The 144,179-nt window shown below is 41.3% G+C and overlaps 1 protein-coding gene and 1 pseudogene across 2 annotated transcripts; one reads left to right on the top strand and one right to left on the bottom strand.

Annotated features, from left to right (window-relative positions):
- Positions 1-31,080: 31,080 nt before the first annotated feature.
- On the top strand, positions 31,081-108,323 carry LOC134348926 (rod cGMP-specific 3',5'-cyclic phosphodiesterase subunit alpha-like). Of its 2 annotated transcripts, none has more exons than XM_063052731.1 (22): positions 31,081-31,449; positions 50,103-50,255; positions 55,322-55,411; positions 60,936-61,076; positions 61,184-61,258; positions 61,344-61,408; positions 72,486-72,552; positions 72,701-72,748; positions 72,880-73,029; positions 73,108-73,251; positions 73,382-73,447; positions 73,833-73,979; positions 76,325-76,432; positions 87,516-87,625; positions 87,711-87,798; positions 97,039-97,139; positions 97,285-97,392; positions 97,612-97,675; positions 98,889-98,963; positions 99,210-99,293; positions 106,699-106,855; positions 108,028-108,323. In XM_063052731.1, the coding sequence occupies exons 1-22, from the start codon at positions 31,384-31,386 to the stop codon at positions 108,084-108,086; spliced, it is 2,166 nt and encodes a 721-aa protein (XP_062908801.1). In that variant the 5' UTR covers positions 31,081-31,383; the 3' UTR covers positions 108,087-108,323. The 2 variants fall into 2 exon arrangements, with proteins under 2 accessions (XP_062908801.1, XP_062908802.1); XM_063052732.1 differs by lacking the exon at positions 31,081-31,449 and adding an exon at positions 50,334-50,380 and having other exon boundaries at positions 50,125-50,255.
- On the bottom strand, positions 63,197-64,529 carry LOC134349339 (elongation factor 1-alpha 1-like; annotated as a pseudogene).
- Positions 108,324-144,179: the final 35,856 nt, after the last annotated feature.

Below are 144,179 nucleotides of genomic sequence, written 5' to 3'. Positions count from 1 at the left end.
AGGGCACTAGGGCCGATACAGCTTGGCAATGGTGTCGTCACAGAACAATGTGTGGTTAAGTGCCTTGCTCAAGGACGCAACACACTGCCTCAGCTGAGGCTGGAACTAGCAACCTTCAGATCTCTAGACTGACGCCTTAACCACTTGGCCACGCACCAACACTTTATGTGTTTATCTCTGTCAACCAATCATTATGACTGTTGAATGTTTCTAGCATTTTCTGTTATCTGTTTTCCAGAAGCGATGGTTTACATCTCCTAGTTCCAGCGGGTTTTTTTTCTCTCTCTTACTAACTGCCCTCATTCTTCTATTGATGAAATGGCACTAAAAGGACTTGGCCTCCATCCCACCCTAAATATGCCCTTTATTCTCTCTACCCCTCCAACTCTCTACAACTTTATTTTTTATTTAAATTATTAAAAATGATTAAAAATACAGAAAGCATTAGATGAAAAAACAATCTGCCCAGATACCGTATAACAACTTTCTCTTCAGCTTTACCTAATTGATTATTGATATTAGCTGGAGTACAATGAGATTATGACCACTTCCATGTCATTTTACATCACTGTAAATTCAACCGGGCACTTCTTGTGTTTACATATCTTTGCACTCCTGATTATAATTTCTACATAAGTTTTATGCAAGATGTTGTTGTTTCACAAGCATTGCTCCATTTGGAGTATTTTGAGTGAACATAATTGTCGCATAAGCAACATTCTTGAATGTGGGCAGGTGAACTAGGTTCTAATTCCATGTTCACCTTCAATCCTCCAAGCTGTCCTCTCATATATAACGCCTAACTTGCTCTGTACACACTGGTCCCTTCCGATTGATCTTCTGTCCCCTGACCTTCTAAGGTCTCACTGAGTCCCTCACCCTAACACTAAACCCCAATCCTCATCCAGTTATCATTCTGTCTAATATCCTGCACCCTGATCTTTCTGCCTAACACCAGAGAATCCCAGCCACTAATCTTCATCAATGACTTGATTGTGAACTCTTCTTGAATCCAGCTTGTATAATCAGCTCACAAACAAGAGAAAATCTGCAGGTGCAGGAAAGCCAAGCAACACACACAAAATGCTGGAGGAACTCAGCAGGTCCCTGACCCTAACACTAGATCCCAATCCTCAACCAGTTACAGTATCATCCTGTCTAATGATAATGTGGAATCTCACAGAAGGGTCTGGGCCCAAAACGTCGACTGTACTTCTTTCCTTAGACGCTGCCTGGCTTGCTGAGTTCCTCCAGCATTTTGTGTGTGTTGCACTTTGTGTATGTAATCAGCTTATGGTTGTTGACACTTGCCCTGCCCACATCTTGCTGGAATTTCTTGGTTGCTGTTGGCAATATTTTCACCTGTATTTGAAAAAATGTACAATGACTCATCAATAGCATGTGAGGTCTGAGGCCCCTCAAAGAGCAGCAACATGCCCACAGCTGGAAGCACTGCTACCCCCAGCAAACCTTGGTTGAAGTAGAATCTTTCTACTATTTTCATTCCTAGTCTTTGTATTGGTTTCAGTATCTAATTTGACACTGATGTAGAGAACATGAGTGAGATACAATAGTACCAGATAAAGCTACTCAAAAGCTTTCTCTTATCTATTGTGAACACACATAATGTATCACCAATTTATTGTCGTTTACATAAGTGCATGTATGCAGAAGAGCAGTGGAAAGCTTGCTTGCAGCAGTGTATTATGTACACAAGCAGCATTCACAATCATGTTTAATCATACACAATGTTTACAAGAAAACACAATTAGAACAAAAGAACAACAAAGTCCATTTTAGTGCAAAGTGGTCATAGAGTTGCTAAACTATATCAATTAGGATTTTGTTGATTGGTTCAAGAACCAAGCAGTTGAAAGAAAATACAGTAACTGTTATTGAACCTGGTGGCATGGGACTTCATGCTTCTGTACCTCATGCCTGATGGTAGCTGTGAAAAGATGGCATGACCTGGATGGTGAGGATCTTTGATATTGCTGTTTTGATAGTGCCGCCTTTAGCTCCAGTTGTCGTGGTTTCCATGCCATTGGAATCAGTTGGTTGATTTGTGAAGTATCGTGTGCTTCTTGGAGTGCAACATCAAGTACACGTTAAACAAATACACGCACAGGCGTCTTCATTCTGTGGGTCACTTCTTCAGAACGAAGACCATCATCCTCAACCTCGAGGGATAGCCTTTAGATACTGCCAATAGTTAGGAAAGATGTTCAGCTTTTTCTATTCCTGCACATTTAAATTGTCGTCTTAGACCACGATGCAGCCAGTCAGGATACTTCCAACAAGGCACCTTTGAAGATGGTTGGAGAGACCAATAATATGCCAAAGCACCTTAACCTCCTAAGAAAGTAGAGACACTAATATACTTTCCTTATGATTGATGTTGAGATACATCCTAGGATGCGTTGGGACACATCAGTGATGTAACGTGGGGTCATTGGATGTTTCGGGTCTTCCAACATCAGACACTCTTGCCCAGGCAACCAAGGTTGCTCAGGCTCTGGCTTGTGTTCCAGTAGCATTGGTCCAAGGGTCCATAGCCATCTTGATCCATAGACATCTGGAGGCTCACGCAGCAGCCTCTGTGATGGTCCTAATAGCTCTTTTCCTTGCAGCCCCTGTAATGCCAAGCAGAGAGTAGCTTGCATCTATATGCTGGGCTCAGTCCAGGTGTTCTGATATATTAACACTGAGGAATTTAAAGCTGCTGACTCTCTCCACCATTGATCCCGCATTTTATATTGGTACAGGTTCACCCTCCTTCCCCTTCCTGAAGTCATCAATCAGCTGGTTAGTTTTGTTGACATGAGGCAAGAAGTAAAAGGGTAGCTTAAGGAAATTATTTTTTGTGGAAGGAGAATTGAATTTGTTGGTCAATTCTGAGGTGAAGTGTAGAATATGCATGGAATGGGATTGCAAAATCCCTCTGTTGTTTTGTAGCATTGGGTAGAATATAGATACAGACAAGGAGAAATACTCAAGCCTCTTTTGATACCTTCTCAGATCGTGGCTGGGCTGTAACAGTATTCTATCTGCTTGTCTTGGTACTTTTACACATTACCAAACAGTTTAGTGGTATAATGATCTCAGTTTTTGACATTATCAATTTGCCTGGTCTCAATATTTCATTACTGATGAATCACAGATTTCCATCACTTTGATTAAAACAAACATTTACTGGTACTAACTCAAAATAATTATTACTAGCTTTAAGCTATGGATACTGCATGCATGAGATATTGCATGATGCTGTCACCAAACAAGAAAGAGTCCACCATGAATGTAGTCAGGGATTTCAATCAGGCTTGTTTGAAGATAACTCTGTTCAATTACAATCGGCATATAACCTGTAGCACCAGATGTTCCAACACACTAGACTACTGCTATACTGAGATACGGAATGTCCACCGTTCCATGCCCAGACCACATTTTGGGAAATCTGAAATCTGATCACTTAGCTGTCCTTCTCCTACCTCCATACAGGCAGTGACTAAAGAACAAGGCTCCAGAGATTATGGCACCAAAGAGGTGGTTGCGGAACACAGAGGAGCGGCTACAGGATTGTTTCGAGTTAGTGGAATGAGTTGTGTTCAAGGACTCTTCTGTGGATTTGAATGAATACACCATGTTGTTAAGGACTTCATCAAAATAGTTGCAGATGAGTCTGTCTACACATAATCATACAGAGTTCTACCCAACTAGAAGCCTTGGATGAACCATGTGATCTGCAATCTGCTCAGGGCCAGATCAGAAGCATTCAAGTCTGATGAGCAAGAAAGTTACAAGAGGGCCAGGTACAATCTCCGGAAAGCCATCTCATGGGCCAAGTGGCAACTCTGGAGTAAACTTGAATCAATGACGGATGCTCGACAGCTGTGGCAGGGCTTGAATACTATCACCTCTTATAAAGTGAAAACAGTGACATTGGTGACTACAGGGCTTCACTTCTCCATGAGCTCAATGCCTCTATTCTCACTTTGACTGTCAAAGACATGGAAAAACTGTTATAAAAGCTCACAGCACCTGAAGAGCCTGTGATTTCGGTCTCTGACACTGATATTCGAGCTGCCTTTGGCGGGGTGAACACATGGAAAGCATCCAGCTCAGGTGTGGTACCTGGCCGAGTATTAAAGACCTGTGTTGAGCAATCTGCTGGAGTGTTCACTGAGTTTTGTAACCTCTCTCTTCGGGAGTCTGAGGTACCCACCTGCTTCAAGCAGGATTCAGTTATGCCAAGAAGAACGTGGTGATCTGCCTCAATGACTATCATCTAGTAGCACTTACATCCACAGTGATTAAGTGTTTTGAGAGGTTGGTGATGAAACATAGCAACCAGAGAAGCTCCAATTTGCCTACCAGCACATCAGGTCCACCGCAGATGCCACTTCATTGGCTCTTCACTCTACCCTGAAACTTCTAGTCAGCAAAGATGCATATATCAGGATGTTCTTTATTGACTATAGCTCAGCAATCAATGCTATCATTCCCTCAGACCTAGTCAATAAGCTTTAAGACATTGGCCTAAATACCTCCTTGTGCAATTGGATCCTCAATTCCCTCACTTTCAGACCCTAGTCATTTCAGATTGGCAACATCTCCTCCACATTCTCCATCAGCACAAGTGCAGCAGAAGGCTGTCTGCTGAGCACCCTGCTCTACTCGCTTTATACTTGTGACTGTGTGGCTCGGCACACCTCCAATGCCGTAATTAAGTACTGTATGCTGACGACACTGCTGTCGTAAATCTACTCAAAAGTGGTGACAAATCAGCATATAGGCGGGAAAGTGAAAATCTAGCTAAGTGGTGCTACAACAACAATGTCATTGAGTAATGACCAAGGAGCTGATTATTGACTTCAGGAGGAGGAATCTGGAGATCCATGAGCCAATTCTCATCAAGGATCAGAGATGAAGAGGGTCAGCAACTTTAAATTCCTCAGTGTTATCATTTCAGAGGACCATCCTGGGCCCAGCACATACGTGCAATTACAAACAAATTATGGCAGCGCCTTTATGAAGTTTACGAAGATCAGGCATGACATCTAAAACTTTAACTAACTTCTATAGATGTGTGGTGGAGAGTATATTGACTGGCTGCATCATCAGCTGGTATGGAAATACCTATGCCCTTGAATGGAAAATCTTATAAAACATAGTGGATACAGCTCAGTCCATCACGCCCCACCATTGAGCACATCTACATGGCATGTTATAACAGGAAAGCAACATCCATCAACAAGGACCCCCATCATCTAGGTTGTGCTCCCTTCTCACTGCTGCCATCAGGAAGAAGGTAGGGGAGCTTCTGGACCTGCCCCAACAGGTTCAAGAACAGTCATTCACCCTCAACCATCAGGCTCTTGAACCAAATGGGATAACTACACACAACTTCACTTGCCCCGTCACTGAACTGTCCCCACAACATATGGGCTCATTTTCAAGAACTCAATCTCATGTTCACAATCTATCTTTCTTTCTTTCTTTCTTATAATAGAAAAATTAATCATATTTTTTCTCAGTTCATGCTGGTAAAACCTAAGGTTTGGGTGTAGTCAAGCATACTCATCTCTCAATTGCTACAAACTTTTGGACTACTCTAGTGGTATTTAGTATTGTGGCTCTCTGAAGATTCACGTAGATATTGCTGTGTAGCCCTAATTGGTTAATGCTGTTACGTGTGTTTGGAATGGCTATATCTGTTAAGTAAGTTGTTCTTACTTGTTTATCCTACATTATTATTTCTGGACAGTTATTACTACTAATATTTCTTTTTTCTTTCTTTTTGTTTGCACAGTTTATCATCTTTTGCTCATTGGTTGTCTGCTCTGTTAACGTGGTCTTTTATTGATTCTAATGTGATTATTTGACGTTTTGTGTGTGCCTGCAAGAAAATGAATCCTAAGGTTGTATCTGGTGGCATATATGTACTTTGATAATAAATTTACTTTGAACTTTGTATCACTGTCTCATTTGTTTACATCTATGGAAGTCAATTTTTCAGGCTTTCCTATACTCATTGTTTTCCAAAGTTAGTAATTTATTCAAGTTATGAATTATTCTTTTACCTACCTCGTACTTTTCAGTGATTACTTTATCTGAACTCCTAACTTCCTCATATTTTTCCATTGTTGGCTCTGCTTGTTGTAGAAAATTCTGTGATTTCTAAGAAACTATGTGATTTCGCATTTTCTTACATTGATATCTGGTACCATTAGCTTTTCCCCAGCTCACTTAGTTAACAAATTCCTCTTTTATCACTTGCCATCAATGCAATTTAATTAGTACCATCAGTCAACTTAGATATTCCTTCATCTAATTTACAGCCCTATGAGTATCTGGTAGAGATTCTTGGAAAATGTGAATGGTCAGTTTCTGTCAGTTTAACTATTTTTGCTAACAGACACATTTTATTCAATAAATATGAGAAAGTCTGCAGATACTGGAAATCCAAAGGAACACACACAAAATTCTGAAGGAACTCAGCAGGTCAGGCAGCATCTATGGAAATGAATAAACAGTCAATGTTTCCGCCTGAGACCCTTCTTCAGGACTGAGAAGAATGAGTAGACATCTGAGTAAAAAAGGGGAAGGGGAAGGAAGCTAGCTAGAAGGTGCTGGGTGAAGCGAGGTGGGTGGGAAAGGTAAAGGGCTGGAGAGGAAGGAATCTAATAGGAGAGGAGAGTGGACCATAAGAGAATGGGGAAGGAGGAAGGGACCCAGGAGAAAGTGATAGGTGAGAAGGCCAGAGTGAGGAACAGAAGAAGAGGGGAGGGAGGGGGAAAGAAGGAGTCAATATTCATGCCATTCAGTGGCCTCTGGATGTCTATATAAAGAGCATGCATAGACAATCGCTTACCTACAACATTATATAACTTTTCAATGCAAGTGTCTTGACTGACACTTGCCAATCCATTCCGGATATCACTGATCAGCTTATGTTTATCCAAATTCTCAGTCACTCTGTAGTCATAATGAATGTCACTTACTAATGAAATCACAGTTGTAGGCCTATAATTTACTTATTTATCTTTCTCACACGTCATTGACATGTTTTTATTCCTGTAAATAAACCTGAATTTAAAGCTCTGGCAGATCATGACAAATAAATCAGAAATTTCTTCACCTAATATTTCTTATGCCTTGGCTGGAAACTATTAAGGACTTGCTTGTTTGTAAAATTAATTTCTATGTAAGGTTTCATTTTCATATATTGAACCTAATTCTAGTTCTTTCTCGGATTTCTTTTTAATTCTCCTTTATCTCTGTTCTTTTATCTTCAATCTCTTCTGCAAAGACAAATACAAAGTAGCAGTTTATTGCAGTTCCTTGATTTTAAATTGCAAACAGTGTTAGTCATTAAAGGGTCTGCATTACTTTTATCTTCTTGAACTTTTAAGAACTTTAACATCTTTCTTGATAACTTCCGTAAACTTACTCTTTTATTTCCTTTCTGTGATTTTTACTAAATTCTTTGCATTTCTCTGATGTTTTTTTTCTGCCAATCCATGGGATTTCTATCCATTTTTATTGATTTTACTCCATCTTTTGTTTCTCTTGTGACCAAACTTGTTTAAATAGACGAACAAAATGCTTTCATTTTAGAGGTTTCCACGGGTTCTGATTAAATGAATACATCTATGAGCATTGTCTGTTGTTTTCTGCTTTTATATCAGGCCTGTCACAAATGTACTGTACTAAACAATTTGCTGCCCTTGCAGAAATAGTTCTTACATCTGATAAATATTGAAATTACACCTTTTAAGCAGGTCACGTTTGTTCCGAACAGCTATATATCCTGCCATTTTATCAATTGGTAACTCCCACCAAAATATGTATCATGTATATCTTCAGCATTCTTAGGGCATTGTCACGCTTTAATATAACTTAATAATTTCCTTAATCTTCCCTCTTTCATAATCATACTTTCTAATCTGAAATATATTTCTCCCAATTGAACCTATCTTCGAGTGATCATTGAATGTTGGCCACGACATCATACCCCTTCAATTTATATTCTTGTATATTTCTTATCAGTGTGTGGGACTCCCAATGAGCCAGTCCTGCTTTATGCCTTAATATTTTGAACATGCATTGTTGTATTCCTCATTGATATCATTTGTATTCTGATCAGTTATTTTGTTTTCATTTCTTATACTCTTTGTTTTTTTTTTAATATTGAGTCTGTTCTCACATTGTTGGCTGGTTTCCACTGGGGTTTTGCCATTTGTGCTATGACCTTTGATTATCATAGAGTTAGTGATGGAGCACAAACTTGCAATTCCCTATAAGGCTTACTAGAAATATATGTGAAGATCATCAATTAGACAATAAATATTCCTTTGAATGTATTGCTTTTGAATACAGTTATTTAAACATTTGTGTTCTATTTTTTAAAATCACTGAATATTTCAATAAATTTAACTTGTGTCATTGATTTTTAATGGATTTTAAATATTTCTGAGGTTTTAATGCTACAAGAAAATAAATAGGTATCATTATATATGAATGTTCTTCTGAAGTGTTCTTAAGTGGAACTTGTCCTTCAAGCACTGCCCCTCCTAGCTCACCACCCCATGTGATTGATGGTTTTATGTTATGAAAGATCCTTTCTCCAGGCAAGGTTTTGCCATTTAGTATGAGATCAGCAGTATTGTAACGGGAATGTTGACATTGGAGGATGTGCAATGAATAAATATATAATTACCATAAAAAGGTATGTCTGAATATTCTACTCTCAACACCTCCAGTTCCTAATCTTTGTATTCTTTTCATTATTTTTATTTTCTTTCCTGAGCCATCCTCCCTTTTGTTTGCTTAAAGCTGTTTCAGTTGCCCTTTCACCTTGGATCCAGACTACTTCAGGAAAAGCATATCCTAATACTGCATTGACATGTTGGCAGAATCCCATGAATTTCAGACTGACCTGTGCTTTCCAAATGTTTTCATTTGCAAATGGATAAATATTTTTAATGCTGAAATATTCCCCAGCAACATTTTCTTCCTTTTCCCTCCTTTTTCATTGACGTCAACAGAATCTATAACCCACCTCCTTCTACATACTGTTCCTAGTCATCTACTGTGACACCAGATAAGTATAACAAAAAAACCTTGATTCACTCAGACTGATCTCTGATCCTTCTCCTTCCAACGTTCAGGAAATAGCTGCAAGAAAGTTTGCAGCTCTGCAATTCCCCATACTCTAAATGTGTTTATTTTAGTTGAAAGTAAATATTGCTTTCCCACAACACACATCAAAGTTGCTGGTGAACGCAGCAGGCCAAGCAGCATCTACATTTTAGAGATTCTGGTAGCTCCTTAAAGCCTCTGTTGCCGCAGTTAAATATCAATAACAGTAAGATAGTGTTCCCAGACTTTGTCTCTAATTCAGAAATCTATTAAAGCATGCTTTGTCTTGAGTTCAGGTGAAAGGCTTTTTCTCTTCTCTCTTCATTTACATTTTCATAATCCTCTGAGGCCCCTGGCAGGAAAAGATAAAACCCCCCACATCTTCCCCCCTTTTTAAAATCTTTTCTTGGCATCGTAAAAAAAATCACTTTACTGTTGAGTGTACTACATATTTCTGAGAAAACTAATTACTGCTAGATTAAATATTCTATTTGCTTGGCATTACATTAAATTGAACAATAAATTAACACCACGGTTCCACAATGTTCTCAAATATTTATTTATTCTTCCTAATCTTGCAGGTCGTGACATAACCTGATCATAGTTTTAAAATTGTTTAGTCCATTAAGGGTTGAAATATAATAAGCTCCCTTTACACTGCAGTTTATTGCATAGCATATCAAAGAAAAGGCAGAAGAGATAAATAAGTAGCTGGCTGGAGAGCCCACCTGAGATGGCCCCATTTGCCTGCATCTGGTCCCTATCCCTCAAAGGCATACAGTCTAAGCCTTTTCTATCCATGTACATTGCAGCTGTATCTGCTCTATCACCTCCTCTGGTTGCCCATTGTATATATCTGACTGCACGTCTTGTGTAAAAACCTAACCTTCAGATCCCCTTTTAATCTTTTGCCTCTCCTTAAATCTATGCTCTTTAGTTTTAGACTCCGCTGCCCTAGAAAAAAGATTGTGGCAATCGACCCTTTCTATGCCTCCCATAATTTTCTAAACCTCTATAAGGTCATCTCTCAGCCTTTTCACTCCAAGGAAAGTAACCCCAGCCCATGTAATATCCCTATATACAGCGGCATGCAAAAGTTTGGGCACCCTGGTCAAAATTCCTGTTACTGTGAATAGCTAAGCGAGTAAAAGATGAACTGATTTCCAAAAGGCATAAAGTTAAAGATGACACATTTCTTTAATATTTTAAGCAAGAAAACTTTTTTATTTCCATCTTTTACAGTTTCAAAATAACAAAAAAAGAAAAGGGCCTGAAGCAAATGTTTGGGCACCCTGCAGGGCAGTGCTTAGTAACACCCCATTTGGCAAGTATCACAGCTTGTAAACGCTTTTTGTACCCAGCTAAGAGTCTTCCAATTCTTGTTTGGGGGATTTTTGCCCATTCTTCCTTGCAAAAGGCTTCTAGTTCTGTGCGATTCTTGGGTTGTCTTGCATGCACTACCCTTTTGAGGTCTATCCACAGATTTTTGATGATGTTTAGGTGAAGCTGTGAGGGCCATGGCAAAACCTTCGGCTTGTGCCTCTTGAGGTAGTCCATTGGGGGTTTTGAGGTGTGTTTAGGATTATTATCCTGTTGTAGAAGCCATCTTCGTCACATCTTTGGCTTTTTTTACTGACGGTGTGATGTTTTCTTCCAGAATTTGCTGGTATTTAATTGAATTCATTCTTCCTTCTACCAGTAAATGTTCCCCGTGCCACTGGCTGCAACACAAGCCCAAAGCATGATCGATCCACCCCTGTGCTTAACAGTTGGAGAGAGATTCTTTTCATGAAATTCTGCACCCTTTTTTCTCCAAACATACCTTTGCTCATTGCGGCCAAAAAGTTCTATTTTAACTTCAGCAGTCCGCAGGACTTGTTTCCAAAATGCATCAGGCTTGTTTAGATGTTTTTTAAACCTTTTGAATAGAACTTTTTGGCCGCAAAGTTGCTGGTGAACGCAGCAGGCCAGGCAGCATCTCTAGGAGGAGGTACAGTCGACGTTTCGGGCCGAGACCCTTCGTCGGGACTAACTGAAAGAAGAGCTAGTAAGAGATTTGAAAGTGGGAGGGGGAGGGGAAGATCCAAAATGATAGGAGAAGACAGGAGGGGGAGGGATGGAGCCAAGAGCTGGACAGTTGATTGGCAAAAGTGATATGAGAGGATCATGGGACAGGAGGCCCAGGGAGAAAGAAAAGGGGGAGGGGGGAAACCCAGAGAATGGGCAAGGGGTATAGTGAGAGGGACAGAGGGAGAAAAAGGAGAGAGAGAGAGAGAAAGAATGTATGTATATAAATAAATAATGGATGGGGTACGAGGGGGAGGTGCGCTCTGTCCGCCAGAGAAAGCAGGATCTCCCAGTAGCCACACATTTTAATTCCACGTCCCATTCCCATTCGGATATGTCTATCCACGGCCTCCTCTACTGTAAAGATGAAGCCACCCTCAGGTTTGAGGAACAACACCTTATATTCAGTCTGTGTTGCCTCCAACCTGATGGCATGAACATTGACTTCTCAAACTTACGCTAATGTCCCACCTCTCTCTCGTACCCCATCCATTATTTATTTATATACACACATTCTTTCTCTCTCTCTCCTTTTTCTCCCTCTGTCCCTCTCACTATGCCCATCCGCTGGGTCCCACCCTCCCCCTTTTCTTTTTCCCTGGGCCTCCTGTCCCATGATCCTCTCATATCCCTTTTGCCAATCAACTGTCCAGCTCTTGGCTCCATCCCTCTCCTCCTGTCTTCTCCTATCATTTTGGATCTTCCCCTCCCCCTCCCACTTTTAAATCTCTTACAAGCTCTTCTTTCAGTTAGTCCTGACGAAGGGTCTCGGCCTGAAACGTCGACTGTACCTCTTCCTAGAGATGCTGCCTGGCCTGCTGCGTTCACCAGATGAAAAGAGAATAGCTTCTACAACAGGATAATGAACCTAAACACACCTCAAAATCCACAATGGACTACCTCAAGAGGCACAAGCTGAAGGTTTTACCATGGCCCTCACAGTCCCCTGACCTAAACATCATCGAGAATCTATGGATAGACCTCAAAAAAGCAGTGCATGCAAGACGGCCCAAGAATCTCACAGAACTAGAAGCCTTTTGCAAGGAAGAATGGGCGAAAATCCCTCAAACAAGAATTGAAAGACTCTTAGCTGGCTACAGAATGCGTTTACAAACTGTGATACTTGCCACAGAGGGTGTTACTAAGTACTGACCATGCAGGGTGCCCAAACTTTTGCTTCAGGCCCTTTTCCTTTTTTGTTATTTTGAAACTGTAAGAGATGGAAATAAAAAAGTAATCTTGCTTAAAATATTAAAGAAATTTGTCATCTTTAACTTTATGCCTTTCGGAAATCAGTTCGTCTTTTACTCGCTTAGCTATTCACAGTAACAGAAATTTTGACCAGGCGTGCCCAAACTTTTGCATGCCACTGTAACTCGAGTTTTCCAGTCCATGCTACATTCCTATGAATGTTTTCTGTACTCTCTCATCCCTCCTGCAACACGGTGAGCAGCTTCAAGTCCTAGATCTATCCTGGGCTCAACATACTGCCAGCGGCTATATTTAATGAGGAGTTTGATGAACTTAGGTATGTCACTAAAGACTCCTGCAAATTTCTGTGGGGAGCAATCTGACTGGTTGCATCACTCTCTGGTGTGGAGGTACCAAAGCACAGGAATAAAATATCTGCAGAGGATTGTAATCTCAGACAGCTCCATTATAGCCACGAGCCTCCCCACCATTGAGGACATCTTCAAAACACTCGACAGAACGGTCCCCTAATCTACGTTGGGTCTCAGCATAGATTGCATCAGAGGCACCAGATACAGTAGGTTACTTAACAAATTCGCAGGTAAAGTGTTGCCTCACCTGGAAGGACTCTTTGGAGCCCTGAATGCGGCTGAGGGAGGAGGTGAATTGGCAGGTGTAGCACTTCTTCCACCTGCAGGGATAAGCGCCAGGAAGGAAGTTAGTGGAGAGGGATGAATGGACAAGGGAATCATGGAGAGGATCATCCATGTGGAAAGCAGAGTTTGGTGGAGGGTATAAAGATGTGGTAGGTGGTAGGATCCTGTTGAAGATGGTGGAGGTTGCAGAGAATAATCTGCTGCATTATCCACTCCCATTCCAACATGTCCGTCCACGGCCGTCTCTCTGTCATGACGAGTCTACTCAGGTTGGAGGAACAAGCCTCCAGCCTGATGGTGTGAACATTAATTTCTCTAACTTCCAGTGAGGAGAAGAGAAGAGGTAAAAGGGGAGCCAAAGTAGGGAACACAAGAAGAGCGAAATGTATTGGGGTCAATATTACCGGAATAATCTTCAGCCCTTACCTTTTCCATGTATCACCTCCCAGCTGCTCACTTCATCCCCCCTCTGCCCGCCACCCAGCTTCACTTATCACACTCTAGATTGTACTCCATCCCCTAATGTCGGCAGTTTATTTCTTTCCATAGATGATGCCTAATCTGCTGAATTCCTCCAGCATTTTATATGTGATACTCTGCATTTCCAGCGCACTGGAGATTGGTATATCCTATTTAAGAATGACCGGCACCCTTTGTAAGGGAGATAGAAATTGCAGAGGAGCTACTGTACATTGTAGACGTGGAATCAGAATCAGTTTCATTTTCACTGTCATGAATTTTGTTGTTTTGTGGCACCAGTACTGTTCAAGGCATAAAAATTGCTATAGGCTTCAAAAATAAACAAATAAATAAATAACTAGTACAAAGGAGGATTAACAAGATAATGTTCATAGGTTCATAGACCACTCAACCATTCAGAAATCTCATACTGGTGGGGATAAAGCTGTTCAGGAAGGATACAGTATGTTAGATAAATCAGCCCATATTTTATTTTACACCTTGCTATCCCAATACGCAAGAGCAAATATGAATAGTTTATGTTCAGACGAGCAAAAAGGACATATCACACAGCAGCAATAGATGATTTAGACAAATACAATGCACTACTAGGGGCACTAATCTGTCATTACCTGTAACTCATGGTATAACTCTGGAAGGAAATTACAGGGATGGTTAGTTATTTCTCATGTTTTGGTCGCAGTAGAAGTTGTTCTTGGGTTCTTGTACCATGGCGATTGTTGGTTGGTGTTGTCTGCAGGTAAGATAGAGGGATAACTATATCAAACCCAATCAAGCAGTAATATTGAAAAGTTACAATGAAGGACCATAGGGAACTTGCTAAAATGGCTGATAGTCGACACTCAGCTAGGCAGCAGTGCATCATTCACCTCCTTTCTCTACCTCAATAAGCCTGGTCAGCAAGGCCCTCAATAAACGAATGCTCGTGGCTGTGAAACAGACAATCCTGGGTTTGTTTTAACCATGCTCACTTTGGTAGGAACACTAGGAAGTGCTGACTGCCTTGCAGCTTTGACAGTGCCAGTGTCTCAAGACATCAGAAGTCTGTGAACACAGTTAGTTTCAGCTGTTAGGATTGTCTACTGTTCATTGCGGACACCTTTCAGGGTGATGCTTCTTGTGTGACACGAGTGCTCAAGTGAGTGCTGCTCACATCGCCTATTGATGAGAAGGCAACGAGCAACAAAACCTCACTGGAGGCTGCCAATGGCAGCAATATCCAGACTTACGGAGCACGAAGGGTAACGTTCTGCTTCAGTGGATGATGGTAAACATGGGACTTCATCCTGCCTAAAGTGGCAAGACCTCTGCTTGGTACAGATTTCCTGTCTGCCCAAGGACTGTTGGATGATCTTAAGAACTGCTGGCTTGTGAATGTCAAGGACTTTGGGTCCTTACCCTGCTCTCCCAGTAAGTTCTGCACAATGATCTGACAAGCGCATGCACCACCACATGTGAGCTTACTTGACTGTAGGCAAATTCCCAAACCTCAGCAAGCCTCCATTCAATGTTCCCTCTAATTTTTAGTAGTCAGTGTGCGCAAAAATCTTATGTTTTGCAAATTTTTTTCCTGTGACAAAAGCATGTGCGCACTGAATGCACACATGGGACAGTTTATGTCGGTTTACAAAATACTTGACATAAAACTGCATAGAATAACAACAAAATAACATGCATATTTAAGTCACACACACAAAAAATGCTGGTGAACACAACAGGCCAGTCAGCATCTATAGGAAGAGGTACAGTCGATGTTTCGAGCCAAGACCCTTTGTCAGGACTAACTGAAAGAAGAGATAGTAAGAGATTTGAAAGTGGGACGGGGAGATCCGAAATGATAGGAGAAGACAGGAGGAGGAGGGATGAAGCTAAGAGCTGGAAAGTTGATTGGCAAAAGGGATATGAGACTAGATAAGGGAGAGGATCGTGGGATGGGAGGCCTAGGGAGAAAGAAAGCGGGGGGAAGCCCAGAGGATGGGCAAGGAGTTATAGTGAGAGGGACAGAAGGAGAAAAAAGAGAGAAAAAAAGGGGAAAGAAAAAAAAGTAATAAATAAATAAGGGATGGGGTACGAAGGGGAGGAGGGGCATTAATGGAAGTTAGAGAAGTCAATGTTCATGCCATCAGGTTGGAGATATTTAATTTTTATTGTATTTAAGTCACTCAGTTACTTTTTCTCTCTCCTGTCTTTGGCATTTACCCATTCTTTGTAAACTCTATCTCGACTAATAGAACTTCCATCCCATTGATAGCTTTTGATTCTCATTAACATATACAAATGATATTCACCTATACGGTTTCTCAGCTTGTTTTTGAGGCTAAAACCTTGTTCACAGTCCACACTAGACGCAGGAAAGGTTCCCCCAATGTCCTTCAACTGTGCAAGGTCGCAAAACTGTTCATTTTGAATTACAAATGCCGCCATTTGAGCAAAGTTTGAAATCGGTTTGGATTTAATTTTTTCTTGCACGGAAAATTTGAAATCATTAAACTGTCTAACTATTACAATATTTTCAGCTAGAAAATAATGATATTTTAGACATAAGGCATTATCTTGTTCATCGCCAAATATGAAGTCACAATCTGCAATTGCAGAGAAATCAAAATCTGACCATTCTTGTACCTCAACTTTGATCTCCTCTGGGTTTGATCGTTTTCACTCTCGCTCATCTGCACTCAACCATAACAGGCATAGCACTCCTGTAACGGGTAATGACGGGTTCTGTTGCCTGAGCTTTTGTACACTGTCCAAATGCGATTTACTTGCCAAATGACGCTTCAAAAAGTCAAGTTTCAAAATATCATCCCACTTCTTTCTACCAGCAAACTCTCCGGCAACTTTCACATCACGACAATACAAACAGATAACTTCAGTTTCTGAATCATACATAAATATTTCTTGTAGCTGAATGTTCATGACCTCATGAGCTTACGGTGTAACAGTTTCTACTATTTTGTTAAGCCATTCAACTTTTAACAAATTTGCAGTCTTTTGCGCTTCACGCCCTTTGCTTCTTTTGAATTCGACATAGTGAATCAATACTTTTTTCAATAAAAACTTAGTAAGCCATCTAAGGATTTGGAACAGACCTTTGTAAACTTTATGATATGAACACTGTCCGCTAAACATGGCTGCCACAATGATGCAGCTGTACAAACCGGAACGAAATAGGTGAGGTGATGTAAATTAGTGACGTGCATTGTGTGTATTTGAAAAACCGACTAACTAGTTAACGGAAACAGTTAGCTAAAAGATTATTTTCAATAAGTATAGTTATTAACTACTACATTATTTTAGGTAACTAACCTTTTCTGTGCACATTAATTTCCTTTGTGCGCTGGTTGAAAAACGTGTGTGCGCGCACACACATACACAGCTTAGCGGGAACTATGCCTACATTCTCCTTGGCTGTCACAAAACATGTGGTCGAGCACCACGTTCCCACAACTGGCCAGTCAGTCCATGCCCACGCACATAGACTGGACCCAAGAAAGCTAGCAACCAGGAAGGCTGAGTTTGCCAACATGGAAAGACTTGGCATTGTACGCTGGTCGAATAGCCCCTGGGCTTCATCCCTCTGCGTAGTCCCTAAATCCGATGATAGTTGTCACTCATGTGGTGACTACTGTCACTTTAATGAGGCTACTGCCCCCGATTGTTACCAGGTATCACACATCCGAGACTTTTTGGTTTGTTAAGATGGAAAGTCCAATTTATCCAAAGTCGATCTAGATAGTGGCTACCATCAGGTGCCTGTGTTGACTATTAACCCTGCTAAATACCAGTTTGGGTATTTAGTAGTGCAGGAAGGTGTGACTTTCTTGGCCATCACACCTCCACAGAAGGTGCAATACCCCTCCCATTAAAGGTAGTCACTATTATGGATTTCCTACCGACCTGCAGTACTAAAAAACTGCAGGCGTTTTTAGACACGGTGAGTTTCTATCACCGCTTCATTCCACAAGATGCTGACCTTATGCTCCGCCTGTATAGTGCACTTAAAGGAAGTACTCCAAATCAAGTGCTTGACTGGTCAGTTGACATGACCAGGACATTTGATGATACCAAATGAGGTCTTTCTAACATGACGCTACTGGCACACCCACTCCCCAACTCACCCATAGCCATTACTACTGACATCTCAGAATATGCTGTGAGTGCTGTGCACAACCAGTTGGGCGGCGGCATGTGACAGCCTCTCGCCTTTTCAGCAGGCACTCTGTCCCCCGAAAGGAAGTACAGTTCATTTGACCATGAGATTCTCGGTGACTATCTGGCTGGCCACCAGTTTTGTTTTTTTCTAGAGGGTCACAGTGGTCATCGACCATAGATTCCTTGTGCACACAATCACAAAGTATCAGACCCTTGGTCTGCATGGCAGCAACGCCATTTGGCCTACATATCTGAGTTCACAACTGTTTTACAACATAGCAAGGGGAAAAATAATGCTGTGCCTGATTGCCTCTCCAGCCAGTCGTTGGGGTCGTACACATAGGGGTTGACTATGCCGGCGTGACAGCCGAGCCAGTTACTGAGCCAGAGGTTCAGGCTTACCGAACAGTAGTCACGGGCCTGTGGTTGGCTGACATTAAGTTTGGGAAAGCTGGGGTTCCTCTCCATGTGATGTCTCAACCTGTAGCCCTCGCCTCATCTTGCCCAGAAACTGGAGGTGGATGATTTTCAACTCCATACATGGCCTCTTGCATCCGGGCCGGAAGGCCTTACAGAAACTGGTCGCACTAAAGTTTGTGACGCACGGCCTCAGAATGGACGTGCACGATTGGACAGCCCCCTGGGTGGAGTGCCAGTGGGCAAGAATTAACCATCATGTTTAGTTGCCACTGACACACTTGTGGTCCACTTCCTCCCTCCCACGGTTTCATGCACTTTCATGCCACGGTGGACCATACCACCAGGTGGCCAGAAGTCGTCCCCCTAACATCGGTGATGGCTGCAAACAAGGCTTGCGCATTCACCAGCACCTGAATCGCTTGGTTTGGCAGCCCATCTGATATTTCCTTTGACCGCGGTTCCCAGTTCATTTCAGACCATTGGGCTGTGATGGCCAAGAACTTTGACGTTAGGATACATCAACCCTGGCAGGTTCTCCGGGCCTGTGCAAGTGAGCTAGCTGGAGTGTTTGCTGACATCTTCAACTGCTCCTTGCTTCAGTCTAAGATCCCCTCGTGTTTTAAGAAGGCAACGATAATCCCGGTGCCGAAGAAGAGCAAGGTGGCATGCCTGAATGACTATTGTCCTGTGGCTCTGACATCAATTGCTATGAAGTGCTTCGAGCGATTGGTTATGGTACACATCAACCACAGCCTACCGGTCAACCTCGACGCTTTGCAATTGGCCTACCGGAGCAACAGGTCAACAGCAGATGCCGTCTCTCTGGCCCTACATTCCTCCTTAGAACACCTGGAGAATAAAGACGCATATGTGAGGCTCCTTTTCATTGACTACAGCTCTGCCTTTAATACCATCATTCCAAATAAACTGATTCCTAAGCTCTGGAACCTGAGTCTTAGCACTCAGATCTGCAGCTGGATATTCAACTTCCTCACAGACAGGACCCAGGCTGTAAAAATAGGGGAGAAGCTCTCCCCTACAATCACTCTGAGCACCGGTGCCCCACAAGGCTGTGTACTCAGCGCCCTGCTGTACTCACTGTACACCCATGATTGTGTAGCCAAGTTTTCATCGAACTCAATTTATAAGTTTGCTGATGGCACAACAATTGTAGGCCGTATCTCGGGTAATGATGAGTTTGAGTACAGAGAGGAAATTAAGAACCTGGTGGCATGGTGCGAAGACAATAACCTATCCCTCAATGTCAGCAAGACAAAGGAATTGGTTGTTGACTTCAGAAGGAGTAGCGGACCGCACGACCCCATTTACATTGGTGGTGCGCAAGTGGAACAGGTCAAAAGCTTTAAGTTCCTCGAGGTCAATATCACAAATGACCTGACTTGGTCCAACCAAGCAGAGTCCACTGCCAAGAAGGCCCACCAGCACCTTTACTTCCTGAGAAAACTAAAGAAATTTGGCCTGTCCCCTAAAACCCTCACTAATTTTTATAGATTTTTTGTAGAAAGCATTCTTCTAGGGTGCATCACAACCTGGTATGGAAGTTGCCCTGTCCAAGATTGGAAGAAGCTGCAGAAGATAGTGAACATAGCCCAGCACATCACACAAACCAATCTTCCGTCCTTGGACTCACTTTACACCACACGCTGTCGGAGCAGTGCTGCCAGGATAATCAAGGACATGGCCCATCCAGCTAACACACTTTTCATCCCTCTTCCCTCCGGGAGAATGCTCAGGAGCTTGAAGACTCGTACGGCCAGATTTGGGAACAGCTTCTTTCCAACTGTGATAAGACTGCTGAACGGATCCTGACCTGGATCTTGGCCATACCATCCAAATATCCGGACCTGCCTCTTGGTTTTTTTGCACTACCTTACTTTCCCTTTTCTATTTTCTTTTTATGATTTATAGTTAAAATTTTTAATACTTACTATCGATTTGTACTCCAGGGAGCACGAAGTGCAGAATCAAATATCGCTGTGATGATTGTACGCTCTAGTATCAATTGTTTGGCGACTATAAAGTATAAAAGTATCACACCACAGCATATCGCCCACAGAAAAATGGCCTATGTGAGCGGTTTCACTGCTCTTAAAAGGCTGCTCTGAGGGCTTCCCTGACTGATGAGTGTTGGCATGATACTGGGGCTGTGAGCTGCTCCATAAGAGGACCTACGGTTGTCTGTAGTTGAGTAGGTATGTGAGCAGCCATTACAAGTGCCATGTGATTTCATTCCTGACACCACAACTGGTTGTACTCTCAAGAGAGTTTCACCCTCCTCAGTAAATTCAATTCCTTTTCACCTATTCCTACCTGCCATCATGGCGTACGGCACTTTTGGGTCCCTGTTGATCTACACTCCGCCTCGTCTGTTTTTGTCTGCCGTGATGCACATCAACATCCCCTTGGGCTCCCTTACGATGGCCCGTTCCACATTTTGGAATGGGGAGTAGATAAGTGGGGTAAACCAGAATGTATTTCGGTAGTTCACCTTAAGCCAGCCCACCAAGATTTGGAGTATCCTGTGGTCACACCCCTGGCACAACAACGTGACCATAAGTGTGTCAACACATCTCTGGATGAGCCAGAGGCAGCTGCAGTTCCTCCACCTATGGAACACAAGACCCAAGACAGCCATTTGTCTGAGCTCCAGACAGGCCTACAGTACCAGATTTAGTGAATTCTTGGGGTGGAGGGGGCTGTAAAACATAATTGGAAGAAATGTGCATAATTCACAACCACCAACATTGAGTTGGTGATTTCACTTTAAGAGGCTGGTCTTATGTGATGACATTGTTGTTACCTAAGGATTTTTAGTGTGTTTTTGTGTTTAGGTTTTGGGTAAAATGTGTTACGGGTTTCATTAAATATAAAACACCTCACTTTGTTTTAATTGCGGAAACATACACTTGTACCACCACAGTGTAAAACTGAAACCTCTGCCTCCAGAAATGTTGCCTGACTCTTTGAGCTCCTTCAGCAGTTTATGTTCTGCTTTGTATTCCAGCATCAGTAGCCTCTTGTATCCCTGAACATCGTGATAATACAGGCATGCAGTCATCAAAGGCACGAGTCTGTAAGACACAAAACAGTCATGCAAGGAAGCTGAAGTCAGGAGGAGGAGCTCACACACATTCTTGTTAAATCAGGACATTCGGCCCACTGGGTCTGTTCTGTCTATACTGACCCTATCCACAATAATCCTACAGTAATCCCATTTTGTTATCTCCATATTCTCCTCAGTTCCCTTCAGATTCTCCTGTTGCGAATGTGCAGTAACTGTTTTTCCTAACATTGGTTTGAGTGAGAGAACCACATGGTCACGTGGAGAGTTTACAAACTCAGCACAAATAGCAGAGAACGTCAGGGTGGAAACTGGTTTACTGGAACTGTAAACAGCAGGTCTAGTACTGCTTTGTGATATTCACAGAGACTCAGCTTGATCAGGAAACATTAACTGAATATCATTGAAGGCTTCAAAGGTACATTTAATGTCACAAAAATGCATACAATATACATCCTGAAATGCTTTTTCTTCGCAACCATCCACGAAAATAGAGGAGTGCCCCCAAAGAATGAATGACCGTTAAATGTTAGAACCCCAAAGTCTCCCCCCAGCTCCCCTCCTTCCCGCGCGTAAGCGGCAGCAAGCAACGATCCCCCCTTCCCCCACCAAAATAAAGCATCAGCATCACCACCGAGCCCTCAAGCGTGCCGCAGAGCAACAGCAAAGACACAGATTTGCAGTACTTCAAAGACTACTTGTTCACCCGGTATTCCACATACCACAAGCTCTCTCTGTCTCCCAAATAGGGGAGAAAGAGATGTCTCCGTTTCACAGCGAGAGGGGAGACATTACAAGCAACTCGCTGGTTTATGATGCTAAAAGTCCGTTGCATCGCTTTTTCCAACCTCTGTGCCCAAAGATCTCTGGTCTCTTAGGCTGAGCTGTTGGTGTGCCGAATAACGGCCAATCGTGAAACCCCGAGAGTGGGTCCCATTCCAGCAACTAACCATAGTCAGCGTGTAACTCCAGGTCAGGATCTTCAAAAGAACCCTGAAAGGGAAAAATAGAGATACTAAAGATGGAAATAGAGCTATTTCCGAAGATGCAAGCAAAGACCATAAGACCATAAGACAAAGGAACAGAAGTCGGCCATTCGGCCCATCGAGTCAGCTCCGCCATTTTATCATGAGCTTATCCATTCTCCCATTTAGTCCCACTCCCATGCCTTCTCACCATAACCTTTGATGCCCTGGCTACTCAGAAACCTCTCAATTTCTGCCTTAAATACACCCAATGACTTGACCTCCACTGCCACCCGTGGCAACAAGTTCCACAAATTCACCACCCTCTGGCTAAAAAAATTTCTTTGCATCTCTGTTCTGAATGGGCGCCCTTCAGTCCTTAAGTTATGCCCTCTCGTACTAGACTCCCCCACCATGGGGAACCACTTTGCCACATCCACTCTGTCCATGCCTTTCAAAATTCGAAATGTTTCTATGAGGTCTCCCCTCATTCCTCTAAACTCCAAGGAATACAGTCCAAGAGCGGACAAACGTTCCTCATATGTTAACCCTCTCATTCCCGGAATCATTCTAGTGAATCTTCTCTGTACCCTCTCCAAAGTCAGCATATCCTTTCTTAAATAAGGAGACCAAAACTGCCGACAGTACTCCAAGTGAGGTCTCATCAGTACTTTATAGAGCCTCAACATCACATCCCTGCTCCTATACTCTATTCCTCTAGAAATGAATGCCAACATTGCATGCGCCTTCTTCACCACCGAGTCAACCTGGAGGTTAACCTTAAGGGTATCCTGTACGAGGACTCCCAAGTCCCGTTGCATCTCAGAACTTTGAATTCTTTCCCCATTTAAATAATAGTCTGCCCGTTTATTTTTTTCTGCCAAAGGAATCGCCGTTTGGCGCCATTAATCCTCCTAAGCCCCTCCTCCAATATCTGCACATTAGTGTCCAACTGTGTATAAAAAATGACCTATTTCATACAAGCAATGAGAGAATATCTCTCCCTTCTCCAAGTGAAAGATAGAATACATACATTTCCATTTCATCTCAGAATAGACTAGTGTTAATCTTTCTTTTGCTTGAGCACGCTATGGCAGTTGATCTTTCTTCAGTGATGGGCCAAGAACCTTAGTACACATAAACACCGTGGGACTATCTCCAACAGAATTTCAGCCAAAAATTTATAAAGGTGATGGCTCAGTTGCAGCCAGGCATGGGAAATACATACTGCTCTTGAAATGAATAGAAATTGATGTATCTCTGTGCCAGCAAACTATAAATTGTTTCATTTGTGTAGTGTTTTATGGTGGCCATTGGCACTCAATTTTAAAACCATTTTGCAAAAAGAAGCATTTGTTTCCCAACTTATCACGAGTAAGAGGGAACATGTGTCTTTCTGGCCTGTTAGTTGGGTAAACAGGAGAAGTACTGTTATCCAAGAATCTTATTTAAAGTAAATGTATTGCCTTTACACACGTAGAATAGCAGATTACTTATTTAAGTCACAATGCACTTCTTTCTATTAAAAACTGGTGAGATTGGTAAATACCTTGAACATAGTAGGTTCTCTGTGGAAGTTTATATTTAATTTGCAAAGTTATTCGGTTGATAGATGTCTGCTTTATTCATTCTTTACATGCTAGGTCTGCAAATGACGAGTACTCATGCAATTCCAAAAAGTGGAAGTAGGCAGTCATAGAATATTCTTTATTCAGCCAAAGCAATTTATATTTTAAAATGAATTTGAGCTGACTGTGAATTATTGTACTCAGTACCGTGAGACCACAACTTCCCCAGAATGACTCAGAAAATCAATTTTGGAGTTTGAGAAAATGGAAAGTTAACTTCTAAGTATTGAATAAACTTGGGGCTGCTTCAACTCTCAGATCAAACATGAGGAAATTGTGTGGTTCCGTTCCTAACTTGGAGTCTGATGAGTCACAGATTGGAAGGAATATATCACAAACAAAATTTCATTTACACAAAGTTTGAACACAAACTTCACATAGAGATCGGGCTTATAAACAATCACTAGTGGAAGGAGTGATACCTCTTTCTCCCTTGTTAGTGAGTGAGAGAGAGAGCCTGTGGTATGTCAAAGTGCTGGGTTATGGACTGTAGATTTTGATGAAATTGAGATTATGGTCTCTTTGGAGGCTTTGCTATTGATTGTATGGTGAATGGTGGTGGTGGGGGGGAGTGCTGATGCTTCCTGCTGGAACAAGTGTGGGAAGACGGGGGAGATTGATGCTTTGCTGCTGCTTGGGTGTTTTGGGGGGTGAGGGGGGAAGGGGAGCCTTTGGGGTTCTAATATCATTTTGCCATTCATTCTTTGGGGGTCTGCTTCTGTTTCATGGATGTCGGTGAAGAGTAAGAATTTCAGATTGTATGCTCTATACATTCTCTGATATTAAATGGAACCAATGAAACATCAAACTATGGTTTAATGCTACATTTTGTTTTAGTTTTGGTATTAAATGATATTCACCAAGACTTACTTTCCACCTTTAGATTTACATTAGAGCATGGAATCAGCAATTTTTCAACTGCTTCCAAGGCATGTCTGAGTGCCAGCAGCTTGAAATGGCCAATGCGGTTCCTCCTATTCACAGGATCAGTTCACAGAGAGCTTTTTCTCTGAGCCCAACTTGCCAATTAAACCAGCAGTGTTTATCTAAGGTCTGATGATGAGTAGACAGGAGTCTACCCTCTGAATATTTGTACTCACAGAAGAAGTTAGACATGTAGACTAGTTAGACATGATGTAGAAACCCCGAACAGTGCCATGTCACATTGTGAAAAAATATATTGACATCATATGTACTGTAAAACTGAAAACAGGACAATAATCTGGGCCCAAAATTTGTTAATATGGCTATAACTTGCAGAAATAGTAAGAAAGGGGTTAAAGATGCTTGGTGTTCTTTGTGAGCAGTGAATGATAATTTTTCAAAACTCGTTAGATTCTGGACTAGTTCCTGAGGATTGGAGGGTGGCTAATGTAACCCCACTTTTTAAAAAAGGAGGGAGAGAGAAACCGGGGGATTATAGACCGGTTAGCCTAACGTCGGTGGTGGGGAAACTGCTGGAGTCAGTTATCAAGGATGTGATAACAGCACATTTGGAAAGCGGTGAAATGATCGGACAAAGTCAGCATGGATTTGTGAAAGGAAAATCATGTCTGACGAATCTCATAGAATTTTTTGAGGATGTAACTAGTAGAGTGGATAGGGGAGAACCAGTGGATGTGGTATATTTGGATTTTCAAAAGGCTTTTGACAAGGTCCCACACAGGAGATTAGTGTGCAAACTTAAAGCACACGGTATTGGGGGTAAGGTATCGGTGTGGGTGGAGAATTGGTTAGCAGACAGGAAGCAAAGAGTGGGAATAAACGGGACCTTTTCAGAATGGCAGGCGGTGACTAGTGGGGTACCGCAAGGCTCAGTGCTGGGACCCCAGTTGTTTACAACATATATTAATGACTTGGATGAGGGAATTAAATGCAGCATCTCCAAGTTTGCGGATGACACGAAGCTGGGTGGCAGTGTTAGCAGTGAGGAGGATGCTAAGAGGATACAGGGTGACATGGATAGGTTGGGTGAGTGGGCAAATTCATGGCAGATGCAATTTAATGTGGATAAATGTGAAGTTATCCACTTTGGTGGCAAAAATAGGAAAACAGATTATTATCTGAATGGTGGCCGATTAGGAAAAGGGGAGGTGCAACGAGACCTGGGTGTCATTATACACCAGTCATTGAAAGTGGGCATGCAGGTACAGCAGGCGGTGAAAAAGGCGAATGGTATGCTGGCATTTATAGCGAGAGGATTCGAGTACAGGAGCAGGGAGGTACTACTGCAGTTGTACAAGGCCTTGGTGAGACCACACCTGGAGTATTGTGTGCAGTTTTGGTCCCCTAATCTGAGGAAAGACATCTTTGCCATAGAGGGAGTACAAAGAGGGTTCACCAGACTGATTCCTGGGATGGCAGGACTTTCATATGAAGAAAGACTGGATGAACTGGGCTTGTACTCGTTGGAATTTAGAAGATTGAGGGGGGATCTGATTGAAACGTATAAGATCCTAAAGGGATTGGACAGGCTAGATGCAGGAAGATTGTTCCCGATGTTGGGGAAGTCCAGAACGAGGGGTCACAGTTTGAGGATAGAGGGGAAGCCTTTTAGGACCGAGATTAGGAAAAACTTCTTCACACAGAGAGTGGTGAATCTGTGGAATTCTCTGCCACAGGAAACTGTTGAGGCCAGTTCATTGGCTATATTTAAGAGGGAGTTAGATATGGCCCTTGTGGCTACGGGGGTCAGGGGGTATGGAGGGAAGGCTGGGGCGGGGTTCTGAGTTGGAGGATCAGCCATGATCATAATAAATGGCGGTGCAGACTCGAAGGGCCGAATGGCCTACTCCTGCACCTATTTTCTATGTTTCTATGTTTCTATGATCTTATTGCCATCACAAGACAGAAAGGGACCTTTAATGTTTACTACCTTTGCAGTCACATGAAGTGAGTGACTTAACAGAAGAACTGTTCACATTTTTCTACAGAATAAATTCACATTAGTAAAAGAAACTACCTTCATAGGACACAGCTAAAATTTTCCATTTCTCCTCTAAAATGGCTTGTATTTTCTACAATACTTTTCATCAGTTCTGCATGGAGCTGCCAGCATTTAGCTTCGTAAATATCTTCAAGTTTTGGATTTCTACTCGAATGCAGAAATTTCTGTTTTGTTGTCAAAACTCTGCATGGCAAAACACTGTGAAGATATGGCATTCAATAATCTGGATGAAAGTTGTCGCTCTCTCTAAGTAAGGCCTGCCGTTGATTGGGATCGACCATAGATGTTGTGGCTTAGCTGTTTGCAAAGTTGATACGTGAGCCAGGGCAGTACGATGTGGAAAGCAAGCTCTTGCCTGTGTAGCAGGCTCCCCTCTACATGCAGCTGATGAATCCAAAGGAACGGCAGAGACCGATACTGTTTGGCACCAGCGGTGTAGCAGGAGTTTTCACCGTTGAACTCAACGTAAGACTGCCCTTGGGGACTTCAGCTCTGGATTTTTTCTTGGAGTTTATTCCTGAAGCCTTCCCCATGAGGTCTGAGATCAGAGTTTCCCTTCTCCTAGATGAGCTGCTAACCACAGCTGATGAGCCCCATCTGCCCAATCTCTCTGTAATGTATCAAAACTGTATAACAAAATTAGTGTAGTTGAACCTGGCTCATGAATCTACCCCTACACCTGGGAGTCGATTCATTTGATCTATGACAAAGAAAGGTGAAGAGATGGTAAGTTACCTTTTTACAATTTGTGTTAATACTTTAAATTGTTCTTTTATGTTCTGCCGTATTTTAATTTTCTCGTACATCAGGAGCATCCAGAAGCATTGAAAAAGCTTGCAGCTGTGACTGCAAGTCTGTCAAAGGAGATTCTGGGCAGAGTGTGATGTAAGTCATTCACATGATTTGATTATGCCATCAAAAGCCAAAGTACCACATGGGGTCTCTTCACTTGGCTCCAAGATATGGTTGGTGAGAATGGGCAATGGTCTTGGCCATCCTTTTGGATTTATAGTCCAAGACTTTTAGTCATAGGGTTGAACAGCAGGGAAACAGGTCCTTCAACATAACTAGTCCACATTGACCAAGATGCTCCTTCAGGTTAGTCCTGTTTGCCAACATTTGGCCCATAACCTTCTACACCTATGCAATCCATGTACCCATCCAACTGTTTTTTAGAAGTTGTTATTGTACCTGTTTCAGCTATTCCTTCTGACAGCTCATTCCATATATTAGTACCCTTTGTGGAAAACATGCTGCCTCTAAGTTCCTCTTAAATCTTTCTTCTCTCACCTTAAATCGATCCCTCTAGTTCTTGACATCAGAGTTCTGGGAAAAGACTGAGTGCGTTCACCCTCATGATTTTATGCACCTCTCAGTTTCTGATGTGCAAAGAATTAAATTCTTGGCCTGTCCAACTTTACCTATAACTCAGTCCCCCAGGTCTTGGCAGCATTGTTGTAAATCCTTTTTGCATTCTTCCCAGTTTAATAACATCTTTCCTATATAGGCAACCAAAACTGAAGACAGTACTCCTAGAGCAGCCTCCCATACTTATACCATGGGTGATACAAATATACAGTATTGTGCAAAAGTCTTAGGCACATACATATAGCTAGTGTGCCTAAGGTTTTTGCATAGTACTAGAGTAATTTTATGTATTGCATCATACCTGTGGTGTTGCAAAAAAACAAATTTAATGACTTAAGTGAGTGATGATAAACCTAATTCTAATATGGGTCTCTATTGTGGACAGAGAGTGGAAAGGTGGCAGGGAAAGGGGAATCATGGTTGGGAAAAGGGGAAGGGAGAGGGTGAGGGATTGGGAAGCAGAAGAGAGATGCTCTGTAATGATTGATAAACCAAATGCTTAGATTCAAATAACCTTGCGTGGTGTTCAGGGCTGGGTGTGTCTGCACGCACACCACTCCCTGCCCCGGACAATTTTTCACTGCTACCTGTCCCGCATTCCCCCCGTGAGGCTCCACCCTTGCCTTTCCCAACATCCTTTGCTCCTGCCAGATTTGCAATCTTGCCCTCTGCTCTACGTTGATAAATACAGTACTGCGCAAAAGTTGTAGGCAGCCTAGCTATATACGTATACGTGCCTAAGACCTTTGCACAGTTTATATTTATACCTCCCATAGTATAAGTATATATAACATGACCTTCCAAATTTTATATTGTTACCATTGAGAAGGAGGTACAGAAGCCTGAAGGCACACACTCAGTGATTCAGGAACAGCTTCTTCCCCTCTGCTATCCGATTACTAAATGAACATTTAATCCATGAATGCTACCTCACTACTTTCTTATTTCTGTTATTTTACACTACCTAACTATTTTAACTTAACCATTTAATAGAGATATATATATACTTAATGTAACTTTTTTTTCTATATTTATTTATCAAATATTTCATTGAACTGCTGATGGAAAGTTTAAAAAATTTCACGACATATGCTGGTGATACTAAATCTGATTCTGAAATCTGATGCAATGTCCTGATTTATGAATACAAGCATGTCAAAAGCCTTCTTCACCAACCTGTCTACCAGTGTCTCCATTTTCAGAGAACCATGTATTTGTACTCCAGGACCCCTCTGTTTCACAACACTCCCAGAACCCTGCCATTCACTGTGAAGTCCTACCTGGATTTCACTTTCCAAACTGCAATACCTCACATCCAAATTTGCCAGACTTGGCCATTTTACTGAAATGATTAACTTCCCCCTGTAATTTTGCATAAGTTTCTTCATTGCCCAATTATCATCTGTTTTAGTGTCATCTGCAAACTTACCAACCATACATTGTACGAACATTCTCATTAAAGCAGTCAGTCCCTGATTGTGAAATGTGGCATGTTTCAGCATCTTTCACCTGGAATGAAGAGTCCAAGTTCAATCCAACCTTTACTTCAGTTGGCAGAGCAGTCAATTTGCAAGTATAAACCCAGCCGCAAGAGCAGTTATGCTTTCTAAGCTAAAGCTCTTTTCCAGAAAGAGGCCTCCTCTTTCAGAACCAGAATCAAAATCAGGTAGTGTTCATGGGTTCAATCTCTATTTAGAAATCGGGTGGCAGAGGGGAAGAAGCTGTTCCTGAATCGCTGAGTGTGTGCCTTCAGGCTTCTGTACCTCCTTCCTGATGGTAACAATGAGAAGAGGGCATGTCCTAGGCAATGGGGTCCTTAATAATAGACGTCGCCCTTTTGAGGAACCACTCCATGAAGATGCCTTGGACACTACGGAAGCTAGTGCCCATGATGGAGCTGACTAATTTTACAGTTCTCTGCTGGTTACTTCTATCCTGTGTAGTAGTCTCCTCATTCCAGATGGTGACTGCTCTCCACAGTACATCTGCAGAAATTTGCATGTGTTTTTGGTGACTTTAAAAAACCTCCTCAAACTCCTAATGAAATGTAGTTACTGTCTTGTCTTCTTTATGGCTGCATCAATATGTTGGGTCCAGGTTAGGTCTTCAGAGAGATTGGCATCCAGGAACTTGAATTTGCTCAACTCTCTCCACTTCTGATCACTCTATGAGGACAGTTGTGTGTTCCCTCACCTTACCCATTCTGAAGTCCACAATCAGTCCTTTGGTCATACTGACACTGAGTGCAACGCCACTCAACTAGTTGGTACATCTCGCTCCTGTACGCCCTCTCGTCTCCAGCTGAGATTCTGCCAACAATGGTTGTATCATCAGCAAATCTATAGACGCCATTTGAGCTGTGCCTAGCTACTCAGTCATGGGTGTAGAGAGAGCAGAGCAGTGGGGTCAGCACACATCCCTGAGGGACACCAGTGTTGATTGTCAGTGAGGTGGAGATGTTATCTCCATTCTGCTCTGATTATGGTCTTCCAGTTAGGAAGTCGAGGATCCAGTTGCAGGGGGAGGTACGGAGGCTCAGGTTCTCGAGCTTTTCAATCAGAAATGTAGGAATGATGGTGTTGAACACTGAGCTGTAGTCAGTAAGCAGCATCCTGACATAGGTGCTTGTCCAGGTGATCCAAGGCCATGTGCAGAGCCAATGAGATCCCATTTGCCCAAAACCTGTTGAAGTGATAGGCAATTTGCAATGAGTCCAGTTCCTTGCTGAGATAGGAGTTGATTCTAGTCATAACCAACCTTTCAAAGCTCTTTATCACTATAGATGTGAGTGCTGTTGGACAATAGTCGTTAAGGCAGCTCACCTGCTCTTCTTGGGAACTGATATCATTGTTGCCCTTTTAAAGCAGGTGGTAACTTCCAATTGTAGCAATGAGAGACTGGAAATGTCTTTCAACATCCCTGCTAGTTGGTTGTCAGGTTTTTAGATCCTTCATTGAGGGCCTGTTGCCTTGTGAGGGTTCACCCTCGGCCTCTGAGGCAGAGATCACAGGGTAACTGAGTGCTGCAGGGATCCTCATAGCTGTAGTTTTATTCTCCCTTTCAAACTGAGCATAAAAGACGTTCAGCTCATCTGGATGTGAAGCTTCACAACAATTCATTGTGTTGGGTTTCACTTTGTAGGAATTACTGGCCTGCAAACTCTGCCAGAGTTGACATGCATCCGATGTCGCCTCCAACCTCACTCAGAATTGTTTCTTAGGTCTTGACATAGCCATTCGCAAGTCACACCCGATTTTCTTGGACGGACTTGGGTCGCCAGATTTAAATGCCACAGATCTATCACTCAGCTGGCTACGAAAACCTCCTTGTTCATGAACGGCTTTTGATTTGGGTATGTATGGTAAGATCTCGTTGGCAGACACTCATCGACACAGATTTTAATGAAGTCAGTGACAGCTTTTTGGCAGATCCCTTAACAGCATTGATGTACAGGGGGATCTTGGTGTGCAAGTCCATTGCTTCCTGAAAGTGGCAATAAAAGAGGATAGGGTGGCAAAGAAAGCATATACTGTAGCATGCTTTCACTCATCAGTCAGGCCAATGAGTTAAAAAATCATGTTGCTGCCTATAAAATTGGGTTAGGCCACTGTTTGGAGTACGGCCTGCTGTTCTGGTAGCTATGTTACAGGAAGGATGCAGAGTAAGTTCATTGGTTTTTTTTTGGATTGGAGTGTAGTAGCTATAAGGAGAGATTGAACAAACTTGGGTTGTTTATTCTAGAGTGATGAAGGACAAGGGGTGACCTGATAGAAGAATATAAATTTATGAGAATTCAGGGTCAGAGACAGAGTCAGAGTCTTTTTTTAGCCATGGTGGAGAGGTCAAATGCTCGGTGGCAGAGGAATGCATTGCCAGGAGAGATGGTGGAACTTTGCAGTGCCAGCTCTTTGTGAGGAGTTTGTATGTTCTCCCTGTGACCGTATGGGTTTCCTCTGAGTGCTCCAGTTTCCTCCCACATTCTGGAGATGTACAGATAGGGTTAGTGAGTTGTAGGCATGCTATAATAGTACCAGAAGCATTGCAACACTTGGGGGCTGCACAGTACAATCCTCTGATTTGAGTTGCCACAAATGACCCATTTTACTGTATGTTTTAATGTACTTGTGATAGATAAAGCTTTCTTTAATCTGGAAGCAGTACAATAGTGATGTTTAAGAGCTACTTCAACAGACACAAGAACAGGCAGGAAGCAGAGGTATGTAGACCACATGGAGACAGATAAGACTAGTTTAATTTGGTATCGTGATCAGTGCGGGCATAGTGAGTTGAAAGGCCTGTTCCTTGGATGTACATTTCTATGTTCTGTGTTTCTTTGGGCTCTGTCCAGTTGCTACCACTTGTGCTAGAGGTTTCATGAGAAACAACTAAAGCATCCAAGTTTTCCAGCAAAGGAAATGATTTCATTTTCCAAATACTGGAAACTATCCAGAAACACTGCCACACCAAAAATCATTGTGGCTGAGCCCAAGCAGCTCTTTTCCAATTGACTCCAAACAAAGCTGCAAGTATTTGATGACCTCTTTATATGGCAGGTGCAGAGCTTGTCAGTACTGTTTGAATGTGATTTCTTGTGCATTGTCCAGATTGTATGCTAATTGTCTATATGCACAGACAACTTTTGTGACATAATCAGAGAAACAGGCAGTTTATATTTACTTATTATTCGTACACAATACAACATCACCTCTGATTACACTGCAAGCTTTGGCTGTGTGTGTGATACACCCACAGAAAGTTGTTCACCTGCACTTGATTTCAGTTTACAATTCTAAACTGTGGAACTAAAAAGAGATATTGCTCAAGTGGCTATCTCATGAAAGTTTCTTAATATGGGCCAAACTCATTTCATTGCTTTTCAATACTCATGGTAACTAATTTTAAGATCAAGGCTTCCTATTCTCACCTTTTTCAGACTTAACACAAACAAGTCCATGTGCCCAGAAAGGGAGATGCATAAACAAATGTTTGACCTTTTATATCCCTGAAGATTAAACTAAAGGTTAGAAATTAGATTGTATGATGCTGTTTACCTCAGCACTATAACACCAAAGCATTTTTGCAAAGGAGTAAAACGGCTGGTTGTAGCCTGACTCCAGTTGTACGTCTGACAATTTCTTCATTAATGCCCACTAAATTATATCAATCCCCGTACAATTTGGGGTAAAGTGCACCAAGTTATCTTGAAAGCAGCCATCATTCAGAAACAACTGATACCTAGCATTCTGGCCTCTGCTTATCCAGGCTGCTGTCCCCACGTGCTTCAAATCAGCCACCATCATCCCTGTACACCTTCAGAACTAAATAACTGACATCCAGTGGTTCTGTTGCCAATCACAATGAAGTGCTTTCGATGGCTAGTAATGCCGCATATAAAAAACTCCACTCCTGCCATATTGGACACTCACCGATATATTTAGAGACAGAACTGCTTGACAACAGATGGTATTTACCTGGCCTTGACACACCTAGAAAACAAGGACAGTTATGTCAGAATGCTGTTCCTGGATTTCAGTTCAGCATTCAACACTATTGTCCCACGGACCTTGGTGAACAAACTCCCACTCTTTGGTCTAAATACGCCACTGTGCAACAGGGTGTTGGACTTCCTAACCAACAGACCTCAGATAGACAGGATGCACAACCACACTTCGGTCCCCATCATCTTCAACACGGGTGCCTTCCCCAGGGCTGTGTGCTGAGTCCGTTGTTGTATGTTCTGCTCACACATGACTGCATGGCTAACCACCTGAGCAATCACATTGTCAAGTGCACCGATGACACAATAGTGGTGGGGCTCATCACCGACAATGATGAGGTGGCTTACAGAAAGGAGGCTGAAGAGCTCGAGTCCTGGTGCCAGGGGAATGACCTGGTCCTCAATGTTAACAACATGGTTATCGACTTCAGAAGAACTTGCACCACTTACACCCCCCTTCACATTGGCGGCACAGCAGCAGAAACTACTAGCAGATTCAAGCACCTGGGAGTGCACATCACACACAACCTCCCATGACCCCAGAATACATTCTACACAATCAGGAAAGCTCATCAATGCCTCTACTTTGTGTGGAGAGCTGGACTATGCACATTGATATACACATCATTCTACAGATACGTAGCAGAGAGTATCCTAACATGCTGTGTTATTGCATAGTATGGAAACTGCACTGCAGCGGGCCAAAGGCTCTACAGTGGGTAGCCAATGCATCATGGGCATGAGGCTACCCTCCATGAAGGGTGTAAGTGTGTGTGTGAGTGTATAATCCACGCCAGGACCACCACACTCAAAACCAGCTACTTTCCCCAAGCAATTAGGCTAATCAGCACTTCCACCCACCTACCCACCTCTCCACACCCCCCTACCATTACTACTTTATCATTTCCTGTCAATCACCTTATGTACAGACACTCCTGTGCCTAGTGTCACTTTATTGAAATGTAACCAATCTATGTACGTAGTCTATCCTTTTCATAATTATTTATTGTGTTCTTTAAATTATTGTGCTCCTTATCTAATTGCGAATGTTTTTGTGCTGCATCGCATCCACAGTAATAATTATTTCACTTGCCTTTACACTTTTGTACTGGAAATGACATCAAATAATCTTGAATCTTGAAGTCACTAAGATAAGTCTCATACAATTTGTTGACTGTTTGGAGGCCCTACCATGATAAAGGGCACTCTTGCCAGCTGATCATTCACCCCACCCCTCCAGCCTTTCAATAATTCCATTTGCCAGCACCCAACCCTGTGTAGCAGCTCCTCCCTGTTCCTCTGATTACATCAGGTTCTGATACTGTGCACCACTGAACTCTTTATCAATGTTTCAATTCAGATCTTGACTTACCCCACCACACCACCCCCCTCCCCCCCAGCCCACTGATCCCTCTAATTTCTATCCCCAGCTTAGCCTTGTTGAATATAAATATTCAAGCCCTGGAATTTCAGCCACAGGATAAGTAAGGCAGGAGGATGAGTACGCCACCGGGCTTCTCAAGCCTTCCCCTCCATCGAGTATGATCATGGCTAATTTACCCCAGGTCTCAACTTCTCCTCTGAGCCACATCCCCATCTTTCAAAAAATTATATCTCTCTCCTCTCCATTTACAGCACTGAGTGAATGCCTTTACCAGAAGGACAGAGCAATTCCTAAAGGTGGCTTACAACCATTAGGAGGAACAGTGATGCAGGTAGTAGAGATGATACCTTGTGACTGCAGTGACCGGGACTCAATCCTCATCTCCAGTGCTGGCTGTCACATTTGCATGTTCTCCCTGAATGTAGGTTTCATCCCATAAATGTTCAGTTTGATGCATGTTAACACAAGAACATAGGAGCAGACGTAGTCCCCTCAAGCCTACCCTCTCATTCAAAATGATCGTGACTGAACTATGCTGGACTCAAGTCCTGTGCCAGTTCCTAGAACTCTCAACTTAATATCTGTAAAATGTTACAGTAGAGCAATTATCCACAATAAATTGCTCCTTGTTTGCACACAAGTGATCAAACCTGTGGCAATTGTTGGGAATGTGGGGAGACAAATTGGGATTGGTGCGTGATAAGTGTGAATTGTGTAAAATGGGAGTCTGATGTGAACTGGGGACTGAGCAGGCCAAATAATCTCTCTGAAAATTTTCTTTTGGGTAACTAGGATGACATAGTCATAGTCATAGTCATACTTTATTAATCCCGGGGGATATTGGTTTTCATTACAGTTGCTCCATAGATAATAAATAGTAATAGTACCATAAATAGTTAAATAGTAATATGTAAATTATGCCAGTAAATTATGAAATAAGTCCAGGACCAGCCGATTGGCTCAGGATGTCTGTCCCCCCAAGGGAGGAGTTGTAAAGTTTGATGGCCACAGGCAGGAATGACTTCCTATGACGCTCAGTGCTGCATCTCGGTGGAATGAGTCTCTGGCTGAATGTACTCCTGTGCCCAACCAGTACATTATGTAGTGGGTGGGAGACATTGACCAAGATGGCATGCAACTTAGACAGCATCCTTTTCTCAGACACCACCGTGACAGAGTCCAGTTCCATCCCCACAACATCACTGGCCTTACAAATGCGTTTGTTGATTCTGTTGGTGCCTGCTACCCTCAGCCTGCTGCCCCAGCATACAACAGCAAACATTATCACACTGGCCACCACAGACTCGTAGAACATCCTCAGCATCGTCCGGCAGATGTTAAAGGACCTCTGTCTCCTCAGGAAATAGAGACGGCTCTGACCCTTCTTGTAGACAGCCTCAGTGTTCTTAGACCAGTCCAGTTTATTGTCAATTCGTATCCCCAGGTATTTGTAATCCTCCACCATGTCCACACTGACCCCCTGGATGGAAACAGGGGTCACCGGTCACTGACCTCGCCAGTGATACTGTACCAGGTTCTGCGAATGAATTGAGAAAAGGAAATCTAGAGTGGCCTGACTGGCCCAGGATCCACACCTCCAACAAATCCCAGTATTCTAACCCAGTAGTCTCTGACACTCATTAATTAGCCAAGGCTTTGATTAAAAACTCATCATTTTGCATCCTGCCCCAACACCCAACTACCCCAGCCATATATCTTTTGTTGGATACTACTCAAGTTCCTTGCTGAAGACCATCATCTCCAACCCTAACCACTCACCAGATGACCAACCCAAATCCTAGCCTTAATCGGGCCCACAACTGCTCAGTCCTCTCTCCTCTTGGGCCCTATCCCATATGTAGCCTTAACCTCGGACAGCACATTTTTTGTCTTGAGAAAGGCTCACTTTGATCTACCAGTCCAGATGAAGGATCTCAAACTGAAATGTCAAATGTCCATTTTCCTCCTTCGATGCCTCCAGTGGGTTCCTCCAGTGGTTGGTTTGTTGCTTCAGACTCCAGCATCTGCAGTCTCTTCTGTCTCCATGTTGATAATGCCTGGGCCTTAGGCCTGTTTAACATTTCTTATTACATTCCATCCATAATTTGTTCCCTTAATTGACATATGCCCCTTTTGTAATCTACGTAGAATGTGCAGTGCTGAAGCTGGCTAGTTACGTGACTCATCACAATTTTCCATATCAGGGCTATCTTTCTATCTCTGTACTGTTTGCTTCAAATTGCACAAGAACAATCTGTTGTCACTACTGCTAGCTCAGAAGTGGGGTTTAAAATTGAAGTTGCTGGGATCCAGGAAGCATACTGATGATTAGGCATCTGTCTATATGCAACTGTCTTCAAAATTTTGTGGTATACGGATTCTTGACTCAGTCACATCACCAAATCTAGGCCTCATCATATACTCTCATATAGATTCCACATTTAAGTCACCAACGTGTCTCAGGATTTGTAATTCTGTTGATCAGAGCTCAGAGAGATCTATTGCCACTGATGTGGACTGTCTATTCCTGTTTCTGTCTCCAAATATTCACTTGTTTCTGTCAAGATAATGGTCTCGACCTGAAACATCTACTGTCTGTTTCCCTCCATAAATGCTGCCTGACCTGTTGTGTTTCTCCAGCTTTGTGTGTGTTTGTGTAAAAGTCCATGTTTCTCATCTCAATGTTCTCTAGAACCTCCAACCATGTTCCATTGTCACATTTGCAGGCTCCAGCAATACATCAAGGTATATGGCAGTGAAGCAGCCCATAATCTTTGGTTATCTGTCTCACTCTCTACTTCAAATTCCCCCAAATTATAACATTGAATTGTTCCTTTAACTGCTCCAGTTGAGTTTGTATTATCCAGTCCCATTCAACACCAACTACAAAAGATTACAGGGGAAAGCCAGAAGTAAAATACTGTTGAGACAGTTGAACTAAAATGATTCTAATATAATATAATAAAACTAATATGATGGCCATCACAGCCTGGTATCGAAAAGCTGACAAAAAGTAGTGGATTCTGCCCAGTCCGTCAGAGGAAAAACCTCCCTACCATTGAGCCCATCTACAAAGAGTGCTGCCACAAGAAAGCAGCACCTGTCATCAAGGACCCTCACAGTCCAGGCTATTCTCTCTTCTCACTGCTACCGCCAGGAAGGAGGTACAGGAGTCTTAGATTCTACACTACCAGGTTCAGGAACCGTTATTACCCTCCAGCCATCGGGCTCCTGAACCAGGGTGGGCATCACGGTAGGGTAGTGGCTAACACAGGTCGGGGCATTCCAGAGCTCAGAGTTCAATGCCAGCACTGCTCTGTAAGGAATCTCTCATAACATCCCCTTCCAGATTGCATCAATCCTTTCCTTCCTCTCGGTGACTGAATATCAAGCAATTAATCTATTCTTGAAAGTTAATTTTTGTAAGAGACGCTAGGCAGCAATTGCAGCACAGTGATCAGAAACACTCCCTCTTAATTCCAACAACCTGGGTTCAAACCTAATCACTAGCGACAAGCTTATATGTTTTCCATGAGACTGTACAGGTTTCCTCTAAATCTGCAGTTTCCTACCACATCCCAAAACTGTGCAGGTTAGTAGGTTAAAAAGCATTTATAAATTGCCCTAAGTGTGGAAGATTAACGTTGGGGTGTGATTTCTGAAAACAGATGTGGACTAAATGGTTTCAAGCGCACTTGTTCCATGACATTATAAATTATGAAAACACTAACTCTCACCATCTCTTTCTGTAGGACAGCATAGTGTGTAACACTAGAGAAAAGACCAAGGTCAGATCAGCCAAATTTGTAAGGCTGCAAATTGTATGAGCAACAACAGAAAAACAGTAGCCTTGCAGAGTTGATAGAACAGAGCATTCCAGATCTGGGGTTTTCCTCAGCTAGGATTTTAGACTATGCTTCCATTGAACCTCAGAAAATACATTTTGGCCCAGATTGTGCATTAGTAATGATGGTGAAACTGTCAGCGATCACTGCTGTGGTAGAATAAGATGAAAACTTTTGTGCTTTCCTGGTTTAGTGTGGAATTGCCAATGTTGTTATCAGTGATTCAGCCTTTCACTGCAAATTATGATGCCTGTATCTTTTTCAACAGCCATCAAAGAGTTAAACTGTTATCCATACTAGATATTTACGAAGTAGTCCCACTGTAAATCTTTGTCTTCGTTATAGGTCTAAAAGAGTACTGATTGATGTACTACATAGATACAGTATATTTCCCTCAATGAAGGATTGGAAAATAAAAATAACATGAGTTATTTCTGTGAAATTTCTGCTTCAAAGTACATTTATTATCAAAGTATGTATACATTATACCTCCTTGAGATTTATCTCCTTGCAGGCAGCCACAAAATCATATTGTATGTGTATGTTCCATTCTTTATTTAGCATTCTGAATAGGTAAGATTTAATATTGATCCCTAGTTTATTAAATGTGTAACTTCTTTACTGAATCTAAAAACATGCCTAGCTTAATGACATCATATATGCTGAACATCTGGGGTCTATTGGTGAAAGTGAAGTTCCCACAACAGAGAGTAATTATTTACACTGTTTTATTGGTAACCAACTTTAATATCAGTCAGTATTCTGATTCTTGCCATTGCTTCTACCCAGCATCTCAAAGTCAAAATCAAAGTAAATTTCTTATTGAAGAGCATATGTGTTACCATATACTACCTTGAGATTCATTTTCTTCAGGTATTTACAGCAAAATAAATAAATACAATAGAATTTATGAAAAACTACACATAAGCAAAGACTGACAAACAACCAGTGGACAAAAGAATATAAAAAAATAAATAAAAATGAGAACAAGAGTTGTCATCGTTGTCATCCTTCATTCCTCCATCTATTTATTCTCAGACATCGTGCTCTGTGCCTTGAAAACCGCTCAGGTGAGGATATTTCCTCAGAGAAATGCTGCAAAATTAAAATTCTCATTTTGTCTTAAAGTTCCTCTAAAACCTCACCTCCTCTTACCTCTTCTTAAAACCTGCAGTATCCCACCATGTTTATGAAGCTCAGATTTTTGTGCGTCCAGCCTTTTACAGATTCAACTTTGCATCCTTTGCATTTAGCTGCTTGTCCCTTAAGTTCCAGAACTAATCTAATACTCTTCTCTGTTTCTCCATGTTTTTATCCTTCTTTAACATCTTCCTAAAAGCTGCCTCTTTGCTTTAGTTTGATAAACTTTTCAAATACCTCCTGATATGGCTGAATGTGAAATTTTGTTTGACATGCTGTTATACAATCTCTTTATGGAGCTTGATGTTAAATGTTAATAACTCTCGGGATAGGAGGTGAAATTTACTGAATAAACGAAGTATTTTTTTAAATTCTGAAATCCCCTCGTCTGCATTAAAGGCATTGTATGAGAAAATTGGTGATATTGATCAGATACTGTCACGCTCAGCACCACTTCTGTATGCAATGACTGGCATTCAGCTGGGTTATATTGCAGGTCTGAGGTTTCTGATTGTGAATGCAAGTCCCTTGCACCTCAATCTTCTGATAAATCTTGACTGAATGGATAAAAAATGAATAGGTCAATAACTAAACCAGAAACACATTATTCTTCTGTTTTGCTCCTAGTTATACATTATTAGAGTGGAAGCCCTTCCTGTTACTGATTCACCTTCTAGCTGCAAAGACCTCTAAAGCTGAAAGAGCAAACATAGATTTTCCGTGATTCCATGACCATTAAGTTTATATAGTTGAATGCCATACACTACTTAATCTGAATGAATAAGAGGAACCAATAGCTGCATCTCAGAAAAAAACCTATCAGAGGGTAGAATGTTGTGTTTTATTGCCCTTTGGATAATTTATCGCAGTCTTTGAAACTGTTGCTTTTAAGACAAATGACTGCTCGCTTAGTACTTATCTTGTACGTTGAATACGCAATCCATGGAGGTGTTTCGTGCCGAACTTTTCTGCAACAATGTTCAAAAGTGGCATTAATTAGATCCTTGAAGAAGGCCAAACTTGCAGACGTTCCATAAATCAGACTAAGTGGCCACAAACCAGCTGAAGATGGTTGCCTTTATGTATGATATTCAAAGTTAAATAGTTGACGATCGTACACAAGTTACTCTGAATGAAGAAAAAGGCGGACATAGCTGCAACATAAAAATACCCCTCAGAGGGTGCAACTTGTTGCCTGCTTTTGCTCAATTAGATAATCTATCCTTTCCGTTCTCTATCTTAAGGCTAAGGTAGACCTGTAGAGTTTCTCAAAATCTGAGGTGGAGGAGTATGCCTCATCATCAACTCCTCTTGCTGCACAAATATATCAGTACTATCCCTATTCTGCTCACCAGACCTGGAATATCTCGCAGTTAAATGCCGTCCATTTTACCTACCACGGGAGATTTCCGTGATCATTTTGGTTGCAGTATACATTCCACCTTAGGCTAATGTTAATCAGGCTTTAGATGATCTGAGCAATATGATCAACATGCACGAAACAGCGCGCCATCACTTTGGGGGATTTTAACCAGGTCAGTCTGAAAAAAATCACTAAACAATTACCATCAAGAGATCACTCGCAATACCAGAGGAAACAACACACTGGACCATTATTACACCACCATCAAGAATGCCTACCGTGCTATTCCACGCCCTCACTTTGGGAAATCTGATCACTTGGCTGTACCTCTATTCACTGAGTATAGGCAGAGACTGAAGACCTCCGCACCAGTAGCGAGGACCAAGAAGGTATGGACAAGGGAAGCACAGGAGCGCTTACTGGACTGCTTTGAATTGGTAGTCTGGACTGTATTCAGGGATTCATCTTCGAATCTGGATGAATATGTTGCAGTTGTTACTGACTTCATTCGATTAGATTATGAGGACACTCAGTACTCGTTTACTGTCATTTAGAAATGCATGCATGCATTAAGAAATGATACAATGGTCTTCCAGAGTGATATCACAAAAAAACAAGACAAACCAAAGACTAACACTGACAAGACCACATAATTATAACATATAGTTACAGCAGTGCAAAACAATATTGTAATTTGATAAAGAGCAGACCATGAGAAGAGTGAAAAAAGTCTCAAAGTTCCGATCGATTCCCGATAGTCCCTGATAGCAGGCGGCAGATGGGAGAAACTCTCTCTGCCATAAACCTCCAGGCACTGACAACTGTCGATGCATTGGAAGCACCCGACCACAGCTGACTCTGAGTCCGTCCGAAAACTTTGAGCCTCCGACCAGCCCTTCGACACCCTGGAACACACAGTAACAGTGGCAGCAAAAAAGGCATTTCAGAAGTTTCTCCAGATGTTCCTCCGTTCTCTCATGTCTGTCTCCATCAAATCAGGATTGTGCACGGCACCCTACTTGACAGATTACAGATATCATTCACCGGAGTGGCCACGCAAGCTGTGTCACGCTGCCATCTTCTCCTCCTCCTCTGCATGGATGAGTGTGTGCATACAAAAACTTGCTGTATATTCCCAAACCAAAAGCTGTGGATGAACCAGGAGGTACGTCATCTGCTGAAGGCTAGATCTTTGACATTCAAGGCTGGTGACCCAGGTCTGTAGCAGAAAAATAGGTATGACTTGTAGAGGGCTATTTCAAGGGCAATAAGACAATTTTGAATGAGGTTGGAGGCAACCTCGGACAACTCTGGCAGGGTTTGCAAGACATTTACTTCCTACAAAACAAAACCCAATAGCATGAATAGCAGTCATGCTTCACTACCAGATGAACTCAATGCCTTCTATGCCCGCTTTGAAAGAGAGAATATATCTACAGTTGTGAAGATCCTTGCTATACCCGATGACGCTGTGATCTCTGTCTCGGAGGCCAATGTTAGGCTGACCTTAAAGAGAGTGAACCCTCGCAAGGTGGAAGGTCCCAATGGAGTACCTGGTAAGGCTCTGAAAACATGTGCCAACCAACTGGCGGGAGTATTCAAAGACATTTTCAACCTCTCACTTCTATGGACGGAGGTTCCCAATTGCTTCAAAAAGGTAACAATTATACCAGTGCCTGAGAAGAATAATGGGAGCTGCCTTAATGACTATCGCCCAGCAGCACTCACATCTACAGTGATGAAATGCTTTGAGAATTTGGTCATGACTAGACTGAACTCCTGCCTCAGCAAGGACCTGGACCTGTTGCAATTTGCCTATTGCCACAATAGGTCAATGGCAGATACAATCTCAATGGCTCTTCACACAGCCTTCGACCACCTGGACAACGCAAACACCTATGTCAGGATGCTGTTCATTGACTATAGCTCAGCATTTAATGCCATCATTCCCACAATCCTGATTGAGAAGTTGCAGAACCTGGGCCTCTGTACCTCCCTCTGCAATAGGATCCTCGTTTCCTAACCAGAAGACCACAATCTGTTTGGATTGGTGATAACGTCTCCTCCTTGCTGACGATCAACACTAGTGTACCTCAGGGGTGTGTGCTTAGCCCACTGCTCTATTCTCTATATACCCATGACTGTCTGGCTGCGCATAGCTCAAATACTATCTATAAATTTGCAGACGATACAAGCATTGTTGGTAGAATCTCAGGTGGCGACAAGAGGGCGTACAGGAGTGAGATATGCCAACTAGTGGAGTGGTGCCGTAGCAACAACCTGGCACTCAATGTCAGTAAGACTAAAGAGCTGATTGTGGACTTCAGGAAGGGTAAGATGCAAAGGAACACATACCAATCCTCGTAGAGGGATCAGAAGTGGAGGGAGTGAGCAGTTTTAAGTTCCTGGGTGTCAAGATCTCTGAGGATCTAACCTGCACCCAACATATCTATAAAGAAGGCAAGACAGTAGCTATACTTCAACAGGAGTTTGAAGAGATTTGGTATGTCTACAAGAACACTCAAAAACCTCTATAGATGTACCGTGGAGAACATTCTGACAGGCTGCATCACTGTCTGGTATGAGGGGGGTGATGGAGGGGGGCTGCTACTGCACAGGATCGAAAGAAGCTGCAGAGTGTTGTAAATTTAGTCGGCTCCATCTTGGGTACTAGCCTACAAAGTACCCAGGACATCTTCAAGGAGCGGTGTCTCAGAAAGGCAGAGTCCATTACTAAGGACCCCCAGCACCCAGGGCATGCTATTTTCTCATTGTTACCATCAGGTAGGAGGTACAGAAGCCTGAAGGCACACACTCAGTGATTCAGAAACAGCTTCTTCCCCTCTGCCATCCGATTGCTAAATTGACATTGAACCCATGAACACTACCTCACTTTTCTAATATATATTATTTGTTTTTGCATGATTTTTAATCTATTCAATATACTTATACAGTAATTGATCTATTTATTTTTTCCTTTCTTTATTATGTATTACATTGAACTGCTGCTGCTAAGTTGATAATAAACCTGAATCTGAATCTGATTCTTGTTTCTCTTTGAGTGCCCATCCCTGTCCATTGGCGGTGGATACACAAATTGGGTCAAATTATGTACAGAGTACCAATTGACATCACTGCACATATTCATCAGTTTCTATGCATACATGCATTATACGTGCAGAAGTCTAGAAATAATATAGTGAGCTGTGTTATCTTTGCCGAACAGACAACAGTGTCCAGTGATCAGATCTTAGATTAAATTCCTCTGTTCTGTTGTGATATGCAGAAAAGCATCTAGGCCATGAGCCTTCAAAATCTTGTGGTTGTGTTATAAATTAATACTGGTGGTGTGAATTTTTTTCAAGGCATATTTAGGAATTAAAATTAAGTAAGCAATCAATGCACTTCTACACCATTGCTATTACAAGAATAACATTGTCTCTTTAAGGGCCACCCTCACAAGTAATCCTCAGATATAAGCCTTTTATCCTATTTTAAGTATTCAAATCAACAAGGATGACAGGAGGATTAGTAATCCAACCCTGTTCCAAACACCTGCTATTCTTTGTTTAGTAGATGATGAAATATGTTTTAATTCAAATTAAGTACAAACAAAGTATAAAAATATATCCTAGCTGTCCTCATGTAAATGGCTAACTTTGTTCTAACTTCAATAGAGTTCCAAGCAAGGTTACCATTTGCTAGATTAGTGTATTGATGCATGATAGAATAAGTATTATGGTTTAGATATTAGATATATTTAGAATTTGTTTCAATATTGTGGTATAACTTGGGGACAGCACCTTCAATTTGATTTATGCAGATGTGCACCTTTTAAATTAAAATTTAGCTTTAATACTTTCAATTAATTCTTGGCTTAATCAACGTCATCCTAATCCTACTTTCACCTTCAGCATCACTGAGCAAATGCAATTGAAAGTGGCACACCTAGCATTAGTCCTGACAAGGGAGTTATTAAGCTTAGTGTTTTCGTGAATCCTTGTTCTTCCATGAAGCCTGGAATGAAGGGAGTGATCATACAATATTAGATCACTTCCAACAGTTTATTCTGTTTCTGTGTGTAGAACAGTTGAAGATATACATATTTCAAAATGAGTATGTCCAAGGAAGATGTGGAAAAGTTCCTGGATAATAATCCAACTTTTGCCAAGGAATACTATGACTTGAAACTACGTCCTTTACATATTGCTAACTTGCTGGGAGCTCAAGAAACAACTATAGACTGTAGCACCTTCCGAGAGTTAAACAACGTGGAGGAAAGTGAAGTCATTTTTGAACTCATCCGAGATATGCAGGATATTAATATGGAGAAGGTAGTGTTTAATACACTCAGGAGGATTGCCTTTCTCATTCAAGCAGATCGAATGAGTTTGTTCATGTACAGATCCAGGAATGGTACTCCTGAACTTGCCACAAGGCTGTTCAATGTTCAGAAAGATTCTGTTTTTGAAGACTGTTTTGTTCCACCAGAATGTGAAATAGTTTTTCCTCTTGACACTGGGATCATTGGTTATGTGGCTCAAACAAAGAAAACAGTCAACATCCATGATAAATCTCAGGTACTGTACATAGTATTTTAGTTTTGAGAAAACTCTAGCATAATAAAGAACATTTAAAATAGTGAGAAATCATGTATTCTGGTGTATCGTCATTTAAAGATTGAGAGAATGCCTGCAACCAAGTGAGGATTAGAGAATTCTCTCTGTTACTTGGAGAGAAAAATAACGTGCAAGTAAAGTCCCAAGGAATAAGTGACAGAAAACATGTAATAAATATTAACTGAAAAATGCTGAGACTGATAAGAAGAAAGAAAAAGGAATAAATTAAGTATTTAAATCAACAAGGATGACTCTTGTTGTCACTGCCTTAAATGACATGAAACTTGTGTTTTTTATAGGAGTAATACAGTGAAAAGACAAAATTACTATAAATTACTAAGATCAATAAATAGTGCAATAAAGGAGGAATAATGAGGTTCTGTTCACGGAGCATTCAGAAATCTGATGGAATATAACAGAGAGTCTGACAGAAATTCTGACTCAGAATGCATGTGGAATTAGGAAAGTTAAAAATTGGAGTGGAAGGTGACAAGAACGGGAGAAAACTGAGAAAGAATTATCGATTGGAAAACATAGAAAGACAATCCCAGGAAGGATAAAATACTTCTGAACAGTGGCATCAGATACTAATTAAAATGTGACTATATTTATAAAACAATGATTTCATCTTTGTTTTTGTACAATTTTGCTGTACAAATCTGAAACTAATAGGTCCAGAATATAAGTGGATGCAGGAGTTTGTATTGTGGCACGACTCAAGTATAATTATTTCTTGCAGCCAAGCTTTCGCTGGGACCCGATGGCAGGTTTGTTATACAGGAGCATCTTAGTAGTTTTTTTGACACAGTATGTTTATGAACATCAAATTAAAATACCAGCAAGTTTTAAAACACAGGAGTTATGGAGAGCTATGTTTGTTGTATTTTGAGTAACAATGAATAATTGTGATTTAACAACAATAATTTTATTGCTGTGATAAAAATTTGAATAAGTTCATAAGGGATTAGAATCAGAAGATGTAGTAACAGATTTTTGTGTCATTGTCACATACAAGAAGATTTAGAAGTATAAAGCATTATTACTTCCCTCATTCATACATGAAGTTCTCCATGAAACCGGTTTGTGCATTATATTTCCTTGTGGTTTAGTCATGACTTAAAAACAAACCTTTTAATTAGTCATTCATTCTATTGAATTCCAATAGCTGAAACTGAGTACCAACTGCTTTTCTTGCAGATATTATATGTAACAATAATAATTATCTGCCAGTAAAATGAGGAGAAACAGTTTTTGTTTGGAATATTGCAGCATTTCCTATGGCTGTACATTTTAGTGCAGGTCCAGGTGCAAAAGGAATGTATATAATAATGCAAAGTAATGTATAGTGCTTAAAAAGCAAGATAAATAAACAACTTCTAACATTTGATAAAATGAAGGGTGACACATCATTCGAAAATAATTGACTGCCCTTAATTCCTATCATTGGACATGATGCAGCTGCAGTGTTTACCTAGCCACAGTTCATATATACCTGATGCATGCATGAAACTATGTTTGGCTTAGTAATATAATTAGAAAATGTACAATGGAACACCATGTCATAATTGAGATACTTCAGAATTACTTTTGCTTGTTGTCTCCTATGGGCCTTATTGGGGAGGCATGTTTAGATTGCTGTGATTACCTCAAAGTCTTATTTTCTCTTTACCACATTTTACTTCAGAACTTAAATACAGTTTGTAGATAAGTATTAGCTACAATTATTGCAGAAATTAATCCAATATTTGTGCCTCCAAAAACTTATATTTAAGACATATTATAATATAATGAGATTTATCTAGAAAGTAGCTTACACCAGGAGTTCAGGTCACGCTGATAATAATTTCTATTTTCAGTATTGGGCTGTAATATATTTTTCTTGAGAAAATACCTGTACACTCTGCGGCCACTTTATTAGCTACCTCCTGTATCTAACAAAGTGGCCATTGAGTGTATGTCTGTGGTCTTCTACTGCTGCAGATCCACTTCACAGGCCAATGTGTTGTGCACTCAGAGATGCCCTTCTGCACACCACTGTCGTAATGCATGGTTATTTGAGTTACTGTCATCTTCCTGTCAGCTTGACCCAGTCTGGCCATTCTCCTCCGACCTCTGTCATAAACAAGATGGGCTTCACCCACTGAACTGTCACTCACTGGATGTTTCTTTTTATTTTTCACACTATTCTATGTAACTCCAGACACTGTTGTGCATGAAAATACCAGGTCATCAGCAGTTTCGGAGATACTCGAACCTACTTGGCTGGCACCAACAACCATTTCATGGGCAACGTCTCTTAGATCACATTTCTTTCCCATTCCGATATTTGGTCTGAACAATAACCGAACCTCTTGACCATATCTGCATGCTTTTATGCATTGAATCACCGCCGCCTGATTGGCTGATGACATATTTGCATTAACAAGCAGGTGTACGGTTGTATCTAATAAACAGAGTATAAAAGAAAGGTGCCTGTAGAATCTCGATAAATAACAGAGGTGTTGAATATTAAACTGGACAAACATTAACATTTATCTATGTAACAAGATAAGGGAACTAAATGGAATTGCTTCTGCAGAAGATTTCTTTGTTGGGAGGGCCCATTTTAGATAGTCCATAAGGTTATATCGTTTTAATGGTTGCTACGCAATGAATTTAGGTACTAATAGGCAAACACCATACAAACTAATCCTGTCATATCTTCAGTACCAAGATCAACTTCTAGATCATCCTCTTAGGCTGATGTAATTAAATTTCCTTGTTTGCACCATTAGTCATAGTCATAGTCATACTTTATTGATCCCGGGGGAAATTGGTTTTCGTTACAGTTGCACCATAAATAATAAATAGTAATAGTAATACTACTATTAGTAATAGTCATAGAAATAATAAATAGTAATAGAATAGTAATAAATAGTTAAATAGTAATACGTAAATTATGCCAGTAAATTATGAAATAAGTCCAGGACCAGCCTATCGGCACAGGGTGTCCGACCCTCCAAGGGAGGAGTTGTAAAGTTTGATGACCACAGGCAGGAATGACTTCCTATGACGCTCTGTGCTGCATCTCTGGCTGAATGTACTCCTGTGCCCACCCAGTACATTATGTAGTGGATGGGAGACATTGACCAAGATGGCATGCAACTTAGACAGCATCCTCTTTTCAGACACCACCATCAGAGAGTCCAGTTCCATCCCCACGACATCACTGGCCTTCCGAATGAGTTTGTTGATTCTGTTGGTGTCTGCTACCCTCAGCCTGCTGCCCCAGCACACAGCAGCAAACATGATAACACTGGCCACCACAGACTCGTAGAACATCCTCAACATCGTCTGGCAGATGTTAAAGGTCTTCAGTCTCCTCAGGAAATAGAGACGGCTCTGACCCTTCTTGTAGACAATCTCAGTATTCTTAGACCAGTCCAGTTTATTGTCAATTCGTATCCCCAGGTATTTATAATCCTCCACCATGTCCACACTGATCATTGGTGTGATTTTAATATAAATATGACCTATATTTTGCCCAATATCCTTAGACTGATTTGGTATGAATTGGTCTGCTTATGCAGACTAGGTGAATTTGAAGTGTCACTTGTAAGTTGGCATTGAACGGAAGAGGTTCGGTTTGGTACAATAATATAAGTTGATGAGGTTATACATGTGCTTTGTTTCGAAGATCACTGGGTGCTTAATTTCACATCCCACCTGGGTAATTTCGTGACACCTCCATGTTTTTATGCTTTATGATGCTGCTGAATGTAACTAAACCATTCCTAAATATATAACTTTCCTCCTTTTGGCTTCCTATCATTATTATTATCACATAACTTTGTTAATTGGGAGAGTAGCATCTGATTATTCCCATTATTCATTACTGGAAAGCACAAAATGCAATTCATTTGTCCAATGACTGTAATCATTATGTTCTCTGTAATGGCTCTGTTTCTTGCATCTTGTACTATTTCATACACATATTCTATTATATATCCTGTTATATGGATGATTTAAATGTTTTGGGATATTCATCATTCATATTTTCTGTTAATGTTATTATAGGAGAGGGATGGGTGTACCATTATGGACATAGGGATGTTGGTGTATTTCCTGGCCTGTACTGCTTATATTGCATTTGGACTGCTTGCTGCTTCTCTTTTCAGGATAGCCATTTCAGTGATTTTGTGGACACTCTGACAGAGTTTGAAACCAGGAATGTTCTGGCAACTCCAATAATGAACGGAAAAGATGTAGTCGCTGTTGTAATGGCTATAAACAAAGTAGATAGCCCGCATTTCACCACAAAAGATGAAGAAGTAAGGATATACCAGCTTTTATTTATACACAATGTGTATTTTGAATTTTAAGGCTATGAAATATATTATCTTTTCCAGTGATCATTTTAGCACTTCAGTGGTTTCCTGCTTGCTCAATAAACAAGGTAATTGAAAATTCTTCTCACATTTACCCCTATAATTACTGAAAATCAAGTTTCCATTGATCCCTCGGGCCTACCTCTCGTGCATGCACCATTTCTGTGGAACATTGTTTATATTGGACCTGTTTTCACTGATTCTGGTATTGCTTATTCATACACTCTCAGGGTTAGTTCTCTGACTGGCTACTCAATGGTGTGTAAGGACTTTCTATTATGACAACTTGTGGCTGGGAGAATGGTACAACTAACTGCACCTTTGAGTTGGTCTGGCAGAATTTGGATGTTGCCACTTATGCATTAATTGTGTGGTGCCATTGAGGGTCAGGGTCAATTGCTGAGCACAGCAGCATTCTATTGGTGTATATAATGCATTATATAGTAGCTCTATTGAGCGTTATTTGGATACTGAAAGCCCTGTAATATTACCTGCATCTGGGCCCTCAATGTAGGAATGGCAACATGTAGGTCGCTGTCAAATCTGTGCTGTCCCACTAGGGTAGCAGTAGATGCTTTCTTAGAGATGGATTATCAGACTCCTCCCTGAATGCTTTGGGGGTGGGGATATCATAGAGGTCAGTGCAGCTGCTACATGTTCCATTGGTCCTACAATAAGGAGAAAAATTTCAGGATGTACCCATTCACGATATACGTAGCCATCATTAGCCACCTGTGCTCAGTGTCTGGCCAATTATTTGCACAGAGGAGTGTTTTCTAAGGAACCTATAACTCCAAGGTTGTGAGCAGCCTACTAGTTTGAGTTTTCTAGGAAATCGGTACTTAATCATTTTGTGCAGATTCTCCTTGCTCCTTTATGTTCCTTGAATTATCTAAAGTAACATTATTGCTCATTCTTTTTAATTACACCCTCTCCCACCTCTAGGAGAAAGGCACAGAGTTAAAGCCTGAAAATATGCAAACAAATAATAGAGGCCCTCAAAGCATGTAGAATGTTTCTCTTGGTCCTAACATTTATTTCTATGTAGTCTCTTCTATTTGTCACCTTTGTCTATCAAAAACTGTTGTCTTCTGCATATAAAACTTCCTAGGACTGGATTTCCTTGTGGAGCTTTAGGGATTAGGTGAAAGTTAAGGGATGAATTCCAGGTAGAATCAGTTAACCAATGTAAGAACTGCATTAATTTCATCTTCTTGAAGTGTTGCAGAGTTAATGACCCCCTTTAACTACAACAGGCCAAATGGCCTATTTTCTGTGCTGTTGTGTTCTATGGTTCTAACAATGTATGAAAGTTAGTTGTACAGCCATTAACTTTCAAGAATACATAACATCTTGGTGCTCATCGTGTGTAAGGCAAGAAAAAAATGTAGCCAATCAGTGCTGTGATTTTCTTTCATGATTACTGCACATCTTTCAGCAATGGCCTGTGACCTAGGAGAGAATAAACTAGCGTTCAATACAGCTCAAACACGAGAAATCTGCAGATGCTGGAATTTCAAGCAACACACATAAAAGTTGCTGGTGAACGCAGCAGGCCAGGCAGCATCTATTGGAAGAGGTACAGTCGACGTTTCGGGCTGAGACCCTTTGTCAGGACTAACTGAAAGAAGAGCTAGTAAGAGCTAGTGAGCTAATAAGCTAGGAAGAGTAAGATCCACTTCCCCCTCGTACCCCATCCGTTATTTATTTATATACACACATCCCTTTTCTCTCTCTCCTTTATCTCCCTCTGTCCCTCTCACTATACCCCTTGCCCACTCTCTGGGCTTTTTTCCCCCCTCCCCCTTTTCTTTCTCCCTAGGCCTCCTGTCCCATGATCCTCTCATATCCCTTTTGTCAATCAACTGTCCAGCTCTTGGCTCCATCCCTGCCCCTCATGTCTTCTCCTATCATTTTGGATCTCCCCCTCCATCTCCCACTTTCAAATCTCTTACTAGTTCTTCTTTTGGTTAGTCCTGACGAAGGGTCTCGGCCCGAAACGTCGACTGTACCTCTTCCTAGAGATGCTGCCTGGCCTGCTGCGTTCACCAGCAACTTTTATGTGTGTTGATTCAATACAGCTACTAACTCTCTTTGTATTTCTCCAATTCCTTACTCCAGAGAGCACTGAACAATTTCCCTTCTGTCTGTGGTATTTAGTGAGATAATACATGGTTATTGTCCCATGAGCCTAAAATGCACATTCAGTCGGATCATACACACACACACACACCCTTCTACCTGAGAGTTCCAGTGTCAATATACTTACCTTGATGTTCTAACCTGAAAAGGAAACATGGGCCTAAGTCTCACATGTACCATTTGATCAAATGCCTCATTCTTATAAGGAAGATGATTCATAATTTCCATTTTGTATCACTTTCCTCATTATGCCTTGATACTGGATCTGATTAAACTCCATTTTGAGTCTCTTCAGAAACCTTGAGTAAAAAAATTCCAAATATTCACAAGTCTCGACATGAGGCAATTTCTCTTCATCTCAGTTAAAAATGACTGATGGAAACTGTGGATGCAAAGTTATACATCCAGGCCTCTAAATTTAACCCTTTAAGCTTTTGTATCATTTTGGTGTATTTGCAAGGAACGTCATCAAAAATAAGACATTTTAAATGTTTTTCAAATTTCTACTCTCTTCTTTAGACCTTTTAGATGCCTCCAGTGAAAATTGACACACGAAACAACTAATAGTACAAAGTACTTTAAATCTTAATTCTCCTGCAAAGTGTGAACAGCATTCTGAGGTTTTTAGTTTTACAACAATATTTACAACCTAATTCCTCAACATTTAATCCAGGTCTTCGGAACAATTCCACATATTCCCACATACATCTCTTAGTGTTAAGCAGCATCAATCATTTGACTAACCTGAGCAAACATATTCAGTAAGCTCATAAGAAATAGGAGCAAAATTAGGCCATTCGGCCCATTGAGTCTGCTCTGCCATTTCATCATGGCTGATCCATTTCTTTCTTAACCCCATTTACCTGCCTTTTCCCCGTAATTTTTCACACCCTGACTAATCAAGAACATGTCAACCTCAGTCTTAAGTACATTCAATGACCTGGCCTCAACAACCACCTGTGGCAATGAATTCCAAAGAATCACAACCCTCTGCCTAAAGAAATTCCTCTTCATCCCTGTTGTAAATGGGCATCCCTCTGTTCCAAGGCTGTGCCTTCTTGTTCTAGGAAACATACTCTCCACATCCACTCAATCTAGGCTTTTCAACATTCAATAGGTTTCAATGAGGCCACTCCTCATTCTTCTAAATTCCAGCAAGTAAAGGTCCAGAGCCATCAATTGGTCCTCATATGATAAGCCTTTCATTCCCAGAATCAGTCTTGGGAACCTATTCAAAATCTTCTCCAATATCAGCACATTCTTTCTTAAATAAGAGGCCCACAACTACTGGCCAAGTGAGGCATTACCATGCCTTATAAAACCTCAACATTACATCCTTGCTTTTATATTCTAGTCCCCTCAGAATAAATGCTAACACTGAATTTGCACGCAACTTTTCCTCATGACACAACTTGTGAATTAACCTTTAGGAAATCCTGCACGAGGAGTCCCAAGTCCCTTTGCACCTCAGAGTTTTGAATTTTCTCCCAGTTTAGAAAATATACTATGCTTTTATTCTTTCTACCAAAGTGCATGACTATGCACTTCCTGACACTGTGTTCCATTTACAACTTCTTTGTCCATTCTTCTAGTCTGTCTAAGTCCTTCTGCAGCCTCACTGTTTCCTGAACACTACCTGCCCTTCCACCTGTCTTTGTATTGTCCACAAACTTGGCAACAAGGCCATCAATTTTATCATCCAAATCATTCACATATAACATAAAAAGAAATGGTCACTGACCCTTGTGAAACACCACTAGTTACAAGCAGCCAAACAGAAAAGGCCCTCTTATTCCCACACATTGCCTTCTGCCAATTAGCCAATGCTCGTATCTTTCCTGTAATGTCATAGGCTCTTACCTTGTTCAGCAGCTTCATGAGGGGCACCATGTCAAATGCCTTCTGAAAACCCAAGTACACAACATCCACCAATTCCCCTTTGTCTATCTTGCCTGTTATTTCCTCAAAGAATTCCAACAGATTTGTCAGGCATGATTTTCTCTTAAGAAAATCATGTTGACTTTGGCCTATCGTGTGCCTCCAAGTAATCCTGAAACCACATCCTTAACAATTAACTCCAACATCTTCCCAACCACTGAGGTCAGGCTAACTGGTTTCTTCTGCCTCCCTCCCTTCTTGAAGAATGGAGTGACATTTACAATTTCCCAGTCCTCTGGAACCACTCCAGAATCTAATGATTCCTGGAAGATTATTACTAATACCTCCACAGAACCCTGGTGTGTAGTCCATCTGGTCCAGGAGAATTATCTACCTTCAGACCTTTCAGTTTCCCAAGCACCTTCTCCCTAGTAGTAGCAACTACACTCACTTCTGCCCCACCGACACTCTTCAATTTCTGACATACTGCTAGTGTCTTCCACAGTGGAGACTTATGCAAAATACTATTCAGTTCGTCCACCATTTCCTTGTCCCCTATTTCTCCCTCTCCAGCATCATTTTCCAGAGGTCTAATATCTTCTCTCACCTTTCTTTTACTCATGATATATCTGAAAAAAACTTTTGGTATCCTCTTTGATGTTGTTGTCCAGCTTACCTTCATACTTCATCTCCTCTCCCCCCATGGGTTTTCTGTTGCTTATTTAAAAGTTTCCAAATTCTTGAACTTCCCACTAATTTTTGCTCTAATATATGCCCACTCTCTTGCTCTTATGTTGGCTTTGAATTTACAAGTCAGCCATGGTTGTGTTATCTTGCTTTTAGAATGCTGCTTCTTCTTTAGGATGAGTTACATTTTCCATCTACTTAGAAAATGTGAGTCAGTAACCAATCTCTATTCAAACATGCATTGTTTTGACATAACATTTTCTGTTTTTTATATTAAAAAATAATTCTGTTTTTATTTGCAGATTTTGTTAAAGTACCTCAATTTTCTCAATTTAACACTCAAGATTTATCATCTGAATTATCTCCATAATTGTGAAACCAGGAAAGGGCAGGTAAAGTTAAACAAAGCTCTTTCGATAAAGGATTAAAGCTCTCTGTGAAAATTCAAGATCTAATGTTATATAATTATATCTTAGCAACTTATCTATGAGAGCATACACTCAGCAGCCAGAGTTCTGGGCCACTGATCCGGAAACATGAATTGAAATCCACATTCCCAACAGAGGAATTTAAATTCAAGTACAAATCCAAAATTATAAAAGAAAGTTTCTCTTAGTGATCATAACCATGAAACTATCAGACTGGTATTAAAAACTTCTTGGCTCACTAATGCTCATCAAATGAGGAACATGTGTAACGTTAATCATATTAATGTTTTTTGACTCCATCTGACAATAATAAATACTGGTAATGCTAGCAATAACAACATCTTGTACAGGAAATAATTTAAAAATATTTGGTCTATGAGCACATTATTTCCTGTCGATGCCTTTGGCAGTAATTAAGCTAACTCCAAAACAATGAGTTAACAATCAGGTTTGGTGAAGACTTCCTTTTGCTTGTAGTGAAATTTTAAGTTGCTCTCAATTCAAAAGGGCTGTAGCAAACAGCCAATCAGTACAAGAATCATGGGAAATAGAGCCAAGGAGAATAAAAGTGTCCATTAATAGTTTTCTGAATTTCCTATCACTTGCCTACATTGGGAGCAATTTAGAGTGAAGAGTTAACCCAATTAACAGAATACTTTGAGATTTGGAAGGAAACCAGAACAACTGAGGGAAATTCATATGCTCACATGGAGAATGTGCAATTTCCATAACAAAATCACAATCAAACACAGGTTAATGGAGCTGTGAGACAAGTGTACTACCTGTTTACCAATATGCCTCTCTTTGCTCTTCTGGAGTGAGACTTCAGGCTAATTTAACATGCACACAGACATTTGAAGGGCAGAGAAAGATACAAAAGGGGATTTGAAAAGATAAGTCACACATGTCCAAGAAATAAATGTGATGTTGCATATATGGATATACAAAAAAAATTTTATAGAGTGCCATCATAATAGGCTTTATCATCAAGACTCAAGGCCATGAAATAAAAGGTACTGTAGCAATACAGATAAAGAATTGGCCAATCAACAGGAAGCAGAGAATAGAAAAGAAAGGCTATTCTTCATAGAAACATAGAAACATAGAAAATAGGTGCAGGAGTAGGCCATTCGGCCCTTCGAGCCTGCACCGCCATTTATTATGATCATGGCTGATCATCCAATTCAGAACCCCGCCCCAGCCTTCCCTCCATACCCCCTGACCCCCGTAGCCACAAGGGCCATATCTAACTCCTTCTTAAATATAGCCAATGAACTGGCCTCAACTGTTTCCTGTGGCAGAGAATTCCACAGATTCACCACTCTCTGTGTGAAGAAGTTTTTCCTAATCTCGGTCCTAAAAGGCTTCCCCTCTATCCTCAAACTGTGGCCCCTCGTTCTGGACTTCCCCAACATCGGGAACAATCTTCCTGCATCTAGCCTGTCCAATCCCTTTAGGATCTTATACGTTTCAATCAGATCCCCCCTCAATCTTCTAAATTCCAACGAGTACAAGCCCAGTTCATCCAGTCTTTCTTCATATGAAAGTCCTGCCATCCCAGGAATCAATCTGGTGAACCTTCTTTGTACTCCCTCTAAGGCAAAGATGTCTTTCCTCAGATTAGGGGACCAAAACTGCACACAATACTCCAGGTGTGGTCTCACCAAGGCCTTGTACAACTGCAGTAGTACCTCCCTGCTCCTGTACTCGAATCCTCTCGCTATAAATGCCAGCATACCATTCGCCTTTTTCACCGCCTGCTGTACCTGCATGCCCACTTTCAATGACTGGTGTATAATGACACCCAGGTCTCGTTGCACCTCCCCTTTTCCCAGTCAGCCACCATTCAGATAATAATCTGTTTTCCTATTTTTGCCACCAAAGTGGATAACTTCACATTTATCCACATTAAATTGCATCTGCCATGAATTTGCCCACTCACCCAACCTATCCAAGTCACCCTGCATCCCCTTAGCATCCTCCTCACAGCTAACACTGCCACCCAGCTTCGTGTCATCCGCAAACTTGGAGATGCTGCATTTAATTCCCTCATCCAAGTCATTAATATATATTGTAAACAACTGGGGTCCCAGCACTGAGCCTTGCGGTACCCTACTAGTCACCGCCTGCCATTCTGAAAAGGTCCCGTTTATTCCCACTCTTTGCTTCCTGTCTGCTAACCAATTATCCACCCACACCAATACCTTACCCCCAATACCGTGTGCTTTAAGTTTGCACACTAATCTCCTGTGTGGGACCTTGTCAAAAGCCTTTTGAAAATCCAAATATACCACATCCACTGGTTCTCCCCTATCCACTCTACTAGTTACATCCTCAAAAAATTCTATGAGATTCGTCAGACATGATTTTCCTTTCACAAATCCATGCTGACTTTGTCCGATCATTTCACCGCTTTCCAAATGTGCTGTTATCACATCCTTGATAACTGACTCCAGCAGTTTCCCCACCACCGACGTTAGGCTAACCGGTCTATAATTCCCCGGTTTCTCTCTCCCTCCTTTTTTAAAAAGTGGAGTTACATTAGCCACCCTCCAGTCCTCAGGAACTAGTCCAGAATCTAACGAGTTTTGAAAAATTATCACTAATGCATCCGCTGTTTCTTGGGCTACTTCCTTAAGGATGCAGACCATCTGGCCCTGGGGATTTATCTGCCTTCAATCCCTTCAATTTACCTAACACCACTTCCCTACTAACATGTATTTCACTCAGTTCCTCCATCTCACTGGACCCTCTGTCCCCTACTATTTCTGGAAGATTATTTATGTCCTCCTTAGTGAAGACAGAACCAAAGTAATTATTCAATTGGTCTGCCATGTCCTTGCTCCCCATAATCAATTCACCTGTTTCTGTCTGCAGGGGACCTACATTTGTCTTTACCAGTCTTTTCCTTTTTACATATCTTTAAAAGCTTTTACAGTCCGTTTTTATGTTCCCTGCCAGTTTTCTCTCATAATCTTTTTTCCCCTTCCTAATTAAGCCCTTTGTCCTCCTCTGCTGAACTCTGAATTTCTCCCAGTCCTCAGGTGAGCCACTTTCTCTGGCTAATTTGTATGCTTCTTCTTTGGAATTGATACTATCCCTAATTTCTCTCGTCAGCCACGGGTGCACTACCTTCCTTGATTTATTCTTTTGCCAAACTGGGATGACCAATTGTTGTAGTTCATCCATGCAACCTTTAAATGCTTGCCATTGCATATCCACCGTCAATCCTTTAAGTATCATTTGCCAGTCTATCTTAGCTAATTCATGTCTCATACCTTCAAAGTTACCCCTCTTTAAGTTCAGAACCTTTGTTTCTGAATTAACTATGTCACTCTCCATCTTAATGAAGAATTCCACCATATTATGGTCACTCTTACCCAAGGGGCCTCTCACGACAAGATCGCTAATGAACCCTTCCTCATTGCTCAAAACCCAGTCCAGAATAGCCTGCTCTCTAGTTGGTTCTTCGACATGTTGGTTCAAAAAACCATCCCGCATACATTCCAAGAAATCCTCTTCCTCAGCACCTTTACCAATTTGGTTCACCCAATCTACATGTAGATTGAAGTCACCCATTATAACTGCTGTTCCTTTATTGCACACATTTCTAATTTCCTGTTTAATACCATCTCTGACCTCACTACTACTGTTAGGTGGCCTGAACACAACTCCCACCAGCGCCTTCTGCCTCTTAGTGTTACGCAGCTCTACCCATATCGATTCCACATCTTCCTGGCTTATGTCCTTCCTTTCTATTGCGTTAATCTCTTCTTTAACCAGCAACGCCACCCCACCTCCCCTTCCTTCATGTCTATCCCTCCTGAACACTGAATATCCCTGAACGTTGAGCTCCCATCCCTGGTCACCCTGGAGCCATGTCTCTGTGATCCCAACTATATCATAATCATTAATAACAATCTGCACTTTCAATTCATCCACCTTATTACGAATGGTCCTTGCATTGACACACATAGCCTTCAGGCGCTCTTTTACAACTCTCTTAGCCCTTATACAATTATGCTGAAAAGTGGCCCTTTTTAATGCTTGCCCTGGATTTGTTGGCCTGCCACTTTTACTTTTCTCCTTAGTACTTTTTGCTTCTACCCTCACTTTACACCCCTCTGTCTCTCTGCACTGGTTCCCATCCCCCTGTTGTGAACTAACCTCCTCACGCCTAGCCTCTTTAATTTGATTCCCACTCCCCAACCATTCTAGTTTAAAGTCACCTCAGTAGCCCCCGCTAATCTCCCTGCCAGGATATTGGTCCCCCTAGGATTCAAGTGTAACCCGTCCTTTTTGTACAGGTCGCGCCTGCGCCAAAAGAGGTCCCAATGATCCAAAAACTTGAATCCCTGCCCCCTGCTCCAATCCCTCAGCCATGCATTTATCCTCCACCTCATCGCATTCCTACTCTCACTGTCGCGTGGCACAGGCAGTAATCCCGAGATTACTACCTTTGCGGTCCTTTTTCTCAACTCCCTACCTAGCTCCCTATATTCTCCTTTCAGGACCTCATCCCTTTTCCTACCCATGTCATTGGTACCTATATGTACCACGACCTCTGGCTCCTCACCCTCCCACTTCAGGATATCTTGGACACGATCAGAAATATCCCGGACCCTGGCACCAGGGAGGCAAACTACCATACGGGTCTCTGGACTGCGTCCACAGAATCGCCTATCTGACCCCCTTACTATTGAGTCCCCTATCACAACTGCCCTCCTTTTCCTTGCCCTACCCTTCTGAGCTACAGGGCCAGACTCTGTGCCGGAGGCACGGCCACTGTTGCTTCCCCCGGGTAAGCTGTCCCCCCCAACAGTACTCAAACAGGAGTACCTGTTGTTAAGGGGCACAGCCACCGGGGTACTCCCCATCACCTGACTTTTCCCCTTCCCCCTCCTAACCGTGACTCACCTGTCTGCCTCCCGTGGCCCCGGCATGACCATCTGCCTGCAACTCCTCTCTATCACCTCCTCACTCGCCCTGACCAGACGAAGGTCATCGAGCTGCAGCTCCAGTTCCGTAACGCGGTCCCTTAGGAGCTGCATCTCGATGCACTTGGCACAGATGTAGACGTCCGGGAGGCTTGGAGACTCCAGGGCCTCCCACATCCGACACCGAGAACAGCAAACTGCCCTCACACTCATACTGCCCCTCTCCTCAAATAACAACAGAAAATGAATGTCAAACCTTCCTCGCCTCGCCCATTTCTGCCTAAGCCCGAAAGGAGAAAGGAGATGTATAATGGGTTTCCCAGGAACTGCTAGCAATGCCATATATAATAAGAAAACAATCTCACAGCAAAGTTACTGTAAAGACGGGCAAGAAGCATAATTTCATTAGAGTACTTGGCAAAGAGTGGATGTTTTATGCTACTGTCACTATATGACTTAAGAGTTGGGACAGATAACCCTGCAGTTATCAATACTTATGGATTTACATTACAGCTGCATTGCAATGACATCTATTTGCTTTTTTTCTCCAGGTACTTTTATGGTCTGCGAGCAAAGTATTTGAAGAACTAACTGATATTGAACGACAGTTTCACAAAGCCCTTTACACTGTGCGCGGCTTTTTGAACTGTGATAGATACTCTGTTGCACTGCTAGACATGACGAAAGAAAAGGTTTTATATTATCTCATTCAAGTTCTGTATCAACTACCTTTATTCGCATGAAGGTTAAAATGTACAATAAACTTTTTTTTTATTTGTTTCGTTTTATTTATCTATAGGAGTTTTTTGATCTCTGGCCAGTACAAATGGGTGAAGTACCAGCGTATAATGGTCCAAGAACTCCCGATGGAAGGGTATGTTTTACAATTATTTCCAAAAAAGTTCTGTCACAACTTAATATTCTCATTCTGACATGTTCTGTTTTATTTTTGCCCATAGGAAATAAACTTCTACAAAATAATTGATTACATCCTTCATGGAAAAGAAGAAATTAAAGTCATCCCGTAAGTCTCTAACCAATAGGTTTAGATAAAGATGTCCTTACCTAAATCAATGCAATTGACTTCCCAGTGACAGAAATATTATCATAAATAAGGTGCTTGAGATATCACAAGAGGCCGGATAGGTTGGAACTGTGTCCAATTGAATGAAGGAAGCTGAGGGACAATCTTTAAGAGGTTTATAAAACCATGAGGGAATTAAGTTATATAGAATGTCACAGTCTTGTCTCCATTGTAGGGGAGTCTAGAACAATAGGGCATAGATTTGAGGTGAGAGCTAGTGGGTTCCTGAGGGTCAAGTTACCCTGGAGGTATCACTGAGCGAATGACTACCTTTCCCAAGTAATGCTTCGGCTGTCAACAGCTTTGGAGCTGACAAAAATAATGATTATTATTCTATTATGGATTTATTGAGTATGCCCACAAGAAAGTGTTCATGGTGACATATTTGTACTTTGATAATACCATCACACAGAACAACAACCTGCCAGAGTAAATGGTAGAGGTGGGCACAAATACAGCACTTAAAATGCATTTGGACAGATACATTGGTGGGAAAGGTTTAGAGAAATATAGACCACATGAAGACAAATGGGACTAGCACAGGTGAGCACTTAGGTCAGCATCAGTGAGTTGGGCCAAAGCACCTGTTTCCATGCTGTATAACTCTGTGTCTATGATTCTAAGGCACAGGATGGTCACCGAAATCCCAGTGTAACCAAATGATTTTATAATATCTGGGTTTCTGTCTTCATTCTCCTGCATCTCCAACAGGGGCGGGTCCTCTAACTACCACAGTGAAATGCCTACAATAGGGGTGAAGAATTATGAGATTGGTGCTACTCATTTTCTTGTGGGCAGACTCAATAAATTCATAATAGAATAATAATCATCATTTTTGTCAGCTCCAAAGCTGTTGACAGCTGAAGCATTACTTGGGAAAGACAGTCATTTGCTCAGGGGTATCTCAAGGGTAGCTTTGCTCTTCAGTACATATTGTTCAATTGTGCATGGAATTTGGACTAGATCAAGAGCCATGTATGGGAAAACTGTAGTTTGATCTGGTTTGATAAATCAAAGATAGAGGGCATAACAGATAATTAGAAATGACTGCTACTCAGTAAACAGATAATGGATCCTTGTCACAAGCTGCCTGTACATTAAAGAAGTGGATTCCCTTGTGTATATAGTCTTGTGATTCAAGCATGACCTCTTCAAGTGATTTAAGAACAGAAAAGTTAGATTGTTAACTGTGTATATGAGTAGTGATTGTCTAATTTTATGATCTACATTGTTTGCTGTTACCTCAGTTTTACATATGCAAATAGCTGATAATGTGCATTTTTATAAAGAGTATTCTAGTTTATATGGGGATTAGATATCTTTAAGAAATTAATGCACCATGTGATATAATTTTCAATGCACTGAAGTACTCATCACTGGTATTAGTTGGGAGCTGGCTTCCTTCAGTAAAAAAATACATTGTTGGTAGTTTCTACTGTTTAGCACTAGCAGCAGAGTCTATGGATGCAAAATGCCCTTCCAGATTATTGTATTTTGTCAAGGGAAGAGGAGATGAATTGTGCCTTATTTTTGGTTTTGGATATTTATTAGTTTTAAATCATTACACAACCAAAACAGCTTCTAATTAGTGAAAGGACATTTGCAATTACACTGCTAACTTTGGAATCTACATTTAGAATCCATCATTCCTTATCCTTTCCTTCTGAATTTCATTGATGCATCATCGTCAATATCCAGTCTCTTATTAATATACAAATTTGGCTGGTAATGAATAAACATTTTGGTGCAAGTCTCAAGGTTTGCTGGGTATTTGTGGCCAGTGGTAACATTCACTTCTTGTTTAATACTTTACTGCAGCTTTGGTGGCTTTTGTGGCAATATCTTTCTTAGTAACTGACTTGATCACACCAACAGCCACCGTCTGTCTCATATCACGGACAGCAAAGCGACCAAGAGGTGGATATTCAGAAAAGCTCTCGACACACATGGTCTTAGTTGGCATCATGTGAACAATGGTTGCATCTCCAGATGTTACAAATTTGGGGCCATCTTCCAACTTCTTGCCAGATCGACGATCAATTTTCTCCTTCAGCTCATTGAACTTGCAGGCAACGTGAGCGGTATGACAATCGAGTACTGGGGCATAGCCAGCAGATAGCTGACCAGGATGGTTCAGGATAATAACCCGTGCAGTAAAATCAGCATTTTTGTTGTCACCAGCAACATAACCCTGACGGATATCCTTAACAGAAACCAACATTGTCGCCAGGAAGAGCTTCTGGCAGGGCTTCATGGTGCATTTCCACAGATTTCACTTCAGTAATGACTGGATTGGGAGCAAACTGCACCAACGTGGATGGTTTCAGAACACCTGTCTCAACCCGACCGACTGGTACTGTGCCAATGCCACCAATCTTGTAGACATCCTGGAGAGGGAGACAAAGAGGTTTCTTTATTGGGCGTTCTGGAGGCTGAATGCTGTCAAGGGCTTCAAGTAGTGTGGTACTAGAGAGGTTTTCATTTTTCCTGGTAATTGACCAACCTTTGAACCAGCCCATATTCTGATTTTGTTCTAGCATATTGTCGCCATTCCAACCAGAGATAGGAACAAATGCTATAGTTGCTGGGTTATAGCCGATCTTCTTGATGTATGTGCTGACTTCCTTCATGATTTCATTGTATCTTGCTTCGCTGTATGGGGGTTCAATGGAGTCCATCTTGTTGAGACCAATAATGAGCTACTTGACACCCAAGGTAAGGTGTAGGCAATCAGAGCGTGTTCCCTTGTCTGTCCATTCTTTGAGATACCAGCTTCAAACTCGCCCACGCCTGCCGCAACTATCAGCACAGCGCAGTCAGCCTGTGAGGCTCCAGTAATCATATTCTTGATGAAGTCTCTGTGTCATTGGGCATTAATGATGGTGATGTAGTCCTTTCCCCAACTCAGCAGCTTCCTGCTCAAATTTTTCGATGGTTCTCTTATCAATTCCACCACATCTGTAGATCAGATGACCTGTGGTTGTAGATTTGCCAGAATCGACGTGTCCGATAACAACAATGTTGATGTGCGTCTTTTCCTTGCCCATTTTTTAACGTTGGAATGAGTGAATTCAGATGCAGTCGCAAACCTCCCTTCAGTAGAATTGGAGATGAAAAGGGAATTGTGCCTTCTTGAGAGATCTTCCACTAACTCTACTTCCACTTTTGAACAACAGTTCTGACCCTGTTACTGGCTGCAGCATGTAATAGTTCTCCATCAGCTAATTATTAGTGTTAAGTATTACTGTTCGCTGACATGCAATAGGAGAATTGCTGTTGGAAAACCCTTTGTGAATGTGGTTGTACCACGTCCTTTTCCCTTGTCAGTTTTTCTGACAGTTTCTCTCCTCCCCGGCCCCCTATTTTTCTCTTTAACAAATGCCTCAGTATTGGGAGCATCAATATCTAGCTGAAAGCTAGATATCCAGATATAATTCCTAAACACTTTGCTGTGGATTTCATAGTTCTGCAAATACAAGTTACAGTAAAAGCTTGGTTCTCTGGTACTTCACTATCCAACATGCCCTAGGATCCACATCATGGCCACCATGGGGCGAATACTGACCAATTTTGGGATAGGGCCAAGGGAGCCCCTGAGATGTCATTTATGATTAGCATTCATTTCACATGTTCAGAATCAGAATCACCAGAATGCTTTCCATCGTACATCTGTAGAAATTTGCAAGAATTTTTGGTGACATACTAAATCTCCTCCAACTCCAAACAAAGTAGAATCACTGGCTTTCATTATTCATGATTGAATTGGTTTGTTGAGCTCAGAATTAATCCTCTGAGATGTAGATACCCAGGAGCCCAAAGCCACTTATCCTTATCATCACCGACCCCTCAATGAGGATTGGTATATGTTTTCCCTTAACTTCCCCTTCCTGAGGTCCACAATCACATCCTTGCTCTTACTGATGACAGATAAAATGTGACAGATAAGAAAGCATTTATGGTAGAGTTCCACAGCAACTAGTATGTCCACCTGTGATCCTTTTAAGTAGCACAGGTTGATGCTAAAGCATAGGTGCTCTAACTGAGTTTGATATCTGGCAATAATTACATCACTGAATGCATGTTTGGCAATTTAGATGTTTAAGTTTTGATATCAGTGCTGCACCATCTGGATTGTTACACAACTATAAGATCATAAAACTGCTGTGATACAGAGAGAGGCCTTTTGGCCCATCTAGTCTTTACCAGCTCCTGGTAGAACAATCATATCTGTCCGATTCACCGTTCTTTTTCTTCTGTCCTATAAGTTATGTTTTCCAATCTCCTTTTAAAGGGTTAGGGATTTTTCTCTGTACATGCAGTGACTTTCAGATCATCAATAGTTTATGGATTTTAAAAATGATCACATTCTATTTGTACCCTTTGCTTATAATTTTAAGTATATTTTCCCTGGTACTTGAACCATCCACTGTTGGGAACAGCTTCTTTATTTACCCAGTCTAAACAACTCATAACCTTGTACCTTCAGGAAACTTTCTTTCAACTTCTGCTCCAAGAAAAAAAGTGTCACAGTTTCTCTTGATCTAATATCTGTGCTTACAGTTCTGGTCAATGAAGATATGTGATGTACTACATCCGTGCAGCACAATTTGATCCCATCCACCCAGTCAATGGATACTTGCAGGTCTGAAGTTTATCCCCATAATCTTGAAAAACCAGCAGTGTTAAAGACATACTGGAAATAAATTCTAAGAAGTTTCTTTAAAATAAACTAGTCCTGTCTTATAACACTTCAAAAGTACTTCATTTGCAATGAAGAGTTCAGTAATTTCACTTAATATAAGTATGTCGTTGTTAACTATCTTTTATTTTATTGGTAGCCTTTTCCTCTGTGGTAATTTCTCCATGATTTTTAAGACTTTCTAAATCTTGAGGCCCCCTTTATCACAATCAATATACTCTTCCCCACAATGGAAGAGTTAGCTATTGGCTCATTTGGAGTCTTGAAGATGCATGGGATTACAGAACTAGAATCTGTTTACATAGAACATCTGGAAAGTTTTCATAAAAGGGACTGCGTTTGGGCATTCAGCATAATGTTCTCCCCTTGCTATGAACAATGGGACAACACTATTAACTCAATTGACTTAGTCCCAATGGTAAAAATGAAAGTTTGAAACAAGTCTTCAAAAACATTTGAATCCATTAAATTTATTAAGAACAATTCAAACTAAAATATATTTCTAAAAAAAAGAAACCCAATTGCTTCCATTTAGTGCTAATATTGTAACATCTTAATAAGAGCACCTGGAGGAAACCCACACGGTTTGTGGGGAGAGCATACAAACTTGAATTTCGAACTCCAGAATGCGCCAAGCGGTAATGGTGTTGCGCTAACCGCAGCACCACCATGGCACCCATTTCCTATTCCAATGTGGTAATATCTTGCTTCCTGTCCATCTTCTAATTGCCAATGTGCACCTATTTGCCTACCTCTGTTCATGTAATGCTTATTCACAAGCCTCTTTATGGAATGCTTGTACCATGTCAAAGATTTATTTGAAGCAAATTAAACGATAAGGTTTACAGCATTTGACTTTGTAATCACGTTAGAAACATGATGGCAAGTTGTAACAAAAGTAAATGGATTGACACTAGGAAAGGAGATTACCGTACAATGTCAACATGTAAAAGTCATTCAATGTGATAAATTCCTATAATGTAATAGTGCCTAAACTCATTCAATTTGCAGCGAGATACAACAGGGAAGGGCTGATGTGGAGCGGATGTGTCATATAGTGAGAGGTTCTAGAACCACAGGGCACAACCTCAGAATTGAAGAATGTCCCTTTAGAACAGAGATGAGGAGAAATTTCTTTAGCCAGAAGGAGGTGAGTCTGTGGAATTCATTGCCAAGGACAGCTGTGGGGCCAAGTCATTGGGTATGTTTGAGGTGGAGGTTGATAGGTTCTTGATTAGTAGGATTGTTGAGGTCTAGGGAAAGGAGGCAGGAGAATGGGGATGAAGAGGAAAAATAAATTATCCGTGATCAAATGGCAAAGTAGACTTAATGGGCCAAATAGTCTAATTAGACCCTAAGATATAGAAGCAGGCTTGGGGTATTTGTCTCATCGAGTCTGCTCCAGCAGTTCATCATGGCTGATCCATGTCCCTTTCAGCCCTGGTCCCCTGCTCGCTCCCCGTATCCCTTCATGCCCTGACTGCTCATGAATCTATCGGCCTCTGCCTTAAAAATACATAAGTACTTGGCCTCTATGGACTCACTCATCTCTGACACCATACAGTTGGTTTCTATGAGATCGCCACCCCTCATTCTTCTGAATTCCAGAGAGTACAGGCCCAGAGCCATCAAACAGTCCTTATATGATAAGCCTTTCAATTCCAGAATCATTTTCATGAACCTCCTTTGAACCTTCTCCAATGTCACCACATTGTTTCTGAGCTAAGGGGCCCAGAACGGCTCACAATATCTAAGTGAGGCCTCACCAGTGCTTTATAAAGACTCAACATTACATCCTTGCTTTTATATACTAGTCCTCTTGAAATGAATGCTAACGTTGCATTTGCTTTCCTCACCCCTGAGTCAACCTGCAAATTAACTTTTAGGGAATCCTGCATGAGGACACCCAAGTCCCTTTGCAGCTCAGATTTTTGAATTTTCTCTCCATTTAGAAAATAGTCTACACTTATTTTTCTTCTGCCAAAGTGCATAACCCTACACTTCTGGACACTGTATTCCATCTGCCACTTATTTGTCTATTCTTTCAATCTGCCTAAAACTTTCTGTAGGTCCGCTATTTCCTCAAAACTACCTGCCCCTCCACCTATTTTCATATCATCTGCAAACTTGGCTGCAAAGCCATCAATTCCATCATCCAAATCATTGACATATAATGTAAAAAGAAGCAGTTTCACCATCGATGCCTGTGGAACACCATTAGTTATTGGCAGCCAACCAGAAAAGGTTTCCGTTATTCCCACTCTTTGCCTCCTGCCAATAAACCAATCCTTTGGTACCTTTCCTGTAATTCCATTGACTCTTATTAAACAGCCTCATGTGTAGCACTTTGTCAAAGGTCTTCTGAAAATCCTAGTGCACAACATCCACCAATTCTCCTTTCTCTATCTTGCTTGTTATTTCTTCAAAGAATTCCAACAGATTTGACAGGCGAGATTTTCCCTTAAGGAAACCATGCTGACTACAGCCTGTTTTATCATGTGCCTCTAAGTACCCCAAAACCCTTTCCTTAACAATCAACTGCAGAATCTTTTCAACCACTGAGTTCTGACCAACTGGCCTATAATTTCCTTTCTTCTGCTTCTCCCCCTTCTTGAAGAGTGGAGTGACATTTGCAATTTTCCAGTACTCCGGAACCATGCCAGACTCTACTGATTCTTGAAAGATCGTTACTAATGCCTCCACAATCTCTTCAGCCACCTTCTTCAGAACCCTGGGGCATAGACCATCTGAATACAGAAGCTTTGTGTCTGGTTATTGAACCTATCCATACTATCCTTTGGCCTTGGCAGTCACGTACTTACAGATGCTGATTGTAACATTTCAGTGGTAGGAAGACAGTTGGGTTTACTGTTGAAATGTTGCAATCAGTATCTGTAAGATGTGACTGTTGCGGCCAGAGGATAGTATGGATAGAGTAGACTCTCCTGTTCAGGTTGACTTATCTACCTTCAGTTTCCCAAGTATCTTCTCTCTAGTAATGGCAACTTCATTCCCAGACACTCTCAGATTTCCGGTATACTACTAGTGTCTTCCACAGTGAAGACTGATGCAAAATACCTATTTAACTCATCCAGCATTTCTTTGTCCTTCAATACTGCCTCTCCAGCAACGTTTTCTAGTGGCCCGCTATCTACTCTTGCTTCTCTTTTACACTTTATATATCTGAAGAAATATAATGTGTATTTCTGCTTCTTTGTCTTGTGGTCTTATGACATAGACCCCTTGACTCACCAAATCCACACCACCCATTTTTTCCCCGAGTTCCTCCACATTTCTACCATTCACCTACACACTAGGGGCAGTTTATAATAGGCAAGCATCCTACCAAACCGCCTCTCTAAGGGATGTGGCAGAAGATCAAAGCACCTGGAGCTCAAAGGGAGAATGTGCAGTCTCTGCAGAGACAAGGTCCAAAGCCTGGGTTGAATCCAGGTCTCTAGAACCATGAGGCAACAGCTGTACCTGACACACCACTGTGACCACTGCACTGCTGGTGATTAAACATAATCGGTTGTGAAGTGCTTTATGATACCCCAAAGTTGATAGGATCTATTTATCAATATTTATTCATGTTTGAGTCAACGAGGTTGGACTTTGCCCAATGTAGGAGAGTGGGGTACAAATTCAGCTGATGGCACGAAAAGTTCTATTATTGTGCAGTAAATATTTAGATAATATTTACTCCTAGAAGGAGATTTATGGCAGAAATTGGCATAATTTGTGCACTTTACACACAGGTTGCAATGTCAGGGATAGGGTGGATTGATATTCTTTCAAACCCCAGCAGTGTAGCTAAGCCTTGGGTTGTTCATGTAAACACTGACTCATGTAGAAAAGGTTTCCATGGGAATAAACTCATTGGGCAGGAGTTTCCATGGATGCTATCACTCGGTTTCAGGAGAATTGAATTGTTCCAGCATCAGGTATCTCCATCACCATATTGATTAATATCACTTCCTTTAAATGCTGCAAGTAGTTATTTATTATTATATTGTTTAGCGATACGGCGTAGTAGCAGGCCTTTCTGGTCCAATTAACCTGCACCGTCCAATTACACACATGTGACCAATTAAGCTACTAACCCTTACGTCTCTGGAATGAGGGAGGAAACTGGAGCAGCCAGAGGAATTGTGTGTGATCATGGGGAGAACGTACCAACTCCTTACAGGCATTGTCACTGGCACTGTAATAGCATTATGCTGACCTCTGTACTACTGTGTTGACATAATGTCAACTAATGCCACGTTACCCGCTGAGTTTAAGTTATGGTGATTGTTGTTGGACTGTAATGGAGTGTCCGACAAATTGCTGGGAGGTACTTTTACTTGGTCAGTGAATGAGTCTTCTTGGTTTTGTTTCTCTCTGGTCATGAATAGGCCAGGAGAGGACTCGGAGAGCTTCCTGTCCTATCAAAAAGTTTAATGTTACCAAAGTGTTTTGGGTTAACCAGATGTTGTTGAGAAGTTCCCATAGTGAGTTTGCTGTGGATGTAGTTATCAGACCTTTCTTAAATCAGCCGTGTTTGATGTTGCGATTGCTTTAAGCAGACTTTGGTGCTGCCTTTTGCAGTGTTTCAGAACTGCTGATGGTGCTCATAGCTGGTGTACTTGTTCGTAACAAAGTAAGTGAAAAGATCTCCGTCTCAGACCTGGCGGTTGTTATATATTTTCTGGGGAATGTTTAAGGAGCCAGGCTTATCACATTCTCCGGCATTACTTTACAAACAAGGCACCATCTGAACCATGAATGTCAGATTGCAAAGGTTTTATTCCCTTCTATGGAAAATTAAGGGTGATCTAATTAAGGGACATTTTAAATGATTAAAATATTTGACAGGGGATCTAAAGAATAAACTTTCTTTACGGTGGCGAGTTATAGACCAAGGGGTATAACTTTAAAATTGAGGGAGGGTGGTTCAGGGCTGCTGTCAGATGGTACTTAACACAAAATGTAGTGGAAATCTGGGGAGAAAAATCTATCTTCCCAAAAGATTCTTGAGGCTAGGTATCAAATTGAACAAAAATCATTTCTGGTGTTGATAGATCTTTCAGCTGTCAGAGACCTTAATGCTATCATGTAATTAAATCACAGAGTAGATTCAAAGAATGAATAGCTGCCTCAGTTGTTAGGTTTGCTAACATTGACTTATTTTTTCCTGCTCTGTGTTTCTCCATTTTGTTCTTTGTTCTTTCTTAAACTGTGGAGTTACATTTGTTACTTTCTAATCTCTGGTATGTTTTAAATTGTGTGGAATTTTGGGAGATGACAACCAGTGCATCTACTATCTCCACAGCCACCTCTGTCAAAACTTGGTATATTGGTTTTTAGTTTCTCAAGTCAAATCAAGAATGACTTTTTATTGTCATTCCGACCATAACTGCTGGTACAGTACACAGTTAAAAACAAGACAACATTTTCCAGGACATGAAACAATACAAAAAATACACTGAACTACATAAAACAACACAAAACTACACTAGACTACAGACCTGCCCAGGACTGCATAAAGTGCACAAAACAGTGAAGGCATTACAATAAATAATAAAGAAGACAATAGGCACAATAGAGGGTGGTAGGTTGGTTTCAGTCCAGGCTCTGGGTATTGAGAGTCACAACCTGGTATGCAAGTTGTCCTGTCCAAGACCAGAAGAAGCTGCAGAAGATCGTGAACACAGCCCAGCACATCACACAAACTAATCTTCCGTTCTTGGACTCACTTTATGCCACACGCTGTCGGAGCAGTGCTGCCAGGATAATCAAGGACATAACCCACCCAGCCAACACACCTTTTGTCCCTCTTCCCTCCAGGAGAAGGCTCAGGAGCTTGAAGACTCGTACGGCCAGATTTGGGAACAGCTTCTTTGCAACTGTGATAAGACTGCTGAACGGATCCTGACCCGGATCTGGGCCGTACCCTCCAAATATCTGGACCTGCCTCTCAGTTTTTTTGCACCACCTTACTTTCCATTTTCTATTTTCTATTTATGACTTATAATTTAAATTTTTAATATTTACTATCGATCTGTACTCCAGGGAGTGGGAAGCACAGAATCAAATATCGCTGTGATGATTGTATGTTCTAGTATCAATTGTTTGGTGACAATAAAGTATAAAGTAAAAGTATAAAGTAAAGTCCATGCTGATTTTGTTTTTCTTTCAGTGTTCCAGAAATTATTATTTTTTTCTCATTAAACATTAGACTTGCTTGACATTAGTGTTTTTAGACATTCCCTTGTAAGTGCATAGAAACAATTGAACTATTAGCTGAAGCTAATTTGTAGGTATCCTTTTCTTCAGGAACCCTCCTGCAGATCATTGGGCCCTGGTTAGTGGATTGCCGTCATATGTTGCTGAAACTAGTCTTGTAAGTGTAATGGTCTTTGACCATGTATAACTTTGTTTTGATGCCATACAAGCACAATTTGTTGTTGCAAAGCAAGTTATTTGCTATGAATATAAATTAGTTTGAAATTAGGAGGAAAATATCTACATTACATGTTATTTTTTTGCAGATATGCAATATTATGAATGCAGCTGCAGGTGAATTCTTTGAGTTTCAGGTAAGAAAATGCAATATATAATGTTATCTTATGTAGAAATAAATGTTTTTGCATAAATCTACATAGTTTATTTTTTTAAAATACAGTGTATTAATCATAAACACACTAAGAGCCTACTAATCAAATTACAGAAAGAGCCACTTGATAACTTGGGATGGACTATTAAGAATGTGCTGTCAATGCCAATAGTAAACAAGAAAGAGGAGATTGTGGGAGTTGCCACATTTTATAACAGAAAGGATGGAAAGCCATTTGATGACATGGATGAAACTCTGATGGAAGTAAGTTTCAAGAATGTACCATTAGAATTTCAAATAGGCAGCATTATACAGCTATTGACAATTGTGTATCTATTTCAGGCCTTGACACAGTTCCTTGGGTGGTCTGTTTTGAACACTGACACATATGACAAAATGAACAAGCTAGAAAATCGGAAAGACATTGCTCAAGACATGGTTAATTATCACGTTAAATGCTCTAAAGATGAAATACAGGACATATTGGTAAGTCAGATCAATTGATGAAGAGTTTATTTTTGAAAATATGTAACATTTTATTTAAATGTGTAACTATATTTCCTTTGATTTATGATTTTGAAAGCATATCAGTAACAACATATCACTACTTTATTAGAAAACTAGAGAAAACTATGAGCGGGAACCAAATGAATGCGATGAAGAAGAACTTCAAGCCTTATTGGTGAGTAAATAGCAAAAAAGGATTGCTCAGTCTTTTGTGTTTTTATTTTTGATTAATATTTATATAGAAAATAAAAATAGCTGAACAAAAATGTATATTTAAGAACAGTTGCAATATGTATCCAAAAAAACACTACTTTGATCATCCAATTGCAGTCTATTTCATTTGAGGATATGTTTTTGTTATCCCTGCATGAATTCACCCTTAGCTTCCACCACAAAACTTGATATCATATTATAATTTTGGTAGGAAATCAATAGATCCACCTCAAGAACAGAGCAAATTGTTTATGCAATTTCTCCAGGTCTTCAGTGAAAGTAGATTGAGATGAACCCTTTAGATACTCATCCTGCAGTCTATTATTATTTACCTCTTTGTTTTAAAGATTGAAGAACTTCCAGATGCTGAAGAGGCAGAACTCTACGAATTTCACTTTTGTGACTTTGAATGGTCTCCATTGGATCTTGTGAAGTGTGGACTACAGATGTATTATGAGCTTGGTGTGGTTGATAAGTTCCATGTACCTCGGGAGGTAAGCCTACTTATTGCCCTGCACCAAATATGCACAACTCTTGGCCTAGCTTGTTTGGCAGTTAAACTGCAAATTCATTTTTAAAGAGCATTTACTTACCTGATTAAAATCCTTAGCAAAGTTATGATACTGGTAAAAGAAGAATATGATTATTGGGATTTATAAATAGAAGTCTATAATATGAAAGAAAAGTAATTGTGCTAGAAGGCATTAAGTCACTGAATACTGCAGACCACTGTATATTTTAGGCAATACAGTATATTACACATCGAACACATTATAAAAGATATGGAGGAACTGACAGAGTTAGTAGTTAGTTTATTATCGTCACATATACTGTGAGATAGTGAAAAGATTTTCCTTGCAGACCATTCATACAGATTACACCATTACACGAAGCATGAGGTGGTACAAGGTAAAATCAATAACACTTTCTTTGTAATTGTTGCACAGAACAAAGTGTGACAAGAGAAAGGACAAGGCAGGTAAACAATAAGATATGAGATCATAACAGGGTATGTTTTGAGTATCCAAATTGGGGTTTTTCAGATGATGAGGAAAGTGGATAGAGTTAATGAAGAAAATGTATTCACCTTGGCAGTGTACGAATACATACGCTAGGGCAGCACGGTAGTGTAGTGGTTAGCACAATGCTTTACAGTATAGCTAACCTGCAGCTGGGTTCAATTCCCAACACTGCCTGTAAGGAGTTCACATGTTCTCCCCGTCGTCAAGTGGGATTCCTCCGGGTGCTCCGGTTTCCTCACACAGTCCAAAGACATACTGGTTGGAAGGTTAATTGTTCTTTGTAAATTGTCCCGTGATTAAGCTAGGATTAAATCAAGGATTGCTGGGCGGTGTGGCTCGAAGCGTCAGAAGGACCTATTCCGCACTGTATCTCAATTTTAAAAATTGAAATAACTTAGATCGACAATATATCACCATAAATAAATACATAAAGATCTGTTAGGGGAATGAAGGGATTTTATTTTTCAACAGAAGAGTTGTAAAGACTGGAATGTTCTACTGAACAAGGTGGTGAAAAGCAATACAATTAGAAGGGATTAGACAGGTACTGAGGATGAAGAACTTTTGAGGATATGAATATTTAATGTGGCTATTAGAAATAACCATGTCTGCTCTCTCAAAATAACAGCCTAATTATCATAGCTTGAATGATTCCATTATCGTAAGATCTTAAAATTCGCCAGTGCAGCTCATGTTTTTAGGGTGCTATCAATGCTGATATAGTCATAACACAGTATCCAATGTCTATAGGAGATTGTGCCAGCTGTGTTGTTATTCATGCTATTGGCAACTAACTGCTGAGTGGGGTGATTTTGTATACAAAGTAGAAAGCACATGCAAATCTCACCTAACCCAAAAATCCTTTCCAGGGTTGGCATACACATAGGCAATAAATGAAGCTATTCCAAGATTATATAATTAAGGCTTAAAAGATATTTTTCAAAACATCAATACATCTGAAATTGCTTAGCAATCAATGAAATCCTTTCAACCTCCAATCAAGGAAGTCCATTGCTGAGTCTTCCGCATCTGCATTCTCAGGTTTCCATTGACTAGAAGCTCAGTCAGACCTGTCATTAAAATATTGTGGCTTAAAGAGCAAGTGAGAGACTGAGCATGCAGCAATATCTCATTTCCTGACACCCCAAAGTACTTCTATCATCTGTAAGGTGGAAGTCAGACATTGACTTACCTGGATCATTGCAGCTCCAAAAACATTCAAGAAACCTGAACCTATGCAGGACAAAACACTTGTTCCCCATTCAGCACTCGAAGCATCCAGTGCCTCCAAGACTGGTGCATGGCAGTACCAGTAGTATGTATATACCACCTAATAAATACACTGTGATAACTTGCCTTAGCTTCAGCAACGTCTTCCAAACTCAGTCTCTATCACCGTGAAGGTAAAAGGCAATACCCGTGTGGGAACACCATCAGCAGCAGGCTCCTTTCCAAACTGAATTCTGTATTAAAATGAGAATATATCACCATATTTTAATCATCTGTGGAACCCCTACCTTCTTCCCTTACGGCTGTGGTGAAGGACCTTCACCAGTAGGGCTACAGTGGTCCAAGAAAATAACTCCCAACCATCGACTCAAGGAATTATAGATGGGTAATAAATATTGGTCTTACTAGCAAAGCCCAAACCCACAGATAAATGAATTAATGAAAAAAGCTGCAGTCCAGAGATTTGGAATATATCATAAGTGATGACAAGAATAATGTATATATATTTGAATTTAAATAGTGAATACTCCCAAAATTGCTACATGAGTTAAGTGTATAAGACTGACAAAGTTTCTGCCATGCTGCAGGTATTAGTTCGTTTCATGTATTCACTGAGTAAAGGATACAGAAAGATCACCTATCACAACTGGCGGCACGGCTTCAATGTTGGACACACTATGTTTGCACTTCTCACAGTAAGTATTTATTTCTAATAAAAAAACAGTTTATTTAAATTCCATCCAGCATGAATTAAGCTGTTGTGTAGAAATGTGCAGTACTCTATTATAGCTGTTTCAACTGAATCTGATGGAAACTCAATTCAGTAGAGGAGTATAATGTTTCAGATACTGAAGATAAATTTCTGTAAATCAGAGAAATGAGAGGTGAAGCCATTTCTTTGGTAATTTTCAACAAGTTAAGTGAATTTCCCTGCTACTTGAGAGCATGCCTTGTTGTAGTTGACAGATTTCAAACCTGGGAGCTGAGCTTTGTCTGTCAATCCTCTTTCGGCAGTTTAATGGGCAGGTCTAGTTCATATGAGTGGATTGCAGCATCCTTCCATCATGCAAAGCCTCACAGAATGGATGCTTAATTCTTTTATCCAGTAGGTATACCCTTTTGAACAAGTATCAGATAAATGTATGACCTTGGCATTGTGCACAGTCTCCGAGGGGCTTTTGACAAGCTTTGAGGCATTACGTTATGCAGAAATTTGCTTCGTCTAAATTCCACCTTTTGATAGCATTCATACATTCCCTGGATAATTCCAGTGTTGGCAGCATAATTATCTCCTGAAACAGATGGAATCTTTATTGGATTAGTTAGAAGATAAGAATGAAGAAAGATAATATGCATGTGTGGAGACATAGATAATGATCACATCACATTCAGATGCATCAGATACATTATAGATAGACTTTGCAGTAGGAACTCAGGTAAAAATGTTTTATATATACATACATATATATATATATATATATATATAAAAGAGAGCGAGAGAGTATATGCTCATCTCCCATCTGACATCCTCCATAATCCTTCATGCATCTAAAATTTAGCTGTATTCTGATATTCATTGTCCTGTTCACATATTGCCCTCTTCCAATAACATCCACACATTAACATTCTCAAATTTATTTTCAACTCACCCTTCTTGTTTATATTAGTTACACTGTTTGAAACTTCTAGTTCAGCACTTTTTCTGAGGCTTTGCATTATATGTAAGGCCTTGCACAAGACTGGTTTATATCAGATTTATCTTTTCTCAAGAAGTCTGAAACCCTCAAATCCCTAAAACATATAGACTGTGAACACAGGTAGTCCCTGCATTATGGTATGTTAGGTATTGGATATTCTCCCTTACAGAATTCACAAATCCTACCTATAAAATCTGAGATATGGAATAAAATACATTTGTATGAATTTAATAGGGTGAAATACTTGTGAAAAAAATTTTAAAAATAAAACACCACATTTATTCCTTTTCAACTCATATTTCTTGATGCATGCACAGGTGATGCGGCTTCACACTACAGAAAGTTGCAATATGGACTGTTTCCAGGATCACAGCCTCACCCAGTAACATCTGAAGTGTCAAAACAGTATTTCTTAATATCTAAGTGGAACCCATTGTCATTAGATGCAGTAACAAATTCCTTCGCCAAGTTCATACTGGATTGGTAATGAAACATGGATTCATTAAGACTTGCAGTATTGTGGTTGAGAAGCTTCTGAATGAAGCAAATATTAGACTTTGGAAAATTGAACTAACCTATGCCTTAGAACATAGAATGTAGAACAGTAAAGCACAGGGCAGGCCCTTTGGCCAACAATGCTGTGCTGAACCAATTAAATTAGTAACCAAATGGTTAACTGAACTAACTCTTCTGCCACACAATGTCCATATCCTTCCATTTTCCTCACATTCCTCCCGTATCTTAAAAGTCTCTAATGTTTCTGCCTCTACCAATCTCAAGCAGTGCATTCTAGGCACCCATCAAACTCTGTGTTAAACAAAAAACTTGCTTCTCAAATCTTCTTTGAATTTTCTTCCTCTCACCTTCAATGCATGCCCTCTGGAACTAGGCATTTCAATCCTTGGAAAAAGATATTTATCTGTCTATAATCTATGCCTCTCATAATCTTATAAACCTCTATCAGGTCTCCCCTTACTCTTTGCCGCTCCAAAGAAAATAATCCAAGTTTGTCCAACCTCTCAGTATAGCACAAGCCCCCTAATCCAGGTAATATCCTGGTAAAACTTGTCTGCACCATTCCTATAATGGGGCAATCAGAACAGTATGCAATACTCCAGATCCAGCCTAATTAAAGTTTTAAAAAACTGCAACCTAAGTTCCTGACTTCTGAACTCACTGACTCTACTTATAAAGGCAAACATGCCGTATGCCTTCTTAACTATCCTATTACCCGTGTAGCCACTTTTAGGGAATTCGGAATTTGGACCTCTGCTCCTCAACACACTTTACAGTGTACTCTCTCTTTACATTTGACCTACCAAGGTGCAAATGTTCACATTTGGCTGAGTTAAACTCCATCTGCCATTTCTCTGCCCATATCTGCAACTGATCTATATCCTGCTGTATTGTTTTCCTGTTGACTGCCCTAACCACAATACTGCCAATTTTTGTGTCATCTGCAAACTTACTAACCCATTCACCTACATTTTCATCCAGGTCATCTATATACTGTACATCTCAAACAGCAGAGGTCTCAGGGCTGATCCCTGTGGAACACCAGGAATCACATACCTTCAGCTAGTATCTTCTTCTTCATGTGCCTTGCACGTTACACGCTTGGGTGATCATGGCTTTCCACATCGAACGATCCCATGCAGCGTCAATGATATCTCGCACACTTAGATCTGTTAGTTCTTTCACAGTGTCCATATATTTTCTTCTTTGCCTTTCTCTTCCGCGTTTCCCAGGCATATGACCTTGTAATGTAAGGCATTCTATTTCTCCTTTTCAGATGATATGGCCGAGGAATTTAAGTTTCCACTCATTTAATGTTCTCATTAACGACCTTTTTGCAAGGGCACGTTGGAGTACTGTCTCATTAGTTACCCTATCTCTATATGATATTTTCAGCATTCTTCTAAGAAACCACATTTCTGTTGCTTCTAAGTTTCTTTGGAGTTCTGGTCTTATAGTCCATGTTTCAGAAGCATACAGCAAGATTGACCAGATGTAACATTTTAGTAGCCTGAGCCTTGTTGTCATAGAAATGTGTCTGTTGGTAAAAATGGGTTTCATATTTTAGATGTTGGTTTTGGCAATGGCAATTCTTCTTTTTATTTCTACTTTACTTCTAGCATCTTGTGACATAAAGCTACCAAGGTAATTAAAGCTGGTCTTTTGTTCAATCTCTTGGTTACCAATGTACAATTGGCAGTTGGGAGTATCCTGCTATTTTGATATTACCATACATTTGTTTTTTTTTACAGTTTACTTTGTCTAAAAGGATTTGTTGTCATAAGGAGGTGGCTAGGAACGGACCCAAGTGCAAGACACAGACACTGAAGCACTAGGGACAGGACTAGGATACAGGGTGAGGGCAAGAAAATGGACATGAAAACCGGGAACATGGAACAGGACTGGATAAGAGAGCTAGGAGCCCGGGCTTGGACTCCGAGCCAGAGACTGGACAAGGACCCAGTACCTGGGTCTTGCCTCTGACTCGGACTCCAGAACTAGGCAAGGACGAGGCTTGGCTGGCAGGCAGGACGAGGCTGGAGTCTTCAGGCTTGAGGCTAGAGACTGGAGGCGAGGCTTGGCAGGAGGCAGGAGGCTGGAGTCTTCAGGCTTGAGGCTAGAGGCTAGAGACTTGGCTTGGCAGGAGGCAGGAGGCTGGAGTCTTCAGGCTTGAGGCTAGAGGCTAGAGACTTGGCTTGGCAGGAGGCAGGAGGCTGAAGTCTTCAGGCTTGAGGCTAGAGGCAAGAGACTTGAGGCGAGGCTTGGCAGGAGGCTGGAGACTTGAGGCAAGGCTTGGCAGGAGGCTGGAGGCTGGGGTCTTCTCCTGGGCAGGGCACGGGACTCCTGGGCAAGGCGTGGATCACCACCCGACGGAGGCAAGGGACTGGAAGGGACAGAACCAACCGCACGTAACGGCAAGACAGCCTGGCTTACCCGACGGAGGCAAGGGACAGGAAGTCACAGAACCAACCGCACGTAATGGCAAGACGGCCTGGCTTACCCGACAGAGGCAAGGGTTAGGAAGGGACCAAAACTACCGTATGTAATGGCAATACGGTCTGGCTTACCCGACGGAGGCAAGGGACAGGAAGGGATAGAACCAACCGTAGGTAATGGCAATACGGCCAGACTTACCCGATGGAGGCTAGGGACAGGAAGGGACAGAACCAGCCGCAAGGTAATGGTGAGACTGCCTGACTTACCTGGCGGAGGCAAGGGACAGGAATGGAGCTAGGTACGGGGTGGCTCCAGGACAAAACTGAAGGTGAGACGAGGCGAGAGTTACCAGCAAGACCAGGCAAGGCTTCAGACAATGCAAGGTGAAACGAGAACTTCAGGCGAGGCAAGAGTTACTGGCAAGATAAGGCAAGGCTTCAGGCGAGGAAACAGAAGGCAAAGGAAGGGATACAATGAGTAAGGACAAGAACAATCCAGCAGCCACACCCTGGTCTCTGAAGGTATTTATGCAGCCAGCCCCAACGAGCATCAGCTGCCTCAATTAGTGCTCAACAAGAACAGAGCAGGGTAGACAGGAAAACCTGGAGCAAGGGTCGATGGACCGGACCGTGAACCGGAATACGGATTTCACAGACCAGACCATGACATTTGTAGGTCTTCTGCAGCACTTGCTATTAGGGTGGTATCTTCTGCATGTCTTATATTGTTGATGTTAACACCTCCAATTTTTATCCCATCTAGGTCTTCTGAGATTCATTTCACTATAGATATTAAACAATTCTGGTGAGGCAACACATCCCTGTCTAACTTCTCTTTGAATTTTAGTCCAACTGCTTATATTATCATCAACTTTTACCACCATCATTTGGTTCCAATAGTATAAGTCCCTTTAAACACTACCCTCTATATTCTATGGGCAAGCCATTTCTGGATCCAAGTGACCAATTCACCATGGATCCCATGCATCTTAATCTTCTGGATCTGTCTCCTATGAGGGACCTTGCTAAGTGCCTCACTAAAATCCATATGTACAACATCAACAGCTCTACCTTCATCAATCATCTTTGTCACTTCCTCAAATAAAGTCAGTCAAGTTAGTTAGACAGAATTTGCCCCCACACAAAACCATGATTGCTCTCCCTAATTCAGCATGGTTTTCCAAATGTTGATAAATTCTATCTCCAAGAATTTTCTCCAGTAACTTCCCTACCACTGACATGACATCCACTGGTCTTAGTTTCCAGGATGATCCCTGGTTCCTGTCTTGAATAATGGAAAACATTATCTACTCACCAGCCCTCCAGAAGCTTGCCTATGGCTAGAGAGAAAACAAAGATACAGTATTGGTCAAGGCCCCAGCAACTTCTTTTCTCAATAATCTGGGCTATACCTCATCAGGCCTTGGGGAATTAACCAACTTAATGCTCTTTAAGAGACCCAACACTACCTTCTCCTTTACCTCAAAATGCCCCAGCATATGAATACTCTCAGCACTGATCTCCTGATTCTCCACATCCTTCTCCTTGGTAAATACTGATGTAAAGTACTCAGTAAGTATACCCACATCCTTTGCATCCAAGCAAATATTCCCTCCTTTATCCTTAAATGGCCAAATTCTCCCCCTAGTTAATCACTTGCTGTTTATGTAGAGAATGCCTTGGGATTCTCTTTAATTCTACTTGCCAAGTACTTTTCATGGCCCCTAATTAGGCTTTCCTAATTCCCTTGTTAAGTTTTTTTTTATGGTTTATTTTATAATTCTCAAGGACTCGGTTACATTCTAGCTTTCTATGTTTTACATAATTTTTTCTTGAATTCTTCTTGACTGAACTCATCACCTCTGTCAACATCTAAGGTCCTCTTACCTTGCCACCATCCCTGTCCATCGTTCTGACTGAAACATACCTGTCCTGGACTCTGCGCAGGTTGTCTTTAACCGCCCTCCATGCGTCAGATGTGGACATGTCCGAAAATAGCTGTTCCCAATTAATGCTCCCATAATTTGCCCTGCTTCAATTTAATACTCTCCCACAATACTTATCCTTATCTATGGTCCATAGTTATCTAATACTATACTGTATAGGAAAATTACCTATGCTTATCTATAGCTGTCTGAAAACTTAAGGAGTTGTGGCCATTGTTTCCTATCATTCACCCGCTGAAAGGTCAGTGGCCTGGCCAGGCTCATTACCCATCACGAGGTCCAGCACAGCCCCTCATCTTGGACTATTTACATACCGAATTAGGAAACCCACCTGGATGCTCCTAGCAAATTCTTCCCATCTAATCTTCTTGCAATCAGAAGGTCCCAGTTCATATTAAGAAAGCTGAAGTCCCCCATGAAAACAATCCTATTGTTTTTATACCTTTCCTTTATCTGCTTGCATATATTTTCCTCAACTTCCCTTAGCTATTGAGAGGGGTGTGGGTCTGTACTACGATCCCACCAGAGTGGTTACACCCTTCTTATCTTGAGGTCTGCCCATAAAGAATCATTACATATCGTCTGAGAGCAGCTGTGATATTGTCTCTGATTAGTAGTGCAACAACCCCATCTCTTTTACCTCCTGCTCTATCTTTTCTAAAACATCGAAACTCTTGGACGTTAAGCACCCATTCCCGTCCCTCCCTCAACCAAGTCTCTGTAACGGCCACAATATCATTGTTCTGTGTACTGATCCATGCTCTAAGTTCATCACCTTTACTCATAATACTGCCAGCATTAAAATACACACAGTTCAAGATATCTGTTCCATTGTATCTATTATGCTGCTCTTGCTTGTTTTTACTGGCCTTGGTATCTTCCTTGCTCTCCATCCCTCCACTTTCTGACCTGTAGTTCTGTTCCCATCCCCCTAGTCTAACCCCCGCCCCCCCCCCCCCAAAGTAGCGCTAGCAAACATCCCAGTCAGGTTCCCCTGAAGTTCAGGTGGGTGCAACCTGTCCCTCTTGTATAAGTTACCCCTGCCCCCAGAAGATGCTGCAATGATCCAAGAATATGAAACCCTTCCCTCTGTACCAGCTCCTCAGCTACTCATCTGTATGTACTGTCATCCTAATCGCCCTGTGGGAGTAATCCGAAGATTACTACTTTAGAGGTCCTACTCTTCAGCCTCTTCCCTGACTCCCTCTGCTCACGCGCAGGACCTCTTCTCCCTTTCTCCCTATCTCGTTGGTGCCAATGTGCCCCACGAACACCAGCTGCTCACCTTCCCTCTTGAGAGTATCCTGCAGCCACTCTGAGACATCCTGGACCCTAGCATTTGAGAAGCAACACATCAACATGGCATCTCTCTTCTGCCTCCTGTCTGTCCCCTAACTATCGAGTCTCCTATCACTGTTGCTCTGCCTGACTTTACCTTTCCCTGCTGAACCTCAGAGCAGGCCTCAGTGCCACTGGCCTGGCTGCTAATGCTGTGCCCTGATAGGTCACCCTCCTCCCCCCAGCAGTAAACAAAATACTTGTTGATGAGGGGAATGCCCACAGGGGACTCCTGCACTGGCTACTTATTCCCCTTAGTTCTTCTGTGCTTAACTATCTACTACTGGAAGCCTGCACTCTGGGAATGACCACCTCCGTAAAAGATTTTCAACTTCCCAGATGGTCCTCAGTATATCCAGCTCCAGCTCCAGTTCTTTGACTTCGTTAGTCAGGACCTGAAATTGAATGCACTTCCTCCAGATGTAGTCATGAGGGAGACCATTAGGTACCCTGCAATCCAACATCTCATAAGAGGAGCATTCCACGGCCTTAATTGACATGCTGCCTACACTTGATATACCTTTGGCTCCAACTTCTCAAGCCTGTGTTCTATCCTCTGCCTGTTCCTTGAGCCAAAGCCTGACCACTATAACACTGGCCCACTCAGACAATGGCCGCTCCAACAAGAGCTGCTCTGCTTAAACCTTGCTTCTTTTTACTGGCCCTTGCTAAGTTACTAACAATCCAAGCAATCTCACACTCCACAGACAATAATGTAGTCTTTTCATTACATTGCAATTACCAGAGAATTCAAATGAACATTAGAGATTCAAGGATTCATCTTCGAATCTGGATGAGTACGCTGCAGTTGTTACCGACTTCATTAAAGCCTATGTGGATGAGTGTGTGCCTTCAAAAACTTACTCAAACCAAAAAGCCATGAATGAACCAGGAGGTCTGCTGAAGGCTATATCTGTAATATTTAAGTCTGGCAACCCAGGTCTGACCCAGAAAACCAGGTATGATTTGCGGAGGGCTATTTCAAGGTCTAAGAGACAATTTCAAATGGTTGGAGGTGACATCGGATGTACGACAACTCTCGCAGGTCTGCAAGACATTATTTCCTACAAAGCAAAACCTAATAGCATGAATGGCAGTGATGCTTCACTACCGAAAGAGTTCAATGCATTCTATACCTGCTTTGGAAGGGTAAATATAACTACAGCTGTGAAGATCCCTGCTGCACCCGATGACTTTGTGATCTCTGTCTCTGAGGCCGACGTTAGGCTGACTTTAAAGAGGGTGAACCCTCGCAAGGCAGAAGGCCCCGCTGGAGTACCCAGTAAGGCTCTGAAAACTTGTGCCAACCAACTGGTGGGAGTATTCAAGGGCATTTTCAACTTCTCACTGCTACAGGCAGAAGTTCCAATTAATTCAAAAAAAAGGAACAATTATACCAGAGCCTAGGAAGAATAATGTAAGCTACCTTAATGACTACCGCCCAGTAGCACTCACATCTACTGTGATGAAATGCTTTGAGAAGTTGGTCATGACTAGAATGAACTCCTGTCTCATCAAGGACCTGGACCCATTGCAATTTGCCTATTGCTACAATAAGTCTGCAGCAGACACAATCTCAATGGCTCTTTCCATGGCCTTCGATCACCTGGACAATACAAACACCTATGTCAGCATGTATCCATTGACTATAGCTCAACATTTACCACCATCATTCTCACAGTCCTGATCAATAAGCTACAGAACTTGGGCCTCTGTACCTCTCTCTGCAGTTGGATCCTCAACTTCCTAACCGGAAGACCACAATCTTTGCAGATAGGTGATAATATCTCTTCCTCACTGATTGGATGTGGAATCTCAGATAGAGACGATAGGGCATACAGGAGCAAGACATACCGACTAGCTGGGGTGGTGCTGCAGCGACAACCTGGCACTCAACTTCGGTAAGATGGAGGAGCTGATTGTGGACTTCAGGAAGGGTAAGACAAAAGAACACATACCAATCCTCATAGAGGGATCAGAAGTGGAGAGGGTGAGCAGTTTCAATTTCCTGGGAGTCAAGATCTCTGGGGACCTAACCTGGTCCCAACATATCAATGTGGTTATAAAGAAGGCAAGACAGTGACTATACTTCATTAGGAGTTTGAAGAGATTTGGTATGTCAACAAATACACTCAAAAACTTCTATAGATGTACCATGGAGAGCATTCTGACAGGCTGCATCACTGTCTAGTATGGGGGTTGGGGGGCTACTGCACAGGACCGAAAGAAGCTGCAGAGGATTATAAATTAAGTCAGCTCCATTTTAGGTACTAGTCTACAAAGTACGCAGGACATCTTCAAGGAGCGGTGTCTGAGAAAGGCACCGTCCATTATTAAGGACCTCCAGGACCCGGTGCATGCACTTTTCTCACTGTTATCATCAGGTAGGAGGTACAGAAGCCTGAAGGCACACACTCAGCAATTCAGGAACAGCTTCTCCTCTGCCATCCAATTCCTAAATGGACACTGAACCCGCGAACACTACCTAACTTTTTAATATATATTATTTCTGCTTTTTACATGGTTTTTAATCTATTCAATATGCGTATACTATAATTGATTTATTTATTTGTTTATTATTATTATTATTTTATATTATGTATTGCATTGAACTGCTGCTGCTAAGTTAACAAATTTCATGACACATGCTGTTGATAATAAACCTGATTTTGATACTGATTCAAAACAAAATTTATTAGATAAATAATTTCAAATATATGCTACTTTTTGTGAGGATTTGCATCACAATAGAGTATATTTTTCACTTTCACTTGTTTCTTAAACAAAACATTGTTCATCATGCTGTTGTTATTTGATGTCAACTTTTATTTCACTGTTATTCGGCTGGTAAGGAGTCGAAATATATATACTGTATATATTCATTTGTTGGAACAGACTGGTCAAAATTGCTGGGAAAATAGAGTCTAATGAGTACAGTATGAGAACTGTGTAGATCAAATAATCTTTAATATGGAACAGATGCCCTAGGTGTTTCGAATCATCACAAATTGCAGAACAATTTGTTCTACCTTGCAACTAAAAAACATCTAAACATCCCCTTAACTTTCAAAGTATTACTAGATTTGCCCAGAAATTGGAATAAACTGGCAATAAAATGTTGAAGCTTTACTCAAGTGTAATCATTTTCACATCAGCCTCTTTGTCACAGTTTAGGAACGGAACTATTAAACCAGAACTTTCATTTATTTATGCATAATTTGTTCACATTTGCTTCTTTTAAAATACATCTTGTTAAATCTTTTCTTTCTTTTCCTCTGTTATGTTTTGCTCCTGTCTTTGGCTCATCTTTAATTTTATTTCTGTCTGCACTTAGGTACACTCCTGTCTTCCCAGTATTAGGTTTTTGTCTGTTCTTCATCAAAATTTCATTGTTTATTGCTTTTTCTGAACTATAATCAGTTTGCATTTCCACATGTAACATGAGTAATTTCAGCGCGATGATAAGTGGGATTATCATCCCAGTTATCAGATCTGTACCAGATTTGGGAACAGCTTCTTTCCAACTGTAATAAGACTGCTGAACGGATCCTGACCCGGATCTGGGCCATGCCCTCCAAATATCCAGACCTGCCTCTCGGTTTCTTTTTTGCACTACCTTACTTTCCCTTTTCTATTTTCTATTTATGATTTATAATTTAAATTTTTAATATTTACTATCGATTTATACTGCAGGGAGCGTGAAGCGCAGAATCAAATATCGCTGTGATGATCGTACGTTCTAGTATTAATTGTTTGGCGACAATAAAGTATAAAATATTGGCACATCAAGAGATGTTCTGTTGCAGCAGAATATGCGTCATTAACCTTGTTTTCTGATCATTTTAGACAGGAAATCTAAAATCCTACTACACAGATCTAGAGGCATTTGCCATGGTGACAGCCGCATTTTGCCACGATATTGATCACCGAGGAACAAACAACCTCTATCAAATGAAGTGAGTAGCCAATACAAAAGGAATGTCATATGGTACTGGATTTCTTGTGAGGAACACTCATTAATGCAATGCATTGATTCAATAGGTCACAGGATCCATTGGCAAAACTTCACGGTTCATCAATTATGGAGCGACATCACTTGGAGTTCAGTAAAACTCTGCTCCAAGATGAGGTATGTCATAAGTGTTGTAATTCACGCCCTTACTATGAAGACAGAAGGAATAATAGTAAGAAGCTGGGAGAGGACTTGTCTCCTGCTGGTGGGAAAAACAAGCTGGTTATCCAATTCAAAGTATTTCATTTAACATTATTAAATATAAAATATTAAGTCACTCTGAGCATGAAATGCACATAATATTAATTAAAATTTAAAACAATAGCATAATAATCCACTGAAAATTCATCTAGTGATTAGTATGCTTGTAATTATTTTCATTAAAATTGGACTAATGGCTATTGGCTTACAGAGGAATATATGGAAATCTGACTTTTAATTTTTTGTGATTTATTTTTTATTGAATTTTTTAATAAAATGTCATCAATTCAACATCTGATGCCATCATAAGACTATCCATTAGCATCTTTGCCACTTTTTCGCTCCTGATAGTTCTCTTTATCATGTAGCCAATTCAATGATCATAACTAGAGTGAACATATCTGCACTATGTATAGTGAAGACTCAGGCAAAAGAATGCCATATGCCTCAAGGCTGGGCTTAATGCTCAATTCGCATAACAAGTTCTGGATTCACTCAAAACAAAGATGATTCAGCACAATCTTCAGTCCGTTAGTATTGGTAGTTCCATCTTGTAGATGGGATGCCAAACAAAAACATTTTCAATTTTCTGAAATAAGTGTTTAAAAAAATCCCGGGTTAAAGGAGATGAGTCACTGGACTGGCTAATATTTATCACATGTGAATGCCCAAGAACAGTCTATTATTTAAATGAGACCTACCCGAGGCAGATATCCAATGGTTGATTCTGTATAGTGCAACGTCTATAAGCAGATACCTCTTTAAGCTCTGCTGAAGCAGGTCTCACAAGCATTGTGAAGGGATGATTTGGTATGTCACTGAAGACACTTGCAAATTTCTACAGCAGTATGCTGGAGAGCATTCTAACTGGCTGCATTACTATCTGGTATGGAGGGGAGCCACTGGCCAGGATTGAAATAAGTTGCAGAAAGTTGTGAACCCAGTCAGCTCCATCATGGGAACTCTCCTCACCAGCATCCAGGATATCTTCAAGGAGCAGTGCCTCAAAAAGGCTGCATCTGTCATTAAGGTTCCCCATCACCCAGGATATGCTCTCTTCTCATTACCACCATCAGGGAGGAGGTACAGGAGCCTGAAGGCACACACCCGTTTCAGGAATCACTTCTTCCCCTCTGCCATCAGATTTCTGAATGGACAGAGAACTCATGAACACTACCTCACTATTCTTTTCTCTTTTTGAACTGCTTATTTAGTCCAACTTTTTAAAAAAGTATATATATATTATTGTAATTTACAGTTTTTATTATTATGTATTTCAATGTACTGCTGTCACAAAACAACAAATTTCATGACTTATGCCAGTGATATTAAACTTGACTCAGATTCTGCTTTTCAAATAGCTTGCTTCACCCATGCTTGGAGGAAATTTCTGAAAGTAAAAGACAATAATGTGTTGCAGCCATTGACAAGCGATGTGCATGACAGGGCTGCTTAAAGCATTAATACATCCAACATGTATAAAGTCACAGAATCAGAGATATGTTGGCATTGAAGGAATCAAGGAAAAGCACAGTACAAAAATGTGCACAATAGGCCCTAGTCCACACTGACTGCGACGCCAATCTATGCGCCACGGCAGCGTCACAGTTCGTGTGACACTATTACAGGCTGGGATGTAGGAGTTCAGAGTCCAATTCCAGTGTCCTCTGTAAACAAGTTTGTACATTTCTTGCGTGTGTATGTTTCCTCCAGGTGCTCCGGTTTCTGCCCATAGTCCAAAGATGTACCAGTTAGTAGGTTAATTGGTCATTGTAAATTGTTCTGCGATTAGGCCCAGGTTAAATCAATGGGTTGCTTGAAGGTCTGGAAAGGCCTGTTCCTCACTGTAGCTCAAAATATATAAACAAATAAAATTATAATTTCATTTGCCAACATTCTTTCTAGGCTTTTTTTCATCCAAGCAACTGTCTAAACATCTTTTAAATGTTGTATTACAGTTTCTTTAAGCGCAGCTAGATGATATCCGTATTCTGTCCATGCTGGCTCCCTATAGAGCAGTTCAGTAAGTCTCATTCTCATGATCTAGGGATTGTGTGTGTGCCACTGGTTTTCCAGCACCTGCAGGACTCTTGTGTTCAAGATAGATCATGGAGCAGATGCTGACACAACATCGTGGGCTGAAGAACCCCGTCTGTGCTGTGCTGCTCTATGTCCTATGTTCTAAAGGGGGAGAAAAGTCACTATGCAGGTTTAGGATGTGGAATGTACTGCCAGGGGTAGAAATGAAAGCAAATTCAATTATAGCATTTAAAAGGGAGAAAGGTAAGCATCTGAAGGAAAAGAATTTTCAGCTTTATGGCAGGAGTTCAGGGGGGATATGACTAGTTGGAATGGTCATACATAGAATCAACACATATTGCCTCAGGTTGAATGGTCTTTTGCCATGTTGTAACTATCCTGTGGTTGCATCATTCTGTGAATTCTCTTCTGTGCTTTTCCTAAGTTGTGGTAACCAGAAGTGGACTAAATAACCTAGCCATGGTAAAGTCAATGGTTTCTAAAACTGCACAGTCAGGCGTATGAATTAGGAGCAGGATCCACTCCATGATTTGATTGTATAATTGTTGAACTTGCTATAATTTCAATTACATATTCTAGTCTACCCATGGTGAACAGCCACCCTGCTTATCATGAATCTATCTCTCCCTTAAAAAATATTCAAAAGCTCTGCGTCCACCATTCTATATGGAAGAGAATTCCAAAGATTTCCAGTCCACTGGGAGAAACAATTTAGCCTCATTTCTGTCCTCCAAGGGCTATTTATAAAACCCAAATCCTATGTGGAGTAAAACAGAAAATGCCAGAAATGGCACATCAGGCAGCATTTGTGGGAAAGGCCAAGAGTTAACATAATTGGTTAATTTTCAAAGGTCATGGGCCTGGAGCATTAACCTTTTCTCACTCTTCCTGCATATGCTTTTGTCTGCCAAGTATTTCCCATATGTGCTTTTTTTTAAATCTCAGTTTTCTAGCATCTGTGATATATTTTTAAGATCCCATAATGTTTCCCCCAATATTCATTGCCACTTTTGAAGATCAATGCAATTGAACCCCGGGTCCTGTCACTGCATGTCCTTTAAAAATGTGCCATTGTCATTATTCTTCCACCGTTACTTCTGCAAAATGCATTACTTCACACTTCTTGCATTAGATTCCATCTGGCACTGACCTGCCCGTTCTGCTAGACTTGTTCAGTTGTGAATGACTTGTACTATAAGAAACAGAAGCAGAAGTAGACCACTTGGCGCTTTAGAAGTTTTGAGGTTGTCATATTTAACTGCAACAAATGAAATTATGTATTATGTTTTATATAATAAGATAGCACCAGCGTACATCAGCAACTCTCTGTGGGCTGCAGGAAATTGTACCAGTTTTCCTCTTAAATATACTCCTTTTGAACTACTTTCACTGCAATCTGCAGCATATAAATTTCTTCTTAACAATGGATTATGAAATTACATCAATGATCTTACGATCTCACGTTTGATGGTTAAAAATGGCACCTTTAAAGGTCGACACCAAGGCCAAAAATGTGGCAGGAGAGGCGAAATTCAAACCAGACTGAAGCATAGAGTGATGAGGCCTCCACTGCCTTTCATCTTGCAACAAACATGCAGACACTGTAAAATAAGATTGATGATCTCAGGGCAAGGCTGCTGCATCAGGGGCAGATGAGGCAGATCTCAGTTGTTGTTGCATTGAGACTTGGTTAACAGTGGACACACCGGATGCAGCTCTCCGACCAGAAGGGTTTACAATTTTCAGAATGGATCGAAGCTTCAATTCTGGCAAGGGAGAAAGATGGCGGCACATGCTTTTTAGACAATTCTCGTTGGTACTTGGACTGGGTTGTCTCAACTTTTTGTTCCGCTGACATTTAACTAACAATTAAATGTAAAGCATGCTACTTGCCTCGGGAGTTCTCATTTGTGATCCTGACTGCAGATTACATATCACCAGCGGCCGAGTATAAACAAGCACTTGCGAAACTGTATGATACTATCTATAAAAAAGAAGTGGGTCATCCCAATGACTTTAACCAGACCTGTCCGAAAAAAATCCTGTCCAATTATCACCAGCACCAGAAATACCAACACACTAGACCACTGCTACACTATGATAAGGAATGCCTATCGTTCCTTCCCAAGACCGCAATTTGTAAGTTGGATCATGTACTTCTTGTGTACAGAGTCTCAAGAGCAAGGCTCCAGAGATCAAGAACGACTAAGAGGCGGTCACAGGAGGCAGGGGAACGGTTACAGGATACCTTGAGTCAGCGGACTGGGCCATGTTCAAGAACTCATCTGAAGATCTGAATGACGACACCACGGTTGTAACAGACTTTATTAAAACTGCTGTGGATGAGTGTGTCTCCACAAAATCATTCAGGGTTTTCCCCAGTCAGAAGCCTTGGATGAACAATCAAATCCAGAACCTGCTGAGAGCCGGATCAGAGGCATTCAAGTCTGGTGACCAAGAGAGTTACAAGAGATATAGGTATAACCTCTGGATAGCCATCTCAAAGGTGAAGTGACAACTCCGGACTAGACTTGAATCATCGAAGGAAGCTCGACAGATATTGCAGGTCTTGAATATCATCATCTCTTATAAAGTTAAAACAAGCTCCATAGGAGACAGCTGGACTTGGCTTCTATGCTTGCTTTGATCACCAGAACAGGGAGGAACCATTACGCACCCCCATGTCACCCAATGATCATCTAGTCTCAGTATCCGAAGATGACGTCTGGGCTGCCTTCAAGAGAGTCAATCCAAGGAAAGCCTCCAGTCCAGATGGTGTACCTGGCCAAGTACTGAAGACCTGTGCTGACCATCTGGCTGGGGTATTCACGGATATCTTCAACCTCCCGCTCTGGTAGTGTTGGTACCCGTCCTGGACCCATTGTATAAATATTATTGCAAAGAAAGCGCGACAGCACCTCTACCTCCTCAGGAGTCTGTGGAGGTTTGACATGTCATTGAAAACCTTGTAAAGCTTCTATAGATGTGTGGTGGAAAGCGTGCTGACTGGCTGCATTACGGCCTGGTATGCGAACACCAATGCCTCTGAGTGGAAAATCCTGCAAAATGTAGTAGATTGGGTCCAATATATCACGGGTAAAACCCTCCCAACCATTGAGCACATCTACATGAAACTTTGCTGTAGAAAAGCTGTATCCATTATCAAAGATCCTCACCACCCAGGCCATGCTCTTTTCTCACTGCTGCCATCAGGTAGAAGGTACAGGAGCCTCAGGACTCACCCCACCAGGTTCAAGATCAGTTACTATCCCTCAGCCATCAGGCTTTTGAACAAAAGGGGATAACTACACTCATTTAAGGTTCTGTTAGCTTGTCATTTCATGCTCGTTATTTATTGCTATTTATTTACATCTGTATTTGCTCTGTTTGTTTACAGTTTACAGTTCCTGATGTTTAAAGTTACTATAAATTTGCTAAGTATGCCCACAGAAAAAGAATCTCAGGGCTGTATGTGGTAACTTCTACTTTGAACTTTGAACTTTGATTTTTCATATACATTGAACAGCAGACAAAAAAAAAATACGCCAAGCAGTCTAACTTTTAGGCTTATAACTTTGGCAAGACTATTGTTATTAGTCTTGTGGTTGTTGTTCTGGATAATGACTGAAGGGGAATAATGGAATGATTCTTGCTGGAATTTAAAATACCATGGATAAAGCTAACTTAGATGTGTACTGAGGAAAAATAACTAATAGCTGCCTTTTTTACATGTCTCCAATTTCACTTTCCACAACGGAAAATGATCCATACCAGTTGTAAGAAGTCCAGCTATTTAAATTCTGTGCAGTAGAAATGTTAGCATGGACAGAATTTTACCTGAATTCCAAATGTTATCTGTAATCAGTAATGCCGCGTGACCAGGGAATGCATTTGGAAGTGACATGGTTCTTCTGTACATGCAGAGTAACTGTGCTTGTCTGCTATTGGGTATGCAGCAGGGATGCCAAACATCATGCATCAAGCAGTTCACATCATTGTTGCAAAACTAGAACAGGGATACACATTCTGCTATTGGAACAAAGGCTCTTCAACTGTCTGCTTATTGAGAAGCCAGCTGTGAATCAGCAGCTTGGTTCATCCTGATCTGAAGTAAGAATGCCATTCTGTGAAGCAAGTCTTCTTTCTTGCTGGAAAGCCCATACCACAATTATCCCTATGCCGTATGCCTCTCAACATGTAATACACTATCAGCCATTGGAGACAGTTGATCCCATCCTTATTATGCATCTGTCACAAGGGCAAACTTATCAAAAACTGGTCCCATTCCTTGAAATAGTGAATCCCAATTCTGTAAGCATGCATGATGATAAACATATTTTATTCATAATTATGTATAGAAATCCTATGAAGTATAATTCTTCTGTGCATAGTTGTTGTATACCTTGTACATGATATATAGCAAAGGACACATGCTCTGCATACCTCCTTTGAAATAGCCCTGGGAGTAGAAGCCTTGTTTCACCTAGCCACTGCTCTGCTTTATTACATTTCACATGTTAATATGGGATTTTTTTTTGTATGCATGCTGCCAACATGTTCTATACCAGAACCATGAGTAATGTTATTCACATATAGTCCAGTAGCCATCCTTCTGTTTGTCACAATGGCTCCCATGCAGATGTCACAATGGACTGCCAAGGAGTAAAGGCAATGTGACAGCTGTCAGGAAATCATGCACTGAACTTCATGACAGCTAAACACCAGTTATACCCTATTGGAAGTGAATCCTCCAAGTTTTAGTACGTTTCAGAATTGACAACAGGTGCCTAAAAGCAATGTGCATATATTCAATGGCACCCTACGCTACGCAGGAGCCAGCTATCAACAAGAAGTTATGCACTCTCTCTAACTGCTGTTCTCTAGCTCTTTTTAGATAATTTGTGTTTCTCAACTTCCTTAGGAAACATTTCAAATTGAGATTTTTTTTTAGTTTCAGAAAGGACTTCAACTGGTATTCCTTCACATCTACTTGCAATTAGTGATAAACTTATTCTGAAGATGAAAAACTTTTGACGCTCTTGGCATATTTCAGCAAAAACTTCCTTCCTGAAGCACAAACATTTTGCAGTCTGATCTTTACAGAGAGAGTTTCCTTAAACCTTCCGGATTGATAGGATTTTCTGTTATGAACCTAACTGTCTCTCCACATTATTCTAGCAGTTCATCCACCTGTCATGCTACTCACCCATTATCTTGTGCATGCTTTATTCTGTGGGGAATTTTCTGAAGGTGCCCATGTCTGGGAGCAACTAGTTTGTTCAGAATCTTTAACAGCAATACGTAGTCATTCAGCACCACTTTCCCAACCAGACTTTGTAGATTTTTTTATTTGTTCATGTGGGCATTGCCAGCTAAGCCTGCTTTTATTGACAATCTCTAGTTGCCCTTGAGAAGGTGTGATGACTGCCTTCTTGAGCTTCTGCAGTCCCTGAGGTGCAGGTACACCCAGGTAGCAGTTTGAATAATTTTGGAAAGTACCAAATATTTGTTCAGCCATTGCAAGGGAAATTAAGTTTCAATTAAAGTTCAAAAAAGTTCAAAATAAAATTTATTATCAGTGTACTTTCATGTCACCATATACAACCCTGAGATTCTTTTTCTGCGGGCGTACTTTGCAAATCTATAGAACAGTAACTGTAAACAGGATCAATTCACAATAAACTGTGCAAATGCAGATATAAATAAATAGCAATAAATAACAAGATAAAAGAGTCCTTAAATGAGTGTAGTTATCCCTGTTTATTCAGGAGCCTGATGGTTGAGGGGTAGTAACTGTTCTTGAACCTGGTGGTACGAGTTCTGAGGCATTTGTACCTTCTTTCTCATGGCAGCAGTGAGGAAAGTGCATGGCCTGGGTGGTGAGGATTTTTGATAATGGACGCTGCTTTCCTACAGCAACTTTTCACATACATGTGCTCAATGGCTGGAAGGGTTTTACCCGTCATGTACTGGGCTGAATCCACTACCTTTTGTAGGATTTTCCACTCAAAGGCATTGGTGTTCCCATACCAGGCCGATATGGAGCCAGTCAGCACAACTTCCACCTTACATCTATACAGTATCTAAACTGAAAGCATTTGCTCATCCCTTCAATAAATAATAATAATAATAATAACTTTACTTATAGAGCACTTTTCATATAGATGATGTAATTCAAAGTGTTTTACAATGGGATAAAAGTATAAACATGAAAATATAATGAAAAATAACAATAAAAATAAACAGGAAAATAGAAGATAAAAAGATATTAGTTAAAAGCAAGGTTGAATTAATAAGTTTTGAGCTTGTGATTAAAAGTGTCATCTGAGCCTGCATCCCTTATAGTTTTAGATATGGAATTCCACAGTTTAGGAGCGTAGTTCAAAAAAAAACTGACCTGCTAATCATCTTTTGAGGGAGATCATTTAAATTTAAGAGACCGGCAGAAGAAGACTTCAGAGATCAAGCAGGAGCACTATCACACAGTGGCACGCACATATACTGTGATGATGTGCTTAGAGAGTTTGGTGATGGCAAGTATCAACTCCTGCCTGACCAAGTACCTGGACCCACTGCCATTTGCCTATCACCACAATAGGTCTACAGTAGATGCAATCTCATTTGTCCTCCACTTGGCATTGGATAACCTGGACAATAATATATACTTTCATCAGGCTGCTTTTTATTGACTACAGCTCAGCATACAACACATTCATACCCTCAGTTCTAATCAAAAAGCTACAGACCTAGGCCTCTGTACCTCCCTCTAAAAATCTGGATTCTTAACTTCCCTACTGGGAGACCACTGTCTGTGCAAATGGGAATATTAATACAGTATATTAATGCACCATATATTTTGTACTTTCCTTTTAAGTGAACATCATTGTCAAACTAACATATTTTTAGTATCAGCCTGATTTACTGGTAAAACTCAAGTATCATCATACAAAGGTTTAATCAGCCAAATGGATAAAGTAAAGGTATCTTAATCTCCTTATTGTGTAGTAAACATCAAGCTGGAGATTCCAAAGGAGTGAATAATAACAGAAACAGAAGCTGAAACAATGTGATTATCAAAGTGTTGATTAAGTTTCTTTACTATTTTACTTTTAACAGGATTTGAATATCTTTCAAAATCTCAACAGAAGGCAATATGAACACGTACTCCATCTGATGGAGATTGCGATCATTGCTACAGACTTGGCACTATATTTCAAGTACCGACATTTTAAGAATACTTTATTATACAGTTAGACTTTGGTTTTGCTATTTTTATTAACATAATCAATTAAATGCAGCTCAATTGGTTTAAAATTCAATAGTCAATGAGTATGCCCTATAAATATTTTTATTACATGACAGAAAACGGACAATGTTTCAAAAGATAGTCGACCTGTCTGAAACATACGAAAACAATGAAGAATGGGTACAATTTATGATCCTGCAGACAACAAGGAAAGAGATTATTATGTAAGCTCATGTTTAGTGATTTTATTTGTGGGATCATTTTGAAATTCCAAAATATATTTTTGATGGAAGAACACTGGTTCAATTAAATTTGCACCATTATGAAAATTTATGCCTTTAGAATTTTTGCTATACTTTTTCTTCTGTGCTTACTACGTTTAGCTTGTCATGCTTTGTAAGAATTGTTACTGATTGCTATTGTGTTCAATCTCATTAATTAAGGGCCATGATGATGACTGCATGTGACCTGTCTGCCATCACAAAACCATGGGAAATACAGAGCAAGGTATATATATTATATTATTCATGCATGATTTAGTTTATGTTCTGTTGGATAATTTGCTAAGGAGTTCATTAATACTATAAATTAGAATTATCACAGTAAGGTTACACTTAAAACATGGTACCTATTTATATCAGCCTTACTTTGTAATCAACACACTGGCAGTGACTGGAATTTACATTTTTAATTATAAACCTTTGTCCTTACATGTCACGATAATTTACATTTCAACATGGTGGTTGATTCAAACTAGATGGAGGTTAGGGTTAAGATTCTGATCACAAACCTTCAAGCATTCTTAAATATAGAAATTTTAGCAGACAACTGGAGCAAGGCCAAGAAAACATTTCTTCAAAAATAAGTAAGCGAGTAATTCATGCAGAATTCACAAAGCAGGTTAAAAATAGCATGTGGAGTCACTAGTAATTTGAGAAAATTCTACATAGGTACATATTTTAGCAGCTTCTAGATACAATCTCCATAAAGGTTTTACTTCCTCCTATCAAACTCACCTTCATTGTCAATTATGAACAATGTTAGGAACCCACATTGACTCCTCTTTCTCAGGTTCTTAACCAGCACCAGATGAAATGAGATAAAGCAGGAGAAAAATGGAAGTTCACTGTACATGAAAATGCAGTGTGCAAAAAACGTGACACATTCAGAAAAAGCATTCAAACAGCAGCTGAAGAGAGGAAGTACATGAAAAGAAAACTGCATATTTGTTTCTATTCTCCCTACAAAAGTATAACAAACAAATTGTTCTTCTGAGAGAAGATTCATAATAAATAGGCAGTAGCAGTTAGACTCTAGATTTCCACCATCTTGTCACGACGGAGATTATTAGCTCAAAGCAAAAGGCATCCGTTGAATGTTTTCCTTTATCCAAAATATCCCACATTTACTGATATGCATTAAGTTACTAGAGTTCCTATTCCAAATCTTTGCCATAATTCTACTTTACGTAATTCATCATGGCCAGATTATTTCCTGGCATCACTGAATGAGGAAAACTCAGTGAATTATCATTTTCAGTATTTTCAATACTGTACTCAATAATCCCATTAATAACCAATAATTAGACAAAGGACTAAGCATCTCCTGCGTGTTATTAAAATGTGCAAGCATTTTAAAGAACTCTTTATGCTACATTAAAATTAATAGGAGCTGTTGAACTCTAATAAAAAGTATCTAACATTTCTTTCTTCCATTTAAGGTAGCTCTTTCTGTGGCAGCTGAATTCTGGGAACAGGGAGATTTAGAACGGACTGTTTTAGAGCAACAACCAATTGTAAGTTTTGAATGAGCCAATAAGTCAAAGTACAATTAACTTTAAATGTACAGTATCCTTCCTTCTAAGATATTTCAATAAGATTTTTATTGAGATCGGCACTCTGTAGGTTGCAGTTTAATAAATCTCCAAAGAATGTATTCTAAAGATCCTGAAATAACTGGCAAATGTCCAAATTAACACATTTTAAGTCATTAATTACTTCTTACTATTTAAAATGTTTCCTTGTATTTTTTATTCTTTCAGCCTATGATGGACAGAAACAAAGCTGATGAACTTCCAAAGCTTCAAGTCGGTTTCATTGACTTTGTGTGCACTTTTGTGTACAAGGTAAGAAATGGAGGTGGTGACCGTACCCAAGCATAGATGTACCACAGAACATAGAATAGTACAGCACCACACAAGCCCTTCTGTTGTGCTGACCTTTTAACCTACTCCGGGATCAATCTAATATTTTCCTTCTATGTAGCCGTCCATTTTTCATTCATTATGTTCTTATCCAGGAGTCTCTTAAATATTGCTAATGTATTTGCCTCTATTTCCACTCCTAGCATTGCGTTTAAAAAAAAACTATCTCTGGTATCTCTCCTGTAATATCCTCTAATCACCTTAAAATTATGCCCTCTTGTAATAGCCATTATCACGCTAGGAAAATGTCTCTCCTGGAACACTCTTATCATTTTATAAACCTTTATCAAGTCACCTCTAATTCTCCTTCGCTCCAAAGAGTAAAGTCCTAGCTTTCTCAAGTTACCCTAATCAGACATGCTCTCCAATCCAGGCATGCTCTTTCTTAAGCTTCAATATCCTTTCTAAAATGAATTGAACACAATAGTCCAAGTGTGGTCTAACCAAGGTTTTATAGGGCTGCACCTTGAGAGCTTTGGCTCTTCAACTCAATTCCCCCAACTAATGAAGGCCTGCACACCATACGCCATACACCATCAACTGTGCGACAACTTTGAGGGGTCCACGGACAAGACCATAAGACATAGGAGCAGAATTAGGCCATTCAGCCCATCGAGTATACTCTGCCATTCCATCATTTTTATTATCCCTGTCAACCCCATTCTCCTACCTTCTCCCTGTAACCTTTGAGACCCTGTTTAACCAAGAACCTATCACGCTCTGCTTTAGATACACCTAATCAGAATCAGAATCGGAATCAGGTTTAGCATCTCTGGCATATGTCGAGAAATTTATTGTCTTTGCAGCAGCAGTTCAATGCAATACATAATCATAGAGAAAAAAGACATGAATTACAATACGAATCTATATATTTAAATAGTTAACTTAAATAAGTAGTGCAAAAATATATATATTTTAATGTATTGGGGTAGTGTTCATGGGTTCAAAGTCCATTAAGAAATCAGATGGCCGAGGGGAAGAACCTGTTCCTAAATCGTTGAGTGCGTGCCTTCAGGCTCTCGTGCCTCCTTCTTCCTGACAGGGCATATCCTGGGTGATGGGGGTCAAGCATGAGGCATTGCCCCTTGAAGTTTTCCTGGATTCTATGAAGACTAGTACTCATGATCAAGATGACTAAGCCTCCAAGTCTCTGTACCTTATTTTGATCCTGTGCAGTAGTGCCCCCCTACCAACAATTAGTATACTAGATGGTGATGCAGCCAGTTAGAATGCTCTCCATAGTATATCTCTAGGAATTTGCAACTTGGCCTGCACACATATCTGTGGCAATGAATTCCACAGGTTCACCATCTTCTGGCTAAAGAAAATTTTCTTCACCTCCGTTCTAAATGGATGTCCCTGAGGCTGTGCCCTCTGGTCCTAGACTGCCCCACTCTCGGAAGTATCCTCTCCACATCCACTCTATCTAGGCCTTTCAGTATTCGATAGATTTCAATAAAATCCACTCCCCTCTCCACACCCCGCATTCTTCTCAACTCCAGCGAGTACAGACCCAGAGCCATCAAACACTCCTCATATATTAATCCTTTAATTCCCAGAATCATTCTCATGAACCTCCTCTGGATCTTCTCCAATGCCAGCACATCTTTTCTTAGGTATTGGATCCAAAATTGCTCACAATACTCTAAGTGCAGTCCAACCAACGCCTTGCAAAGTCTCAGCATTACATACTTGCATTTATATTCTTGTCCTTTCCTTGCCTTCCTTCCCACCGACTCAACCTGCAAGTTAACCATTAGGGAATTCTGCACTAGGACTCGCAAGTCCCTTTGCAACTCTGATTCTTGAATTTTCTCCCCCTTTAGAAAATAGTCCACACTTTATTCTTTATGCCAAAGGGCATGGTTATGCACTTCCGTGAGCTATATTCCGTCTGTCACTTCTTTGCTCATTCTACCAATCTGTCTAAGTCCTTCTGCAGACACCCTGTTTCCTCAACACTACTGCACCTCCACCTATCTTTGAATTGTCCACAAATTCGGTGACAAAGGCACCAATTCCTTATCTGAATCATTTAGATATAATGTGAAACAAGGACCCCAAGATCTCTCTAGATTTCTCCTGGTGTAGTTGAACTGTGGGATAATCAGAGGAAGGTTAATAGGCACAAGAGAGAAGGTGGGCTACAGGAAAATAGTTGGGAGAATGAGATTGATGGGATAGCCTGGATGAGCTTAACAACCTCTTTCTATGTTGCAAAGAAATATGAGTTCATTTTTAGTAATAAACTGGAAAGGGATTAATAATTTACTTGATACTTGATATTTTAATTGAAATATTCCCCATTCCCAACCCCAAGATTTGCTTAGGTGTGACACAACGCATAATAGAGTTTACTTGCTTTGTTAAACTAGTTACCCTGTTTTGGCTCATATGAACTAGCAAATGACTATCTCCATTAGATTTTATGTATATCTTGCAATGGAGTACACTGCAGATGGATTCTTGCACAGAACCAATGTGTCTCACATATTTTGAAGATGTGTCCATCATGGTTATTATATTTACTCTGTCTGCATTTACATCTCAATTGATGCTGTGATATTTCACAAAATTGCACTTCAAGTAATTGTGGTCAGTATGAATTTATTGCATAGCAAAATTATGCAAACAGCTTTAACTTACAGAGTTTTATAATATTGGAAAATAATGTTAAAGTGCTAATGGAAGAAAACAAGTAATTTAAAAATTGGCTAATTCTGGTGTTCCTTCTCCTAAAATTTGGCATTCAGACAGGTCTTTTAAAATAGGCTAAAGCTGTAAGTCTGAGGAAGATATTTTACCAAGATCAGCCCAGTGGCCTGTAACTGAGCTACTCCTGAATGTAGGCTAAAGCAAAGTCTTCCATCATCAAGATTCTGAGAGGTCTGAGCTTCCTTGCTGGCTTCTCTTGATGAGATAGCACCAGCTTGCATAGGCTTGTCAGCCCTCAAGCTGAGTAATCTGCCTGCTAAACCCTTACTGGCTCAGCACGATAAAGGCTCTGTTAAAACCATTTGACGATATCAGCTGGCAGGGGAAAAGTAAACAAACTTTCATTCAGTTTATTTATTTTAAATACATCAAACATTTTAAATATGATTATCTTATAATCATCTCTTATTCTGAACAGTTATTTTAAAACTATTTTAGTCCTGAGAGCTTCTCGGTGTATTTTAAGCATCAAATTCTTCCACAAATATTTAAACTGAATTGCAGACAGTGCTTCACTGGCTATAAAAGCTATCCCGTGAGTACAAATGGTCAGCTGCACTGTGAGGGTCTCTGGGCCTTGCCTATAGCTTAGCACCTACCTCTCAGAGAAAATCTGTGTCTAGACCTCAGTGAGAAGTGGCACTAGGGGCAGATAGCCTAGCTCATTGTGCCAGAAGGTCAGCACAATTTTGTCAGAGGTCAAAAATAAACAAAGAAAAAAAGCTTAATTAATTATTATTAGCTATTATTCTGTAATCTATCGCAATAATAATTTCCAACAGCATTAACAAACAGGAGATAATTTAACAATAACAGAAAGCAGCAGCTTGTTCAATAGAAGTTACGGTCTTTGTCTAGCAAATCATTTGTTTCCTGGCATAAATTCAGTGATGTGACTCACCTTTAATGGAATTCTTCAATAACTTTATAATAAGATCACACTGAACAACTGTTGTCACACTAGACCAGATAATTTTGAATACGCCAGTTTTCGCGTAAAAAAAGACAGGCATCCACACTAGGCGTTTTTGAAAGTACCTCCGTCCTCATTAAAACGGGTATTTGGGCGAATCTCCTCCCACTGGGCATGTGCAGGACACACAGAAAACAAGCGAAGAGGAAATGGTATACTTGGTGCGCATTTGTCCAGTTACAGACTTGAAAAACTTAAAAGGAAATAGCCAAACGAAAGACTTGGTGCGCATTTGTCCAGAAACATTTCCTACAGCCATAGTCTCTTCATCGATGAAAGGGATGACAGCTACAACTAAATGTAATAAGGCTTGTTACTGGGCAAAAGTGAAATTTCCTGTTACCTCATTTGTTTGCCTTTACTTTTGCCATGTCTTTGTGTATTATTTTGCTGTGTTTAACATGTGCAATAAAACGAGTTACTGGGCAAAAGTGACAATTGCATCTATTGAATGTTTGCACAAGCAATACATTAAAGTACCTTGTTAAATGTATAAAACATGTCTGCATCAGTGTTGTATTACCATACAATGTTACATTAGGATGTTACACATCTATTGTCAGATGTTGTGGTGTTGAAGGTTGTGTTCAAGAAAACAATGAAATGCCGTGCTGCTGCCACCATTTGTTCCGGCACCTCATGACAACGGTTTTAAAAATAGCCGGTTACCCCGTACACACCACGCTGGATATTAGGTGATTTCAGATTTATTCACTCTGGAGTGTGTTTTAGAAAAAGTCCGTTTTTTGGGGAGGAAAACGCCGTTTCAATGTGGACGGAGGGTCAAAATGAAGAGAAGAAGCTTCGGTTACGGATTTATCCGGTCTAGTGTGGACGTAGACTGAGACCTGAACACCTCAACATCTTGGCTCCATTAACAACTTGTCAAATCTGCATTAATGGTTGACAAAATTATCAAAGGACTGAAAGTTTGTCAATGTCTCTGGTATCTGCAGGCATTTAAAAAGATTCACAGACTATTAACGACTATGCACTTCTAATTTCTCTCAAAAACATTTAGACAAACATGGAACACTAGAAGATAATTAAAACCATTAAGTTCCAATTGATTCAGTTGAACATTTAAAAAAGAACTTTATGTGACAGATGCTCCATACACCATGCTGCATTGCCAGATTCCATATGAAGCATGCCTTCGGAGAATAATTGATGAAAGATCATCTGCCTGAAATGATAATTCAGTTTATACCTCTCCAGACACTGCTTGACCTGGCAAATGTAATCTCATAGTTCAGGTGACATTCTAATAAGTTTCATTTGACCCTTCTCCAGACCCTCTGTATAACTTTTCTTAAAATATGATGTACAGGGAGGACAGGAAGGAGCTACATGATGAAAGAAATGATGGAGCAGAGGTAAAAAGTAGGAAAGGCATTTAATGGATAGAGGAAGATGGGTCTGGAGAAGGAGATAAGTTATAGAAGTCAAATAAGTGTGACTTTTCCAACGGGTAAGGAAATAATAAAAGGCAAAATGAAATTTATGATTGTTTGAAATGTGAGGCACAGAAATGTCTGAATATTCAAATTTATTGAACAAAATATTCAGTTCAGAAAGATATAACGTACCTAGCTGGAACATGAGAAGTTGCTGCTTGAGCTTGTGTTATGTTTTGCTGGAGCAATGCGGAAGTCCAACTATAGAGAGGGAATGTGATTTGAACATTAAAGCAGGCATCCCACCCTGCAACAACGCATTTCAGGGAGGTAGCACCATCAATTTGCGGGAGACTTCGGGAACTTCTGGGAGAGGTGGGATGTCTGCAATGGAGTAGCTCCTTAGCAGCTAGCCAGCTAGTTTAAATAACATTAGCTATGCTAATGAACGAATGACACTGATAAACTCACCTCAACATGTCTTTTACAGTCTTAACCCACCATGGGCAATAGAAAAGTCACTGTTGCAAACAGTGCAGTGAGCAACACTGTCATTATTTTTGACCCCTATTAGGCAGGGGTACACTTTAGTGTAGTCTGGGGTGACGGACGTTTTATATTTTCTTTTTTTGGAACACTGCCAAAGCGCCCGTGCTTGCTCTCTCTCGTGGTCGCTCTCTCGTTTTCTCTCTCTCTGTCTCGTGGTTGCTCTCTCTCTCTCTCTCTCGGTCACTCTCACGCTCGCTCTTTGGCTCGCTCTCTCTCACGCTCTCTTTCTCTCTCTCTTGTTCTCGTGCTTGCTCTCTCTCTCATGCTCGCTCTCAAAAAAATTGATTTCCGGGACATTGTATATAATTTGTGGGCATCAGGGAGCCACTATTAATGTGCGGGAGACTCCTGGAACTTCCGGGAGAGGTGGGATGTCTGTTAAAGTGATGAGCAACATGTAAAGCCCAATTTATACTTCTGCATCAAATGTACGCCGTAGGGTGATGTACACCTCCCCGAAAAAGTAACTCACGTGTCGTGGCGATGCAGACCACAACAACTGTGATTGGTCTGCTTGGTAGTATCGCATTTCCTCCTACGCATTTCCAGTTGCTCTTCTCCGCCATGTCTGTTCACTGATGCAAAATAAATGTTTGGAGACGATGAAACAAATCGTCAACTCTATCTGCCGACATCCTAAAATATTTGAAATGCATTTCCTCGTCCATGTCTCCAACGAAGAAACTCAACACAGTGGCATAGAAACCCCACCGCCAACTAGCGTTTTGGCAGTGAATTGCAGAGCGACGCAGACACAACTACGCGTGCTCGCTACGGCGTAGGGATACGCAAAAGTATAAATCAGGCCTATGGCAGAGCCCGCATGCACAAGTATAAATCAGGCTTTAGGGCTATTCAGCAAAGCAGTCACCCAATCTAAGTTTGATTTTCACATTATTTTCATATTTCTCTGTGATGTAGAAGAAGGGTATTTGGCCTTTTGTGTCAATGCTGCCTTTGACAGCATTTTTATCAATCACGACACCCCACCCCTGTAATTATTTCCCTTTTACCTCTCATCTGCCCATTAAAAACCTAATGTTTCCTTCACCACCATCAACATCCATAATTGCCAATTAACCCTCCACCCAGCTCAACTTTGGAATGTGGCATTATGAGAATAACCAAGAAAAAACCAGAAGTCACAGCGAGAACATGGAAACTCCACACAGGCGTTGCTAGAGATCAAGTCTGATTGCAGGAGCCTGAGAAAGCAGCTCTAATGTTGCTGTACTGTACTGCCTCTGTGCGGAGGTGCTGTCCTCAGTGTAGAGGGGTCCAGACTGTTAACAGTAAAAATTGTATAATGAATTGGAAGAAATACAAGTAAAATATTGTTTAAACTTCAAATAATTATGTGGGAAAAGAACTGCAAAGGGAGCTCCTCATTCTGAAAAGGAAAAAAGAATGAGAACCAAAAAAATACAAACACAGCTGTAGGTCCTGTTAAATGCAGTCTGGGTAAAGATGGAGAAGATGGAACCATGCCCTTTTTCCAGTCTTTTAGTCTAGACTGCTACTTTTTATGTCTTGCATATCTGTACTGGAAGAATAGTGTGTGCTGTTTTAGACACTTGTTTTGATGTTTAACTTCCCAACAATGTTTACCGCACCACACTTACTGATCCTGACAGATTATAGATGTGTAATTAATGAATATGCTGAACTAACAATAATATTTCCATTTAATTAGGAATTCACTAGGTTTCATTCCGAAATTGAGCCCATGTACAGCGGCATCCTGAACAACAGAAAGGAGTGGAAAGCACTGGCTGACGAACACGAGGCAAAAATGAAAGCCATTGAGGAAGAGAAAAAGCAGAAGGAAGAAGAACAAGCAGCAAAACAAGGTTAGACATCTGAGCATGAATTAATAAAGAGAAAGATGCATTGAACAGGTTAGATAATGAACGACAAGAGTAGGTCCATCTAAAGCATTGACAACAACACGGACCAGTCAGGCTGAGGGACCTACTTATAGGTTTAAAATCTGTCCATAGCATAGTAATTTAATGCAATTCATTTTTCATTTTCTCTACCTCTCCTCTCTTCTTCTATTCTCCATTCTGGCCTTTCACCTCTTCTTACCTGCCCATCACTTCCCCCTGGGTCCCCTCCTCCTTCCCTTCCTTCTTTGGTCCACTCTCCTCTTCTCCAGATTCCTTCTTCTCCTGCCCTTTATCTTTCCAACTCACTTGGCTTCACTTATCACTTTCCAGCTATTCTCCTTCCCCTCTCCCACACCTTTTTATTCTGGAGTCTTCCCATTTCCTTTTCAGCTCAGAAGAAGGGTCTCAACCCGAAACGTCGACTGTTCATTCATTTCCATAGATGCTGCCTGACCTGCCAAGTTCTTCCAGCATTTTGTTTGTGTTGCTTCATTTTTATAATATCTTACATAAGGCATATAGGACAAGATTTCCACTGTTTGTGTATCCAAAAGCTGCCCCACAGTTTGCAACCAGAAGAAAGCTAATTTCTAGAAAGGTCAGAGGGAGGAGGTGGTTCCATGGAAGGTGAGGGGATGGAGATTTTTGACCCCAGTATGAATTGCTGGAGCAGATTCGTAAAAATATTGGAAGGGATTTCATCTCGCAGGTCCTTTGCCCTGTCATTTGCAGGTGGAGGGAAGTGCAAAAGTGACAGATAGCCTCTTTTGATTTGATAAAACCCCAGTTTTCACCTTGAACAGACCTGTTAATGTCTCAGCAATACTTTAGCCATCCAGTGGAAAGCTGTCAGTGAATATCATTATGGCTGCTACAATAAAACTAACAGGATGCTTAGAACTTTCAAGCTGCCAGTGATTCTTTAAAAGGCTAAAAATTTGTTCTATTTTATGTTTAAAAGATGATAAACTTTCACAGTGGAAACAGAGGACCAAATATTTTGGGATTCTGACAAGATTTGGTTTATCTGCATTATAAACAATATTTGTAAGAGAAGTTCATAAATTACAATTTTAAAACCATAACAAAAAATTTAATGCAACGTGCTATTTTCATTCTTTCTCAAACTGCAGCAGCCATTGCATCACAAAAGGAACAAAGTTCTCAGTCTACAACGTGTCATCTCTTGTAACGTGTGGCAGAAAGAAACCATAAGCAAGCATTTTGAAGTCTGCACGGGCACTTTGACATTTGGAGAAACAATCAACTGTTTCAAAACAAATTGTATCTCTGAATATGGGAGTTAAGATGCAGTAAGCATACCAGATATAGTTAAAAAGTAATTAATTAAATAAGCCTCATAGCACACATATAAAAAATCATTTTTATATTTGCTGCAAACAAATTGTTAATGAGTAATTGTATAAAGTGTAAGACACCAAATTAAAATTTCTGTGTAAAAGAAAAACTATAAGTGGCTTTGGACATTTTGGTGAATTAGAACATGATTATGTATCAAATTGTGAGAATTAGAACTTACTGAAGTAATAGATTTTGACGGTACTTTTAAGTTTATGACTCTTGCTCGGGATTTTCACATTGAAACATTACGCCTGTCTATCTGAAAAACTCCTATATTGGTAACTGGTTTAATGATGTCACATGTACCAAAAAACGGTGGAAGGCTTTGTGTTGCAAGCCCTCTGGATAGCTCATTACAAACCTAAGTACATTGCGGTAGTACAAAAGGAAAATCGGTGACAGAGTGCAGGATATAATGTTATAGTTACAGAGAAAATGTAGTTCAGCTAAATAGGTCAGATGCAAGACCCATAATGAGGTAGACTAAGAGATCAAGAGTTCATCTTTATTCTACAGGGTGTCCGTTCTTAACCATCTCAGTCTTCAGTGTCCTGTAATCAAAAGAAAATAAGTCTAATCTGTGTATTGAGTGAGTGGAATACGAATGCAAAGTGTTCTACAACAACACAGGGGACTATTGCAAGGCCTGACCTTCCACATTTTACTGGTTTCTTGGGCCTAAGCCTTAATAGGCTGAGTCTGAATTTTGTCAGAGTGGAAAATAAGATGAGAGAAAACCTTATATCCCTACCTACCACATCAGCATGGTTTTACTGTTGTAAACATAATCTTTCACAACATCACGAAGAACAATATAAATAGGGTGTTAACCCAGAAAGTAACGGCTTCTCTTTGACCTGCAAACTGTACCTGGGAATTGTTCCCAGAGCACAAAACAGGAAAAATTGACTGCACAGATTATTCCACAGATTTACAACACATTCATTTTTAAACTTATAAGTCCACAGTTCTGGTAGTATATTACTTTTGTAAAGTTTATAGCTAGCAAATGAAGTTGAAGATGGTTGCTCAGAGGCTGTAATTGATCAGGTATTGGGAAATGAACCTGGTCAGATGTCAGGTCTGTCAGTGGGAGAGCATTTTGGAGATCGTGGTCACAATCCTATCTCTTTTACCATAGCTTTGGAGAGGGATAGGCACAGACAAGTTAGGAAAGCGTTTAATTGGTGTATGGGGAAATATGAAGCTATCAGGCAAGAACTTGGAAGCAGAAATTGGGAACAGATGTTCTCAGGGAAATGTAAGGCAGAAATGTGGCAAATGTTCAGGGGGTATTTGTGTGGCATTCTGCATAGGTATGTTCCAATGAGACAAGGAAAGGATAGTAGGGTACAGGAACCGTGGTGTACAAAGGCTGTTGAAAATCTAGTCAAGAAGAAAAGAAAAGCTTACGAAATTTCAAAAACTAGGTAATGATAGAGATCTAGAAGATTATAAGGCTAACAGGCAGGAGCTTAAGAATGAAATTAGGAGAGCCAGAAGGGGCCATAAGAAGGCCTTGGCGAGTAGGATTAAGGAAAACCCCAAGGCATTCTACAAGTACGTGAAGAGCAAGAGGTTAATACACGAGAGAATAGGACTAATGAAGTGTGACAGTTGAAGAGTATGCATGGAACCGGAGGAGATAGCAGAGGTACTTAATGAATACTTTGCTTCAGTATTCACTACGGAAAAGGATCTTGACGATTGTAGGGTTGAGTTACAGTGGACTGAAAAGCTTGAACATCTAGTCATTAAGAAAGAGGATGTGCTGGAGCTTTTGGAAAGCATCATTGGATAAGTCACTGGGACCAGACAAGATGTACCCTAGACTACTGTGGGAGGCAAGGGAGGAGATTGCTGAGCCTCTGGCAATGATATTTGCATCATCAATAGAGATGGGTGAGGTTCCGGAGGATTGGAGTGTTGCAGATGTGGTTCCTTTATTCAAGAAAGCGAGTAGAGATAGCCCAGGAAATTATAGACCAGTGAGTCTTACTTCAGTGGTTGATAAGTTGATGGAGAATATCCTGAGAGGCAGGATTTATGAACATTTGGAGAGTCATGAAATGATTATGAATAGTCAGCATGGTTTTGTCAAAGGCAGGTCATATGAGCCTGATTGAATTTTTTGAGGATGTGACTAAACACATTAATGAAGATAGAGCAGTAAATGTAGTGTATATGGATTTCAGCAAGGCATTTGATAAGGTACCCCATGCAAGGCTTATTGAGAAAGTAAAGAGGCATGGGATCCAAGGGGACATTGCTTTGTGGATCCAGAACTGACTTGCCCACAGAAGGCAAAGAGTGGTTGTAGATGGGTCATATTCTGCATGGAGTTCGGTGACCAGTGGTGTGCCTCAGGGATCTGTTCTGGGACCCCTACTCTTCATGATTTTTATTAATGAGCTGGATGAGGAAGTGGAGGTATGAGTTAGTAAATTTGCTGATGACACAAAGGTTGGGGGTGTTGTGGATAGTGTGGAAGGCTGTCAGAGGTTACAGCGGGTTGGTGATAGGATGCAAAACTGGGCTGAGAAGTGGCAGATGGAATTCAACCCAGATAAGTGTGAGGTGGTTCATTTTGATCGGTCAAATATGATGGCAGAATATAGCATTAATGGTAAGACTCTTGGCAGTGTGGAGAATCAGAGGGATCTTGGGGTCCAAGTCCATAGGACACGCAAAGCTGCTGCGCAGGTTGACTCTGTGGTTAAGAAGGCAAATAGGCATTGGACTTCATCAATCATGGGATTGACTTTAAGAGCCGAGAGGTAATGTTGCAGCTATACAGGACCCTGGTCAGACCCCAGTTGGAGTATTGTGCTCAGTTCTGGTAGCCTCACTACAGGAAGGATGTGGAAACCATAGAAAGGTTGCAGAGGAGATTTACAAGGATGTTGCCTGCACTGGGGAGCGTGTCTTATGAAAATAGTTGAGTGAGCTCGGCCTTTTCTCCATGGAGCGACGGGGGATGAGAGGTGACCTGATAGCGGTGTATAAGATGATGAGAGGCATTGATCGTGTGGATAGTCAGAGGCTTTCTCTCAGGGCTGAAATGACTAACATTAGAGAGCACAGTTTAAGACGCTTGGAAGTAGGTACAGAGGTTATTTTTTTTTTTGCAGAGGGTGGTGAGTGTGTGAAATTGACTGCCAGTGACTGTGGTGGAGGGGATACGATAGGGTCATTTAAGAGACACTTGGATAGGTACATGGAGCTCAGAAAAATAGAGGGCTATGGGTTATCCCTAGGTAATTTCTAAAGTACGTACATGTTTGGCACAGCATTGTGGGCCGAAGGGCCTGTATTGTGCTGTAGGTTTTCTATGCTTCTATGTAAATACCTATCTTGCATTGTGTTGTTCTCATACACTTGCTAATTATCAAAAAGGAGTCCGTATTTTTCAAAATCTGTCGAACTTAAAATGATCCAGCAATTTTTAAAACTTCCACTTAAAAAAAGCATTTACAAATGTATAAATAGATGATTAGAAATCAGAAAACATTGAATAATGTTCTAATGATTGTAGTTCATAGCTTTGTATATGAATTAATAGAACAGATGTGATTAACATTGTGATGGGTATTCACTTTCCACAGCCCAAGAGGCTTATTGCGATCCTCAGTTTTCCAGCAAGGCAGCACATGACATTTCCAAAGGGTCAGAGTTGTCTGTGACAAAGTTAAACTTCGAACCAAAATTCCTTGCTCAACCTCTTGTTGTAAGCAAGTAAACAGTGAAGTCTTGTAGGCTCATGTTTAATGGGGTGATGTTCATTGGCCTGCATCACACCAAGCTAAGTTATTTGCACCATTGTAAATGAGTTTAAGCTGGCAGACCAGACTGATATTATCACATTGCATAACAAAGATGGTCTTAGTTATAGATATAGTTGGGATATTTGTGTACTCAGAGAGTCTGCCCTCACAGCATTAATTTTAGAAGTCTGGGATCTCTGTCCCTTGAAGCTTTTAGATCATCTGTGTGAATTACTTTGGCCCAGCAAAGGTATCTGAAAAACATCACCTGTAGATAATGTCAACTAGTAGCAAAACAATATAAATGTTAGAAAACACGGGAGATTGTTAGGAATGACAAAGGGAATGACAGAAAGACAGGGTTACAGCAAAAAGAGCTAGTATTCTTTCCTCAACTTTGGTTTTTGTGATGGGCAACTTGTTTTTCTATAACTCATTACTATGTTCTTTTAGTTTGTCAGAATTAGAAGCATAGAATTAAAAATAAAATAAACTTTCTTTAAAGCACTTAGTTAGCTGTAAGTATCTCCTCCTTGTAGAGAGAGGGAACCTATCACACAAATAGCAGGTAGTCATTGAAGAGTGGGTGGTTACAGTATAACCTCCCTCTAGTGAGGGTACCTATAGATCACGTGGAAATATAGCCTAGAATCTCCTTATGAGTTTAGGGCTTTGCGGACTCTGAATCCAATACCGTCACAAAATATATTCGGATTTGGTGCTTAACTTTGTTTCATTGTATAGTAGTAAATAAATTTTAGTTTAAAAGACACACATTTTCTTGTCATTTGTTGGTGTTTATTGCTTGCAAAGATTTTAGAGACAATTAATCTTCTGCCAATATGAGAAGTTGAGTATTTACTAGCCTTTTGCCATGCTATCAAGCAGTGTGCAGACTTTCTTCATACTGAAATTTGTAAAGGGCATCTGCACTTGGGTACTACGCAAACTAAAATTTACGCAGACCTCCATTTATTATGTGTGGTCAGCCTATTTAAATTATCTGGTAGTAATTCAATTGTTTTAACCTTACAGAACTGAGAATGATGTCATGTCACTTGGGAAATGAAAGTGTTGCCTTTAAAAAGCCTAAATACAGTGATTCAAGTTAATTGGACCACCTGTTAAATAGGGCAGCCATTTATCTGGGACAACAGGACCCTGGTCAGACCCCACTTGGAGAACTGTGCTCAGTTCCGGTCACCTCACTAAAGGAAGGATGTGGAAACTGTAGAAAGGGTGCAGAGGAGATTTAGAAGGATGTTGCCCAGATTGGGGAGCATGTTTTACGAGAATAGGTTGAGTGAACTCGGCCTTTTCTCCTTGGAGTGACAGAGGATGAGAGGTGACCTGATAGACGTGTATAAGATGATGAAAGGCAATAATTGTGTGGATAGTCAGAGGCTATTTCCCAGGGCTGAAATGGCTAACATGAGAGGGCATGGTTTTAAGGTGCTTGGAAGTAGGTACAGGGGAGATGTCAGGGATAAGTTTTTTATGCAGAGAGTGGTGAGTGCGTGGAATGGGCTGCCAGCGACAGTGGTGGAGGCGGGAAAGATAGGGTCTTTTAAGAGACTCCTGGATAGGTACATGGAGCTTAGAGAAATAAAGAAAGTAAGTAATAAAGTAAGTACATTTTCAGGACAGCACTGTGGGCCGAAGGACCTGTATTGTGCTGTAGGTTTTCTTTCTTTCCGTGTTTCTAACTAAAAATCTAAATCGAGAAAATAGCCAGGTTTCCCTTCATTAATTTGGGACAATATGCTGTTTAATTGGGGCAGGAAACTGTTGCCGAACAGTTTCTAACCAGCATCGGTCAAGTACACTTGCATGGCTGTTAAACACTACACTATGCTTACAGCAATCAGTTTTAAAATAGCATCGGTTCCATAAGTTTGTGTTCAAAAAGCGGTGATTTTTGTCACTGATAGTTGATGAAAAATAAACAGTAAAAGACAGTATGGAGCTGTTTTGCTCACTGTGGTTTCAAATATTCTGGTTTAGAGATGCAAGAAACAACTGGGAGTGAAAATGAAACTATTTCACTATTGTAATAATTTAGGAATTACGAAGGTATCAACAATCATCTTGAATGTTACAATGAAGTTGAAGATTTGGAGGATCTAATCACCTAGAGCATTCGATGAAGGCTGTACAGTATCTGCACTAGGTTTATGAGCTGATTTTGTTCATTTACACAAGCTTGCATAACTGATGCTAGTTAAAAACTAAAATCAGAATCAGGTTTAATATCACTGGTATACGTTGCGAAATTTGTTGTCTATGTGGCAGCAGTACAAGGCAATGCGTAATAACAGCAAAAAAAATGTGAATTACAGTAAGTGAAGTCGTGTTCATGGTTCAATGTCCATTCAGAAATCAGTTGGCAGAGGGGACGTAGGTGTACCTGAATCATTGAGTGTGTGCCTTCAGGCTTCTGTACCTCCTTCCTGATGGTAACAATGAGAACAAGACATGACCTGGGTAATGTGGGTCCTTAATAATGGATATCACCTTCTTGAGGCATCACTCCTTGAAGGTGTCCTGGATGCCGCCTTTGTAGCTTTTCAATTTGTGGGGTCCAGGATAAACCCTCAGAGATATTAACACTTAGAACTTGAAGTTGCTCACTATTTCCACATCTGATCTCTCTAAGACGACTGGTGTGTGTTCCCTCGTCTTCCCCTTTCTGAAGTCCACAATCAGTTCTTTAGTCTTACTGATATTGAGTGCAAGGCTGTTACTGTGACACCACTCAACTAGTTGGCATATCTCACTGCCCTCTCGTCACCATCTGAAATGCTGCCAACAATGGTTGTATCGTCAGCAAATTCATAGATGGCATTTGAGCTGTGCCTAGCCAGACAGTCATGGATGTAGACAGACTAGAGCATGGACTAAGCACACATTCCGGAGGTGCTCCAGTGTGATTGTCAGCAAAGTGGAGATGTTATTTCCAATCCACACAGATTCTGGTACAGAGGCCCAGGTTCTAGAGCTTTCGATCAGAACAGTAGGAATGATTGTGCTAAACACTGAGATGTATTCAACAAACATCTTGACAAAGGTATTAGTATTGTCCAGGTGATCTAAGACCGCATGAAGCGCCAATGAGATCCCATCCACCGTAGACCTATTGTGGCGATAAGCAAATTGCAATGGGTCCAGGACTTGCTGAGGCAGGAGTTCAGTCTAGCCATAACCAACCTCTCAAAGCATTTCATCACTGTAGATGTGAGTCCTACGGAACAATAATTGTTAAGGCTGCTCACCCTGTTCTTCTTGGACGCCGATATAATTGTTGTCCTTTTGAAACAGGTGGGAACTCCTGACGGCAGCAATGAGAGATTGGTTGAAAAAGTCCCCTGGCAGTTGGTTGACAGGGGTTTTCAGAGCCCTTCTAGGTACTCTATTGGTGCCTGTCGCCTTACAAGGGTTTACCTTCTTGAAAGACAGTCTGACATTGTCCTCCAAGACAGAGATCACAAGGATCCTTATCACCGTAGTTTTATTCTCCCTTTCAAAGGGTGCATAAAGGAGTTCAGATCATCTGAGAGTGAAGCATCACTGCCATTCATGACATATGGTTTTGCTTTGTAGGAAGTAATGGCCTGCAAACCCTGCTAGAGTTGATGTGCATCCTATTCTGCCTCCAACCTTGTTCGGAATTGTGCCTTTGCTCTTGAAATAGCCTTCCTCAAGTCATACCTGATTTTCATGTGCAGACCTGGATCGCGCAGCTTGAATGCCACAAATCTATCCTTCAGCAGACTACGAACCTCCTGGTTTATCCACGATTTTTGATTTGAGTATGTATGGTAAGTTCTCGTAGGCAGACACTCATCCACACAGGTTTGAATGGAGTTAGTGACATCTGTGGCATACTCATTCGGACCTGAAGATGAATCCCTAAATGCAGTCTAGTCCACCGATTCAAAGCAGTCCTATAAGCACTCCTGCGCCTCCCTTGTCCCTACCGACTTGGTCCTCACAGTTCATGCTACAGTCTTCAGTCTCTGCCTATACTCATGGAGTAGAAGTGCAGCCAGGTGATCTGACTTTCCAGAGTGTAGATGTGGGACAGCACGGTAAGCACTCTTGATAGTAGTGTAATAGTGGCCCAGTGCATTGGACCCTCTGGCACTACCAGTGATTTGTTGTGTGAGAATGACTGAGACAGCACTGCAACGCTTGTACACCACTAAGAGTTGAGCATGAAGCATACTCCTCCTCTCTGCCTTTGAAACACTCAGCAGTCCTATCTCGGTGGTTTACATCGAGCTGTATTGCTTCATCCAGAATGGCAGGGGATAACCAAGACTCTGTGAAACAAAAAATGCAATAGCTTTTAATGTCCCTTCGGGACAGCAATCTACCTCTGAGATCTTGAATTTTATTTACCAAAGGCTGTACATCTGCCAGCAAGATGGTTGGTATTGGTAGCTAAAAGCCACACTGCCTCAGACGAATTTTGAAACCAGCGCGGCACTCTCTCTTCCCACTGGCTTAAAGGGGAACTGTGCCAGCAACCAGAGTCTGTTCAAGTTCAGTTGACTTTGAGTAGTAATAGATTTATTTTTATCACCTTGTTACTAACTCTACAGACCTTAGATGTAGTTGTGATTCTCAGCTGTAGCGGACTGAAACGGGAATATTTGATGATTTCCATTGGAACTTCTCACATCAGTCACCGTCTCGATGGCACCCCAGAAGTTAAGTCATTCATCAATAACTATTAGGAGCTAATACACAGTTTTATCATACTGCAGAGGTATTAGTAATATTCTAATTTGTTTTCTGTTTCATTTAAAGACATGAATAGTTGCTCAGTTAAATGGTAATTTGCTTTTTTATGCCTTTTAACAATTTCCATGAAACTTTGGCGAATTGGGCCAAAATATACTGATCCTGAATCTACTGTAGTTTGAGAATATAGTCATATTCATAGTCATACTTTATTAATCCCGGGGAAAATTGGTTTTCGTTACAGTTGCACCATAAACAATAAATAGTAATAAAACCATAAATAGTTAAATAGTAATATGTAAATTATGCCAGGAAATAAGTCCAGGACCAGCCTATTGGCTCGGGGTGTCTGACCCTCCAAGACAGGAGTTGCAAAGTTTGATGGCCACAGGCAGGAATGACTTCCTATGACGCTCTGTGTTGCATCTTGGTGGAATGAGTCTCTGGCTGAATGTACTCCTGTGCCCAACCAGTACATTATGTAGTGGATGGGAGACATTGTCCAAGATGGCATGCAACTTGGACAGCGTCTTCTTTTCAGACACCACCGTCGGAGAGTCCAGTTCCAACCCCACAACATCACTGGCCTTACAAATGAGTTTGTTGATTCTGTTGGTGTCTGCTACCCTCAGCCTGATGCCCCAGCACACACCAGCAAACATGATAGCACTGGCCACCACAGACTCATAGAACATCCTCAGCATCGTCCAGCAGATGTTAAAGGACCTCATTCTCCTCAGGAAATAGAGACGGCTCTGACCCTTCTTGTAGACAACCTCAGTGTTCTTTGACCAGTCCAGTTTATTGTCAATTCGTATCCCCAGGTATCTGTAATCCTCCACCATGTCCACACTGACCCCCGGATGGAAATAGAGGTCACCGGTACCTTAGCTCTCCTCAGGTCTACTACCAGCTCCTTAGTTTTTTTCACATTAAGCTGCAGATAATTCTGCTCACACCATGTGACAAAGTTTCCTACCGTAGCCCTGTACTCAGCCTCATCTCCCTTGCTGATGCATCCAACTATGGCAGAGTCATCAGAAAACTTCTGAAGATGACAAGACTCTGTGCAGTAGTTGAAGTCTGAGGTGTAAATGGTGAAGAGAAAGGGAGACAAGACAGTCCCCTGTGGAGCCCCAGTGCTGCTGATCACTCTGTCGGACACACAGTGTTGCAAGCACACATACTGTGGTCTGCCAGTCAGGTAATCAAGAATCCATGACACCAGGGAAGCATCCACCTGCATCGCTGTCAGCTTCTCCCCCAGCAGAGCAGGGCGGATGGTGTTGAACGCACCGGAGAAGTCAAAAAACATGACCCTCACAGTGCTCGCTGGCTTGTCCAGGTGGGCGTAGACATGGTTCAGCAGGTAGACAATGGCATCCTCAACTCCTAGTCGGGGCTGGTAGACGAACTGCAGGGGATCTAAGTGTGGCCTGACCATAGGCCGGAGCAGCTCCAGAACAAGTCTCTCCAGGGGCTTCATGATGTGGGAGGTCAATGCCACCGGTCTGTAGTCCTTGAGGCCGCTGGGGCGCAGCGTCTTCGGCACAGGGACGAGGCAGGACTTCTTCCACAGCACAGGAACCCTCTGGAGACTCAGGCTTAGGTTGAAGACATGGCGAACTACTCCACATAGCTGAGGGGCACAGGCTTTGAGCACCCTGGTACTGACACCATCCAGTCCTGCAGCCTTGCTTGGGTTGAGACGTTTCAGCTGTCTTCTCACCTGTTCCGCTGTGAAGCCCACTGTGGTGGTTTCGTGTGGGGAAGGGGTATAGTCATGAGAGCAGGGTGGGGGACTGTGAGGAGGGGTAGGAAGGGAGAGTGGAATATGTGTTGGTTGGGGGCTGACAACAGATGACTCTTGTGGGGGATGGGCAGGGGCCACAATGTCAAATCTGTTAAAGAACAGGTTAGGTTCTTTGGTCCTGTCCACACTGCTTTCAGCACCTCTGTTGCTAGTTTGCCGGAACCCAGTGATGGTCCTCATCCCACTCCAGACCTCTCTCATGTTGTTCTGCTGGAGTTTCCACTCAAGCTTCCTCCTGTACCTGTCTTTAGCCTCCCTGATCCTGGCTTTCAGGTCCCTCTGTATTGCCCTCAGCTCCTCCCTATTTCCATCTCTAAACGCTCTCTTTTTAGCATTCAGGATGTCCTTAATGTCCTTTGTTACCCTTATTTGAATAACAAAGGACAGTTCTTGTCGGAACATTGCAGTCCACACAGAAGTTGATGTAATCAGTGATGCACTTTGTGAGCCCATCAATATCCTCTCCATGTGGCTCACAGAGTGCCTGCCGGTCTGTTACCTCAAAACAATCCTGGAGCGCCTCATAAGCCTCCTCCGACCATTTTCTCACTGTCCTCGAGGTTGCAGGTTTACTCTTCACCAGAGGCACGTAGCAGGGTTTTAGATGCACCAGGTTGTGATCTGACCTTCCCAGTGGGGGGAGGGGAGAGGAGCTGTATGCATCCTTAACGTTAGCGTACATCAAATCCAGAGTCCTCTTCCCTCTGGTTGTACAGCTCACGTACTGCGTGAAGTTGGGCAGTGTTCTACCCAGTGTTCTCCCCTAGCAGAGCAGGGGAGCAAACATAGGAGAATGTTTGGCGAGCAGTACACAAATAAATAGGAAAATGCTAAGGACAATGATTACCAAGGTGCTATAATAGATGGTGTGTTTTTGTTTAGGCAAAATCAAGCTAATATATTGTGAGATTGGACTAGTTTTCTATTTGTATTTGTCTTAAATAGAATATCCACTTCAATGTGGTTCACAAGTATGAAAGGCTGTAGCTGTTCAAGAAAGGGTTACTTGTTTTCATGCTGATTTTTTCCAATTAATTATGACGTGCACAGCACAAGGAGACAATAGAGTCTTATGTAAAAAGATAAAAGGGTGGAATTTTCATATAAAGATTGTGTAAAACAGATAGCAGACTATTAGCCATTCATTATAAGACAGCTGGCTTCCCACTCCACCTTTAAAAGTCTTCATTTGCAACCTACATACTGAAGCATTTAAGATGGCTTCTGCCCTCTTGCCTTCCAATCCTGATGAAGGGTCTCAACCCAAAATTTCATCTCTTTATTCACCTCCATAACTTGCTGAGTTCCTGCAGTATTTTGTGCATGTTGCTCAAAGACGTCCAGTATCTTTTGTGTTCATAGTTTACCGAAACATTTACCTGGTAGCTTTACTGTGACCATAAGAATGATCATGCCCACCCAATCTTTGTGCCAATGTTAAATTTAAAAAATATAAAGCAATATACCCTATCAATCTCACAACAGGATTACATGTTTGAAGACACACTAGTTACTATTACATATCTGTTTCAAATGTAACTTTGACAGTAAGTCTGGAAGGGATTGGTATTCTTAGAATCACAGCAAAGTTTTCAAATGTAGGTTCTAAAGGATGATATGCATGGAGGCTCTTAACGTAGTTTTCATGTACTGCTATGAGAGTTTTGGCATTAGTTTTGCAAAGACACTTGGATGAATGGAACATCAGGGACAGTGGATCAGCTGTCAGAGGCTCTGTACTCAGTGAGCCGTTCCCTCTCTCTCGCTCTTGTTGGTTGCTGAAAGATTGTTGACATTTCATCAGGTAGAGAATTTGGGGGGGATAAAAAGCAGCACAATAGTATTTTAACACCATAAATCAGTGAGTTGTTTTGTTATGTCTTCCCTCACGCTGTGAAAGGGGAGGCCTCTTTTTCCCTTCAATAGGGAGAGAGAGAGAGAAAGAGCTTGTGGTATGTTGAATTGTTGGGTGAATGATTAGTTTTTGTTGTACTGCAGATCATGGTCTTTATTGGGAGCTTTGCTTTTGCATACTTGGTGGGTGGAGGTTGCTGATGCTCTTTTACAGTAGTGGGTAAGGGTGAGGGGTGTTGCTGTACTGTTGCTTGTGTGTGGGAAGGGGAAGTGGGGTCGTTGGGGTTCTAAAATTTTAATTGTCGCTCGTTCTTTGGGGCAAACTTCTGTTTTCGTGGATGTCTGCGAAGAACAAGAATTTTGGGATGTATATTGCATACATTTCTCTGAAATTAAATGGAACTATTGAACTGTTGAACTACTTATGCTGAGATCCTCATTATGCACTTCAGGGTTCTGCATTAACCATGAAAGTCTTGGTCTAAGGAATGATAACAGCACATACATTACAAATGCTGCTTTACTCTCTTCCATTGCTCCTTGAGGATGATTCTCCTGATCTTCCTAGATTACTTTGGAAAACAAAGGAAGGACAATTTAGCGTTCCACTCTTAGTCCTCAGATATTGTGTTCAAGGGTAAAGCTATTCTTCTGCCCTCATGAAACACCTATAAAATGCTGGAAGAAATCAGCAGGTCAGGCAGCATCTGTGGAATGAATAAGTAGTTGATATTTTGGGCTGAGACTCTTCTTCAGGACAGGAAAGGAAGGGGGAAGACGCCGGAATTAGAACGTGAGGTGAGGGGAAGGAGGATAGCTAGAAGGTAGTAGGTGAAGGCAGGAGGGTGGGAGAAGTAAAGGGCTGGTGAGAAAGAATCTGATAGGAAGGTCTTGGCTTGAAACGGCGATTGATTATTCACCCCAAAAACCTGAGATGCAAAGAGACTTGGGAGTCCTTGTGCAAAACAGAACCTGCATTTCATACAGTTAGAGTCAGTGGTGAGGAAGGTAAGTGCAATGTTAGCACTCATCTCAAGAGGTCTACAATACAAGAGGAGGAATGTGATGCTGAGGCTTTATAAGGCACTGGGGAGGCCTCACCTTGAGTATTGTGAACAGTTTTGGGCTCCTCATCTAAGAAGATATGTGTTGGGATTGGAGAAGATTCAGAGGAGGTACACAAGGATGATTCCGGGAATTAAAGGGTTATCATATGAGGAACGTTTGATAGCTCTGGGTCTGTACTCACTGGAATTTAGAAAGATGAGGGGGAATCTCATTGAAACCTTTCCAATGTTGAAAGGCCTAGATAGAGTAGATGTGGAAAGGATGTTTTCCATAGTGGGGGAGTCTAGGACAAGAGGCCACAACGTCAGGATAGAGGGGCACCCATTTAAACCAGAGATGCAGAGAAATTCCTTTAGCCAGAGGGTGGTGAATTTGTGGAATTTATTACCACAGGTAGCTGTAGAGGCCAGGTCATTGGTGTATTTAAGGCAGAGATTGATAGATTCTTGATTGGACATGGCATCAAAGGTTATAGGGAGAAGACCGGGGAGTGGGTCTGAGGAAGGGAAAAGGATCAGCCATGATTGAATTGCGGAGCAAATTTGATGGGCCAAGTGGGCCAATTCTGCTCCTATGTCTTATGGTCTTATTTCCATAGATGCTGCCTGACCTACTGAGTTCCTCCAGCATTTTGTGTGTGTTGCTTTGGATATCCAGCATCTGCAGATTTTCCTGTGCTTGTGGTCACTTAGGCACTCCAGCAGTGTGTATGTAAAAACTCTGCAAGCTTTCCTTCAGTTCTATTACCTATAACCAGAGTTTCTTCAGGTATGCTTCAGTTCCATTTAGGTATATAAGGAATCACAGTCTGCTACAAGGAGCCAGCATTTCAGCAATTCCTGCTTTAATTATAGACTTGTCCTATCAACAGCCTAAAACAGCAGCTGCTGGCAATTTCCATCATTCTTTTTTGTTTCAGATTTCCAGCCAGTAATTTCTTGTTTCTTTTCACTTTCCAAAACAATTTATGCTGCTTAGACCATTGCAGATACCTCCTTTGCATTCAATTCCATTTCCACAATTTAAAGCACAATCATTGATATTTCAGACTGATGATCTTTTTGTGAGTTTGGATGAAAAGTCATTAATCTGAAATATTGACTCTCTTTCCATTGATGTTGGCTGTCGTGCTGGTTTTTCTAGTATTTTTCTGTCTTAGTGCCTACAGTTTTGAACTGACAATTGTACATTTGGATAGGTCTGACTTCATCTATAAATAATTTTCCTTCCACTAAACAACAGCAAATAATTTGAATTACTCTTTGCAAACAGCATTTCAATTATTCACTCTCTAGAGGAACTGGTTGAGAGGTTGAGAAAGAATACCTGAGATCTGAAGTATTTAGGTAAGAGGAGGTTGACATTGCATTTCAGAAATATTCAGATGAACAAACAAAGTTTGCTGAAGGAATTTAGCAGTTTAGACAACATTTTTGGGCTGTGGCAGAAGTGGGGGGAATAGTTGTCAACTCTGATTCAAATCCTATATCAGAATTGGAGGGAAGTTCTTTAAGGTTGGCATACCTTGAAGAGACTTCATGGTAAAGTAGTAAAACGGAGACCCAAGAGACTGTAGATTTTGAAATCTGGAATAGATTATTTGTTAACTCAAGAGATTCTGCAGATGCTGGAAATCCAGAGCAAACCCACACAGTATGCTGGAAGAACTCAGCAGTTCAGGAAGCATCTATGGAAATGAATAAACAGTCGACATTTCGGGCCGAGACGCTTCATCGGATTATTTGTTGCTCCAGATTCCAGCATCTGCATTCTCTTGTGTCCTGTCTTTAGATGAGCATTTGAAATTTATTTATTTATTGAGGGCACAGTTTTAACATGCTTGGAAGTAGGTACAGAGATGTCAGGGGTAAGGTTTTTACACTGAGTGGTGAGTGCGTGGAGTGGGCTGCCAGCAACGGTGGTGGAGGCGGGTACACTAGGGTCTTTTAAGAGACTCCTGGATAGGTACATGAAGGTTAGAAAGATAGGGGGCTATGGATAGCCTTAGGTAATTTTTAAGCAAGTACATATTCGGCACAGCTTTGTGGGCCAAAGAGCCTGTATTGTGCTGTAGGTTTTTTATGTTTCTATTGAGATACAGTGCGGAATAGGAGCTTCCGGCCTTTCAAGGCATGCTGCCCAGCAACTCTAGCCGTATCATGGGACAACTTACAGTGAACATTTAACCTACCAGCTGTCTTTAGAATGTAGGAGGAAACTGCAGCACCCGGAAAAACCCCACACAGTAACTCCTTAAACAACCATCTGTGGGAATTGAACCCAGGCCTCTCATACTGTAAAGCAGTGTGCTAACCACTATGGTATGGAAGACTACAGACTGAGTGCTGGGAAATAGGATGAGTACAGATACGTACTTGATGGCTAGCAATGGATATGGTAGACAGAAGGGATTGCTTTTCTGCGACATAACTTGCCAAAGACAGAGGCACAAAATGAATCTGTTAACAATTGTCCTTAAAGAAATGCATCAAGGTACCAAGATCTGTAATTGTGCTTGATGCCACATTGTCTCCTGATTTCAGAGAATTTTGAATTCTTGGACTCTACTTACAAATGTATACTTGCTCTGCTACCTTAAACAATTGTTTTACTTGCCATCGAGTTTGCTGTGCTATTAGAGACAAAAGAAAGATTTTCAAACATCTGCCTGCATCTAAATGCACAGTACCATCTCTGTGCAGAGACTATAATAAAGTTAAAGTCAGACTGCAAAATAACACACTAAAATGTCCTATATTTATTTAAGTGGAAGCAAAATTATTTATAGGCATGATCTGACACATCCTAATATACAACATTAATTCAAAAGTGCAGGCACTGATGAACCACAGCTACAAACTCTACACTTATGATCTTTGGCTGCTGTAGCCCATCTACTTCAATGTTTGACGTGTTGTGCATTCAGAGATACTCTTCTGCTCACCACTGTTGTAACACGTTTTTTTTGTGTTACTGTCACCTTCCTATCAGCTTGAACCAGTCTGACCATCCTCCTCTGACTTTTCTCATCAACACAACATTTTTGCCTAAAGAACTGCCACTCACTGGGTGTTTATTTTTGTTTTCACACAATTCTCTATAAACTCTAGAGACTGTTATTCATGAAAATCCCGGGAGATGAGTAATCTCTGAGATACTCAAACCACCCTGTCGTCAGTAAACATTCCACAGTTAAAGTGATTTAGATCGCATTTCTTCCCCATTCTGATGCTTGGTCTGAACAACAATTAAACCCCTTGACAATGCCTGCATGCTTTTATGCATTGAGATGCTGCCACATGATTAGCTGATCAAATATTTGCATTAACAAGCAAGTTACAGGCGAAGCTATTAAAGTGGTCATTGAGTGTATGCTTGCTAGGTATTTGGATTTTATGTATGAACGGGAGGAGAGAGGCAGCGCACTGCGCACGTGCGCAACCCTCCGGTGAAAATGATATTGTATCTGTTAAATAGGGACCGTGGACAATTCTGATTTGATGGAGAATGGACGTGAAAGCACAGATGAACATCTGGAGACATTTCTGAAACACTCATTCGCTGCTGTCGTTACTGCGTGGTCGGGAATCTTTCGGAGGGTAGGCCTCAAAATCCCCGGCTTTGCCTGCTGGTGGCGACCGAGGTTGAGGTCGAATTGTTCAGACAGAGATGGCGCTCAGTACTTGGTGTCAGAGAGCTGATCAGAGCTCGAAGTTTTCGGATGCCTCAGAGTCAGACTGCGGTTGGCATGGCAGGGAGAGTTCTTCCTTCTCCCGTCTGCGTGAGATGTGGGACATTTGAGAGACTTTGAACTTTTACTGTGCTCATAGACTTCTTCATCAAGTTATGGTATTGTTGCACTGTTGTAACTACAGGTTATAATTATGTGGTTTTGTCAGTTTTTTCAGTCTTGGTTTGTCCTGTATTTTGTGATATCACACCGGAGGAATATTGTATCATTTCTTAATGCATACACTACTAAATGACTATAAAAGAGGACTATGTGTCTTCATAATCTAACCTAACCTGTGAAAACTACAAGTGACAAATAATCGCATGTACCTGGCACCTGTCAAAGTTAGTGTCAAAGTGCCCTCATACACTTCGAGACCATATCAATAGGATCCTTGCAGGCTGACTCTGCTGATAGGTGCTCCAGTGGCTGCAGGCTGGCACATTGCAATGTCAAGGATAGCTCTACCAGCAAAGGAAGGATCCAATTCATGATGGTGTGGCCTCGGTGTTCTCATCTGGAAAGTGCATTTGGTTGCATAGCAAATTCACTCATAGAAGATACATGCCCTTAAAGGCACCCCCCTGATGACTTCATTCTTTGCTTGTGTGTAGTATTGATTCTATCGTATCTATTTGTTCTACTGTGAATTATGTTAGACCTTTGCCCTTACCAGGCACAGGCTGCGAACAGTAGCTTGCCAGACTCCTCCACTGAGTAATCTTTCAAAATGGTCCCAGGTGTAGCCCACCTTCGAAGATCCTTCCTCTCCCAACGCTGAAGTATTTGGAGCTTCTGTTTGTGTTTCTGTAGCTCTGGGTTTTTATGGGATGGGGTTGCTAGCCCTATGCCCAATGCTCCTTCTTTCGCTACTGGGCTTGGGATCATCCATGTTGGAGTTTCCTACTGTGAATGCCCTCAAGAAAATGAATCTCAGGGTAGTATATGGCGATATATACAGTATTTACTTTGATAATAAATTTACTTTGCATTCTGAACTTTGAACTTCCCGCAGTTAGTACCTTTTATATAATGAAACTGCCTTTGCAAGCACTTTATATGTCTGTTAATGGAAAACAGCATGGAATCAAGCCCTGAATACATGTAAATATTGATCATCAATTAATCATCTAAATTAATTCACTTGGTCAATAACCTTCAATGATTTATGCTTTACGTGAACATCTCGATATTTTTAAATGTTGTGATAATACCTGTCTCCACCGCCCATTCAGATAGTGCTCTCCAAAGTTCATCTGTTCTACTTCAGATCCCTCTAAACCTCTCACCTTTCACGTTAAAATTCTGTGCCTCTAGTTTTAGCAACACGGAAAATGTCCTTTGATGTACTCTGTCCATATCCTTTATAAATCTGTATACTTCCATGAGGCTCCCCCCTCTGCTTCCTCCTCTACAAAGAAAGCAAAGCCAGGCTGTCCAGTCTTTACTTATAACTGAAACACTGCAATCCAGAAACCTTCTTGGGCAATCTCCTCACACTCTCCTCCTAATAATGTGACAATCAGAATTTTAAATAACTGGATAAGTACTCCAGTTGTGGCTTCCTTATTAATTTATTAGTTTATTAATTTATTAATTTATTAAGTGGTACTATATCCTCCCTGTTCTTTGATTCAGAACCCAGCTATTGAAGACAAGTATCCTGTTTGTCTTTTTCAGCTTCCTATTTTCCAGTGCTGCCACCTTCAGGAATTGAGATACTTCTCTTCGCTGTTGCTCTCCGGTCATTACCATTCATTGCGTATGTCCTAACTTATCATCACACCCCTACCCCCACCAAAGGTTATCACCTTGCATTTAGTAGGACAAAATTGTACTTGCCATCGTTGTGCCTATCTTAACAACTGGTTAATACCATCCTGGAATCTACAATTAGCCTTCTTAATATCAACAACAATGCCCATTTTGAGTCATCTGCAAACTTACTATATATATGTCCTACATTCACATCTAGATTGTTAATGTATATAACAAACAGTAAGGGTCCCAGAATGTGACCACTGGTCAAATTCTGCCAATCACCATAAAAAGCTCATCATCATCACTCTCTGCTTCTATTACTGGGTCAAATTTGGATTAGATTTGTCAACTTGCCTTAGCTCCTATGGGCTGTGACATTTTGGATTAGTTGCCCACCCAGGACTTTGTCAGAAGCCAAGGTGAAGTCCAATCTAGACTATATCAATCATGGTGCCTTCAACAAGATATGTGTTACCTTTTCTGTTGTTCAGAAGTCTATGCAGGTTCCTTTAGGCATCTGGAAAGACTCTGCTTCCCTTTGCCCCACGTCATGGCAGTATGCACTCATTCTTTGTAAAAAGTAGCTTTATTCTTCAATATTCAGTGTGTATGGGGGAGGGGTTTGGGGGAAAAGTTAGATCTATGAGTTCTATTTTAATGGAAGCAACATTGTCTACATCTTCACTATCTACTTCTCAAATGTATCCCACTGTTTCTTTTCTCAGATATTTCTCTCCTGATCATTTCTAATCTGATGAATTTGGGAACCTATTCCCTACTGCAAGATTTCTTCTGTTTTGTTTTCTGGCCATTTAACTTTGAAGGGTACCTGTTGGAAACACATGGAGGTATGACGACTGGGATCCATGTTTGACCTTGCAGAGACATGTGCAGTATGAAGATGATCACAGAAGGGAGAAACCTTCAGCTGTAGTATAAGTTGGTTTGTCTGTAAGTAAACACCATCAGCAATGGTTCAGAGTAATGTAGTTGAGAAGCTTATTGGAGACAAATGTGAGCATTGACATCATTTATTGCAAAACCTGAAACAGTGCTAGGGTATGTGGTATTTTCTCAACACAAATCCATACCTTATTAACATGTAGCATTTTTTTAAATCAAAATATACTCTATTCATAATATAATTACAAGAATAAGCCATGCAATGTCTTTTCATTTTTACATTGATAGTCAATGCTTTCAGTACTGTTCTGTTACATTCCTTTCATATTGCCCCCCTTGGGTGGTACACAACTGCAATAGTTGAGGGGCTTTCTCACCCAAGCCTCTCCAGTAACAGAAGAACTCTATACACAAGTAACATTAATGCATTCAGGAGCATGTAGAATTGATTACTAATACTAATGAGATCTTTGGCGGGGAAATGCACTTTTTTCTGGTATTTACTGGTAAATTTCTAGTACATTATCTGCTCCAACCATTTACTCATTGTACTTAGTCACTGATAAACCTGTAAATCATTAAGGATTCAGGTCAGATCAGGAGGTTCTTACACCATTTGGAGTCCTGTTTTCTATGTGTGATTATTCCAAAATGCTGGTTGGGTGATCACAACAAAATTTGACAGGATTGGAATTATAGAAGAATAGGTTTTATCGACTGCTTTAGCTGCACACCATTCACTCTCATTTTTAGCAGTATTACAATTTGTGCTAAGCCTATGTGCTTATGATTCACATTCTTACAACTGGAAGCAAGTTAATATTTGTAGCACCGAAATGTACCGCAGAGAATACCTTGATCCATCTTGCAATGTTACAAATGGTCTTATTTATGTAGAGAGAGTTGACTTTTAACACTTCCTACAAAATATACACAGGCAAAGTATGTGAACTTTAATTTGACCCTAATTAGTGTAACATGATGAGGTTCCAACTTCCAGTTTCTGAGTCACTGATTCAGACTAGATAAGCGGATATTGAGAAAACAACAGAAGGTAATTAGTTAATAATTTATTAAACAAAATGACAGTTTGGTGAGAATTGATAACTGTCAAGAATGAAAAACCACACACATAACACAATTTGAAGAAGAAAGATGTCAGGTGACAAGATCAGATGCTTTGTGACAAAGTCATTGAGAACAGAGACACATTTAAACAGGTTAAGGTGCCCTAAGCCGCATGATCACATCCAACAAAACAAACATTGTTGCAGTTTGGGGTACAATTGAATAACAGTGAGAGAAAGAAGCTCCAAAGCAAATGTTAAATATTGTACTCTCACATGGAATATGCATTCGAGTTTCCACTTCTCACAAGACATTAGTTTTCCATATTAAGCCTGATATCAAAGCTTAACGTTCACAGTAAATTTATTATCAAAGTAAATGTATATCACCATATACAACCCTGAGATTCATTTTCATGTGGGCAATCACAGTAAATACAAGAAACATAACAGAATCAATAAAAGACCACACCCAACAGGATAGGCAAACAGCCAATGTGCAAAAGACAAAAAATAATAGTAATAATAATGATAAATAAATAAGCAATAGATATCAAGAACATGAAATGAAGAGTCCTTGAAAGTGAGTGGGAACAATTCAGTGATGGGGCAAGTGAAGATGAGTGAAGATATCCCCACTGGCTCAAGAGCCAGATGACTGAAGGGTCATTATGGTTCCTAAATCTGGTGGTGTGGGTCCTGAGGCTCCTGTACCTTTTTCTTGATGGCAGCAGAAACAAGAGAGCATGACTTGGGTAGTGGGGGCTCCCTGATAATGGATGCTGCTTTTCTGCAACAGTGCTCTGTGTAGATGTACTCAATGGTTGGGAGGGCAAGGGTGCCCAACCTGGCGTCCACAGAAAGCTTGATTAATGGTATTGGTCTATGGCATAAAGAAAGGTTGGGGACCCTGATTTATGGAGAGGAATATATAGATGATGTTTCAAGCTGAGACCATTCATGTGGGTAGGATAACACAGGAACGGAAAAGTTTGTGACAGTTAGGATCTCAAAAGTGCAAAGAGACTTGAATCAGAATCCGAATCACTCTATTGGTAGTGTATGAAACATACCAGAATTGATTGTAGTTTGGTGTCAAGCATAAAACACAGGACAATACCATGACAGACAACACTATAGCAACCAAAAGTGAAGGAATGTGACTTAGTGACAATGATAAGCATAGAGAGAAAGGATATATTAAGGAGTGTTATTTGGTTGAAAGTGAATATGTTTCTCAAATAGTCTGTGTCAAACTCTGAAAAAGCATATGGGAGGAACTAGCACAATTTATGGCTGTCTTCTACCAATACTTTTGGCTGTGGGTATGCAGCTGTATTGAAAGTTTGAGGTGCTACTGTCTCTATAAAGAAGGAAAGGAGGCTGACCAAATTTCTACAGCATTCAGTCTAACATTAATGGGCGGATTGGTGGAAACAGTTTTGAGGTACAGCATAAATCAATATTAAGAAAAGCGTACGTTAACTAAAGACAAGTATAATGCCCTGGTTAAAATTTCCAATGCTATGCCATGAGGAGGTTTATATTAGCAGTCTTCTGTAAAAGCTGTGTGCTATGCTGGAAAGTGTGTTTTGGCTTTGGCTATGACAAGGACCCATATTGCCCATCTGAGGGATGTGAGTCAGCCAATCAGGATTGTGGAATATGAGCGCAGGTTCTAGAGAGCTGTGAGGAAGAGTTTTCTGAAGGACAGTAATCTGGTTTGGGGTCTTTTTGGCAGGAGCCGCGGAGCAGGGCACAAGGGAAGATGCCTCAGAATGCCATTGGGAGGGGAGTACCTATTGCAAGAAGTGCTTTGTGCAGATGAACGGCTTCAAGGAGGAAGGGCCAATACTCCTGAGTGAGAGTCAGTTTGTTCGAGATGGACTCCGAGCGAAATTGGAATGTGGCGGGTGTTTTCATGCAGACCTTGGGTCCAGCCCGTGAGTAAGAGATACACCCCGAGTATTCCAGTACGAGCTCCAATGGTCATGTGCACATTGGGCTGGTTTAACTGTAATGGGCTCTTTACTTTTCTTTTTACTACTAACTATTTGGTGAAGCTGAAATTTGTAAATATAGTTTCTGTACAATTTTATGCGGTGTATGATCTATTTCTTGCCGACCAATAATTTTGTATGGGCTGAATTTACACAGCATTCTCTCAAATAGAGGTTCCTTTAATTGGAACATCATAGCGTTCCTGTTTGGTTGAACCTGAAATCATACTGACCCTAGACATATATTGTTTCACCGCTGGGTCAAGTGGCTGTTAGCAGAGTTAGCTACTGAACCGAGTCTATATGAACCCTGGTGAGAGGATTACACAATCAAAAAGGGTTTATTCACAGAAGTGTGTGTGACGAACTGAGATGATTTTTTCTTTAAGATGTGATAAGAAAATTTGCTGTAATTCATGAATACCATATCAGAGTAGCTTCTCTAGTTAAGAAGCTAACTTGATATAGTATGTATGAATTGCAGCAAAGGATTTAAAAGTCCAAGTGGCAAGCATACATATCAGACCATTGGAAAGGTGATGAAGGGTGATCAGTAAAACTTTGATAATCCTGCATCCTCATGGCTTTGATGGAACTGGACTGGTAGATTTCTGGACAATTGAATTTTCCTCCTATTAATGCACCAACACAATTTAATTTAGATGTTACATAGTAGCATGATTGATTTCCTAGTAAACTCGGTGATTTTAATCAGGAGGGAACAAAATGCACAGAATTTAAAGGGAATGTAGGAATGGTGTCCCAGTGGGATTGAAAGGAAGTGTGGTAATTGGGACCTCGAAGACATTAAACAAATTGTGAACAATGTCTTAACACACTCCAAGGGAGTACGGGTAAAAAAAGGTTCAAAAGGGGTAGAATTTGAGAGATATGCCCAGGAGGGATTCCTGACAGGGTATGTAGGAAGTCTGACTAGAAGAGAGGACCTTCTGGTTCTGGTACTATGCAATGAACCTGGTCAGGTAACTCATCTCTCAGTGGATGTGCATTTCAGAGACAGTGACCACAATTCCCTGACCTTTAGCATAGCCTTGGAGAGGAATATGAGCAGATGGTATGAAAAAGTATCTAATTCAGGGAAAGGGAATTCTAATGCTATTGGAGAGGAAATTGGGAGTATAAATTGAGAACAAATGTATTCAGGGAAATGCACAACAGAAATGTGAAGGTTGTTTAGGGAGCATGCATGGTTTTCTGGATAGGTTTGTCCCATTGAGGCACGCGATTGAAGGTAGAGTGAATAAACCATAACTGAACTTCAATTAAGGTTTAGGAAGTAAGAATCAGACAGGGATTTAGACAGTTGCAAGGTAGCCAGGAAGGAGCTTAATAATGGATTTAAGAGAACCAGAAGGGCGCATGAGAAAGCCTTGGTGAGTGGGATTAAGGAAAATGCCAAGGCATTCTATACATATGAAAGAACAGGTGGGTGACTTGAGTGAGGGTGGAACCAATCAGGGATAGAGGAAACATGTGACTGGAGTTGAAGGAGGTAAGGGAAGTCCTTAAAGAATACTTTCTTCAATAGTGAAAGGGAATTTGTAGTTTGTGAGGACAGTATAAAACAGACTGGTATAATAGAAAAGCTTGACAATAAAAAAAAGGAAGTGCTGGAACTTTTTAAGAAACATTAGAGTAGATAAATCCCTGGGGCCAGATTGGATATACCCCAGGTTGTTACAGTAAGTGAAGGAAGAGTTTGCTGTGCCTTTGGTGAGGACTGAGTCCTCACTGGCCAGAGATGACACTGTGTTTGGTGATAGCCCCAAGTTCAGAGGGAGAAAGACTGGAGCGGATAAATAGTTCACTGAATTTCAATAAAAACTGTGCAGAACTAAAAGAAAACTAATGAACACTAAGCCATCAGGCTGTTAACTAAAACTCCCAACTGAAAGCTAAAGCTGGCTCTTCGACCCGGAGGCAGTAATTAAGTACTAAATAAATACCGCTCCTTCACAGCATCAGTCTAAGCGGTAGTCTTCTATCCTGGAATGGGGACAAAGTGAGCAGGAATCGTTGACATTGTTGTGCTTTGGTCATATCAACAACAACGAAACATGAGGAAGGGAGTTAAATATAACTGCAATGAAACACTAATTGGCTGGAATGTGCATACTCTTAAGTGTGATTGCCAACCCTGTTCAGCTAGCCGCATATCTGCAGCAGAGTCATGGTTGTGATAACAAGAGTAGTACCAAATGATTGGAGGGTGGTGAATGTTATTCCTTTGTTCTAGAAAGGGAGTATGGGTGAGCCCGGGAGTTCAAGACCAGTGAGTGTTACTTTAGCGGTGGGAAAATTGCTGCAAAATGTTCTTAGACACTGGATTTACAAGCATTTGGAGAAGCATGGTCTGAATAGGGATAGTCAGAATGGCTTTGTGAGGATAGGTCATGTCTCATGTGCCTGATTGAATTCATTGAGTATGTGACAAACACACTGATGAAGGTAGAGTGGTTAATGTGCTGTATATGGTTTTCTGTAAGGTGCTTGGTAATATTTCTCATGGTAGGCTCATTCAGCATGTCAGGAAGCATGGGATCCAGGGAAACTTGGCTGTGAGGATTCAAAATTGGCTTGCCATAGAAGGCAGACAGTGGTTGTAGATGGAGGCGAGTCTGCCTGGAGGGTGGTGACCACAAGGGTCTACACTAGTTTCCCTGCACTTTGTGATTTTTATAAATGACGTGGATGAGGAAATAAAAGGGTGGGTCAGTAAGTTTACTGATGATACAAAGGCTGGAGGTGTTGTGGATGGAGTAGAAGATCATCGAGGTTTACCACGGGACATTGATAGAATGCAGAGCTGAGCTGAGAAGTGGCAGGTGGAGTTCAACCTAGAAAAATGTGAAGTAGGTTCACTTTGGAAGGCCAGACTTGAAGGCAGAATATCGAGTTTATGGCAGGATTCTTAGTAGCGTGGAAGAACAGAAGGATCTTGGGGTCCGCGTCCTTAGAACCCTCAAGGTTGTCACACAAGTTGATGAGGTGTGAAGAAGGCTTGTGGTGTGTTGGCTTTTATAAATTCAACAGCCATGAGGTAATATTGCAGCTCTATAAAATCCTGATTAGACCACACTAGGAATATTGTATTCAGTTCTGGTCGCCTCATTATAGGAAGGATGTAGAGGATTTAGAGAGAGTGCAGAGGAGATTTACAAGGATGCTACCTGGATTGGAGAGTATTTCCTATGAGGATAGGTTAAGAGAGTTCCTCTCCTCCTTTGGAGCGAAGGAGGATAGGAAGTGACTTGGTAGATGTGTGCAAAGTGATAAGAGGCATAGACTGAGTCGACAGCCAGAGACTCTTTCCCTGGGTGGAAATGGCTGATATGAGGGGGTATAATTTTAAGGTGATTAGAGGAAAATATTTAGGGGATATCAGAGGTAGATTTTTTTTACTGGAATTTGATGGATGCATGGAACACATTGCAAGGGGTAGTGGTGGAGGCAGATAAATTAGAGACATTTGGGAGATTCTTATATAGGCACATGGATGATGGTAAAATGGAGAGGCTATATGGGAAGGAAAGATTAGATTGATTTCAGAGTACATTAAAAAGTCAGTGCAGCATCATGGGCTGAAGGGCCTGTACTGTCCTGTAATGCTCATAGTTCTAAGAAACCTTGTTTTTTCATTGTATAAGCAAGGATAAGCAGAACATGTTGTACTTCTCAGAAGCATTCTTGAGCTGAATCTAATGTTACATAAAAATGCTGGAGGAACTCAGCAGGTTAGGCAGCATCTATAGAGCAGACATTTTGAGCTGAGACCCTTCATCAGGAGTGGAGAGGAAGGGATGAGAAGCCAGAATAAGAAAGTGGGGAAGGGGAATATGTACAAGATAGAAGGTGATAGGTGAAGCCAGGTGGGTGGGGGAGGGGAACGAAGTGAGAAGCTAGGAGGTGATTGGTTGAAATGGTAAAGGACTGAAGAAGGAAGAATCTGATAGGAGAAGAGAGTGGACCATAGGAGAAAAGAAAGCAGGAGAGACCCCAGGAGAAGGTGATAGGCAAGTGAGAAGAATTAAGAAGGGAGCGAGAGTGGGAAATTGAAGAATAGGGAAGAGGGAGGGTGAAAAATTACCAGGAATCGATGTTCATGCCATCAGGTTGGAAGTTACCCTGACAGAATATTACCATCGGATTGGAGGCTAATACCAGTAATTTCTCCCCCTTCCCTTTCCCTCTTCTTCCATTCCCCAGTTTTTCTCCCCACTTACCTCTTCTCTTCTCCTCACCTACTTGTCACCTACCGCTGGGGATTCTCCTTCTTCCCTTTCTCCCATGCTTCACTCTCATCTCCTATCAGAACACTTATTCTTCAGCCCTTTACCCTCTCAACCTATCACCTCCTGACCTCATTTCATCCTGCCTCCTCCACCCACCTCCAGCTTGTACTCGTTCCTCTACCCCCTTCTTCTTATTATGGCTTCTTACCCCAGCCTTTCCAATGGGAGGTGGAATAGGTGTAAAAGAATTGAGTTTACTAAGAAGGGAAAAATGTTGAGACGCCAACCAGCTGGTTGTGGCATCAGGAATAAAATCACCCAGCACTCATAATAGTTGCCAGCTCAGCTGCGGAGGACTGCAAGTCCTCCTTTGGAGCCATTCTGAGTCCCAACAGAACCCATGCGAGACTATCGTGCCAACACTCATCCACCAGGAAGGATCATAGAGCAACCTTTAAACAATGGTGAAAGCACTCAGACAGGCCATTGGGTTGCATCTGATATGCTGTGGTGGGATGCAATTTAACGGCGAGGCTCTGGGCCATCGCACCCCAGAGGTCTAATGTGAATTGGGAACTGTGGTTGGAAGAAATATCAAATGGAATGCTGAACCGAGCAATCCAGGTGTTGATGAATGCCCGAGCCATGTCTGCATCCATTGCTGATGTTGAAGGGACAAGCTCTGGCCACCTGGTGGTACGGTCTACCGTGGTAAGGATATGCATGAAACCACGGGAAGGGTGGTGTGGGGGGTGGGGGGGCGGGCAGCGATTGGGTTGGAGATGGCTGATCAGTTTTTGTGAAGCTTTCTCACCTGGATGCGAGAGGGAATGAATGGAGTTAATCAGTATGCCTCCAATTTGCAGGTACTATGGAGTGTGTTGGGCACGTGGCCAAGTGGTTAAAGCGATCCACTAGTTAAGTCAAGGTCGCTAGTTCGAGCGTCAGCTGTGGCAGTGTGTTTGTGCCCTTGAGCAAGGCACTTAATCACACATTGCTCTAGTTTGTGCGAGGAGTAGCGCCCCACACAGACTTCCAATCTGTGCCTTGTAAGGCATGAAAATAGTTGACGCAGGCCTCTCATGGTCTGAGTCAACGTTCCCTCTCATGGAATGAGGGCGACCAGTTGAGACATTGCACAAGAAAGAAACTCCTGTGTCCTTGAACTTGACATCAGCCAACCACAGTCCCATGACTACTGTCCTTCCTGTAATCCTGGATCTCTGGGTTGGTAGGGTGATCAGCTGCCATGCCAGCACAGTCAATCCCAATGTGTGCGGCATTAATGGTGGGCCACGAGAGGTAATCAACCACAGTATTATTTTTCCCTTCTATGCGCTGTATGTCAGTCATAAACACTGAAATGTAGGCCAGGAGGTGTTGTTGCCATGTAGACCAAGGGTCAAACACCTTGGCCAATGCATGCACGAGGGGTTTGTGATCAACGAACGCTGTGAAATGGCAACCCTCTATAAGATAACGAAAATGGTGGACAGCCTGATAGAGAAAAAGAGGCTCGTGATTAAATATGCTGTACATCCTCCTGAGTGGAGTGAAGCGGCTGGCTAAAGAAGGCAAGTGGCTGCTACACACCTCCAACCGACTGTTCATACACAACACCCACCATATTGTTTGAGATGTCAGTAGTGATGGTTATAGGTGTGTAGTGGAATGGGTGCATTCGAAAGAGCACATTAGATGTCATTAATTGCTCTGGTCATGTCCACGAACCAATCAAGAATGTGATTAGGGGCATTGCCTTTCAGGGCACTTTTCAAGGGGAGCAGCCACAGCTCGTGGAATGAAACAGTGACAGAACTTCACCATACCCAAAATCTCTTGTAGTGCTTTGGTAGTGCAGGGCACTGGGAAGATCATAATAGTGAAGACTTTTGATGGGAGGGTTGTTGCACCTTCAGTGGAAGTGCAGTGGTTGAGAAAATCAATAGTAGACAACCTGAAGTGGCGTATGGCGGGGTTAATCATCAGCCCATGTTGGCCTAAATGCTTGAAAAGTGTGCAGGGATGTGATAAGTGTTCGGTTTTGGATATGCTGGTGCTAAGTATGTCATTCAGGTAAACAAAAAGAAAATCTAAGTTTTTTAAGACAAGCAACACACATCAAAGTTGCTGGTGAACGCATTTACTAACTCTTCCTTCAGTTAGTCCTGACGAAGGGTCTCGGCCTGAAATGTTGACTGTACTTCTTCCTAGAGATGCTGCCTGGCCTGCTGCGTTCACCAGCAACTTTGATGTGTGTTGCTTGAATTTCCATCATCTGCAAAATTCCTGTTGTTTGTGTCTTTTAAGACAAAGTCTATTAGTCACTGGAAAGTCTGGCTGTATTTTTCAGCCCGAACTGCATGCACAAAAACTCAAAGAGGCCAAATGGGGTTCATAACAGCAGTTTTAGGAATGTCCCCAGGCACACAGGAACCTGATGATGGTTACTGACTAAGTCCACTTTATAAAAAGTTAGTTTTCTGGCTAAACATGCCGAAAAGACCTTCTGGCTGTCTTTAAGGAGGGTAAACTCTCACAAGACAGCAGGCCCCAATGGAGTTCCTGGTAAGATTCTGGAAGAGTGTGCTGGCCAACTGGCTGGAGTACTTGAGGACACTTAGAACTTTTCATTGCCACAGTTGGAAGCCTTAAGGACTATCGCCCAGTAGCACTCACATCTACGGTGATGAAATGCTTTGAGAAGTTGGTCATGACTAGAATGAACTCCTGCCTCAGCAAGGACCTGGACCCACTGCAATTTGCCTATCAGTACGATAAGTCTACGGTATACACAATCTCAATGGCTCTTTAGACGGCCTTCAATCACATGGATAATATAAACTCCTAGGTCAGCATGCTGCCTGTTGACTATAGCTCAGCATTTACCACCATCATTCCCACAGTCCTGATCAATAAACTACAGAACCTGGGCCTCTGTACCTCCCTCTGCAACTGGATCCTCAGCTTCCTAACTGGAAGACCACAATCTGTGCAGATTGGTGATAAACAAGATAATGATAGAGCTCTAGAAGATTTTAAAGCTAGCAGGAAGGAACTTAAGAAAGAAATTAGGAGAGCCAGAAGGGGCCATGAGAAGGCCTTGGTGAGCAGGATTAAGGAAAACCCCAACGCATTCTACAAGAATGTGAAGAGCAAGAGGATAAGACATGAGAGAATAGGACCAATCAAGTGTGACAGTGGAAAAGTGTGTATGGAACCGGAGGAGATAGCGAAGGTACTTAATGAGTACTTTGCTTCAGTATTCACTACGGAAGAGGATCTTGGCGATTGTAGGAATGACTTACAGTGGACTGAAAAGCTTGAGCATGTAGATATTAAGAAAGAGGATGTGCTGGAGCTTTTGGAAAGCATCAAGTCGAATAAGTCACTGGGACCAGACAAGATGTACCGCAGGCTACTGTGGGGGATGAGGGAGGAGATTGCTGAGCCTCTGGCAATGATCTTTGCATCATCAATGGAGATGGAAGAGGTTCCGGAGGATTGGAGGGTTGCAGATGTTGTTCCATTATTCAAGAAAGGGAGAAGAGATAGCCCAGGAAATTATAGACCAGTAAGTCTTACTTCAGTGGTTGGTAAGTTGATGGAGAAGTTCCTGAGAGGCAGGATTTATGAACATTTGAAGAGGCACTATATGATTAGGAATGGTCAGCATGACTTTGTGAAAGGCAGGTCGTGCCTTACGAGCCTGATTGAATTTTTTGAGGATGTGACTAAACACATTGATGAAAGTAGAGCAGTAGGTGTAGTGTATATGGATTTCAGCAAGGCATTTGACAAGGTACACCATGCAAGGCTTATTGAGAAAGTAAGTACTAGTAATACTACTACATCAACTCAGGCCTCGGGGGCCGGCATCAGGCACGATGACGGACTCTCCACTTCTCCCTCTCCCTCATCAGTGTGCTCAGTTCATCTACGTTCGTACATTAGCCACACCGCTGTCTTCTAGGAGCGTGTTGACAATAGTCTTGGGAGGGCACCCAGGGTTCATCCTCCCATGCTTGGGCTCCCATTTGATGACTAGGCTGGCAGGTAGCTTGGGGTGGTGTAGACCAGCGGTCCCCAACCACCGGGCTGCGGACCGGTACCGGGCCGCAAAGCATGTGCTACCGGGCCACGAGGAAATGATATGATTTGGCGATATAAGTCAGCTGCACCATTCCTCATTCCGTCACGCACTGTTGAACGAGCACACGCGAGGTCATTACCGCGCGTCATCCACGTCAGCGCGGGAACAAGATCAACTCCTCACGCTTGCAAATGAAGGCGGGCTGAAAAGCATGTTTGACATAACATCTCTGCCGGCATTCTGGATCAAAGTCAAGGCTAAGTATCTGAGATAGCCACGAAAGCACTGAAAACGATGCATCCATTTCCAACATTTTTCTGCAAAGCAGAGTTTTCTGCAATGAATGCAACGAAAACTACAAACGTAAATTGCGGAATAGACTGGACATAAGGAGCCCCCTTCGAGTATCGCTGTCTTCCATCACCCCTTGATAGGACCATCTTGTTGCAGGAAAACAAGCCCAGGGCTCCCACTGATTCAGCAATATTGGTGTGTTGCAATGATTTTATATGTTCAAATGGGGAAAATATGTACTGTGTGTTGAATATCTGAACGTTACCTAAAATGTTGTGATGCTATTGACTTACTTATATAACCATATAACAATTACAGCACGGAAACAGGCCATCTCGGCCCTTCTAGTCCGTGCTGAACGCTACTCTCACCTGGTCCCACCGACCTGCACTCAGCCCATAACCCTCCATTCCTTTCCTTTCCTATCCATATACCATTTCCAATTTTTCTTTAAATGATAATATCTGCCTGCTTCTGCCACTTCTACTGGAAGTTCGTTCAACACTTACTTCAAGCTCCCTGGATAATTGACTTATCACTATATGCATGCGAGGAAAATATGCGCTGTGTGTTTAATATTAAATTCGTTAGATAAACCCTTTTAGAAATAAAATTGAGTGTATTAGCCACTTAACACCTATACTCCGGTCGTGATTAACACCCCCCCCCCCCGAACAGAATCGCAAAAAAATGATTTGTAGAAAAAAATCAGCAGGTACACGTATGCGCAGGTCATGCATGCGCACTGGTGCCCGCGCAAGGCTTCATGATCATTGTAGTCTATTCTGGGTAAACACAATGTATTTGATCGCTACTCTTGTCTGTTGGCAACCCTACCCACCACCATCCCCCCCGGTCGGCTGGTCCGCAAGAATATTGTCAATATTAAACCGGTCCGCAGTGCAAAAAAGGTTGGGGACCCCTGGTGTAGAGGTGTAGACAGTGCCCCACTAGTTGCAGTCTTTGCGCTTCGATTTTAGTGATGAGCCTCTGTGGGTCATTATAGAGCTCGACGTTCATCATGTGCTGTTGCCAACTCATGTCAAGAGCCATCCGGAGCATTCGTGTATAGCAACCATCTAGAGACTTTCGCATAGTCTTGGTGAGTGTCCACGTCACGCATCTGTATGTGAGAATGGACTCTATGACTGCTATGAAAATCCTCTTTTTAAGCCCTCTGGTCAGGTTCGATTTCCAGATTTCCTTCATGTCGTTCATAGCCCTCCAAGCCAGCGCCTTCCGTATCTTTATGTCCTTCTCCAAACTCATCAATCTTGACCCGAGGTACTTGTAGTCAAAGACTATCTTAATGGTATCATTCCTTACGATCTTGAGAGTACCTTCGTCACAGTTAAACGCCATGTACTCTGTCTTTTTAGCGTTTAGGTGAAGTCCAACTTTATAGCACTCAATTTCCACTTTTGTCAGTAAGTAAGTCAGAAGGTAAGGAAACATGACTTAAGGATTGACGGGCGCCCATTCAGAACAGAAATGCGAAGAAATTTTTTTCGTCAGAGGGTGGTGAATCTATGGAATTTGTTGCCAGGGGCAGCAGTGGAGGCCAAGTCACTGGGTGTATTTAAGGCAGAGATTGATAATTATCTGAGTAGCCAGGGCATCAAAGGTTATGGTGAGAAGGTGGAGGAGTGGGACTAAATGGGAGAATGGATCAGCTCATGATAAAATGGCGGAGCAGACTCTATGGGCCGAATGGCCGACTTCTGCTCCTTTGTCTTATGGTCTTATGAGATATAAGGGGAACATTGCTTTGTGGATCCAGAACTGGCTAGCCCACAGAAGGCAAAGAGCCGATGTAGATGGGTCATATTCTGCATGGAGACCAGTGACCAGTGGTATGCCTCAGAGATCTGTTCTGGGTCCCCTACTCTTTGTGATTTTTATAAATGACCTGGATGAGGAAGTGGAGGGATGAGTTAGTAAATCTGCAGATGACACAAAGGTTGGGGGTGTTGTGGATAGTGAGGGCTGTCAGAAGTTACAGTGGGACATTGGTTAGATACAAAACTGGGCTAAGAAGTGGCAAATGAAGTTCAACCCAGATAAGTGTGAGGTGGTTCATTTTGGTAGGTCAAATATGATGACAGAATATAGTATTAATTGTAAGACTCTTGGCAGTGTGGAAGATCAGAGGGATCTTGGGGTCCGAGTCCATAGGACAGTCAAAGCTGTTGTGCAGGTTGACTCTGCGGTTAAGAAGCCATATGGTGCATTGGCCTTCATCAATCATGGGACTGAGCTTAGAAGCCGAGAGGTAACATTACAGCTATATAGGACCCTGGTCAGATCCCACTTGGAGTACTATTCTCAGTTCTGGTCGCCTCACTATAGGAAGGATGCGGAAACTATAGGAAGGGTGCAGAGGAGATTTACAAGGATGTTGCCTGGATTGGGGAGCGTCCCTTATGAGAATTGGTTGAGTGAACTTGGCCCTTTCTCCTTAGAGCAATGGAAGATGAGAGGTGACCTGATAGCGGTGTATAAGATGATGAGAGACATTGAACGTGTGGATAGTCAAAGGCTTTTTTTCCAGGACTGAAATGGCTAGCATGAAAGGGCACAGTTTTAAGGTGCTTGGAAGTAGGTACAGAGGAGATGTTAGGGTTAAGGTTTTTACGCAGAGAGTGGTGAGTGCGAGGAATGGGCTGCCTGCGACGGCAGATACGATAGGGTCTTTTAAGAGACTCCTGGATAGGTACATGGAGCTTAGAAAAATAAAGGGCTATGGGTAACCCTAGGTAATTTCTAAGGTAAGGACATGTTCGGCATAGCTTTGTGGGCCGAAGGGCCTGTATTGGGCAGTAGGTTTTCTATGTTTCCAACATACCCTCCTCACTGACAATCAACACTGGTGCAACTCAGCGGTGTCTGTTTAGCCCACTGCTCTACTCTCGCTACACCCATGACCGTGTGGCCAGACATACCTCAAATGCCATCTATAAATTTGCTGATGATACAACCATTGTTGGTAGAATCTCATATGGGGATGAGAGGGCATAGAAGAGCAAGATATACCAGCTAGTTAAGTGGTGTCACAGCAACGATCTTGCACCCAATGTCAGTAAGACCAAACAGCTGATCATGGACTTCAGGAAGAGTAAGACGAGGGAACACGAACTAATCCTCACAGAGGGAACAGAAGTGGAGTGAGTGAACAATTTCAAGTTCCTGGGTGCCAAGATCGTTGAGGATCTAACCTGGTTCCAACTTATCAATGCAGCTATGAAGAAGGCAAAACAGTGGCTATATTTCATTATGAGTTTGAAGAGATTTGGTTTGTCAACTAAAACACTAAAAAAACTTCTGTAGTTAGATAGATACATTATTGATCCCAAAGGAAATTAGTGTCACAGTAACATTACAAGTGTACAGATATACAAATACACAAATATTGGAAGAGAAGTAAGAAAGAATAAAAAATAAATTAACTTAAATAGCCTGACAGGAGGGGGTCATCACTTCCCTGGCTATGGGTTGACTCATTGTGGAGCCCAACGGCCAGGAGTAATAATGACATAGAGAGCATTCTGACAGGCTTCATCACTGTCTGGTGTGGGGGGTGGTGGTGGTGGTGTGCGGGGAGGGTGGTGGCTACTGCACAGGACTGAAATTGTAAACATAGTCAGCTCCATCACAGCTTCTTCCCCTCTGCCATCTGATTCCGAAATGGACATTGAATCCATGAACACTACTTCACTTTTTAAAAAAATATATATTTCTGTTTTTGCACTATTTTTAATCTATTCAATAATTTACTGCTATTTATTTATTTATTTTCTTTCTATATTTATCATGTATTGTATTGTCACGATACATGCCAGTGATAATAAACTTGATTCTGAAAAGTCTTGAATATACGGGACGGGTCTCATTAATGCCGCGTGGATGGCTATCACCATTGGGCTTAGGGACCATGAGGAGGAGTGAAGCCCAAGGGCTATTTGACTTACATATAATGCCTAGCATTACCACTTTAGCAAACTCAGCCTTCACATTGGCCAGCTTTTCAAAGTCCAGTCTACATGCACAGGTGTGGACTGGCAAGCCAGTTATGGAAATGTAGTGCTCGACCTCATGATTTGTGACTGTACTGGAAAATGTGGGCTTGGTGAGGGTTGGGAATTCATCCATCAAGCCAATGAATTCAAATTTGGTGGTGCATGCACTACAGAGTTGTGGCAAACTTGCTGGGGGTACAGGATAACGACCCAAAGTCCTTTACATCCACAAACCAACGCTTCTTAAGGTCTACTAGAAGTCCTTTGGCACTCAGGAAATCTTCACCGAGCTGAGGTCTAGCAACTTTAGCCAAGGCAAAGTCCCAAATGTAGCATCGTCCTCTGAAGCAGAGTGCCATGCATCATGTCCCGTAAGTCTGGATCCTGCTGCCGTTGGCAGCCTCCAGTGAGGGTCCATTGCTCTCTGCCTTATCATTAATGGGTGATGCAGACAGCACACTCACTTGAGCATATGTATCATACAGGCAGCTTCACCCTGTAAGGGTGTCTGTACTGAACAATAGCTGACCCTGGCAACTGGAACCCATGCTGTTTCCA

This window comes from Mobula hypostoma, chromosome 7 (assembly GCF_963921235.1).
Source record: "Mobula hypostoma chromosome 7, sMobHyp1.1, whole genome shotgun sequence".
Classification (NCBI taxonomy): domain Eukaryota; kingdom Metazoa; phylum Chordata; class Chondrichthyes; order Myliobatiformes; family Myliobatidae; genus Mobula; species Mobula hypostoma.
The sequence above is the reverse complement of the archived record's forward strand: the minus strand, read 5'-3'. Positions and strand labels throughout refer to the sequence as shown.

What these genes read in the sequence shown, in the direction of transcription:
- LOC134348926 (XM_063052731.1), top strand. Translation starts at nt 31,384, where the DNA reads ATGCCACAGATCTATCACTCAGCTGGCTACGAAAACCTCCTTGTTCAT. An exon ending in GACTTGGCACTATATTTCAA is followed by an intron (nt 97,140 to 97,284) that starts GTACCGACATTT and finishes ATTACATGACAG; the next exon opens with AAAACGGACAATGTTTCAAA. An exon ending in TGTGCACTTTTGTGTACAAG is followed by an intron (nt 99,294 to 106,698) that starts GTAAGAAATGGA and finishes CCATTTAATTAG; the next exon opens with GAATTCACTAGGTTTCATTC.